We start from the raw sequence: 125,218 nt of genomic DNA on the forward strand, positions 1-125,218 counted from the left end.
GCAAAGTCTCAACTACTCCATGGTCCTTCCTGGCTCTGTCTTTGCCTGTGCATTCTAAATATTTGCATAATTTTTTTCAAATTGGTGTTATTAACTTCAGTTATTAACTTTGTTATATTACAAATATGAGTGATAATAAAACCTTTAACTATCATTTCATGCAATTTTAATGTGTAGAATTACCAACTACATAATAAAGTGATAAAGGAGTCGTCCCATTTTGTGAAGTTGGTTAACAACTTAACAGATTGTCTTTTGTTGAATTTTGTTTGGTAATGAATATCCAGTTTGATATAATGTATCTGTTCCATTAATTGATGCAACAAGTTAAATCATTTACATTTTAGAATAACTAAATGTAATAAACTACATATGCATATGGCCTCACATAACCAACATATTTATTAATTTCTGACTCAAGCTGGCAACACCTATCCTTAATTTTACTTTTACTTTAGATGGATGAATTCTGATTAACAGAAGGCTTAACAAAGTGAACATGGTGATTTTACACAGTTTTATTTATTTCATTTTTTTCCCTTAAGTTTATGAAGTATTTGCTGTGAGACTACATTCACAGTTCACTTATCTCTGCAGATGGTGTTCTGTGACCATCCAGGAAGCTACTGGGAGGTGTGGTGGGGTCAGTCAAATATTATTATTCCTTCCTGTGCATGAACCCTGGTTTCTGGTTGAGTCACATTGTTCAATTAATATTGTACTACATATCACAATTTGATAAATGTCTTGCCAACAAAAAAATGGTAAGACTCCATCAACAATGACTCTCAGTGGATTATACACAACTGATAGAAATGGAGACCAATGAAGCTTCTTATAGGTTACATTACCTCACCCATTCTCACCAAGACAGCTTTAAATTGATTGCGTAACAGACTGAAAGTATCATCTGGATTTGTTTTCAACTAAAATGATCAAATTGAACAGTTAAATTATTTTTAAATTTAATGTCGGATCTAAAAACTGAAGAACATATGTACTGTAGTGATAGTTGGTATTCTAAGTATAAAGTTCAAAATGTTGAGGTGAAATTCTGGGATTCAGAAGTCTTAAAATACCTGTTAAATATATAATAAAAATAGTTTCCAAAAATTATCTGATAATTTAATTTTGTTCTAATTTCTGGGTTATACAGGACTACTACTAACTGTTTCTCCCATATAATTTGCATGTATCTATTTTCCAAATGTTGGTACCTTTACAAAACAAAACTGGCCTGAAAGTAGTTGCTGAGTTATTGTCTCTATTTGAATGGTATTAAAATCACCTCAGCTCTTAGGGCTGAAACAAACTGTGTTCTTGCTCCAGTCAGTGTGCTTTAAAAGAATGGTGGCCAGATGGCTACTGCCTATCATATCAAACTATGAAATATTGAAGTTCTGTTGCAAAATTTTACTATTATACTGATCTGGTATAAAAAATCTGAATTATATTTCAATGTAGCTTATTATAGAATAAATTCAGCAGTGTTGAGTAAAATTGAAATTTTTGATATCCCTATATTGGTTGAATATACTAACCTTAAGTTTATTTTTTTAAAAATGGTTATCCCATTTCAATCACTCTGATAGAACTAAACTAAATCTGATTCTAGTCTCCCAAAATTACATGTATTGAAACATGTTGGTATGAATTTGCTTTGTGCTCGTAGAATTAACAATGCTGGTGATGGAAAAATTAATTTCCTCCTGTTAAATTTTGTGGCAGTTCATACTACTTTTAGATCACATACATAATTGTGTGGCTATTGGTCAGTATCACACTAGTCACTGTGTAAGAGCTGGTATTATTAAGGACACATGTATCATAAAAATCTATATATCATTTAAGTAGCTGCTTACACTGTTTACACAACTGCTATACTAATACTGGATAAATGAATACTATTGAAATCACACCCTCGCCACCCCTCACTCCCCAAAAGCAATCCATAATCTGCTGCTCTAAAATAGAATATTCTCAGTTTTCATGACCATATTTAATGTTGCTTTACGGCATCTATATGTAGGGATTAAGAGGTTCTTTAATACATCAGCCATACAGCATGGCTAAGAGGAAGTTTTCACTTTTAAGCCAGTAAGTAATAAAGGCACCTTCACATACCATATAACTACTTATTTTGCTGAGTGGTTACAGTTGCAATATTTTGCAACTTCTGACAAAGGAGTTCAGACCTGAAACATTAACTGTTTTTATTTCCGATTTCCAGCGTCTGCTATTTTTTGATTTTCAGTGTTGCAAAATGACAGTGGAAATTTCTGTTCAGTGTAATTAGTGACCATGGCCTATTGGTTTCTGACTAATCAAAAGGATTGTTGTGCTTGCTTTGTAGAGATTGCTGCTATGTTTTGAATGCAATTTCTTTCAATCATAAAACTTCCAACCAGCAACAACAAGAAGTCAAAGAGCAACTCAGTTCAACAACAAAGTCAGATTCTAGTAGAATGAAGCTAAGGCATGAAAATATTTAAAGCTGATATTTGTGCATGTTTGAAAATCTCTAAAATATGATATGCTAATATTTCATTACCACAAGCCTTTAACAGTAAAATGGCTAAATTTCTGTATCACAAAAATAAGTTGCAATCTGGTAATTTCTTTCTATTAAGTAATCCAAATTCCAACTCCATGCAAATATCCTGGGCTAGAAATTCATCCCCAGTCAGTAGAGCTAAACATGCTACATAATTACATCAGAAAATTATGCTTTGTCTCCAAAATTCACTTCATTGAAGTTATGGGAATAGACTTTTGAGCCAGAGTACAATGCAATGATATTATTATATTGTGCAGTTCACACTACAAACCAAGGATGAATTTCTACTCATCTTTGTTGCAACATATGGCTGCTATTTGTCACCATAACCTCAACTAATGACTGGAATACACAAGGTCATGTTCTTTGGGCTTTCAAACACTATAAATTTTCTCTAGTTTTCTATAAACTTTTGTGCCTCATCCTATCTGTTGCATTGATAGTAAACAGTACACATTATACAGGAAATTGTGTTCCCTCACATTTTCCTTAAATTTATTTCTTTTCCAGCATTATCTTGAGCTGAGCCAACAATGAGGCAACTGTCGTATTCTGCAACCATTCGTTTGGTTAAGAAAAAGTCTGAAAGGAATTGTGTTGAACCCCTGAGCCAAAGCCCACTGCAGTCCACAGCACATTTGTTACGATTCCAATAATGAATGCCACCGACAAACTTGCTGTCCTTTTGATTCCTTCATTTCAGTCCAATGGTTCAGCTCTTCCTCACCTGAGCTGTTGAGGCCTAATGAAATCCAGCCAATCATTTCCTTACGTTTCATGCTCCGTTTGTTATACACAGACAGTATGAGCGTCACATCGGAAAGCTGAAATAGTGCTACCTGAAAAATGAATGTTTCTTTGTACACAGGATTTGGTTGGCCTCGGCGGATTGACGTCTTACATTTGGACATCTCCTGACCCATAGAATTCAGCAATGTTAACTTGACATATGTGTCTGGAAAAGCAAATGGGTTTAAAAGAGGCATCAGAAGCAAGAAAACATTCATCTCTATAATCATTGTATTTCTGTCAATAACAAACACTTAGCAAGCTTCCACTAGCCACAACACTTGGTAAGCATACTAGTCAGTCTCCATAATGGAATATACATATTTAGAAGAAATAAAAGGATATGTCTAAAATATAGCACAGGTAATGAAAATGAATCAGGAACAAGGGTTAACAAGGAGCACAGAGAATGCCATCAAAACAATTTGGCATGGGATGGACATTAAATATAGCAATGGCTGGAATAACAATCTCTCCTTTTTTGTTTTTTTAAATTCTGAACCATCAGGTGGCAGTTAGGAAAAAATTAATTTGTTGATGTTTAAAAAATTATTGATCATGTCTGAGAAACAGTTTGAATCTTGGTGATTCTGAATGTTGAGCATTATTCCTCTTGTAGTAATTCATTTCACTTTATTTCCAATTTTGTATCAACCAAGCTGAGGGCTGGTAATGCTCTTGCGATATGAAATTTTTCATTCTTGACACAATTCAGAGTTAATAATTTAGTTTTCATTTGTACAACTTATCCATTCGATCCAACAATATACATCAGCCTTAATGTCAGAACACCATGTAATTTTCATTTATTATAGGCTGCCTGAGTGAAATGGACAGTGTCAATTAGTGTTGAACTTCTGATTATCCTGCACTAGAATTAAGTTCCCCAAATTTACTTCTCACAGAACTATTAACAGAAATTAGTCCTACATTTTTAAAAAAAATTTAGAATTAATAATGATAGCTTACTGACAAATATATGTACCAGAGCAAATGGAAATAAAAAAAGATCTATTTTCTCTTTAATATTCCTACAAAATGGTATTGCACAGAAATTAGTAAACTGAAACTGGTCTGCAATGGTATTTATTTTTTACTTTAACAGTAATTAGAGTCTAATAGGCCTCCTGTGTTCTCTCATCCTTTCAAATTCTTCAAAATTTCCAACTAATGCTTAAATGTAAACATGGCTGGCCAATAACTTGGTTGAAGAAAATTAAGTGGGCATCTCGGACAAACATTTGTGTATCTGGTTCAATTTTCAGGCAGATCTTTAAATGTATACCAAGTACTTCCATTAAAAAAGCTGTCTAAATAGGCAAATCAGTATCCAGTTGCACAAGCCCTTGAGCAACCAAACAAGAAATTCTTAAAAAGGTAGTTCTAGGTCACTAAGGTTCTTTTTTAAATGATATTTGTGCGGCCTGAAGGAACTTTCCACTCACTGCTATTCCATTCTCATCCTCCCCCTGCATCCACTCTCCTAAAAAAGGCCATAACTGGAGAAACCAGATGATTTTTCTGCCATTCAAACCTGTTGAGAAGCATTTTAGTGTCTGTTTGATGACTGCAGATTGCCTGGAATAGTCAAGTGAAGTGTCAACCTGAAAATAGTTTGAGCCTCTTGCCTGTGACCTTGAATGGGTTCTGTCAGAGAACCACCAAGTTTGAGCTTATTCCTCAGTGCAGTTCATCAATTAGTGGCTATTTGATTCAGCAATTATATTACAAAATCATTACTGGGTTTCCTTGCCAATTAGCTTTTGTAGCTGTAATGATGGCCATCACAATGTAATTACAACTCTAGAATTATTTAAAAATTTGCTCCAAACATGTAATGTAATGGCAATATAGTACTTTGCCGTGTTGAGAATTTATTGGAAGAAATGCTAAAAGTAGAAAGGGCTTAGAATGTATTCTGGCTGAGGAACTTCAGTATATATCCCCCTTGCCAACCAGAATGGCTAAGTCCTGAAGGACCTAGCTGCCTGACAGGGTCTGGAGCTGGTGATGAGCAAACTCTCACGAAGGTTAATCCTACTAGGACTCAACCTCAACAACTTACCCGTTGCAGATGACAATATTGGCAGGGAGTAACCACTGGAATGTCACTGTGGAGAAAAAGACTCATCTTCACACTGAGGACATCCTCCATCATGTTGAACACCATTATCATTGTGCCCAATGACATAGATTAACTAGGCATCCATGAGGTATCAATCTGATAAAGATGCAAGACACGATCAAGTCCACTAAACAGAGGAAGCAGAGTGGAACTGACAGACCTCTGTTCCCATAAACAACTTATCAGATCAAAGTTCTGACATTCTATCACATACAGTTGTAAATGGTGATGGTCAATTAAACAGACAACAGGAGGAAGAGACTCTGAGAACATCCACATCCAGAATGATCATGGAACTTGCACACGTAACCTTATTACAGCCTGGGTCCAAATGTAGTCAGAAGAGCTGAAGCATTGAGTTCGGATGCAAGTGATTAATATCAAGGCAGCATTTGACCAAATGTGGCAGTAAGGAATCCTGGTAAAACTACGTCAATGGGAATCAATGGAAAAATATTCCAATGGTTGGATTCATACCTCACACAAATGAAGTTGGTTAAGTTTGTTCATGGTTAATTTTCTTGGCGCCAGGATGTTAAAGAGATTTTTCAGAACAGTGTCTGAGGCCCTCCAATAAATCTGAGATGGTGATGATCTTGGATGATTGAGCAATGTTTAATTCCATCATAACTCCTTATAAAGTTAAGCAACAAACGTCTGCATACAGCAAGTTTGGGACAAAATTTAAGTATGGAACGATAAGTGGAAAATAACACTAACACTACATAACTGGGAGGTAATGACCATCTCCAGTAAGAGGGAGCCTCAGCCATTTTGACAACGTCCTCATCCATGCAAAGACTTGGTAACTGTACTGGAGCAATCGCATATGCATGCAGGTATTCACTAATAAACTTCACAGTATTAATGCTACCTTAAATAAGATGCTTGATCCCTGGCCCTGGCCATGCAGTGTCCCATTGAACTCCAGCAAAGAATTCTCCAGCTCATTGTCACCAGGAAAGTAAAGCTGAGAGGGGTGATGGCAAAAAGGGACATGGTAGTGGAACAAAGTCCATGCAAAGTCTTTCCACTTTTCACCTGTTGCCACCCTCTCAGGAAGAAGATACAAATAATTTCCCAGAAATACTAGAGAACCAACAGTCCAATAAAAAGGAGGAATTAAACAAATTAGTATTAGTAAAATAATTGTTGGTGGAGAAATTAATGGGATTGAAAGCTGATAAATCCCCAGGACCTGATAATCTGTATCCCAGTGTACCAAAAGAATTAGCCAAGAACTAGTGGCTGTATTATCTTTGAAGATTTTAAAATGGTTCCTGCAGATTGGAGGATAGCACCTCTCTTATTTAAAAAGGAGGGATAGACAAAATACTGCAGATCAGTTACCTTAGCATCAGCAGTATGGAAATGCTGGTGCCTATTATAAAGAGTGTGATACCTGCCCACTTAGAGAACATCAATGGGATTAGACAAAAACAACATGAATTCACGAAAGGGAAATCACATTTGACTAACCCACTGGAAATGTTTAAGAATATAACTGGCAGAAAAGATAACCAGTGGACGTGATCTATTTGGATTTTCAGAAGGTCTTTAAACAAGTCCCACAAAAGATGTTAGTATGCAAAATTAAAACACATGGGATTGAGGGTAATACACTAGCATGGATTGAGAATTGGTTGCGAGACAAGAAACAGAGTAAATGTTTTTTTTCAGGGTAACTGGCAGTGACTAGTGGGAACTGCAGCAATCAGTGCTTGGGCCCCAGCTATTTTCAATATACATCAATAATTTGGATGAGAGAAGCAAAAGTAACACTTCTAAGCATGCTGATGATACAAAACTGAGTGGGGGTCGATATGTTGTGAGGAGGAAGCAAAGAAGCTTCAAGGTGATTTTGATAAATTGAGTGAGTGGGCAAAATATGGCTGATACAGTAATAATACAGATAAACATGAAGTTATCCATTTTGGTTTGGAAAACAAAAAGGCAGTATATTATTTAATATATCACAGCTTGGTACGGCAACTGCTCTGCCCAGGACTGCAAGAAACTGCAGAGAGTTGTGGACACAGCCCAGCACATCACGGACACCAGCCTCCCCTCCTTGGACTCTGTCTTTACCTCTCATTGTCTTGGTGAAGCAGCCAGCATAATCAAAGACCCTTCCCACCCGGGACATACTCTCTTCTCTCCTCTTTCATTGGGTAGAAGATACAGGAGCCTGAGGGCACTTACCACCAGACTTAAGGACAGCTTCTACCCCACTGTGATAAGACTATTGAACGGTTCCCTTATACAATGAATGGACTATGACCTCACGATCTATCTTGTTGTGACCTTGCACCTTATTGCACTGCTCTTTCTCAGTAGCTGTGACACTTTGTACTGTAATTGTTTTTACCTGTACTACATTTATGCACTCTGTACTAACTCAATGTACCTGCACTGTGTAATGAATTGACCTGTACGATCGGTTTGCAAGACAAGTTTTTCACTGTACCTCGGTACAAGTGACAATAACAAACCAATACCAATAGATGATAAATTTAAAAATGCTGACGTACAAAAGGATCAGGGTGTCTTTGCATGCCAATCTCTGAAAGCCAACATGCAGGTGAAGCAAATGGTATGTTTGCCTTCATTGCAAGAGGTTTTGAGTACGGGGGAAGGATGTCTTCCCACAGCTATACAGGGCCTTGTTGACTCCACACCTGTGACACTGTGTGTAACTTTGGTCTCCCTAACAAAGAAAGGAATATAGTTGACATAGAGGAAGTGCAAGAAAGGTTCACCAGACTGTTTCTTCAGATAGCTGGCTTGCCTTACATGGAGAGATCACGTTGGCTGGACCTGTATTCATGAGAGTTTAAAAGAATAAGAGGAGATCTTGTTGAAATGTATTAAGTTCTGACAGGGCTTGATGGGCTGGATGCAGGGAGATTGTTGTCCCTGACTAGTGTGTCATTCTCAGGATACAGGGTAGGACATTTAGGAATGAGAGGAGGAGAAATTTCTTCACTTAAAGGGCAGTGAACCTGTAGAATTCTCTACCACAGAAGGCTATGGTGGCCAACTCACTGAATAATTTTAAAAAAGGATCAAAAGATTTCAAGACATAATGGCAACAAGGGCAGGAGGAGACAGCAGGAATGTACTGTTGAAATAAAGGATCAGCTGTGATCATAAGGAATGGCAGAGCCATTTCAAAGTGCCAAATGGTTGACTCCTATCCTAATTTTTTTCTATGTTTCCATTGGACTGATGGATAGCTGTCTGCTCCGAAGATGACAAAGTACCTAAAGTTCATTCCAGACCACCACCCGTGTGTACGGCAACAAATGAAGGCACATCTGACTTCATGCTCTGCCACTCTATTGGGAATTCAGTAAAGACACCTACGTTAGACTATTGTTTATTGACCGCAGCTCTGCCTTCAATACTATAATTCCAAGCAAACTCATCACCAAGGTCCAAGACCTGGGACTCGATACCTCCCTTTGCAAATGGATCCTTGACTTCCTGACCAACAGACCACAATCAGTAAGGATAGGCAGCAACACCTCTGCCACGATTATTCTCAGCACTGGTGCCCCACAAGGCTGCCCCCTATTCTACTCCCTATACACTCATGACTGCATGGCCAGATTCTGCTGTAACTCCATCTACAATTTTGTAGATGATGCCACCGTAGTGGGTTGTATCTTAAATAGTGATGAGTTGGAAAACAGGAAGGAAATAGAGAGTTAGTGACGGTGTCATGACAACAATGGGACACTGAGGAGCAGATAAATAGGCAGATTTTGGAAAGGAGCAAAAATAACAGGGTTGTTGTCATGGGAGACTTCAACTTCCCCAATATTGATTGGCACCTCCTTAGTGTAAAAGGTTTAGATGGGGCAGAATTTGTTAGGTGTATCCAGGAAGAATTCCTGACACAGTATGTGGACAGGCCGACTGGAGGAGAGGCCATACTGAATCTAGTACTCGGCAATGAACCTGGTCAGGTGACAGACCACTCAGTGGGTAAGTATTTTGGAGATAATGACCACTACTCCCTGACCTTTAGCATTGCCATGGACAAGGATGGGAGCAGACGATATGGGAAAGTTTTTAATTGGGGGAGGGCTAATTACAACAATATTAGGCAGGAACTTGGGAGCATAAATTGGGAACAGATGCTTGTGCAGCAGAAATATGAAGGCTGTTTAGGGAACACTTGTGTGGGGTTCTGGATAGGTTTGTCCAACTGAGACAAGGAAAGGATAGTAGGGTAAAGGAATCATGGTTGACAAGAGAGGTGAAATATTTAGTCAAGAGGAAGAAGGAAGCACACTTAAGGTTTAGGAAGCAAAAATCAGGCAGGGATCTTAAGAATTATAAGGTAGCCAAGAAAGAACTTGAGACGGGTCTTAGGAGAGCTTGAAGGGGACATGAGAAGGCCTTGGCAAGTAGAATCAAGGAAAACCCCAAGGCATTCTATACGTGCGTGAAGAACAGGAGGATGGTGAGAGTGGGGGTAGGACTGCTCAGGGATAAAGAGGGAAGCAGGTGCCTGGAGGTGGAGGAGGTAGGGGAGGTCCTTAATGAATACTTTGCTTCAATGTTCACTGGGGAGAGGAACTTTGACGAATACGAGGTCAGTGTAGAACAGGTTAATGTGCTGGAGCATGTTGAGGTTAAGGAAGAGGTAGTGCTGGAGCATCCGAAAAACATTAGGATAGATAAGTCCCCAGGGCCAGATGAGATATACCCCAGGTTATTACGGGAAGTGAGGGAAGAGATTGCTGGGGTGTTGACAGTGATATTTGCATCCTGCTGAGTTCCTCCAGCATCATAGTGTTTTTCATTCACATTTGTGTTCTCCCTGGCCACAGGAGTGGTACCAGAGGATTTCAGGATGGCAAATGTTGTTCCCTTGTTCAAGAAAGGTAGTAGAGATAATCCTGGGAATTATAGACCAATGAGTCTTACGTCAGTGTTGGGCAAGCTATTGGGGAGAGGATTCTCTGGGACAGGATTTACTAGCATTTGGCGAAGCATAGTCTTATTAGGGATAGTCAGCATAGCTTTGTGAGGGGCAGGTCGTGCCTCACGAGCCTAATTTTGAGGAGATGACAAAACAAATTGATGAAGGTAGAGCGGTGGATGTGGTGCATATGGACTTTAGTAAGGCACTTGACTAGGTTCCCCATGGTAGGCTCATCCAGAATAACAAGGCATGGGATCCATGGAGACTTGGCTGCATGGATTTGGAATTGGCTTGCCAATTGGAAGGCAGAGGGTGGTAGTAGGAGGGTATTTTGCCCAGAGGTCAAGGGCTAGTGGTGTTCCACAGGGATCTGTTCTGGGACCCCTACTTTGTGATTTTTATAAATGGCTTAGATGAGGAAGTGGAGGGATGGGTCAGTAAGTTTGCAGATGACACGAAGGCGAGAAGTGTTGTGGATAGTGTAGAAGGTTGTCATATGTTACAATGGGAAATGGACAAAATGCAGATTTGGGCAAAGAAGTAGCAGATGGAATTCAATCCGGAAAGTGTGATACACTTTGGAAGAAAGAACTTGAAGGCGGAGTACAAGGTTAATGGCAGGATTCTTAGCAGTGTGGAGGAACAGAGGGATTCTTGGGTCCAAGTCCGTAGATCCCTCAAAATTGCCACGCAAGTTGATAGGGTGGTTAAGAAGGTGTATGGTGTGCTGGCCTTCTTAAATTAGAGTGTTGAGCTCAAAAGCCATGAGGTAATGTTCCAGCTCTATAAAACTCTGGTTAGACCATACTTAGTGTATTGTGTTCAGTTCTGGTCACCTCATTATAGGAAGGATGTGAAGGCCTTGGAGAGGTTGCAGAGGAGATTTAGCAGGATGCTTCCTGGATTACAGAACATTGGTATTGGTATTGGTTTATTATTGTCATTTTTACCGAGGTACAGTGAAAAACTTGTTTTGCATACCAATCGTACAGCTCAATTCATTACACAGTGCAGTTACATTGAGTTGGTACAGAGTGCATTGAGGTAGTACAGGTAAAACATGTCTTATGAGGAAAGATTGAGCAAGCTAGGGCTTTTCTCTTTGGAGCAACGCATGATGAGAGGCGAATTGAGGGAGATGTATAAGATTATGAGGGGCATAGATAGAATGGACAGCCAGCACCTTTCCTCCAGGGCAGCAATGGCCAATACAAGAGGACATCAATTTAAGGTCAGAGGAGGAAAGTTTAGGGGAGATGTCAGAGGGAGGGTTTTGTTTTTTTTACACAGAGAGTGGTGGGTGCCTGGAATGCACTGCTGGGGCTGGTGGTAGAGGCTGATACAACAAGGAAATTTAAAAGACTCTTAGATAAGCACATGGATGTAAGAAAAATGGAGGGTTATGGGCTGTGTAGGAGGGAAGGGTTAGATTGATCATGGAGGAGGTGTTCATACAGGTTGGCACAACATCATGGGCCAAAGGGCCCGTACTGTGCTGTACTGTTCTATGTTCTATGTTTCAACAACCTTTCCTCAATGTCAGCAAAACAAAAGAGCTGGTCATTTACTTCAGGAATGGGAGCAGTGCACATGCTCCTGTCTACATCAACGGTGCTCAAGTCGAGAGGGCTGAGAGCTTCAAGTTCCTCAGAGTGAACATCACCAATACCCTGTCCTGGTCTAACCACATAGATGCCACGGCCAAGAAAGCTCACCAGCCCCTCTACTTCCTCAGGAGGCTAAAGAAATTTGGCACATCCTCTTTGACACTCACCAATTTTTGTTGATGCACCATAGAAAGCATCCAACCTGGATGCATCAAGGCTCAGCATGGCAACTGCTGCCCGGGACCGCAAGAAACTGCAGGCAGTTGTGGACACAGCTCAACACTTCACAGAAACCAGCCTTCCCTCCACAGACACTGTTTATACTTCTCGCTGCCTCGGAAAAGCAGCCAGCATAATCATCGACCCCACCCACCCCGGACATTCTCTCTTCTCCCCTCTCCCATCAGGCAGAATATACAAAAGTCTGAAAGCACATACCACCAGGCTCAAGGACAGCTTCTATCCTGTTGTTATAAGACTATTGATCGGTTCCCTAGTATGATAAGACGGACTTCACAATCTACCTTGTTATGACCTTGCACCTTATTGTCTACCTGCACCACACTTTCTGTGTAGCTGTGACACATACTCTAAATTCTGTATTGTTTTACCTTGTGTTACCTCAATGCACTGTTTAATGAATTGATCTGTATGAACGGTATGCAAGACAAGTTTTTCACTGTACCTCGGTGACAATAATAAACCAATTCCAATTCCACAATATCCAGAGCTGAAGGCCCAGCTACACTTCGGATCAGGTCCCTCAGCTTTATATCAACCATAGCTGGTGTACCTAGCAGGACCCCATTTATTTGAACAAGGCCACTGAAATTTATTAGAAAGTTAACTTTAGCCAAACTCTCTTTATTTTTTGTAATTTCACAGTTTATTTATGTTTTAATTAATGAATAGTTATACAATGGGTTAATTAATAGTAATAATGTTTTAAAATATTTATTATATATTTTTATGAACTTGTACTGTTTTTGTCTCTGATTGTCTTTGATAATTGAAATACCACCCTTTGACTACAGGAACTATCAAAGATTTCAGGGAAATGCTGAGTTCAGGGCCTTAAGGGGCATCATCCAGAAGCCTACCCAACTCATGGCCTGTTCCCCTCATGGGACAGCCACAGACCAAAGCCTTGAGGTCATTAGGATTCAGGAAGCCGTGGGACTAGGATGGGCATGAGGGTGGATGCAGGTTGAAGCAAGAATGATCTGGCCAAATTACACCTCCTCCACAGCTCTCAACGGTAGTGAATTCCAAGAATCACAACCATTTGAGAGAGGAAATTCCTCTCATCTCAATCTTATATGAGTAGTCTCTTATCTTGATACCACTTCTCTTAGATCGAGATATCTCCACCAAAGGAAAGATTCTCTCACAAACTGATTAGTGCATTATTTAAAAATAGTTGACATAATTACCAGTCCTGGCAAGAAGCAGTCCCCTGCCTTATTAATTTCTATGCTGCTGACTACAAGGTTCTACAGGTGACTTTGAATAAGTTTCTGGAAGAATCAGAGCCAAAATAGTTGGAACAGTGTTGAATTTGACAGCCACTGGTAAACATAGCCACCGGTAAAACATAGCCACCTGTCTCAGAGTTTGGCTGATAAAATTGTGAAAAATAGAGTAATTTAATCTGCTATAAAATTAATGGAGAGTCACATTGGGTGTGATGCAAAAGCAGCATTTCACCTAGCTGAGGAAGCCCATAGAAGAATTAGGAATTTGGCAGATAGGAAGGCCATAATTCCTTGGTCTCAATTTTCTGGGTGATTAATTCATGCAGGTGATCAGGTAATTTGTTTAGATTTTCAGTTTTTTTCTATTTTGCAACATTTCATTATTAAAATAACTGATCAATCATGTATCTACATGCGATTCAATATATAAAAACTCCAATAAAGTAGATCATGCTAATACTTATGAAATCTTAATCAGACCACATTAGTGCATCCAAGAAAATGATAAACCAAGTTCTGAATCTCTTACATATTAAAGTTCAACAATTGTCAAAAATCACCCGCAAGAGCAGTGGGTTTCAGAATTTGCGTTAAATAAATATCACGGTATTAAATTTTTCCCATATTGTGGGATAGCCACTAAATAATTGAAATAAAGGATTATTTGAGTAATGATGAAGAAAAGAACATGTTAACTAAGTTTTCTAAAAATCTTCATCAAAGGATTCAATTTTTTAACAGAGCAGTTAAATTTATTTTGGTTCTACAGCACCTTATATGAATATTTGAAGTTCTAATATCATACCTATATACAGTAGTGATGCATAGAGTATTATTCTAAGTCTTTGTGATTTTCCCACATCCTTTTCATAAGGAGAGATGGCTAGTTCCAGCAGTATAATTTATCTTGATCACAGAAAACGACATTAGTAAAAGTCTCTTTTAATAAGCCAGCACGAATGGTGGACAGTTTCATTGCTGGCAAGTTTCCTTTCACATGAAAGAGACAAGAGCCACTAATAGCGATCCTGTACTGCGACTCACCTCGGATTATATAAACCTGCACCACCTATCAAGTGTTTTAGACAACAGAACAGTCCATCTGACAACAGGGGGTGGAAAGCAGTAAAGAAATAATGGCCAGATGTCAATAGTTGGGTGAGAAAGGGTCATAGGTCAAAAGTTAAAACGAGGAACACTGTTTAATCGAGTGGTAAAAGTTTAACAGTTTAGTAACAAGAAAGGATTCAACAGAGAGTCTTAGCATTCTGGTGTAATGAAGCATCTTTTCATGGCACAAAAGTGCATGCGTATAATCTTTTAGAATATAATTAACAATCTCAGAATATTACTACTCCTTTCCTCATCATAACAAGAAATTCACAGGAACTTGCTTCCTTTGTACTGTGTAGTGACATCATGCTGCCCATTTTAATGACCACTATGTCAAAATCTGGAACTGATTTTCTTTATAATTAAGTCAAGTAATTTTGTGATTTATCAAGGTATTAGATACCAAACTAAAACATAATTGTATCTGTCCCTTGTAGGATGGGCCTTCAAATGTCACTTGAAGTAGGTTAACAAGTCCTCTTGAGATACATATATTTTCACAATGATTTTCTTGTTAAGTGCAATTTATTTCTGCACACAGTAGTAATAGTGCAACAATTATGAATTTTACTGAATAAAGATAAGGTGAAAATGTTGGCTTTTGAATTTTGTACATCTTACCATCTAGTCTGAAGTGTTAGGGGGGGGGTTACATGGCCAATCTAACAAAATAGCTTCAAGATAATTTACTTTTGGGGAATAAAAGAACAGAAGAAATGAAGCAGAAAAAAAAGCAGCTTGTTATTTGGTAAAAAAATTATTGCACTTCTACTGTGTTTAATGTGATGATTACAAATATATATAAAAAAAAACAAGAATTGTTATCTACAGTTCAATGCACTTACATTAGTTTTATACAAGTGCCAGTATAACACGTAAATTAACACTTTAAGTGAATGGCAAACATTTTCAAAATTATGAAATAAAATAGAATATTCTGGATATACATCATCAAGACCATGCAGTGTCTGTGAAGAGGGGTCAAAAAGGTAACTTTTCAGGCCAATTACCTTCATCAGCTAAGTTAATAACAAAAGATAGGTCGAGAGGTATAAATAGGCAAAGACAAATAAGTATCTGAATCACACGGAGAGGTAAATAACAATGTGAATGCTGTAAATGTAAGATATAATGGGTTGTTGATTACCTGAAAGTGTTGAATTCAGTGTTGAGTCCAGAAAGCTGTAATGTGCTGAGTCAGAAAATGAGATCTTGTTCCTTGAGCTTGCATTAGGTTTTACTAGAATATTGTAGGAGGCCAAAGACAGAGCGATTGGAGTGGGAGCAAGTTAAAGTGATAGGTAAACAGAACCATCGAGTTATGCTTGCATAATGAACAGATGTATTCTGTAAAGCATTCACCCCCATTCTGTGTGTGGTTTCCTCACTGCAGAAGTAACCACATTATTAGCACCAAATGCAGTATACTAAATTGGAAGAAGTATGGGTAAATTACTGCTTTATCTGAAAAGAATGACCCAAGGTGGTTTGGGTAGGGGGGATATGAAGGGCAAGGTGTGGCTACTCAGGCACTTGCAGGATAAGATGCCATGGGAAGGAGAGTGCCTATGCATAGAGATGAAGAATAAACCAGAGCAGCCCAAAGGGAACAGCCCTCCGGAATCCTGAAATTCAAGGGGTGCAGAGAGATCATTCTAGTGGTGGCATTATATTGGAGATGTCAAGCTTACAAGGGATGATCCACTGAATCTGGAGGCTGGTGGAATGAAAGGCAAAGACTAGGGAAACTTTATCTTTGTTCTGGAATGAAGGAGAAAGGTTGAAAGGAGAAGTGTGAGAAATGGAACAGACATAGTTGAGGGGCTGGAAAAAGATAGGTCACTGGCGTGGAAGGTGTCATTGTCAAAACAGACAAAATGGAAAGGAGAAACTTGGAGAATGGAATGAAGTCCTTCAGAAAACAGGTTGGGAGAAAGTGTAGTAAATATAGCTCTGAGGGTCCTCGGACGCATAACAGATACTGGTTGCACTGAACTAGAAAGTTTCATCACCTTTGTACCCTGTTCACGTGGTCCATCTCCAACTCTTCCCTTCCTTTCCTCAATTTCTCTATTGCTATTTCAGCAATAGGAACAAGACTTCATCTTTTGACTAGGAACATATCAGCATTCTGGACTCAAATTTGAGTTCAACAATTTTAGATAATCAACAATTCCATCTTCTACATTTCACATAAAAATATAAAAAGGGCAAAATTAAAATTAACTTATTTAAATGCTTAATGCTCATTTGAATGTTTATAGCTTTCGCAACAAGGTGCGTGAAATACCATAAATAAAAGATTTTGTCAGAAGGTTGAGCACATGCAGGGGGAGAAGGTTGAAACAAACTAACATGGATTTAAGTTCGTTAACACAGAGAAGGCAAAAAATAGGAATAAATAGGTCTTTCTCAAGTTGGCATGCTATGACATGCTATGACCACAGGGATCGACACTTGGGTCACAGCTATTCACAATCTGTATCAAGGAGCTGGCGGAGGGGACCGACCGTAATATGTCCTAGATTGCTGACGACACAGAGCTAAGTGACAGTGTGGGTTGTGATGAAGATGCAAAGAGCCTTCAAAACCATGTAAATTGGCAAGGATATGAATGATGGGACCAAAAGAAATACTTCCAAGTATGCTGATGAGTAGGGAAAAGGATGTGAAGGGGCTTCAAGGAGATGTAGCTAAATTAAGTGGGTGCAATAAAATGGCAGATGCAATCTAATGGGAAAATGGTGAGGCTATCCACTTTGGTGCACAAAATGGAAAAGCAGAATATCTTTTAAATGGTGAGAGAATGGGAAATATTGATCTGCAATGGGATCTAGATGTCCTTGGGTACAAACTATTGAAAATTTACATGTAGGTGCAACAGTTAGGAAGACAAATAGTAGGTTTTCCTTTATTGCAAAAGGATTTGAGTAGAGGAGTGAAGTTTTCTTCTGCAATTGTTCATTAGGCTTTGGTGAGATTGTACTTGGGGTATTATATATCATTTTGGTTTCCTCTAGTTTAGGAGTCTCAGAATAAAGGGCTGCCTGGTTATGACTAAGATGAAGAAAAATTTCTTCACTCAGAGGGTGGTGAGCCTTTGGAATTCTCTCGTCCAGTCATTGAATTTGTTCAAAACAGAGATCAATAGATTTCTGAATATTAGGAAAATATAGGTATATAGGGATAGTGCAGGAAAATAAAGCTGAGGTAAAAGATCAGCCTAGACCTGCTCCTAATTCTTGTGTTTCTATGTTTGCATATTTCCAAAGTTCACTAATTTTTTTTTCCTTTCGGTGCTGGTAATTTCAGATATTTGTTTTTCTTTTCCTTACACATCCTCCGGACCTACTTTTTGTCATTCACGACTGCATTAACAACCCTCTGTCACCTGACTCCAGCCATCCTATAGTTATTTAATCTCTCCTGCCTACCTTTGTGTTCCCTTCATCCCTCCACCTTTTTTCTGAATCTTAAAACACTTTTTACCTCCAACTTTTCCTAGTTCTCATGAAAGGTCATTGAGCAGAAACATAAACACCTTCTCCTTCTCTGCAGCTGCTGCCTGACCTATTGAGTATTTCCAGCATTTTCTGTTTAATTTCAGATCTCCAGTAGCCTTGGTATTTTGCTTTTGGATTCTATTTTCCAAATTTTGCCTATGAAGATGCTTTCAGAATGATAGTAGTGCAATCCAATTATGTGTCAAAAAAGATTTGAAATTCAGAATTAAAACCGAAGTCAATGAAATGTCAGTCATATGAATTCATACCACCAAAAATGGCACTTTTTAATGGCACTTCATGCAAATTAACTGTCCAATGCTTCACTTAAATTAAGCTTGGGTAACTTAATGATCATAATAAATGTGTGGACATGCTCCAAGGCCAAATTGTGTTCTCAACCCGAAGGTGTTGCCAAACACATACTTAGTGTTTCACGTGCATTGTAGGCCCAGGATTTTGTCGTACCAGGCAATAACCATCTTGAATGGAACCAATACATTTTACCAGAGCAAATACCTACCAGAAAATTTCCATAAATTCTTGTTAAAATAACTGTAAAATAATTGTGTGAATACATATGGTGGCATCAGTAAGTTTTACCATGGCAAAAGCCATTGTTCTTTAGTTAATACACAATATTTCCACAATAACAAACGGATTAGGGAATGCTTGTGTTTACACAGTGAAATTATTGAATAATAAATAGATGATTGTGTTTGGATATTGCTTTAGGATTTATAACATCTTTTATAACTTGTTAGAGTTTGCAGGTAATTCCTTTTAAATATTTACATTTAGAAACTATTTCTTTAAATGTGGGATTACTAAGGATGTGAGGACCCAAAGATGTTCACAGGCTGACCTAAAACAACTGCAAGTCGAATACTTCAACTAAACAAACCTTGTTTAGTTTTAGTCATTCTGCAACAGAAATGATTATGATCTGAAAGTCAACACATTCAGACATTAATTGGTATTGTTTTAGATACGTTCAATAATATGGCCCAGGACAATGTTTGAATTCATGAGTCTTAGCAAAATCTGTTTTCTCCAGTGAGAAATTTCAATTATTTGAGAAATGTGTACAATGTTAATCTGTAAAATGATTTAAGTATCAAGTGAAAGTAAGTATTTAAGAGATGCCCTTCACAGCTGTTTTTGAAGTGACACTGAAACTAGAAATTTTGTTCTATCCATCTGCCTTCACTTTAATTCCCTATATTTAGTCATCTAGATGCTATTTTTATTAAGTAAAAATAATGCCTCAGCATGAATAAAGTTTATTTTGTCCAGCTGTTATACGAGGCTACAAATTGCTGTTGGTTGAACACAATACATTTGTACTGTGTACAATCCACTATTTTAATGGAGTTATTATTCCTTGAAAACAAATATCCCCAGTAGTGATTTCTAACCTACTATAGAGTAGATATTGCCCATATCTGATTATTATTGGGTCACTTCAATGATTAAAAATATACTATGGCAGTAACACCTTCAGAAGCATTTTTGTATTTGCATTGTAAATTAAGTAGATTTGTGTGCATGTCAAGTGTATCATATATAGCTTTTTACATCATTGTCTGAATTCAATAAGGCATTATACTGTTCCCACTTTTGCAGCAACAACAGGACAGGACAGACAGTTACAGATTTAAGTTCGTTTTTCCTGCACAGGCCAATACTGACCGCTTAGCCCCAATTTCAGACATTCAGCCACTACTCCACCATACAAACATTTGCATTTCTTATACTAACAAATGTTCTTGACTGAGAATTCACAAAAAAGACTGAGAATGCTCATTTGGAGATCAATCATTGATAATGTCAATAATTATATTGTAACTGACTCTAAGCACATAGGATTATTAAAAGATCTCAAAGCAGGGATTTTCACTTTATTAGTCTAGATTATAAACTTGATTCCTTGAAGTGAAAGTTGACACTTTTAAACAACGTCAATTGGTGCATTCACTCTATGCCAGGCATTTTTTGGCACTGTATAAAAATCAATAGGCATTTTGAAATTTATTTTTTGTCTTTTTCGATCTGACTACTGAGAAGTAGAAGAAGAAAAATCAATTATTCATTAGTAAGGATCTAGTACAAAATATATGAAACTTCCAGTCAATGATTAAGAGGTTACTTTTTTTTAACTACATGACTGTGTGCAGGATCTGGCACTGGTAAAGTCTGGAAGTAATAATAAGTTAACATATAATAAAAAGCAACACGCATATACAATCAGGCGGAGAATGCAGACTATTATCTGATCAATGCAGAGACTCAAATAGCACTGTTTAAGCACTGATGGCAATGTATTTCTACCAAAATAAGATTTGGGCTTTAAGCCTGACCCATCTATATTTTCCTTACTAATTTGATATCACTGGAGATGAAAAAGTCAGCATTTCTCCACGGCTACACATAATTTCCAATGAACATCAACTTACTTGGGTTTTCTAATTAATAACAGAAGAAAAATAACTTCATTTGGTGACCAACTGAATGCCTGCACGACTTCAATAAGTTTTTTTTTAATTAAATGTTATATATACTTCCAGTTTACACAGGACACATTCATCATGACTGGATTCCAGACAAGTCTTGTACTCACTAGGTGGTCTATTCACTGCCAAGTTTTTGAAGTGGCTTCCTTTTATGACTTCAACTGACAGTCTGCCAGTGGTGGCATTATACAGCAGACCAACTAGAATTTCTGGTGTTGAGCCATGTGCCAGAGACTGGCAGGAAGAAGTGCTTTCACTACAGGACATCTCAGACATACTCATTTGGGAGTCACAGCCCTAGGAGAAAAAGATGAAAATATTAATATTTAAGGGATACACATCAAACAAATGCACTGGAACTTCAAATTCCAACTAACTAACATAATAAATAATAAAAGACAACAAATATGCTTTTATAAGACATCAGTCTATCTTTCTCAATACATGCTTGCTGAAATGATCACATTCCCTTTTAGCTTTCTGGTAATTGCATGTTTCTATATCTCTATAATATGCATTAAAATTCACATTAAAATTATAAAATGCAGCTTGTGGAATTTGCCAACAATGCTCTTCAGAATCTGAATGCTTGCTTTGTTTAGATCATCTTTAATTATTTATATTCCTTCAAAGTGCTGGTACAGTCAGATGTAAAGTGCAATTTAAGTTTATATTTGTACATGACATAACAAGTCTTATTAATGCAGTAAAGAGCAATCATATAAAATTTATATATTTCAGCAGAGTTTGTACAGATGCATTGTAATTCTGTTACCTGGCTTGGGAAACATGCTCTACCTGAACCCCTCCTCTTTTGCTTTAGATAGAATTAACAGCAATGCACCAACTACACTGAGGAGATATTGAGTACTTATTCCACACCTTCAAGTGAATGATCTTGTAAAAAACCAACAACTACCATTATTGTTCATTTTTATTCAACAGCAATAATTTCCAGTCCATCATAAACTTATTAAAATTAAATGCCAAGCGAACGTAGCACAAGGATATAAATAAACATGCATCTTCATTATCCTTAATTATCATGGCTCAAAGAGTATTTGTCTTCAAGTAATAAAGGGCACATCACCTAATGATTTCTCCTGTCATTGTGGCCATCTAAATGCATTTTCAGACATTATTGCAGCTTTGAAAATTATAATCTTGCAGTATTGGAATTAAAAAAAGTTTCCATGAGAAGAAGCTCACATCAAGTGTAAAAGATATCTGCATCTCCTAACAGATGATGCAGATTGTAAGCATCATGTTTACAAAACAATTTAAAATAGAACAAAGAAAAAATCAGTTTTTTAATACTACTTTAAAATATATTGGCCTAGAAATTGTTGTGCACTCTCAAATAGATCAGGATTGTGACAAAGCCACGGAAACTCTGCCCAGAACAGGTGCTTGGTCCAGAGTTTATGGGGGCACGGTGGTGGGGGGGGGGAGATCCATCAGTTGACACATTTAGTGTTTGGATAGTTGGAGTGGTGGGTGGCTAGAAATTCTTGTGGGGGGTGGGGGTTGAAATTGGAAATTGGGGGTGTTAGTTGATCTAGGGGTTCGGCTTTGGGCAGATTGGGGAGAGAGATGGTGGAGTAGGGTTAAAGACAGGGAGAGGGATATTGGGGCCAGGACTAATCAGAGGTCAGAAGCAGGGCCAATCAATGAACATGGGGTGAGATCATTGAGTGGGTGTTTTGGTATCATTTGTGAGGTGGAAGGGGTGTGTGGGGAGAGGGGGAAGTAAAGAGAATTGGTAAGTAATAGGACTTGCCCAAATGGAGACCCAGCAAAAAGGAAAATAATGCCCAGCCATAGTGCTCCTAAGATCTGATAGCATCTATTTTGCTCCCCTGCTGAAGTTGAGCTGAGCTCAGGTTTCATATAAACATTGCTTTACAGAAATGAACATTGAGCAGAACAGCAAAGGAACAGACACTTCGGTCCATGATGCCAATTTGAACTTATCCCATCTGCCTGCACTTCGTCTATATCCCTCCATCCCCTGCCTGTTCACGTCCCTGTCTAAATGCGTATTAAATGTTACTATTGTATCAGCTTCAACCGCCTCCCTTGGCAGCACATTCCAGGCACCTACCACTCTCTGTGTAAAAGAAATTGCCTCGCAAATCTCCTTTAAACTTTCAGCCTTTCACCTTAAACCTATGCCCTCTAGGACTTGACATTTCCACCCTGGGAAAAAAATTCTAGTAGACCTCTTCTGCACTCTCTCCAAAGCCCATACATCCTTCCTGTAATGTGGTGACCAGAACTGCACACAATACTGGTGATGGAGGGAATTTTTATTCATTAGAAAAATCTTCTCAGCGGAGATTTTTCTGTCACTTACATAAGTTATCTCTTTCTGATACCACACTTTCCAGTTTGGCATATCTCAAATTTTTCAACCCAATCATCTGCTAAACTGACATTCTTTTTTTAAAAAAAGGGAAAATGTTTCTTAACTTGCAATAAAGGATTTTGAAATTTTAAACTGAACAATTCACTTACCCTGTAATTTAAAATTCACCTTTGTTTCTATTTCAACGAGTATTTAAAATGAGGTGAAACTTTTCAAAATAATATATGGGCCTATCAACATAGTTTGTGTATTTACTCCAATCATATCAGGAAGTGAAAATAGTTTCTCTATCTCACTTACCTCTGCAACATTTCCAGCTGCACCAATAACATATTAAAAAAATTTAAAGAAAAAGCTAAAAGAATATCTGCATGAAATTATAGATGTCTTACAATATGCTCACAGTGTCTGTGCTTATAAGAGGTATCATCTTGTGCTACCATTGTAACACAAAGGCAATCTGGGGTATACAGGGAGAGTGCAATAAATGATATTGAAATAGAGGATAAGTCATGAACAGATTAAAAGACATAACAGGGTCAAAAGGCGAAATATTCTATTCCTGCTATTTTTCTATGATTCTGTTTAAACTATCAAGTTTAAATATCCAATTCACCTATTATTTAATTATCCTTCATTGTTCTCATCTTTGAATTTGTATCTCCAAGGTAGAAGATGCCACTTACTTCAGATTTGTTTGTTTTTTCACCCTGGTCCAATTATTTCTGCTCCCTGATGTTAAGTGATAGTTCTCTTCCTCCACCTACAATCAGAAACTGTGTCTGTAGCCGTAGTAAAATACTAACTCAACCACCTGAACCTTCTCAAAAACACTGAAAGTTATTAGAAAGAGACAATAAGGAAAATAGACCAAAAGAGGGAATCACTAGATAGTCACAGAGCAAATTAAATGAGTAAACAGGAGAAAAGGACAGAGAAAGATACAGAAGCAAGTAAGAAATGGGAGCAAGAAACATTCATGGATATAAATGGGATAAAGCAGAACATCACCAGGACAAGAAACAAGATCAGGGAAAGAAACAAAAGATTAACAGACAAATGAACAGTATCCTCCTCACAGCATGAAAATGGAAGATACGGATATAGAAAAAGAGAATGCTCATCCTTCAACTGGTAATCAGCCACTGGTGATGGTGGTAAAAAATATCAGTGAATAGAGAATTAAAATAGTAACTATTTTGATGCCTGTGCTTCAAGGTTTGGGTACAAGCCGCAACTGCTGTTTTCTACAATTTCACTGAATTGGACCAGGTTTCTAACCTAGATTTAAGCCAAAAGCATGGCATTCTCCAGGGTTACCATAGAAAGCAATGTTGAATTAATCCAAATTTACATTTGAATCTAAATCTGTTTTGTATAGCAAACATAGTATTATTCTCTTTCAATTGAAGGCCTTTGGAAATAAGCCATGGACTTTCAATGCCAATATAACTCTGCAATCAGCTTGCACAGGAAAAGCATATTTTGCCAGAGAAATTATGCCTGCTTCCTTCAAACTTCCTTCAGATTTAGGTTTGTATCTGGCCCAACATTCTGCTGGTGCTTATTTTATCACCATCAGTAGATTCTACTTTTTGTAAATCTCCCCTCAAAGTTACAGTTCTAAGAACTAAAAGCTACTGGTACAAACCAAAGTGGTACACGTTAGTGTAATCTGTAGAGAATACTTGAAGGAACAGAGTTAATTTACAAATAATTTTAACATCAGTTATTCACATAATTTACTAAGTGACAACATTTACCAACTGCTTTCCTTGAGGCTCAACTGCACAAAGTTGTGAGAAGTACCAAATGCCTCAAAACAGTTTTCTTAAACAGAATTTGTGGAATTCGTGAAAATCAAAAAACTGCAGATGCTGCGTCTGAAATACAAACAGAAATTGCCATATTTCCTGTTTTTATTTGTTGAATTAGTATTTTGGTACATTTTTAAAATTCCACCCATATTACAAAAAACCTTAATGGACCAGATTTTGCAAAAGCATGAAATCTAATATTTCTGATATTAGACTTGTCCTTGCAAGTTGCTGAAAGCATAAGCAAATAGCAGCTGGAACTTGAGTTAATCTATAGGTAATCATTCTACTCTTAGGTCAATTGCCTTTCTTTAGTACACTCCAGGGATGTTTACTAGAGGCTCAATAAAATTCATATCCACTTTCTGTCCTTCAGGAGATTGAATTTCAGGTGCACAATGTTTAGAGCTGAGTTCCATTTAGCCCACCTATGGACAGAAAGTTCCAGGTATCCTGTTTCTTTTGCTGTAATACTATTTGTTTATGCTCTTAGCAACTTGCAAGGACATGTCTAACATCAGACAACATTACATTTGTCAAAATCTGTACTGGTTCTTTATTACAGCAATAGAAAAATAATCCCATTTCCTTGTCTATTCCCATTGCTTTACATCATTTCCTGTTTCAAACATTTATCCAATCTTTCCCTAAAATATGCAGAGGTCTCAGGCTCCTGTTCTAAGTGGCACAGCTTTGCATTCCCCACAAGCTACATGAAGAAATATCTTCTAGAGCCACCCCCCAATTTCTTTGTCATAATTTTAAATTGATGTGTCGAGAAATTGATTGATGTAAGGTGATCCAACAAGTGTTTTGTTTGAGGGCTGCCAATGGGGTATTTTCAATAGCATATAAGATCCATGACACTGTGTGCAACTTTTGGATCTTGGACTAAAAATCTTTCCTTCATGTGCTCCGCTAGTGCCAGGTGTGCAAAATAAATCAGATAAGTGCAGGACTAAGTCTGGGTCTCATAGAAAATGGGAGTTCTGGGAGTGATAGTCCTGAAGCTAGAGACAGGAGGGTCGGGTATCAGAAGGATGATTGTAGGTCTGAGATGAAAATGACAGGGTTCAAGCAGGAATCAAAAGGGGGATCTGGGATCAGAAGGATGGGTTGGTCAAGAATCATAAGGGTGGTGGTCAAGCTTGGTGTTTGGAAGAAGGGCAGGGCAGGGCAGGGGTCAACTGCTTGGGATCACGAGGGTTTGAGGGGAGAATTGGCTGGCAATCAATACAGATTGGCGCAGTTTTGGGTCAATTATTAGGAGTGGTTGATCAAGACTTTGTTATGCAAGGGTGAGGATAACTTCCTAGGACTGAAGGTTGGTAGGTGGAAGGAATAGAGAGAGATTCAGCTAAGTATATTACTTAAAGAGTACCTTACAAAGGCTTTTAAGTAATATTGATGCAACTCTCTCTTAGGCACTGTGTAAAACCTGTTTTTGCTCGAGTGGACTGTGCACTGAGCAGGCCATGCACATACAGCTGAAAAATAACAGAAATGGCATCCAGACATGCATTCCAGCCTGTTTGATACACAGAGGAAACAAAAGAATAATGAACACTTCATGTAACTCACAATAAGTCCCCAGTTTTCTTTCACATAGTGCACAAAAACTTGGTGCTAAGTGATCCAATTTCAGGGCATTGATTTCTCATCAATAACATTTTTAAGGAAATGGTATTCTTATGTTTCTAAATGTTAAAATACTTGAATAAATTGCATGTTAGCCTTCTTTGATTTTATTCTTAAGCATTTTTGCAAATAATTTTAATTGAACTACATTGTCAGTATGGATTACTTTCAACCAAATGCTTAATTCTCAAAATACTTATTTCCATGCATTAAGTCAAGGTTTGAATATTTCCATGCATCAGTGCATAGAAGATTTTTTGAATATTAGAATTCCAACTTTTGGAATGCATCAATGTTGGTCACAAGATTTCAATTAAGTGGATTTTTCTCAAATTCAGATACATCAAATTAATCTCTCTTGTCTGGAAGCATATGTTGTTCTGTTTGTCATGCTTGTTGACAGAATTAAAAGTTAATGTTTACTCTTTTACACAGTAATGTAAATTGTAATGTAAATCGTTACCCATTCTGATTTGAAAAGATGCTGCATATTCTCAGCTCTGGGCATAAATCCTGGACACCACTCCTTAACTGCACTGTGGGATTAGTTTCACTTGAAAGACTGCAGTGGTTCTAGGAGATCATTCACCACCACCAATTAAGGTTAGACAATAAATGCTGGACTTGCCAGTGATGCCCACATCTCAAAAAATGAATTTAAAAATCCAATTTTCATAATATTTCAATAATTTGTCCAGGCATTGGGCTATTTATGATTATTTTTCTCATGTTTCCCCTTTTTCTTGTCTCTTCCCATGAAATGCTCACTTTTAAATGCATTGTTGCAATCTTTTGGTACCTCATCTTAGTAAAGTTTTTTTTCCTGAGAGTCTGGTGAATGTAACCCTGAACAACTTCATGGTTGAGCCAGATCTATTCATTCTATCCCAGAAAACTAACATTAGCTGGTTTAGCGATGCCGTGAAGCTTAGTACATGAAAACACTTCTCTAAATAGATTTGCAATTTATGACATTCAAGCTTAAATGACGAAACTGAAACTCTGAAGTATTTGAATAAATGTAAGTACACTAAAAGGCACACAGTCTCTTTTTAAGTTAGCATGCAAGTACATGCAACATTTTGTTATATTTGTTGCAGGAAAAAAGCAAAGTATACCACTACTGGGGAGAAAATTCTGTCCAATAAGTCTTCAAATTAATTAACATAGAACAGCTTAACGAACACCAAGGCAAAACCAGGAGATCAACTATTTCTTCTGTATTTTACAGATAGAACAATTGAAGGGAATTTGATTTCTAGATTTAGAAGGAGCAGTCTATAGATACGCAAATACCATGGTGTCATACCTGTACCTGTTGGCCCATTTTGAGGGTGTTTCTTTTCCATAACTGTTTGTTAGAATGGATATTCTTAGGTTTGATCTACATCACTTTTAGAAAAAGTATAGAAAAAAAATAAATAAAGAGTAGGAATTAGGAGAGAAATGGAAAGTAAAAAGTAAGAAAGAGAAATTAAAGAGTTATTAAAAGATAAGTGATGTACAGAAAGTAAAAGAGGTTGAAAGGGAGAGAGATAGGAGTGAAAGGAAGATCATTCTGAGGTCCTGGTTCATCCACTAGTCACGATAACACCATTTTTAACATATTCTAGGTTAGCTGCAGCAGCACCTGAATTAGTGCATCAGGGATAATGGAACAGAATATAAAACAATTCAGCATTAGACTTCCTGCATGAATGCCTGTGGGTAATGCAATGACACCTTTACCATTAAATTATTGACTGGTAAGTGCAAATTTATTCTTTACTCCATAATTCCATGCTCTATATTGCACTCAGGGTGATTTTTGAATTTTTAGCTTTTTCTAGATATGTGAATATTTTTGGAATCACTAATCTATTTTTGTTTTGGTTTGCACATGCATATATGACCAACAGCAATGAATATTATCTTGCACTAGTGAATACATCAACACATTTGTCATTGAGAGGAAAAAAAACTGCAAATGATGGAAATCTGAAATAAAAACATAAAATAATGGAGATACCCAGGAGGTCAGCCAGAATCAGTGTCAGAAAGAACAAAAAAGTTTCAGGTTGATGACTGTTCTGATGAAAGGTCATCAACCTGTAAAAAGGAATACAGTTTCTCACTCCATAGATGCTGCCTGACCTGCTGAGTATCTCCAGCATTTTCTCCTTTAGTGCAATTTTTGTAAATCCAGTTCTGGAAAAATCTAAAGCATTACTGACAAACTTACTTAGTCATTTGTGGGCTTTTGACTAAACATATGTAACCATGTACAACCAGTTTACAACCATTGCAAAATAATGGACCCAGCATGGATAATGGGCCAGATTTTACTAGTCCAGTCCCCCAATCCCAAATTGCTACCCATAGCCATCCAGCCCCTTAAAAACAATTCACATGAACAGTAGCCCAGATTTTCCAGTGAAAATTGTCATAGACTCCTGAAGTGGAAGGCAAGGTCCTGCAGTTTCCCCAACATGTATATCAGGAAATCTGCCTGCTGAACTTCCAGTAGGTTACCTTGCCAGAAGTCTTGTGTGCCCACAGATTTCAATTGGAAGAAACAGCTGCTTTATCTTATTTCCTTTTTTTTTGATTAAAATGAGTTGATTTAAATGTACTTTATTATTCTTTAATTGTTTTCCTAGTGTTTTAAAGTTTTTTAATTCATGTTTTAAAAACTAATATTGAGTCAGGAAGAGGAAATTCACCAAAGTTAACATAACCAAAATAACTGCAATGAATAAACTAGTTGGACAGGAGAGTGAACAGACGTCAGACGACAAAGGACAAAAAGGTTTCCACGCAAGGTTTAAAAGAGGCAGTGGGATATTGCAGATGCCTTCACCATAATCTTCCAAAACTCTCTTGATTCGGTAACTTTTATTTTATATATCGGAAAAGTGCAGTTATCACTCCACAATAGAAAAAAGGTAAGATAACAAAATTAGGGAATTTTAGACCCATCAGCCTAAAACTTGCTGTCAGAAAATTAGACTGCGATTAAGGATAGAGTGATTGAATGCCTTTAAAATGTTCAGTTGTTGAGAAAAAGCCAGCATCGATATGTAAAGGTTACACCATGCCTATCAATGAATTTTTGAAGTGGAGACTAAATTACATCTGGTACCTAATCGATCATTCCACCCACCTAGACTATAGCTCCTTGAAATCTATTGCTATCCTCTTGATGGCACAAAGACACAAAGGATATTTCTTTAAAAGATTCATCCACAGGATGTGGCCATTGCTTGCAAAGCTAGTATTTAGTGCTCTGTTTGCTCAATGAATCTAGCAGCTTGCTAGACCATTTCAAAGAGTTATCTCCACTGGTGGATCTAGAGTCACATAGGTGACTAGGTGTGGGTGGCAGATTTGCTTCCCGAAGCACATTAGTGAACCAGGTAGATTTTTACAAGAATCAGAAATTCCACAATCAGTATTACAAAGACTAGATTTTTTTCATTCCAGATTTATAGGCAGGGAATGGAGTGATGTAGACCACGTGCAGTCAGGTGGGATTACTTAAAATTGGCATGGTCAGCACAAACGTTGTAGGCCAATGGGCCTGTTCCCATGTTGTACTGTTCAATTTGAACTTGAATTCCCCAACTGTCATAATGGGATTTGTACTCCTATCTTCATGTCAATGGCTCACACCTCTGGATGCTAGTCCAGTAACTTAATCATTATGCTACCTTCCCCTTAAGTACCCTACCTCCGTTTCAGTGTTCTGAAGGAGTAAATTACAAAGAAGTGTACCTCAAAGTGAATTATTATCTTCAGGACTTGAGAGGTGAGTAATATAGAAGAATGTAACAAAGAATCTTACATTATAAACCAAACATTTTGTTATAAGAGTGCTTTACTGATTTAGTTCTTTATCCAGTCAGCCTAGGCTTACTAATGACAATCTCAGCCTTGGTTCATTTAATATTAGAACTTTGCCTATTTAAGTTAACTTCGTATTAAGGTATTATGGGTAGGACAACTTCCAGATGTTAAGCTCCAAAAGCTTACAAGTGTTCTGGTCAGTTTTATCTTTTGAGGCCCCAGCTGTATTGTAGGTGCATTTGGAAGTCCCTAAATATTTATTTCTAAATGAACTTTCACACAAGTTGTTTGGGGCGAGGTAAATGGAGTATGCCTTAGTGAGGAAAGTATTGTGTTCTTCACTCCAGATTATTTAAATGGATTTTTCTTCAGTTAATTAATTTCTGTGGTGTATCAAACACCAGGCTAACACAAACGCATAATTCTGATGTAGCCCAGTTATTTATTTTTCTAGTGTTTCACATTATTTTGAGGTTCTTAATTATAGGAAGTACAACAGATAATCAAGTCAAAATGTAACTCATATTAATTAACCTTATTCAGTTCCTGTGGAAGCCTTACAGTTTTGATCACTTAACTATTTGAGCACACTACAACTACTATACTCATTCCATTTTTATTTTAGTTACTTACAGTGAGACTGCCACATGGCTCCAACACAATTGGAACTGACATCTTGCCTTGAAGATTCAGCTTGGTGAGATAAAATACCTTTTCACCAACAATCCTCTCTTTTTTCATGCGACGTATACTGTAGAGTCTAAATCGCACAGCATAATTACCAATCATCTCAGACTCAATCCGATTAAACTTAAAGTCCTCTGTGAAGACAGGGCATGACCCTCGTTGGACACTTGTTTTTGACCTTTGTTTCTTTGTGGGAAGAAGCACAAGATGTACTTGCCACGAGTTGTTGCCAGTTCGATTATATGTTGGAATGTCTGTAACAGCTGTTACTGTTACCATCAGTTTCTGTGCTTGTGAATCATAATCAAAAATGACATCCAATGTACCATACTTCGACACAGGTTCTGGATCATAAGCTTTTGGTAGCTGTGCAGAAGATCCTCTAGCTGACATGTCCTATGGAATATAAATAAAATATTAAAGATTAAATGCAAATTACTTCAACTCATACAAATTTATAAACTTAGAAGTAACAAAGTTGGTCAGTCTAGAAGGAGGCGGTATGGCATAAGTATAAGAATATTGTGTTATAGGTGTTTAGTGGATGTAAGTAAAGGAAAATAGAGTACAGCAACTTATGATGCTTATTCATATGTTTATGGTATGCGAAACCTGTACAGTTACTTGTATTTTCAGATATCTTCTATTTCTAGTTTTTCCTTTCATGGTTGTTGAAAGATTTCAGTTAGGAGCAATGCACTATTGTAATTTCAGTGGGTGTAAAGAAAAACAGATGATGCAGATGGTCATTGGAAGACACTAGTGTGGCACAATGATAATTTGCTGCTTAAAATTCCAAATCAATGTGATGGAAAGTTCCTGGTCCATTTGGGTAAGAACTGCCTAACTGCTTATGCTCAGATCTAGTGAAATCAATCTATAAAACTATAAGGCATGTCCTGACGTTGGTGCAAAACACACTGATGTGTTGATAGCAGGTCCATCAAGAACCATCAGTTAGCTGCAGAGCACAATGCAGTGTGTTCTGGTCATGAATCTGTATGTACTGCAACACAGTGGTCAGGAAATCACATTTTGGTGCATGTTACAGCTCCCACTGCCCTTGGATTCACAATTGAGCTAATAACTCAGCTTTATGCCAGCCATAACGAATAATTATTTCTCAAGTTTTTTTAATAGCCTTTATAGTTGACGTGTGTAGTTCAGAATTTCACAAATTTAGTCTATTAATTGCCAAAGCTTCAGGAAACCTACAATCCCAGAAAATCTGTGGGCTCACACGTTTGCTGTTCTCTATGCTCAAGGAGCAAGACATGTGAGTAGAGAGCATCCATGCCAACCTGTATGCAGCAGTGAACTGGAATCTGGGATATATGGCACATCAGCCATTGCCCACTGGAATGATTTGGAGGCTTAGAGTTACAGTAACTTTCACCCCTACTGGCAGACCAGCTCAGACAAAAGTGCATGGCTCAGTCTCTGCCTGTGAATGATCTATGTTACAGCCAACAAGCAAACCTTAGAAACCCACATGCATTGTTCTTTGTTCATTTGGAAGTTGCATGTGGGTCTCGGAAGTCTCTTGGAGAATAGGCCCTCCTAGCCAATGCCTTTCTGGTCCTCTTCATACCACTTCTACTGCAGTATTTCTCTGTACTTAAGAACAGAGAAATAGGATGAGTAGGCCATCTAGCCCGTCGAGCCTGCTCCGCCATTCAATAAGATCATGGACCTAGATCCACCTACCTGTCCTTTCTCCATAACCCTTAATTCCCCTACCATGCAAAAATCTATCTAACTGTGTCTTAAATATATTTAATGAGGTAGCCTCCACTGTTTCCCTGGGCAGAGAATTTTACAGATTCACTACTCTCTGGGAAAAGCAGTTTCTCCTCATTTCTGTCCTAAATCTATTCCCCTAAATCTTGAGGCTATGTCCCCTAGTTCCAGTCTCACCTACCAGTGGAAACAACCTTCCTGCCTCTATCTTATCTACCCCTTTCATAATTTTATATGTTTCTATAAGATCCTCTCTCATTCTTCTGAATTCCAGCAAAGTATAGTGCCAGGCAACTCAATCTCTCCTCATAGACTAATTCCCTCATCTCTGGAATCAACCTGGTGAAAATCCTCTGCACCGCCTCCAAAGCCAGATCTTTCCTCAAGCAAGGAGACCAAAATTGCATGCAGTACTCCAGGTGCGGCCTCACCAGTACCCTGTACAGTTGCACTTTGGCCCCTCTTCTCTTGTTCCTGGTAGTTTCTGATATTGGACCTAAAATGATTCTGAGGGGATTGTGGTGTGGAAAGAATGTTTCCCTTATGGGGAAATCCAGAATGAGGGGGCATAGTTTCAAAAAAGGGGTCGCCAATTTAAGAAGAGGAACTTCCATTCAGAGGTTGTGAATATTTGGAATTCTAAAACCCAGAGAGCTGTGGAGACTGAGGCAACAAATATATTCATAGCTGGCATGGTCAGATTTTTGGATTATAAGGGAGTCGTGGGTTAATGGGAATAGGCAGTAAAGTGGAGTTGAGACTAAGATCAGATTAGCCATCATCTTTTTAAATGACAAAATATGCTTGCGGGGCAGTTTGGTCTATATTCCTGAATCTCTCTCTTATTTTCTTAAGATTGTTGGAGCACCCATTATAAGTAACAATAAAAGGGTATCATGTATCAGTGCTCAGCAACAAAACTTAAAGCACCAGTCTTCAGCCCCAGGGAATGCTATGAGCTCTCCTCCATATGACTCCCCAGGTGCAGTGTTTGTCCCTGATGATTTCCATGTGTGCTCTACACTAGGGGTTTGATTATATATTTGCCATTTAATTTCATGGGAAAGCAGTCACTTGGGCACTGCATGTGAATTGATGTTACACTACCTATGTTACCCATGGGCTCCTTATGCACACAAAAGCACCCAGTTATCGGCTTTGATCCCATTAAGATCATGATCACGTTTATGTTGGAGGTTAATCACATAGTCAATAAAAAACATGGACCGTGTGATTGAATATCTCAATATATCTTTCAATAATTTCCAGCAGATTGCACATATCCCATTGACAATACCACAGATTGCTAAAATTAATTTTAAAAGCATATTAATTTTTTTTAACTATCAGTTGTCTAAACAAAATTATTTTAATGATTTAATCTAGTTTACTTGTGTCTTTTTCAAAGTTGCTTTCAGAGGCTAATAACTGAAAATTTAATGAATGAAATTGTACATGTACAAAAAGCATGTTAATAGTATGGTAACAAAATTGAACTGTCTTATAGACCTGCAGAGTAAGTTACATGAAAGGTTGCTGAAGGAGAATCCATAAATGAAATAAACAGGCAATTAGATCAGTTTTGCCAAGTACTGATACAATTGCTTTTTTAACCCATTTATAGTGAAATGATTTGAATAAGTGATATTATAAAATAGGTTGATCTATTAAAAATAACATTCTTTTTCTAAATATTCTCATGTTCCCAGAAAATAGCTTCATAGACAACTAATATCAGTTTCTTTCTGTTCCTCTGCTTAGGTCTTTATATCTTTACTTTCCACTCTTAGCATTGGCTAACACCAATGCTTATAGCAGCATTTTAGTGTAGGCTTTCAAGTATGTGTTTATGTGGCAGGAATGTTCAAGTATTTTTGAAAAATTCTAATGCTCAGTCTATAATTGGAAATTATACGGTGTGCTACGTGATATCACCCAGGAAAGTTATGCAGTTGAGCTCCCAATGTTTACATAATGTTGAACTGATTAGTCTAAAGAAAGAGCTAGATGAAGTGTCGACAAGGATCATATCTGGAACTAATATAGTGACTTTCTTCTCATGCAGGTTGTTCAAAATTAGAATCAAGTAGAAGTCAAAGTAAAAAATGACATCATCTGGAAGCTTGTAAATTCAAAATGGGACACACATGTACATACTTTGAACTGCTCCATTCTACCTATATATATACTTGCCTGGTATGGGTACACTCTGCCCACACATCCTCACTGGCTGCCTTATGCCAACAAAGATCAGCAGCTTGTATATCTACACCATAATAGCACCACTGGACAAGTGAAGAGCTAAGGCCACCAGAGAAATGGAAAACAACAAAGAAAGCAAGACACTTTCTAGATGCTCACCTCGCTGTAGAAAAATGTCTGAATTCACTCAGCAACTACCTCATGACACCACAGATAACCAGAACTAACACTGCAACTTTCCACAAGGAGTTATGTTAAGCACAAAATGGGACCACTGTGGGCATTAGGATGACTGAGCATTTCCTATGTGGGCAGAGGAGAAATGGACAAGATGGAGCCGAGAGGGAAGAGGGAAGGGTGGAGTTGGGAGAAAGAGGTAGGAGGGTGATAGATGGAAGCAGACAAGGGAAAAAATAAGGGAAAAGAGTCAAGTGGGAGAGGGGAGGATGGTGGAGATGGAGGCTGGATGGTGATGAGAAGGGAGCCAAAGGCTAAATACTAGAATTTGATAAGGAAGTGATCATGGGAACTAATTAAGGGAGATATGGGCAGATGGAACCAGATGGGAAGGGTTTCTAGTGGGTGAAGTGTGTGGGTAGTCGATGGATGGAACCAGGAGGGGGAAGGGGATGAAAATGGGTGATGGTGGGCTTGAGGGGAGGGTATGGGAAAGGGAACAAAAATGGGAGGACCAGGGTAGATCAGAAGGGGAGAGAGGTCAAAAGAGGGGGTAAGGGTAACCTGAAATTAGAAAATTCTCACCATTGGGTTGCACACTACCAAGACAGAATATGAGGTGTTGTTCCAATTGGTGTTTGGCCTCACACTGGCAGTGGAGAAGACCAAGGATAGACAGGTCAGTGTAGGAACGGGAAGGGGAGTTAAAATGGTGTGCAACTGAAAGCTAGGGATAGTCACTGCAGGCAGAGGGCAGGTGCTCTGTAAACAGGTTGCCTAGTTTACACTTGGTCTTGCTGATGTAGCGGAGGCCACGTTGGGAGCACCAAACGCAGTAGACAAGCTTGGAGGAGGTGCACATGAATCCTTGCCTCACCTGGAAAGGCAGTTTACATCCCTGTATGGTGGTGAGGGAGTTGGTATAGGAACAAGTGTTGCACCTCCTACAGTTGCAGGGGGAAAGTGCCAGGGATCAGGGAGGGGTCAGTGGGGAGAGATGAGTGGACCAAGGTGCCACCAGGAGAGTGATCCCTGCAGAAGGTGGAAAGGAGTGGGGAGGGGAAGATGTGACAAGTGGTCGGATGCTGTTGGAGCTGTGGGAAATGACAAACGATTATGGCCTGGATACAGAGGTTAGTAGGATGAAAGGTGTAGACTAAGGGAACTCTCTCTTTTCTGTTTGGAGGGAGAGGTCGAGAGCAGAAGTCTGGGAAATGGAGGAAGTAGAAGGGAATCCATGTTTTCAGAAAAGTAGCACATTTCAGATGTCCTGGAATTGAAGATGCAGCAGAGACATAAACTGGAAGAAAAGAAATGACATCTTCACAAGAGGTAGGGTGGGAAGAGGTGTAGTCAAGGTAGTTGTGGGAGTTAGTGGGTTTATAGTAAATGTCAGTGGATAGTTTGTCTCCTGAGATGTAAACAGAGGGATCCAGAAAAGGGAGAGAAGTGTCAGAAATGGTCCAAGTGAATTTAAGGGTGGGGTGGAAGTTAACAGCGAAGGGGATAAAACTGACAAGTTCCACATGAGTACAGGAAACACCGGCAATGCAGTTGTTGATGTAACAGAGAAAGAGTTGGGCAATAGCATCAGAGAACATTTGGAAGAAGGACTGCTTCATGTAGCCAACAAAAAGATAGGTGTAGCTGAGACCCATACAAGTGCACATAGCTACACCTTTGATTTGCAGAAAGTGAGAGGAACCAAAAGGGAAGTTGTTCAGGGTAAGAACAAGTTCTGCCAGGCAGATGAGAGTGTTAGTTGAGGGTAACTGGCTGGAGTTTTTTTTGAAGAGGTGACCAAGAGAATTGATGAGGGTAGGGCAGTAGACATCATCTACCTGTACTTTAGCAAAGCCTTTGACAAGGTCCTGCATTAATTGGCTAGTCTGGAAGGTTAGGTCACAGGAGGTCCAGGGTGAGCTAGCCAATTGGATACAAAATTGGCTGGGTGGTAGTAGAGGGCAGTAGTGATTTTTTTTCCCCCAGACTGGAGGCTTGTGATCAGTGGTGTGCCTCAGGGATCAGTGCTGGGTCCACTGCTGTTTGTCATCTATATCAACAACTTGGATAAAAATGTAGTTAGCATGGTTAATAAATTTGCAAATGACACCAAAATTGGTGGTATAGTGGACAGTGAAGAAGGTTATCTATGATTACGATAGGATCTAGATAGACTGGAAAAATAGGCCAAGGAATGGCAGATGGAATTTAACTCTGACAAGTGCGAAGTGTTGCATTTTGTTACGTTAAACCAGGGCGGGACATACACAGCGAATGGCAGGGCCCTAGAGAATGTTGTAGAACAGAGACACATAGGGCTACAAGTACATACGTAGTTCACTGAAAGTTGCAACATAAATAGACAGAGTGGTGAAGAAGGTGTTTGGCATGCTTGTCTTTATCGGTCATGGCACTGAGTACAAGAGTTGGGACATCATGTAACAGCTGTACAAGATGTTGGTGAGACTATTTGGCACAATGTGTGCAGTTCTGGTAGCCTGGCTATAGGAAAGACGTCATTAAACTGGAAAGGGTGGAGAAAAGATTCACAAGGATGCTACCAGGATTGGAGTTATAGGGAGAGACTGGATAGGCTGTATTTTGTTTTCCCCTGGAGTATAGGAGGCTCGGAGTAACCTTCCAGAGGTTATAAAATCTGGGTTTTTTTGCTTCCATTGTGTTCTTACTTATGTTTTTTCTTGTGAGTGTTCTGTATCTGATGCTATGTGCCTGTGATGTTGCTGCAAGTTTTTCATTGCACCTTTGCATACGGTACATGTACAGTACTTGTGCATATGACAATAAACTCAACTTTGAAATCGTGAGGGACATAGATAAGGTGACTGGTCATAGTCTTTTTCCCCAGGGTAGAGGAGTCTAAAGCTAGAGGGCATAGATTTAAATCTTAATTCTTAAGCATTTGAAGGAGACCTGAGAGGCAACTTTTTCCACACGGATTATGAAAGTATATGAAACGACCTGCCAGAGAAAGTGGTAGAGGCAGGAACAATTACAATGTTTAAAAGACATTTAGACAGGTACATGGGTGGGAAAGGTTCAGAGGGATACAGGCCAAACGAAGGCAAATTGGACTAGCTAAGGTAGGCAACTTGGTTGGCATGGATGAGTTGGGCTTTAAGACCTACTTGATGGGGGATGGGGGCATATAGAGACTGGACATGCAAAATGAAGATGAGGCAGTGGCGGCCAGGAAATCAGATATTGTCAAAATGATGGAGGGCAGGCGGGGTGTCCGGGATATAGGTGGGAAGTGACTGGATAATGGGAGACAGAATAGAGTCAAGGTATGAGGAAATGAGTTTAGAAGGGCAAGAGCAGGCAGAAACAATGGACCTATCAGGACAGTCCTGTTTGTTGATCTTGGGTAAGAGATAGAAGTGGGAAGAATGGGTTTGGGGCAACATCAGGTTGGAGGCTGTGGAGGGAAGATCTCCTGATGTGATGAGATCTGTGACTGTACAGGAGACAGTGGCCTGGTGTTTGTTGGTGGGATCATGGTCCAGAGGTAGGTTTGAGGACGTGTCAAAGAGCTGCCGTCTGGCCTCTGTAAGGAAGAGGTCAGTCCACAGACTGCAATGACACTGCCCTTATCTGCCAAATTGATGACCAGGTTAGGACTGGTATGAAATGAGTGGAATGTTGCGCATTCAGACTGGGTGAGGTTGGATTGGGTGAGGGCAGTTGAGAAGTCAAGGCTGATGTCACAACGGCAACTGGAAATGAAAAGGGCAAGAGAGGGTAAAAGGCCCAAGTGCTTTTGTGTCAATATTGCTAGATGCTTGATTTAGTCAGCTTCTCCACCTCCTCAAAGAACTTACAGAAGGAGTAATAAGATAATAGAAAATGTGGGAAGATCACTTAGAGATTCTTATTTGTGATTAGTTTGCAATGTTATTAGTCTCAGAAGAGCAACATGCATTGCAGTCCTTTTAGTTTTGGATATTGGTTGCCACAATTTTCAAAAGTTTCTTGATCAAACATGAGTGCTTATTCTACAAATCTGACCCATAGCAGCAGGAGAATAAGAAAGAAGGTAGAAGACAGGGAAGAACAGAGGTCCTCTCTAAACATTCTTGCCCTGAATCAATTTGGGGATTATCACTGTGCAGAAAGTTAACCGAACTAATCATTTCATTACTGTCCCTGCAAGAGCACATTGGAAGCTACTTGCATTGCAAAGTCATTCCGCCATCTAAACGGCTCTAAAATAAAAAAAATGTAGATGCTGGAAAATTTGAAATAAACAGGGCATCGGTGCCATCTGGATTCTCTTGGTCTCCAGCCAATCATAGAAATTCCCTTTGGAGATACAAGACTGCAGATGCTGTAATCTGGCGCAAAAAAAACAAACTGCTGGAAGAACTCAGGGAGTCAGGCAGTATCTGTGGAAGATGCAGGGTGGCTGATGTTTCAGGTGGAGACATTGATAGGGTAGATAGTCAAAATCTTTTTCCCCATGGTGTAAGGGTATCAAAATCAAGAGGGTATATGTTTAAGGTGAAGGGAAGAAGTTTTAAAGGGGATCTGAGGGGTAAGTTTTTGTTTTCCACACCGAGATTGGTTGATATCTGGAACATGCTACCAAATGAGGTGGAGGAATCAGATATAGTTATTACATCTAAGAGACATTTGTACAGACACATGTAGGCAGGCATAAGAGGATACTGCCCTAATGCAGGCAAATGGGGTTTGTGTAAATGGTCAAAAAGGTTGGCATGGATGTGGTGGGCTAAAAGGCCCATTTCTGTGCTGTACAACTCCCCGACTCAGGGCCTAGGACCCCATAACTCTTGATTTGCCTCAGTGAGTATAGCCCTGGAAACCTCCCATGGAGTAAATAAAACTCTCTGCCTCAAACATAACAGAGTTTTGTCCAAGCCCAAAGACACTGAACAATGTCTTATCTCATTCAGCATGATGTACCTAACTGCACTGCCAACCTATGAATCACATTGGTCTTGCACTGCAGTTCAACATTTAAGCAACAGTTGCAGTGCGAGCCATTTTTTCTTAATTGATGGTGTCAATTCCTTAATGCTTCATACACAAAACAAGGGAAGGCCTCAACCCATAGCACTGAAAAAGGGCAGGGTAGACTCCAAATCCTTGCTTTTAAAAAAAATCATAAAAATAAAAAAGTCCTCAAAATTAATTTAAAACATAATGGTAAGAAAATAAGTAAAACACTTACCTGCATTTACCTTTTTACTCAGGGTCAGCAAGCCTGAGGAATGGGACATGTTACTCAAGCTGGCCATGCCTTTATGTCTGTACTTTGGCAATATCGAGTCTAGCTGTGGAATAGGAGGCCAAATGCATCTGACCTCCAGTGCATTCCTGACTTCTGCATTTCAATGTGAAGTCAGAGATAGGCATAGCTACAAGGAGAAATAACTGGAGGTTCTCTTTGGAACCACCAAGAGGTGAGCAAAAACCAGCCGAAACCACAGAAACTCCTTCCCACTTCTGTAATTCCCATGTGAGTGTCATCACAGAATGAACTTCAACAGCCATTTGCAGGAATGCACTCCATAATACTTTGTGGCTAAACAATTCTTTTAAATACCCCTTGAACATTTTAGCACTAATCCTCATCAAACACCCCATTATTATTAATTTACCAACCACAGGAGTCTTCTCAGAGATATTCCTACTTCATCACCATACTCTGCCAGAAGTGCAGCAAACACACCATTTATCCACTAAAACAGTGCTTCTCCTGCTCGTATACTGAAGTTATGGTGGTGAAATGGAAGCTCCAAGGAAATTTCTGTCCTTTTTTTCACTATTTAATCTAAAAAGTAACAATGATGATTTTGGGAATTTCTGTAGAACCCTGCTTAATCTTAAGTTTGCAGCAGAGAAGAAAGGAATTCAGCTTGGTTCCTAGGTGGTTCTCTATCATTTAAATGATGAATAATTAAATGAGATAAAGAATATAAATAAATGTACAGCAAGACATTACAGAAGTATAAGTTAAATAACATTTACAAAAGGTTAGATATGTGCAGGCACACTATAATGAAGATATTCAATGTATTTGTAAATCATTGCAGCTCCAACAGTTTGAATACTTGATATTAAACAATTCAATAAGCCACATGTAAATGATCATCCCTATTACCTCTGGACTGAGAATGGCAGTGCTGTCGCTGGGAACATCCTCTTCATATCCTTTTTGATGGTAGCTCTCTGTCTCGTGGCCTACACTTCCCTCGCTAGGGCACTTACTGTATGAACAGCGTGGACTATTACAATCTGCACTGGAATGAGACAATTCACACTTGTCATCAAGTTCTGATGGTGTGTACGAGAGATGTGGTGATCCATTGTCATCCTGATAAGGAGGAGGCTGAAGTTCATCAAGTGGAGGTGTCCTCCTCATCCTCTGAATACAGTGCTCTGATTTGGATAAACATTATAAATTAATTGAAAGCAAAATTTCACATTATACAGAAATAAAATTAATGATTGAATAGAGTGATACTGAGCAAAGAGTTAAATGGCAGCTTTTATTTTACAGGAACATTCCTTCTAAACTCCCTAGACTATTCATCCTATTACTCTATTTGATATTTTAAACAATCTTACAACTGCTTCATTTTTTAAAAATGGTGGTAAATGCACCGGTATTGAAACTTTTATTATACCTGCAATTACTTTGGTATAAGATGCAATACAATGGCAAAGCAATCATATTATGGTTAAACTCTTGAAATTCATTAATCCTTGATGGAAAAGCAACATGCTGTTGTTGGGTGAGGACAGGTTCCACACTGCAGTGTTGTCCTTCCAAGTGAAAAGTTCTTTCAAATACAAGACAAGTGTGGTCCTTGGACTATCCCAATCCATCCATCTTAATTCATCAATAGTTTCTTAAATGGTACCAGTCAACTCAATGGAGTTTTTTTGGCACATATTAATTGTTCTTAATGACAGTTAATCACAGTAGGCCCTGTTTGGTTCTATCCATTCTCCACCTCCCTTATTTCCTTTCTGTAAATGGAACATTGCTCTTGCACCAGCTCTCAAGTCTTTCTGCCCAACCCATCTCCAACAAGAAGCTTGCGTTGAGACCTTCCACTGGTTCTCTAACTAGCTTGTTTAATTTAGCTGTAACCAAGATTTGGGTCTCAAACTTATCACATTAGATTTTACATTTCCTATTTTACAATCCCTGTCCTCCCAACTAGTACACCCACTGGGCATATTAGTTACAGCCTACATTTGAACTTGCAATTCTTCTCTGAATGCTCCTCTGAATTTTTGCTAAACCAGCAAAAATTCATAACAAGAATATTTAAAATAACTTTTTAGATACCTTAACACAATGTCTTTTCTTAGATCAATGCTTATACTTTTATCAAGTTACTTCGAGTCATTGCAAGTAGTCACATGAAATCTATCCATAAGAGAGAGATTAAATGTTTACAAAAACTTCAAGAATGTCAGTTAAGAAGATCTTTTAGTTCTTTTAAGGTGACTCTAGACCAAGAATAAGAGGGTGGAGCATGTGCAGTGCCTATTTATACATGATTTTCAATCAAGTTTTACAACTGTTGCATATGCAAGGATCTTAAAACCTACTTGAACCAAGGGCCCAGCGCACCAAATCATCAATCAAAACAACACTGAAGGAGGTCATTTGGCCAATATGTGCATTCTGGTTCTCTACAGAGCAATCCAATGAGTTCCATTTTTCCCCACAGCCCTGCAAGTCATTTTCTTTCAATTGCCTGCCCAATTCCCTTTAGAAATCCCTGACTGACACTACTTCTATCACCATTACGAGCATGTTGTGGGCTTCCGTTCTGGCAGCCAGCACACTTCAGACAGAAATCAAGAGGGGAAGATTACAATCAAAAATTTATCTCCCTAGCCTTTATTTTGAAAAGACGTTTGAAGCAATGTTGAACTTCTCTCCCATACAGTACAACCCTGATTCTAATACTCTTTGAAATCCCACATCCTTTAATAATCATGCATTATTTATGGCTCTATCACTTATAGAGATAATGAATAAGATTTCCTGGCTATAACATTGCCCTGGCTATAAGATTTGGTTGATTCTGGAGACTTTTAAAGTAATCAGTTCCATGCAGTTTTATAACAAGTAAAAATCAATTGTAGAAAAGCCTGTTTATGTGTCCTTATTGGTATTTTTAAGCTTTCCTCCTTCCTTAAAATAAGTTCTACTAAGCAATGATTTGAAAAGTTGTAAAAAATTGCTCATTTCACAATGGTTTACTTATAATTCTGTATTCAGTCAGTATTCTACATCTGATTTTACTTTCCATCAACATTCAGCAATGCCATTAAATATCATCCATGTAAGAAGAAACATGGTAGCTTGTTGTTCTTAACTTGCAGTGCCTCCTCAAGTAAGACCAGTACCAATGTTGACAATCTGAGTAGAAATACTTTTAGACTGCAAACTTGGGAGCTAAAGGAGAATGCTAGAAAATGGTGTTTGTGACTGCAAGATTTGCAATGCGATGTTTACTGAACTTCATGTCAATTTCAAAAAATATAAAGTTGCATTTCTAGGTGGATAACATACTTCTAAATCAAAATTATAAGTGAGCAAAGCAAAATCAACAATGCTCAAAACAACAACAATTTATGCTATTTGAATGGGGTGTCTGTCAAGTAGAGGATGGGAAACATAATGTGAGGCAACACAAGCAGAACTGAAGACAGAGGTTATTAATTACATAATATTATACAAAACATATGCAGATAGACTGAGATAATCTGTGCTGGTGTTCATGCTAAATACAAGTGTTCTCTCATTCCATTTCCCTCAGTTCAGTTTGATACTCATTTTGAAAGTATTCAGCTACTTTCCACAGTCACTTCCTGTGGTAGCATTTTCCAAATTGAAACCACATTGTCTTCTTAATAAGAATTCTTAGTGGCTATTTTCTCCCTGTTGAATCAATACATAATTTTAAAGATCTCTAGAGGGTCACCACTTAATCCCGTTCTAAAAAAATCTACTGTACCTGTTCATTTTTTTCAGATAACTTCAAAACTCTGATACTATTCTTATAGATGTTTCTTTATCCAGTGCTGCTTTATTGTACAAGGGCCAAAACTGAACAAGGTATGCATTAGTGTAGTCTGACAAGGAATCTATATGTTTTGCATAACTTCATCAATTTTGAATTTATTAAATAACTTAGGGGAAAGACTTAGGGGAAATAGACTTAGGGGCAAAAAAACACATCTTTTAACAATTTTAATTGTTTTGCTGGCTTGATTTGCTCAAATGCATCTATTGGTCTCTTTATTTTTTTATTGCAATCATTTTAAAATTTCAATTGTACATAATATATTTCAATTTTCCTATCAAAGTATATCACCTCACATCTGTTTATATATTTAATGTCACTTAACTGCCTCATCTACAAGTTTCCAGTGTCCTCTTTTATCATGTTATATTCTTCCTCTCAGTGCATTCTCCATTAACTTGAGGGTACTTAAAACTCTACAGCTCATGTCCTAACTCTCAATGTTTTGTTCACCCATTGCCTATGTGCTTGCTGACCCACATGGGCTCCATCGTAAGTAATGTCTCAAAGTTTAAATTCTCATCAGTACTTCCAAATCCCTCTGTGGTTTCACTGTTTACTTTCCTTATTATCTCCTCTATCTCTGTAACACTCCCAAGAAATCTACCTTCCTCTAATTCTGGCCTAGTGATTTAGCTGCTTTCTTTTTAGTGGTTGTGCTTCAGAAGCAAGGCCGTAACGTTTGAAAATGCCTGCCTGAACCACTTCACCTCTCATTTATCCTTCACGATGCTCCAGAAAGCCTTTTCCCAATCAAAGGTTTTGGTCATTTGCCTGAGAATCTCTTCACATAGCTTAGAGTTAACTTTTGTTCAATATGAATATTTGAAAGATAGTTTCAATGCATCTTACCAATAGTGGACTGACTGAATTGTAAAGAGAAACTATTTTCATACACTTTTAAAAATGTTCCAGCATTCAAAAAATATTTAGTGAATTTATAAAAAAATGATTTGGTTATTGAAATATAAACTTCTGAATCTTTGCAGGTAATTGCTATTTATGTTATACAGACACTTTTAAGTGGTATTAGTTATTTCAATATGTGACACAGTTTAGAGTACTTGTAATTGGAACATAATACTGTAGATGCTAGAAATCCAAAACAAAAACAGAAAGCTGGAAGCATTCAGCAGGTCAAGCAACATCAGTGAGGCGAGAAACAGTTGAAGTTTCAGGTCAAGGTTCCTTCATCAGAACCACATAAGTGAGAAAAGAAGCATGTTAAGTTGCAGAGAGGGGGACGAATGTAAAAAAGAGAGGGAATGTCTGTAGTAGGGTACAGACCAAAGTTCTCAAGGTAACAATTACCAGCAAAAACAGCAGTTTGAGAGACAGAAAAGAAAAATAAAGCATACTGAAACAGGTACAGCCTCATCTGTGGAAAGTAGAGAAAATCAAATTGATAAATATTGTCATAAGGGCATCAGCACACCCAGCAGGAAGATGAGGTACTTTTCCTCAAGCTTACATAGGGCATTGCTGCACCAGTGAAGGAAGCCAAAGACAGAGAGGTCAGAGTGAAAGTGGGGAGGAATGAAAGTGATCAGTGACAGAAGTTCAGGATCACCATTGAGGACTGAGTGGAGGTGTTCTGAAAAGTGGTCACATATCTGCATTTAGATTCTCCGACATCAAGGAAACCAAACTGTGAGCAGCAAATGTAAATTGGAAGAAGTGCCTCTGAATTATTGCTTCACCTGAAAGGACTGTATTGGTTCCTGGATGTGGAAAGGATGTGGTAAAGGAGCAAGTATCTCCTGCGATTGCATGGGGAAGAGCCCAAGGAAGGGCAGTGGTTGGTAAAGATGGAAGAGTGGTCCAGGGGGCTGCAAAAGGTATGGTCACTTCAGAATGCTGAAAATGAAGGTCAAGGGAAGTTATGTCAGGCAGTGGAATCCCAATGGAGGATGATTCAATGAATGTGGTGGCTAGTTAGGTGGAAGGTGAGGACAAAGGGTTCCCTGTCCAAGGTCTGGCTGGGAATAGAGCTGATGAGAGCAGTCCAGCAGGAAATGGCAGAGACATGGTGGAAAACACAGTTGTAGAGCAAGAGCCTTACTCACACAGTCATTTTTCGGGCCAAACAAAAATATACTTACTCACTGAGGAAGGACAGAGAAGGCTATTCACCTTATTAGTGGAGTCCACACATACTTTCTCCAATCAGATAAAGCTTGGCATTTTTACGCACATGAGGAAAAACATCTCCACCAATATACCACACTGACCAACCCAAGATGAGAAGGCATGTGATCACTTTCTTCTTCTTCTGATGACGATGACGATGACGATGACATCATCACAGGTTCATCAACTTGTGCTTAAGAATCCTGCAATTTGATTAGATTCTGGTGGTTTTATGCCGAAAGTATCCCTTTTGTTAAATTAAGACTCAATGATGATACCAGAATTAGGCCAGCTGTCTCCAATTAACACATCCCTCACAAAGGGCATTCTGCTATCTCTTATTTTTGTGCACTGTTGCACAGACCAAATCTGATTTAATTGGAGTGGTGGAAATATAGTTTGTCGCACACTATGTTTTATTATGTAATATACAAATTAACCCTCATAACCCTGTGTAGAGGGAAACCTCACAGTTAACGAAAATGGAAGGCACCAATGATATAATCATTGATTAATACGGCATGAAACAGGCCCTTCTGCCTTACAAGACTACACCAACCATCAAGGACCTATTTACACTAATCCCGCACTAATCCATTTTATTCCCCTCCATTTTCATCAACTGCCCCCATATTCTACCACTGTAAATTGACATCAATGTCAATTTACAATGCCCAATTAGAATACCAACCCACGCATCTTTGGAACCCAGGGTAAACCCATGTGCTCATAGGGGGTATGTGCAAGCTCCACACTGACAGCATTGGAGGTTAGGATCGAACCCGGATCAAGGGAGCTGTGAGGCATCAGCTCTACTAGCTGTGCCACTGTACCAGAAAGTCTCATCAACAAAGCAGTTATGATAAAGATAAGGAAACAGGACTGAATAAGACTGATATGTATATGCAATGAGAAGGGAGGCATAGGTTGTTTTGGGTTCCCATAGCTATATTTTTGACTTGGAGAAAGTGAGAGAAATTGAAGAAGTTATAGAGTTATATAGTCATAATTACAAACAGTACAGAAATAAGCCTTCAGCCCACCAAGTCTGTGCTAACCATCAACCAAACATTTGCACTAATCCTACATTAATCACAATTTTTATTCTCCCTACATTCCCATCAACTCCCCCAGATTCTACCAGGGCCAATTTACAGTGGCCAATTAACTTATCAATTTGTATGTCTTCAGAATGTGGGAGGAAACCAAAGCACCCCGGAGTAAACCTTCTGGTCACAGGAAGAAGGTGCAAAATCCACAAAAAGAGCACCCAAGCTCAGGATTGAACCCGGGTCTTAGGCACTGTGAGGCAGTGGTTCTACTAGCTATGCTACTATGCCACCTAATGTTATTCAATGTAATAACAAGTTCAATGAGAAAGGGTGTGATGGTAGAATAGGACTGGTTGGGTCTCCATTCCAGGAAGAAGTGAAGAGCCCTTTGATCACCCCGGTGTGGGATGGAAGTTTAGAAGGGTTGGATGTCCACAGTGAAAATCACAAGATCACAAGATAAGGGAGCAGAAGCAGGCCATTCGGCCCATCGAGTCTGCTCCAAGGAAAAGGGAAAAAGAAATGGGGTTGGGGAAAAAAAGAGAGAGAGAAAAAAAAACTATTCTAATCCCATTTGCCAGCCTTATCCCCATATCCCTTGATACCCTGACTATTAGATATCTGTCTATCTCCTCCTTGAATACCCCCACTGATCTGGCCTCCACTGCTGTGCGTGGCAAGGAGTTCCACAATTTCACCACCCTCTGGGTAAAGAAACTTCTCCTCATCTCTGTCTTGAAACTGTACCCTCTAATTCTAAGATTGTGCCCTCTGGTCCTGGACACGCCCACCAAGGGAAACAGCCTAGCCACATTTACTCTATCCTTACCTGTCAACATTTTAAATGTCACTACGAGGTCCCCTCTCATCCTTCTGTACTCCAGCGAGTACAGTCCAAGAGCCGACAAACGCTCATCATACTTAAGCCCTTTCATTCCTGGAATCATTCTCGTAAATCTCCTCTGAACCCTCTCCAACGTCAGCACATCCTTCCTAAGATGCGGGGCCCAAAAACTGCGCACAGTATTCCAAATGAGCCCTCACTAGCGCCCCGTAGAGCCTCATCAACACTTCCTTACTTTTATACACTATACCTCTCGAGATGAATGCCAACATAGCATTCGCTTTCTTAACCACCGATCCAACCTGGTGGTTAACTTTTAAGGTATCTTGTATGAGTACCCCCAAGTCCCTTTGTACTACCGCACTATCAATCTTCTCTCCTTCTAGATAATAATCTACCCGCTTATTTTCTACTTCCAAGTGTACAACTGCACATTTCTCAACATTGAATCTCATCTGCCATTTCCTTGCCCATTCTCCTAAACTGTCTAGGTCCCTCTGCATTCTTTCTATTTCCTCTATGCTCCCTACTCCTCCACTTATCTTGGTGTCATCCGCAAACTTAGCCACACAACCATTTATTCCATCATCCAAATCATTGATGTACAAGGTAAAAAGGAGAGGCCCCAACACCGACCCTTGCGGCACACCACTAGTAACCGGTAACCAACCAGAACGAGATCCTTTTATTTCCACCCTTTGCTTCCTGCCAACCAGCCAATTCTCCACCCATTTTGCTACCCTGCCCATAATTCCATGACCTCTCATCTTATTAATCAGTCTCTTGTGAGGCACCTTATCGAAGGCCTTTTGAAAGTCTAAATACACAACATCTACCGCCTCTCCCTTATCCACCCTACCTGTGATTTCTTCAAAAAACTCCAATAGGTTGGTCCAGACAGGACCTCCCCTTCACAAAAACCATGTTGACTAGGTCCTATCTTGCCTTGCGCCTCTAGGTATTCGGTAACCTCCTCCTTGAGGATAGACTCCAATAATTTTCCCACCACTGACGTCAGACTAATAGGTCTGTAATTGCCTTTGTGCTGCCTCCCACCTTTCTTATACAACGGAACTACATTCGCTACCCTCCAGTCCTCCGGAACCATGCCAGAATCTATCGATTCCTGAAAAATAATCGCCAACGCCTCCGCTATCTCCACAGCCACCAAGCCATTTGGGACCAGGAAAAGTGGAAACTGACAATGGCAGAAGACATCAGAAATGTCATGAAAGTGAGAAGAGACTGGAGAATGGGAGAAAGAATGGCTCACGGTTGGAAGAAATAGGTGCTGTGGGGCAAGAGCAAGCCGAAACAATGGGTCTTGCATGACAGTCCTGCTTATGAATTTTGGGGAGGAGGAAGAAGTGGGCTGTGTGGGTTTGGAAGACCTACAGGGCTGGAGGGTGTAAAGGGCAGATCTCCCAAGGAAATAACATAAGTGACTGTCTAGGAGACGATGGCCTGAAGTTTTGTGGTGGCATCATAGTCCAGTGAGAGATGTGAGAGGTATCTGAGATGCTGATGTTTGGCTTCAGACAGTTCACCAAACTACAACAGCACACCACCCTTGTCAGCAGATTTGATGGCAATGTTGGGGTTAGTCCTTAGTGAGCAGAATGCTGTAAGTTCAGAGGTGGGTAGGTAGGAGTGAGTAAGGGTGGTGGAAAAATCAAGTCAGTCAATGTTGCATTAGCAGTTAATGATGAATAGATCCAGAGAGAGCAAGAGACCAGAAGGAGAGGCCCAGTTGGATTGGGAATTCTGGAAATAGGAGTAAGGCTCCATAGTCTAGGGTGGGGACTCTTGGCAAAAGAAATGGGTACAAAGACAAAGGCGGTGGAGAGTTCGACACTGTGTCATTATTAAGATGGTGAAGTACGAAGCTCAAGCTGAGGCCTTTGTTGAGGACTAATTTTCCAGAATCAGGGAGGGGAAAACTAGAAGGGGTAGTGAAAATACAGCAAGGGGCAGAATGTAGACTTGAGATTGAGTCACAGGCAGGCGAAGGGATCCAAAGGAATATTTTTTGAATTCAAGAGCTGGACATTCTGAAAGGGGTGGGTGAGCAACCAGAGGTCTTGGTCCATATTAATACTAATGACATGGGCTGGAAGAGACATGAGAGCCTGCAAAGAAAATCTAGGGATTTAGGCAGAAAGTTAAAAAGCAGAACATGTAGGATTGTAATTTCTGGTTTACTCCCTGTGCCACGTGCTAGCGAGGCAAGAGATAGGAAGATAGCACAGTTAAATGCGTGGCTAAGGAACTGGTGCAGAGAGAAGGGCTTCAGATACATGGATCATTGGGGTCTCTTCTAGGGCAAGTGAGACCTGTACAAGAAGGATTGGTTCCACCCGAACCGGAGGGGCACTAATATCCTCGTAGGGAGTTCTGCTAATGCTACTTGGGAGGGTTTAAACTGGCATAGCAGGGAACTGGGAACCAGACCAGTAGGTCAGCAAGTGGGGGGATTGATGGTTAGGTCAACCAAGTCCGAAAGGAAGGACAGGCAAGGCCAAGTTAATTGGGCTGGTGGGCCGAAGTACGTTTATTTCAATGCAAGGAGTACTGTGGGTAAGGCAGATGAATTTGGGGCCTGGATTAGCATGTGGAACTACAATGTTGTAGCTATTACAGAGACTTGGCTGAGAAAAGGGTAGGACTGGCAGCTTAACATTCCAAGATTCAGATGTTTCAGACACAATAGAGAGGAATGTAAAAGAGGTGGGAAGTTGCACTACTGATGAGGGAGAATGTCTCAGCAGCACTTAGAGAGGACATCCTAGAGGGATCATCCAGAGAGACTATATGGGTAGAGCTCAGTAATAAGAAAAGTGCAATCACTATAATGGGGTTATATTATAGGCCTCCCAATTGCCAGTGGGAGATATAGAGGAACAGATATGGAGGCAGATTATGGAAAGATGTAAAAACAGTAGCTGTAGTGAGTGACTGTAATTTCACCAGTATTGTCAGGGGCTCCCTTAGTGCCAGAGGCTTAGATGGGGCAGAATTTGTTAGGTGAATCCAGAAGGGTTTCTTGATAATCCAACCAGGGAAGGGGCCATACTGGACCTTGTATTGGGAAATGAGCCTGGTCAGGTGATCAGAGTTTCAGTGGGAGACCATTTTGGGAACAGTGATCATAACTCTGCAAGTTTTCAGACAGTAATGAATGAGGATTAGACTTGACCTCCGGGGTAAGTGCTAAATTGGGGATAGGCTAAATATAACAGTATTAGGCAGGAGCTGGGGAGAGTAGGTTGGGAGCAGCTGTTATTGGGTAAGTCCAACACGTGGGAATTGTTTAAAGGCCAGCCAGCCAGAATTCAGGACCAATGCATTCCTGTGAGGAAGAAAGGCATGGATGGCAACACTGGAAAGGAATCCTGGATGATTAGAGATGTTGCAAATTTAGTCAAAAAGAAGGAAGCAAATGTCAGGTTTAGAAACTGAACTCAGACAGGGCCTTTGAGGAATACAAAGGAAGAAGGTGAGAACTTAAACAGAGAATTAGGAGGGCTAAAAGGTGATATGAAATGTCTTTGGCAAGTAGGATTAAACAGAATATCAAGGCATTTTAAACATTCTTTAAAAACAAAAGGGTAACTAAGGAGAGGGTAGGACCACTCAAGGACAAAGGAGAGAACTTACGCCCGGAGCTGAAAGAATTGGGCAAGATACTAAACGAGTACTTCGAATCTGTATTCACCAAGAAGAAGGTCATGGAGAATAGCAAAATCAGGGATGGGTATGCTGACATCAAGGAGGTGGTGTTGGATCTCTTGAAGAGTATTAAAGTGGACAAGTCCCCAAGGCCTGATGGGATTTATCCCAGGTTATTGAGAAAAGCAAGACATTGCTGGCACCTTGACAGAGATCTTTGTATCCTCTTTAGCAACAGGTGAGGTCCTAGAGGACTGGAGAAAGGAGAGGCAGGTGAGCCTTAGGTGAGCCTTCGTGATAGGGAAATTACTGGAGAAGGTTCTTAGGAACTCGCATCAGGAAAAGCATAGACTTATTAGGGATAATCAGCGTGGTTTTGTGCAGGGGAGGTCATATGTTACAAACTTAAATGAGTTTTTTGAGGAGGTGATGACGATGACTGATGAGGGTAGGGCAGTGGATGTTGTATACAAGGACTTTTGTAAGACTTTTGACAAGGTCCCTCATGGTAGGATGATCCAGAAGATCAAGGCACATGGGATCCATGGAGACTTGGTAGACTGGATTCAAAATTGGCTTGGATTTTGAAGACAAAGGGTAACGGTTACGGGGTGTTATTCTTATTGGAGGTCAGTGACCAGTGGTGTTTCACAAGGATCACTGCAGTGACCTCTGTTGGTTGTGATATATGTATAAATCATTTCGACAAAAATGTAGATGGGCTGATTAGTAAGTTTGCAGATGACACGAAAATTGGTGGAGTTGTGGATTGTGAGGAAAATAATAGGAAGGATGTGAAGGCTTTGGACAGGGTGCAGAAGGGGTTGACCAGAATGTTGCCGGATTTGAGAGTATTAGCTATAAGGGAGGTTGAACATAGAACATTACAGTACAGTACAGGCCCTTCAGCCCACAATGTTGTGCCGACATTTTATCCTGCTCTAATATCTATCTAACCCTTCCTTCCCACATAGCGCTCCATTTCGCTATCATTCATGTGTCTATCTAAGAGCCTCTTAAATGTCCCTAATGTATCTGCCCCCACAACCTCCACCAGCAGTGTGTTACACGTACCCACCACTCTCTGTGTAAAAAAACTTACCTCTGACATCCCCCCTATACCTCCCTTCAATCGCCTTAAAATTATGCCCCCTCATGTTAGCCATTTTCACCCTGGGAAAAAGTCTCTGACTGTCCACTTGATCTATGCCTCTTATCATCTTGTCTATCAAGTCACCCTTCGCTCCAAAAAGAAAAGCCCTAGCTCGGTCAACCTATCCTCATAAGACATGCTCTCTAATCCAGGCAGCATCCTGGTAAATCTCCTCTGCACCCTCTCTAAACTTGGATTGTCTTCTCTGGAGTGTCAGAGGCTGAGGAGTGACCTGATATAGATATATTAAACCATGAGAGGCATAGGTAGTCAGTCTAGAGAAACAAAGGACTGCAGATGCTGGAATCCAGATGAAAAACACCATGATGCTGGAGGAACTCAGGTCTGAAGATAGGTAAATGGGAAGGCCGATATATAGGAGGGAAAAGCGGAGCAGTGATAGGTGGCCAAAAGAGGGGAGGTGGGGTGGACACCGGGAGGTGATAGGTAGATATCAGGTAAGAGACAGTGATAGGCAGGTGTGTGGGAGGGGACAGCAGATCCACCAGGGGGTGGGTAAAAGTTAAGAGAGAGAGAATAAAGGGGCTAGGAAAGAGAAGAAGAAGCGTGGTGGGGGGTGTGGTTTGTGGGGAAGGGGGTTGGGGATTACAACGTGGGAGAATTCAATATTTTTGCCATTAGACTGCAAGGTTTCAAGATGGAAAATGAGTTGCTGTTCTTCCAGTTTGCACTTGGAATTCTCCTGGCAGTGGAGGAGGCCGAGGACTGTCATATCAGTGATAGTGTGGGAGAGGGAGTTGAAGTGACTGGCAACGGACAGAGCACAGGTGTTCTGCGAAATGGTCACCTAGTCTGTGTTTGGTCTCACCAATGTAGAGCAGGCCACACTTGGAGCACCAAATGCAGTAGATGAGGTTAAGGGAGGTGCAGGTGAATCACTGTCTCACCTGAAAGGACAGTTTGGGTCCCTGGATGGAGGTGGTGTAAGGCAGGTGTTGCATCTACGGTTGAGGCAGTGGAAAGTTCCCAGGGTGGGGGCGGAGGAGTGATCGAGGGAGTCGCAGAGAGAGCGGCCCCTGTGAAAGGCAGAAAGGGGTGGGGAGGGGAAGATATGCTTGGTGGTGGGGTCCCGTTGGAGATGCCAGAAGTGGCAGAGAATGATGTGTTGGATACGTTGGCTGGTGGGATGAAATGCGAGGACAAGGGGGACCCTATCCCTGTTGGGTCTGGGAGGGGTGGGGGTTAGAGCGGAATTGCGGAAATTGGAAATGACAGAGATACAGGTGCAAGCTCTCCCAACACAGTCAAGGGGAAGCCCCGGTTAGAGAATAATTTGGACATCTCAGACGTCCTGGAGTGGAAAGCCTCATCCTGGGAGCAGATGTGACAGAGGCAGAGAAATTAAGAAAAAGTGATAGCGTCCTTGCAAGAGACAGGGAGGGAGGAGCTGTAATCGAGGTAGCAGTGGGCATCAGTGGGTTTGTAGAAGATATCAGTGGATAAGGAATCTCCTGAGATGGAGATGGAAAGATTGAGGAAGGAGAGAGAGGTGTCAGAGATAGTCCAAGTGAATTGGAGAGCTGGGTGAAAATTAGTGGCGAAATTTATGAAACTGTCCAGTTCCAGATGGGTACAAGAGGTGGCAACAATGCAGTCATCAATATAGCGGAGAAAGAGTTGAGGAATGGGGCCGGAGTAGGCTTGGAACAGAGACTGTTCAACGTGGCCAATGGAGAGGCAGGCATAGCTGGGCCCATGTGAGTGCCCATAGCTATGCCCTTGGTCTGTAGAAAGTGAGAGGAATCGAAAGTAAAGTTGTTAAGGGTGAGGACAAGTTCAGCCAGGCAGAGGAGAGTGTTAGTGGAAGGGGACTGGTTCTGTCTCTAGTCAAGAAAGAAGTGGAGGGTGGTGAGGCTGTCATGATGGGGAATGGAGGTATATAGGGACTGGACGTCCATGGTGAAAATGAGGTTGTGCATGCTGGGGAACTTAAAATTATGGAAGAGTTACAGAGCATGTGATGCATCACGGATGTAGGTGGGAAGTGATTGGACCGAGTGGACAGGATAGTGTCCAGTAAGGAAGATACGAGCTTGGTAGGTCAAGAGCATGCGGAGACAATAGGTCTACCAGGACAGTCCTTCTTGTGGATTTTGGGGAAGAGATAGGAGACAGGATCGGGCAATCCTAGGTTGCGGGACTATCATGTTGATAGCTGTGCGGGGGAGATCTCCCAAGGTGATGAGGTTAGTGATGGTGTGGGAGATAATGCCCTGGTGGTCCTTGGTGGGGTCATGGTTCAGAGGTAGGTAGGAGGAAGTATCCGAGAGTTGGCGTCTGGCCTCTGTAAGGTAGAGGTCAGTACGCCAGACTACCATGGCACCACCTTTGTCAACTGGTTTGATGATAATGTCAGGGTTAGTGCAGAGGGAGTGGAGAGCAGAGCATTCAGAAGGGGTAAGGTTGGAGTAGGTGAGGGGGGCAGAAAAGTCAAGACAGCTGATGTCGCGCTGACAGTTGGCTATGAATTGGTCCAGGGAAGGTAACAGACCCAGTGGGCGAGTCCAGTGAAAGAAGAGGGCTGGAGAGAAGGGTGAAGAAAGAGATGTTGGATAGGAAGTGGATGTGGGGGAGGGAACAAGAGGGTGAGGAGGAGGAGAGGTCAGGGTGGGTGTAGGGGATAAGGGGGACTGGGAGTGGGCTGATGGAGGTGCAAGGTGGGATGTGGAATTAGAAGTAGATGAGGGAAGAAGCAGAGCAAAGGCAACAGAAGGCGAAGACTGGAGAGAGGGAGGCCCCGGGCAGGAAGGGGGTGGGAGGAGCAGAGAGTGGTGGTGTAGAACGGCAGTGTCCGGGCAGGCGGGGGGTGCCGGAGGACTGTGCGGTGGCGGGATTCGGTGCTCCAAGTGTGGCTTCCTCTACATTGGTGAAACCAAGCGCAGACTAGGTGACCGTTTCGCAGAACACCTGCGTTCTGTCCGTAACCGCGATCTGCATCTCCCCGTTGCCAGTCACTTCAGCTCCCCCTCCCACACTATCACTGATATGTCAGTCCTCGGCTTCCTCCACTGCCAGAAGAATTCCAAGTGCAAACTGGAGGAACAGCACCACATTTTGCATCTTGGCACCTTGCAGTCTAATGGCATGAACATTGAATTCTCCCACTTTAGGTAATCCCCACCCCCCCTTCCCCACAAATCCCCCCTCCCCACTATGCTTCTACTCTTCTTCCCTTTCCTAGCCCCTTTATTCCTTCTCTCTTCTTACCTTTTACCATCCCCGGTGGATCTGCTGTCCCCTCCCCCACACCTGCCTATCATTATTTCTTACCTGCATCTACCTATCACCATCTTGTGCCCACCCCACCGCCCCTCTTTTGTCCACCTATCATTGCTCCACTTTTCCCTCCTATATATTGGGCTTCCCCTTTTCCTATCTTCAGTCCTGAAGAAGGATCCTGACCTGAAATGTTGACTGCCTGCTTTTCTCCATGGATGCTGCCTGGCCTGCTGTGTACCTCCAGCATGATAGATAGTCAGTCCTTTTCCCACGTCAAATGCTAAAGGGTGTAACTTTAAAGTGGGAGGGTGAAAGTTTGAAGTAAATTTACAAAATAAGTTTTTGTTTTACACAGAAAGTGGTAGGTGCCTGGAACACACTGCCAGGGGAAATGATGGAAGCAGATCTGATAGCAACATTTAAGAGGTATTTAGACAGACACATGAACAGGCAAGGTAGTGAGGGATATAGACCATGTACAAACAGATGTAGAGTCTAAACTGGCATCATGGTGGCACAGACATCGTGATCCAAAGAGCTTGTTCCTGTGCTGTACTGTTCTATGTTCTATATGTTCTTTGAGAGTTGTTTTTTAAAAAACTATTGGTTTAGAAACTTCATGGGTCTTATAGATTATGACTCAAAAGATATCAACTCCAGAAATTGTCTGGACCAAGATGGTCTTACCCAGATATGTATAAGGCATTTGTCTGAGGAAAACTGTTTTCCATCTGAAGTATTATCTGAGTTACATTAGCTGTTGGTCCCTGAATTTTAACTCATCTAATTAGGGGTATAATCCTGTTGACAACAGTTACAAATGTAACATGTACTTTAACTTTTCATATCTTCCAATTTTCAGAGTCTTGTCCCAAGTGGTTGACTATTAACTTCCCTAAGGCAGTTTGGGATTGGCAGCAAGTCCACATCCCATGAACAAATAATTAAGAAATGCTCAATTTTGTTCATTTCTAGTGGACCTGACAAAGCAGAGATAGTGTGCAGTTAACTTCTACAAAACACTACATTTCCCCAGGTTTGCAGCCTAATCAATGGGGTCCATATGTTAATAAAAAGCCGCTCGTGAACACTCAATGACCTATATCAACAGGAAGGATTTATCGTCACTCAGTGTCTAGCTGAATTGTGATAGATGCCAGCTGCAATATTCTCCATATGAAACTACAGAATATGGGAAGCTGCCACAATGCTATGTACTTTACAGTAAGCCAGAATGATACTTGTGGATTATATTGCAGGAATCCACCAAATTAACTCTGGCACCTAAAATCAAACTGATATTTATGATCTTCTCTTTTCAAAATCTTATATTTCTACAGATCTCATTAAGTTTGTTCTTCCACTAAGTCTATAATAACCTGATAACATCCTGATAAAATTAGGCTAAGTATGATTGATTGTCACATAATAACAGTCAGGACGACTTCCTTGACAGCGAGAAATAGAATGCTTCATAGAAGGGATTGAGTTCATAGAGTATAACTTGGAGGTTAACTGAATAAAATTCTTAAATTAAAAGGACCTTCAATGCGACAATCATTCTGAAAATTAATTTCAGCATCAGTGCAAACCTTGCTAATCCATTGAAATGGGCATCAAATACAAATTGTTTAAAATACTCCTTACCTAAGGAAGCATCAATGGAGAGAAAAAACAAAGCAAGCTTTCAAGCCAATGAACTTTCACCAGGAATGTTCTGAAGAAATGTCATCAACCTGAAACTTCAGCTCTGCTTATTTCACTGATGTTGCCTGACTTTCTGGGGAATTCTAGCATTTTCTGCTTTTTTTTCCCAGATTTCCAGCATCTGTAACATTTTGCTTTCAGATGATAAAATTGGACAGTTCATTTTGTTTTGCAGGATTCATGAAAAAGGTAATTGACCATAATGTCCATCTGAAATGATCATGCAAAGACAACTGATCAATGTGACGAAAGTCACCTGAAGCTCTCTGGAATAAGACAGCGGAAAGAAAATTTCAAAGTCATTTTCAGTTCTGTGGAAGATTCTATTCCCTTGATGGAAATAGCCTGTGCCCATAGGTGTAGTTGGCATTTCTCCCCAGAAGACAGTTGTGAGAGGTGTAGCTTTTTTATACAATGACAAGGAGAGACTTCAAAATAAAAATTGCAAGACCTTTAAATTTTGTGGAATTGAATGGAACTTCTTGTGGAAAGTACACGTGTTGGATTAGTCTCTCATGCTGAGGGTGACTTTGCAATACCATGATGTCACAAGTCATCTAAAGGTGTTGATGCCCTTTTATAGGCTTTTCATTGAACAGTGTGCTTAATTAATGTTGGCCTACTTCGATATTATATTTTGAATGTGATTTTGTAGATGAATAGAATTTAAAAACTCAGCATATACTTTTCTCCTAAATTAAGTAACACCTTGTCAACTTCCTACACAGTCATGTCAAGCAAAATTTGCATGTTCATGTTTAACGATTTGTAGTGTCACCCTCACTATTGTTCATAGATTATGTCAAATGATCCTATTAGAGCATTGAAAAGTCCAGTAACAACATAAACAAATCAAGGATTATTATTCACAATTGCCTCTCTTGCATTAATAACTTTTCCAAATCATGTGAAATTTGGGCAGGAAGTTCTGATAATTGGTGAACTTCCTGCTCAGTGTTGCATGTCACTGGAAGCACATTTCTCTCATCCCGGTTGCATCCTTCAAAGGGGAGGACAGCCTCCATTTAATCAGCAAAGACCTGCATAGCCTTTCTGACCATAAGCAACTGGCATTAACCATGAACTGTCTCGATGGCTAGTGAGCCCTCACCCCATCCCCACCCACAAGCTCACTTATCAACATTCTGCTATTTCCACTTTTTAATTGAAATTCATAACCGCCCATATTCAAACATTCCATATAGAAATACTAACATCAAAACAATTACGTTGATTTAACTGTTTCTGCTGACTCAATAGTTTCATCAAAAGCATTTGACTTTGAGGTATGTTGGATCTCTCCCATTTCTAGGATCTCACTGAGACAGGGAACCCTCCCCCCCCCCACCCCCCATCCTCCATTGCTGGGGTCTAACAAAGCTGAGCCCCCTTCCTCTGTTCCCATGGTCTCATTAAGATGGAGCAGTCCAAGTGCACAAACTTAGGCTGGTCCTGCCTGGGTCACAAGGAATTTTGTAGTTTGCCTGATTGGAGGAATGCTACATAGTGCTTGAGACGTAGGCAATGGCTCTTCTCAGGTGCTAACAAATGACTATGTTTTTCTTTCAAGAAGTTAAACCAACACTGGCTGTGTTTGTGAGTGAGTCTGGAGAATCTGTGGATTGTTACATAGGCCCAGAATACATGTCCAAATAGGACCCCTGTCACTTCTGTGATTTCCTATTCATTTTTTTGTCATCACAATCATGTTAGGAAGGTGAGCAGATATCCCACGGGATGTAATTCATTGTCAGCTTGATAAGTACATTTTTTTTTCAAAATTTTATGCATACATTGTTCAAAGATCAATACTGGATTTTGGACAATGTTACAATGTCATTCCTAATAAATCATAAATGATGGTTGCCAGTGCAGCACTGCTATAAAACCATGGAGATCTAAAGCTGAATCTATTCTGTTGACAGGGAGAATGAAGGAGCCTTAAAGCCACTGAATACACAATTTATTCCTTGGCAACCAACAGATGTTGTCAGCATCTGTGGTTCCAAATGGTTTCAACTTGGGTTAATGCCAAATGTAGAGGTAAAGTTAAATAAATTTTTTGGTGGGGCTGGGCAAGGCACTTTTTTTGAAAAAAAATATTGTAACTGGCAATAGAGAGTGGGAAAAGTTTTTTTTCTATAACTTGGAATTTTTTCCCATATACTGAATGACTTTATTGTCAACCTATTTTTATAATCGATATAATGATCCCAATGTTTGCATTAATGACATTCTTGATATCTGTATTCTTCAAAACGTAAACAATGAGATGTTACATATAAGGATTAATTTGTCTTCTTTCATTGCAGCAGCTTAATCATTTATATCTACAATTGTATAATTGACACTGGAGATTATCATTGTCTTCTTGAGATATGGAGAAATGCTTTGCAATTCTTTAGCAATTTTTGTGGAGTCTCAGATAGGAACACTCAAAGGATATCAAAAATATGGAGAGTAAATCCATGACAAATAGACCTAGAACATAAATCTGCAATTTTGAATTCATTAAATAATTAAATTGGTAAATAACAAGGGTTTAATAATTAAAATGAAAAGAGTAATGTAATGGCATGAGTTCATGACATGGAATTGCACCGAAATTTACAAGCATCCGCAAAGAGAACATTGCGATAATATGAGAAATGAAACATTGTAAAACAATACAGTTATAAATGGTATATTTTGAGTTTGAATTAAGGAAGCTTCATAACTAATCATGCTGTAAGAAACAAAGAATTACAGACATGGAAATCTAAAATCTGAAATAAGAACAGAAAGAACACTTAATTGGTTAGGCATCAGTTATGGAGAGGAAAGAAGGGTTTGTCATCCATGACCTACAACCATTCAGAACATATTAAGCCTATCAATCTCTCTCCACTGATGCTGCCTGACCTCCTGAGGGTTTCCAGAATTTTCTGTTTTTATTTCATGCTATGTCTAACATGGGAGTATCAGCAAGACCTAAATAAAAAGTCTTTGATTCCCCAACACTACCATCTTTCAGAGCTGATTTTGTAAAATTATTTCTAATGTTTTTTTTTAAAATGTACAGTGAATGCAGCCTCAGACACCTGTAACTATAAGGCTTAAGGGTGTTAAAATTGTAATAGTTAAACACACTCAAATATTTTTAAACTCATTGCCTTTAATACACTTAAGATTCAGAACATGTTTATATTTTCATCTAGATGGGTAATGGAACTGAGTGTTAGGGATCCATGCATAATTCAAGTAAATATCCTCAGGCTTACAACTTCAAGCTAAAATTGGCCTGGAATGAACTGAAATATGTCTGTACCATGTAAAGCCACAACATAAATTTGTTTTTAATGTTCAAATTAGCAACTGACAAGGTGGGACTACTAATTATTCTCTACAGATCTCTGAATTACAAATGTTCTATTTTGCACATATACAGAGCAAAAACAATAGTTCATGCATTGATGTAAGCAATTTGCAATAAGGTTGCTTCTTTTCTGCAATTTGTATATCTTTATTCATTACAAACTGGAGTATCATATCCAGGAAATTTCTTTAACAACAAAATATCACCACTGGGCTACAGATTCTTCAATTGTTAAATAGGAAATTATCACTGATATTAAAAATTACTATGTAAATATATTTTGCTAAATCCATCCATAATGTAACGTATAGTACCACTACTATACAGTGGCTGTGCTATGCCCACAGACCTGTTCGGGTTTAATGACTAGATAAATGATACAGGCCATTCCCAGGTTACAAATGCCCGACCTACGGACACCCCTACATATGAACAAGCTCCTATAATGTTATTAAATTCAAAAGTCCGATGTATATACTAACATTTGTTCTTACTAACGGCAGAACTAGTTTTCTCTCCCTCTCTCTCTCTCTCTCTCTCCAGTCTTAGTAATTATTCTTTCTTATCAGTCGTATGTGTTTTTGATGCCACTCATTACAATACAGTGGATGTAATGATTACCATATCAAGTGATTTAGGTGTATTTTCTAACTTACGGACAAAATCAACTTAAGGAGGTCTATACAAACGAAACCCGTTCATTACCCAGAGACAGCCTGTACATGTGTCTTCCTATTTTGCTCTGTCCAATCAATGAGACCGCATTGCTACCTGAAAGTGTGAAGAGGCTCAGCTCCATTAACCTCTCTGAAGTATATTTCTTCAGAAGGCTCAGTTTGTCGAAGCAGATAGCTGCAGAACGCTGCAGCCCTTTAAGATAACCTGCTACCTATTTTACTGGGTTGCCACACAAGGGCAGGGCAATGAAGGTGATCACTGGCCTGAAATTTTACACAATTGGATTCTTCCAAGCTGTCAAAGTGGAAGATAATAAAGGTGTCAAAGTCATAGCAGTAGTACTGATGGCTTTTTGGTAGTATTCCCACAATGTTGTTTAGGTAGTTCCAGGATTCAGATCAAGCAAAAAAGATTTATTTCCAAGTATCGATGTTTGTATGTACTGTATGTACATCAGCAAAGGTATGTGAATTCAAATGGAACTCACTGGTGATGGTATTTCCATATGCCTTTTGTACTTGTTCTTCTTGGTGGCAGCAGTTACAGATTTTGGAAATGTCATCAAAGATTATTAACTGCAGTGCATTTTGTAGATAGTAACACTGCAGCTATGATGTGATAGTGATTTAGAGAATGAACATTTAGGATGATGGATGGGGTGACTGTCATGTGAGCTGTGTTGTCCTGGATGGTGTCAAATTTCTTGAATGTGGTTGGAGCTGTACTCATCCAGGCAAATGAAGACTCGATTCAACATCAAGGTGAAGATCCCAAGAATCTTTCCATATATACAACATAGAAGGAGGCTATTTTGCATGGCAATTGCTCACACGGCAATCCTATTCTCCACTAATTTTCTCTGAAACCTATTCTCTCTATATTCTCATCAATTCCCCCAGATTTTACCCTTCACCTTTTAACCAGAGGCGATTTACAGTGGGATGTGCAAGGAAGCTCATGCGATCACAGGGAAAACATGCAAATTTCACACAGATAGCACCCTTCAGGATTGAATGCTGTGCCTCTTTAGCATTCTGCCAGTTGAGTTGCTATCTGATATAGAGATGTTGGTTGTAAACCTAACAAATATACCAGTGACAAAAAGTCAAAAGCTAATCATGTTCAAGCATCATTTGGGTTGAAACACAATAAATGAGGTATTGTGAAAAGGTAGATAAATTTGTTACAAGTAGGATATTGGAACATAACAATGTACTTTATACATCCTTCTTGGATATATGAGAAGTATTTCACTGCAGCAAGTAAATCTCCATAATATTTTCTTAGTTGCTCAATGTTCTATTTTTATATGGTTGCCCATTTATGTTTGTACCAAAGCCTTCAGACAACAATTAACTAGTTAGTTTTTATTTGTATTTTATAGTAGTTAGTTATCACAACAGAAGCTTACACTTTTATGTCTTGTATGGTAATAAATTACAAAATTTTCTCTCCATTATACACTGGAAGAAACTTAAGTGACTGATGGCAAATCATCAATGAAAACATCTGGAGCTGTTGCTCTCAGGCTTCATTTTCATGTTGGATCAGTGTGTTTTGAAGAAAAAATAATTACAAGCTTTGCAGATGTAAACCAAAAAGGCTTTGGTTTTGCTTTTTGTTTAGTACTGATGGAGACAGTGTGTACAGACATCAATCCATTCCCATATGAGTTTGAAACAAATATCTTAATTTGTCTTCAATGTATCACAGAGAAATGACATGCATCTGAATCAGCAAGCTGGCATCAAGTGCATTCTTGCAGCTTACAATATTAGCTGCTCCTATAAAACATTCTTTTGACTATTTGTTTTCCTTCAGGACCTCCGACAATAAAAAAGTTGCTGCCTCAAATGATTGTGATGGTAATATAGATGATTCTGGAAAACATATAAATGTGGCCACCTAGTGGATGAAATATCAACCACAAGTTATGGCAGGCCAAACAATGTATCTTCAAATGCCCCATCCCACCAAATGCATCATCAGCCCCAGACACTCATGTAAGCACGCTTATTATATCACAAGCCCAATACACGCATACCACAATCCTCCTCAGTCACGAATCATACCCAATTTTCAATATTCATACGCTCATCATTGGAATTGGAACTGATTTATTATTCTCAATTGTCTAGCATACCGTTCATACAGATCAATTCATTATATAGTGCATTGAGGTAGCACAAGGTAAAACAATACAGAATGTAGATTGAAGTGTCACAGCTACAGAAAAAGTGCTGTGCAGGTAGACAAGAAGGTGCTAGGTCATAACAAAGTAGATTGTGAGGTCAAGAGTCTATCTTATCGTATTAGGGAACTATTCAATAGTCTTATAACAGCAGGATATAAGCTGTCTTTGAGCCTGGTGGTACGTGCTTTCTTCTGCCTGATGGGACAGGGGAGAAGCAAGAATGAGTGGGGTCTTTGATTATACTGGCTGCTTTACCAAGACAGCGAGAAGTATAGACAGGTCCATGGAGCGGAGGCTGGATTCTGTGATGTGCTGAGCTGTGTCCACAACTCTCTGCAGTTTCTTGCGGTCCTGGGCAGAGCAATCGCCGTACCAAGCCACGATGCATCCAGATAAGATGCTTTCTATGGTGCATCGATAAAAGTTGGTGAGTGTCAAGGGGGACATGCAAATTTCTTTGGCCTCCTGAGGAAGTAGAGGTGCTGGCGAGCTTTCTTGGCCATGGCGTCTATGTGGTTGGACCAAGACAGGCTATTGGTAATGTTCACTCCTAGGAACTTGAAGCTCTCAACCCTCTCGACCTCAGCACTGTTGTTGTAGACAGGTATGTGTGCACTACCTCCTTTCCTGAAGTCAATGAACAACTCTTTTGTTTTGCTGACATTGAGGGAAAGGTTGTTGTCATGACACCATGTCACTAAGCTCTCCGTCTCCTTCCTGTACTCCGAATCATCGTTATTTGAGATATGGCATTTGTATATGGCATGAGAGCAGAATCTAGCCACCTAGTCATGAGTGTACATGCAGTAGAGTAGGGAGCTGAGGACACAGCCTCGTGGGGCACCAGTGTTGAAAATAATTGTGCCGGAGGTATTACTGCCTATCCTCACTGATTGCGGTCTATTGGTCAGGAAGTCAAGGATCCAGTTGCAGAGGGAGGTGTTGAGTCCCAGGTCTCGGAGTTTGGTGATGAGTTTGCTTGGAATTATAGTATTGAATGTAGAGCTGTAGTCAATGAACAATCGTCTAACGTAGGTGTCCTTAGTGTCTAGATGATCCAGAGATGAGTGTAGGGCCAGGGAGATGGTGTCCACCAAAGACCTGTTTCAATGGTAGGCGAATTGCAGTGGTCAAGGTTTTCTGGAAGGCTGGAGTTAATGCGTGCCTCTCAAAGAACTTCATGGTGGTGGGTGTCAGACCCACTGAGTGGTAGTCATTAAGGCATGTTACCTTGTTTTTCTTAGGTACTGGATTGATAGTGGTCTTCTTAAAGCAGGTGGGAACCTCAGGTTGAAGCAACGAAAGATTAAAACTGTCTGCAAATACCCCAGCCAGCTGATCTGCACAGGATCTGAGGACATGGCCAGGGACACCATCTGGGCCAGATGCTTTCCGCGGCACTCGCTGGAAGACTGATCTTACGTCCTCAATGGTGACCATGGGTTCAGGTTCATTGAAGACTGTTCGGGTGGGTGGTGACATTGCAATCCCCCTCAGTGGTGGTATTGCAAAGCCATTCTTTATGATGAACATTGAAATCTCCTACCTAAGTACATTCTGTGCCTTTGCTACTATGAGTGCTTCTTCCAAGTGTTGATCAATGTGGAGGAGCACTAGTTCATCAGCTAATGGAGGACTGCAGTTGGTAATCAGGAGGAGGTTTCCTTAGTTATGTTAGATTAGGCAGGAACTTGGGAGCGTAAATTGGGAACTGATGTTCTTGGGGAAGTGCACAGCGGAAATGGGGAGGTGGTTTAAGGAATACTTGCATGGGGCTCTGGATAAGTTTGTCCCATTGAGGCAGGGTAAGGATGGTACAGTGAAGGAACGGTGGTTGACACGAGATGTAGAATATCTTGTCAAGAGGAAGAAAGAAGCTTGCCTAATGTTTAGAAAGCATGGATCAGATAGGGCTCTGGAGGGTTACAAGGTAGCCAGGAGGGAGCTTAAGAATGGACTTAGGAGAGCTAGAAGGGGGCATGATAAGTCCTTTCTGAGTAGGATCAAGGAAAACCCCAAGGTGTTCTACACGTATGTGAAGGATAAGGGGATAGAGTGAGAGTAGGACCGATCAGGGATAAAAGAGGAAACATGTGCCTGGAGTCGGAAGAGGTAGGGGAGGTCCTTAATGAATACTTTGCTTTGGTATTCACCAAAGAGAGAGACCTTGACGTTTGTGAGGACGGCATATGACAGGCTGATATGCTAGGGCATGTCAATGTGAGGAAAGAGGATGTGCTGGAACTATTGAAAGACATTAGGATAGATAAAGCACCCAGGGCCGGACGGATATATCCAAGGTTATTATGAGAAGATAGAGAAGAGATTGCTGCGCCTTTGACGATAATCTTTGCATCCTCACTGGCCATAGGAGTAGTGCCTGATGATTGGAGGGTGGCAAATGTTGTCCTTTGTTTAAGAAAGGCAGTAGGGATAACCCTGGGAATTACAGACCAGTGAGTCTTACTTCAGTGGTGAGCAAATTACTGGAGAAGATTCTTAGAGACAAGATTTATGGGCATTTAGAAAAGCATAGGCTGATTAGAGGCAGTCAGCATGGCTTTGTGAGGGGTAGGTCATGCCTCACGAGCCTGATTGAATTCTTTGAGGATGTGACAAAGCACATTGATGAATGTAGAGCAGTGAATGTGGTGTACATGGACTTTAGTAAGGAATTTGATAAGGTCCCTCATGGAAGGCTTATTCAGAAAGTCAGGAGGCATGAGATCCAGGGAAACTTGGCTGTGTGGATTCAGAATTGGCTCACCCATAGAAGACAGATGGTGGTGGTAGATAGAATGTATTCTGCCTGGAGGTTGGTGACTAGTGGTGTTCCGCAGGGATCTGTTCTGGACCCCTACTCTTTGTGATGTTTATAAATGACTTGGATGAGGATGTGGAAGGGTGGGTTATTAAGTTTCTGGTTGGTGAAGGTTGGTGGTGTTGTGGATAGTGTAGAAGGTTGCTGTAGATTACAACAGGATATCGATAGAATGCAGAGCTGAGCTGAGAAGTGGCAGATGGAGTTCAACCCAGATAAGTGTGAAGTGATACACTTCGGGAGATTGAATTCGAAGGCAGAATACAAGGTTAATGGCAGGACTCTTAGCAGTGTGGAGGAACAGAGGGATCTTGGGGTCCACGTCCATAGATCCCTCAAGGTTGCCACACAGGTCAATAGGGTTGTTAAGAAGGCATATGGAGTGTTGGCCTTCATTAGTTGGGGTACTGGTTTCAAGAGCCACAAGGTGATGTTGCAGCTCTATAGAACTCTGGTCAGACCACACTTGGGAGTATTGTGTTCAGTTCTGGTCACCTCATTATAGAAAGGATGTGTAAGCTTTTGAGAGGGTGCAGAGGAGACTTACCAGGATATTGCCTGGATTGGAGAGCATGTCTTATGAGGATAGGTTGAGCGAGCTAGGGCTTTTCTCTTTGGAGAGAAGGAGGATGAGAAGTGACTTGATAGAGGTGTACAAGATGATAAGAGGCATAGATCGAGTGGACAGTCAGAGACGTTTTTCCAGGGTGACAATGGCTAACACGAGGAGACATAATTTTAAGGTGGTTGGAGGAAGGTATAAGGGGGATGTCAGGGGTAAGTTTTTTTAAACACAAAGAGTGGTGGGTGCGTGGAACGCACTGCCAGCAGCTGTTGTGGGGGCAGATACATTAGGGACATTTAAGAGACTCTGAGATAGCCACATAAGTGATAGAAAAATAGGGGCTACGTGGGAGGGAAGGGTTAGATAAATCTTCGAGCAGGATAAAATGTCGGCACAACATTTTGGGCCGAAGGGCCTGTACTGTACTGTAGTGTTCTATGATACCAATAGACTTTATGGAATCTGACGCCAATACTATGAACTCCCAATGCTCTTCCATCATGCCTGGATATACTATGCCAACCCATTTGGTGGGTCTGTCCTGCTGGAGTCGGGACGTACTCAGGGATTGCGATGTCTGGCTGTCAGGTGTGATTCTCTGATTAGACTCCCAATTGAGAAACCAGTCCCCAGGTGCTAATGAGGACTCTGTAAACTCGACAGGAATGGGACTGACTGCTGTGTCCAAATTTGGCACCTGGGTTGATACTGAGTGGTTTGTCCAGTATTATCTTTTCTCTGCTTCAATGTAGCAGCTATGTTGCAACTGAATGATTTGCCAGACCATTTCAGAGAGCACTCTTCTTGTATGTAATCACATATAGGCCAGGCTCGACCAGACAGAGCTGATTTCTTCCCTTTAAGGACATCATCGGCCCAGGAAGGTTCTTACAATAATCCAGTAATTCTATGCCTATTATTATCAATAAATAACTGAAAATAAATCTCAAAGAGCTTTGATAGAATTTGAACTCATGTCCCTGGACTATTAGTCCTGCCCTCTGGGTAACTTACCCAGTAACTTAATTTCTGCACCACTACCACACACAGACATCTCTTCCCTCCTTGTACTCCTCTTAATTTTCATTCTCCTGTTACACATCCTCCTGGTCCCACAGCTGCTGGAGGGCTAAGTCTGCATAATCGCCAGCCAGTAGGGCCAGTGCAGACAACTTAAGTGTTGCCTAGGATCCTAATTTTCTATGCTATAAGTTTCAAGTGGCTGCATTCCTCTTGTTTTTTCACTTTCTCCTTTTATGCACTGGGTTTAGCCACCTAAGCAACAAGGTACTGAGAGGCTCTCCCATGCTCCAGATACAAGCCTTTGCTGTGATGCAAAGCTGAAAAAGATCAAGTAAAGCAAACTCCAGTGACATAGTTCGTGAGCAGCCATATGAAATGTCTGTAGCCATCCCACCAGGTCAGCCCAAAAGGGAGAGCTTCTGGGACCAGAAGAATTCAAAGTTAACTCCAATTAACATATTTCCTAACTAATACTTATCCAAGCCCCACATGAAAACGTTCGGCTCTCTACACCTCACTACTGATTGCAAGGCCTTCCCAAACTCGAATTCCTAACTTCTCAAGTACATGTAACATGGCAATTCCTATTTTTTCTAGCAGCAGCATCAATCAACTGCGATTCATTCTGGTTCAGTTCACTTTCCATTAGTTTCAGGCTGCTGACTGATAGGCACAATGATGAGGTCCGGGAACCTGGGTCTCACATTATAATCATCATATCAGTTTCTCATCTGCCCACCCCAATTCCTACTACAAGCTTACTATTCTTGCAAGGTACAAGAAGCCTAACTAAAATCAGACAACTCATCAATAAGCTTCCAATTTTTAATTGCAGTAGTAATTAAATCAATATAATTTTATTTCACACTTTTACTTTAAACAGAATACTTAATAGGTTTTTTAACATAAATATGCTGCAAAGCATCCTTCATGTAGGAAACACAAAATATCCTAAACTGTACTATAAAGCACTACTACATAGAGAGGAAATCATTTTAAAATACATAACAGAAATACAGTTTAAATATTTTCAAAACACAGTAAGTAAAATATGTCAAGATTACTGCATATATGTCGTCAAAACTTAAAATTTCCAATGTAAGAACTGAAAAGCAATCTCTGTAGAGTATGATCCTATTTCAAATACTTGCACCACACATTTTGCATTATTTTCTTCACAGAGGTGAAAAAATGATTTGCCATCAATTATGTATAACATCACATTATTATATAAACAATATGAAAGCTATCCGACCATTTGCTCAAGGTAAAACTATGTTTCTAAAATTTATCCAGCATGTATCTAGAGCAGGTTATATCTCAAAATTTTAGTTTTTATCTGTAAAGCATGAAACCAGATGATTCATCTTACCTTCATCTGCAGATGCCTCACTGCTGTAGCCATCATATTCAGCTGACAGGGGACTATACTTGAGTCTGGATTCCCACATATAACCTTTGTGATGGTGTCTGCTGTCTGATGCTGCACCAGAGACAATCTGTATTTTGGACAAAGCCTCGTGGTATTTGCCAAGCACCTCATCTTCACTGTCTGATGAGGAACCATGGTGCTCTCCATCACCATAGTTATTATCTAGTCAACACAACAATGACAGTAAGCATCAGGACACCAACCAGACACATCAGAATGATAAGGACAAATTGCCTGGCTTATTATGATAATCTTTAGCTTTTTGTCATTTACTCACAGTCATTCTTTTTCAAGTTTTTTAAACAGATTTTATCAGCTCCTTTGAGAAATATTGTCAGATGCTAATGATAACCATATAATAGAATTGATTAAATAATTACAAGATTACAAATAGATGTATTCAGAATAGAATTTCCAAAGCATTCTGTAACTCATTTGCTATACATTCAGCTGATGAGCAACAAAATTCCAGGTAAAATGGCTGATCCCTCCTCTTCCTCATCTAATGCTGTTTCTCAACAGTAGGCTCCAGAGGCATGTCACAAGGTTCTATAGCATCTTCTATCTCTCTCCAAGCTCTCTCTATGCAACTGCACAGCCTTTATTTCATTCGTCTTCCTTTCTAAATCCTGTTACAATAAATGAGCTACATTTTCTCCAATGAAGATTCAAAGACTGATATTCTGCCCACCGAGACTCCATACCCTGACCTTCTTTACACCCCCTTACTCATCACTAACTCATGTTCAAACCAACTTACTTGTCGGTTCTAATTGTACCCATTTTAAGATTTCGCACTTATTCTTCTCCATGACAAAGACATCTTATTTCCACATTCATAATACTGCTTGCCCCAGCCCTGTCTCATAATGCTGAAAATATAATCATGCCTTTGTCTCATCAGAGTCGACTATTCCATTGCAATCCTTGCCAACCTCTCATTACTGACACTCCATAAACTTCAAACTCATTCAAAACATTTCTGCTTTTATCTACAACTTGCTTTTACTTCCCCTGTTCCTGATGCAACATTGCTTTAAATTTAAATTCTCACCTGTGTATTGCCCTGTGAACTGATGAAAGGTCATCAAACCCTGCCTAACTTGGTGAATTTTTTTTCCGGAATCTCCCATTTTATTCCATTAATTTAAACTTCTTGCACTCTACCTCTCCAAAGCGTAGCTTGGAAATTAACTGCTAAAAATGCATATACCTTTTTTTCTTCTGTTCACTGCTTTTGACCCATTATTGTTGTGAAGAGTGAAATGCTGCTTAAATGGGCACTGACTAGCACAACTTATCTCTGAAGTCACTGGGCTTATGGCAGGGAACCATATCCACTGTAGGTGGCTATCAGAAAATTGCAGGACATTGCCTACAATTTTCTAACCACAGTAAATGAAAATTCACGTGCAGAGATTTTATAATACTATGTGATGGCTATTGCAAGGTTTTTTGTAACCAGTACATCCTCAATAATGTATATCCTCAAGATTTTTACATATGGTTATGCTTATTAGCTTTTTAAGTATAAGCAGTTTTTGAAAAAATATTTTTTTTACAATATTTTTTATTTTATTTCATCCCCGAATGTTCCTTTAAGTTTGTGATGGTTAAAGAATTTCTGTGGCTCCAATCACAAAGATATTGCTGATTGCTGTTGATAGCTGGTGGGAATCATGGTGGGAGAGACTTACTAATTGTTAAAATGCTTCTGTGAATCCAACCAGCTGCTTGTGCTGAGATAGCCCCTATACCATGCTGAGCCATGCCAACTCGACTCTGCTCGGGGATCAAGCAATGTGGTATCGGGACAGATGGCCAGTGATTTTGGGACACTATAAAATTTGGCCCATTATGCAGTTCTTGGCTTTGATATTAATAATCTATTTTTACAGTATATTTTAAGTCAAACGCTACACTAAAAAAGGTGCTTCTGCTTGACAAAATCTCTACCTCCTGTGAAGATTAAATAGAGCTTGTCATTTCTATTTGTAAGTGATAACTATGAATCAAAGAATACAAATTATAGTTTAATAGGAGATAGCAAAATTAGGGAGTATTTGATACCCATATTCAGTCATTTCTTTCTTTTCTATTAAATGCCATGAAAAGAAATAGTGGATTATAGTAATTAATGACAAATGACACTACCTTTATAGATAGAGCCTGAAATTAGGCCATTAACTTGAGAATGACATTCAAATTCTCTAACTATGTGCTTAAATTATTTGCAGTTACAGACAAATTCAGAAAATTTACTGGAAGTTTAGAGAAATATTTCAGAGGAAAAGATCTTTAAATAGTAAAACACTGTGTGAAGGAGAAATCAATCATGATTTGGTATCCTGAGTAACAAGATGTTGCTGAATTATTATTTATATCTGGATTTCTAAATAAATCATAAATATGCCTGTTGTTTATTGCAATTATGTTAACTATTATTGGTATCTGTTCCTTAGTATAATTACCTGTCCATGTTGGTTTAAGTTAATCTAATTTCATCCTTTTTATTACCTTTCAAGAAATATTGTTTGCTTTTAAGTGCAGGTCAAAACAGCAGTCATTTCTATTTGAGATTCCTGGTACACCCAGGTATTTCCCTCTAATAAGAATGTAAAACATGAAAAAAAACACCTTGGGAAGCCTTTTACTAAACCATTTGAAATATATCATAAAATAGTTATAGCAGACAAAAGGAAATTGAAAACAAAAAAATTCTGAAATATAATCAGAAAACGACAGAAACATACAGATCCCTCAGCATCTGAAAAGACAAGCAATAGTTTTGTTTGTGATATAAATCTTCACCAAAACTGCAAAGAAAATGTAGATGCTTCCTTATATAGAACCTACTAAACAGAGTTGAGAATCACATTTTAGTTAATCAGTACAAATACACACAATAGGAAACTGCTTTATTAGAAGGTGAAAGAATCTTTTTAATATAAAATTGTATCCAAATGACATTTCACTCAGTCTAAGAAAAGATTTAAGAACAACTTTGAGGAAAACAGAAGGGATAAAAGTGAGATGTTAATGAGAAAACTAAAAGAAAAATGAAAGAAAAAGCTGAAACTGGTGTTTAATGTTCAGGTAAGGGTGCTCTAGAGGGAAATTAAATACTATGCCTTAAGTCTGTTTTGAGGTCACTGAGAACAATCTTGAAAGAAAGATCAAAATGAGAATGGCAGGGTAGACTGAGGTGGTGAGATACATGGAAATTAGGCTCATGCTTGAAGAAAGATCAAAGGTACCCACAAATTATTTTTTATATATATGACCTCTTCTGCCTTCCAGTTCCATAGCATCAGAAACCCAGAAGAAAAATGAGGATTTAAATCTACATAATCAAAAGTCTTGCATATAACACATCAGATATTAATTGTATATTAAAATACCAACAGCCTGAGAAACAGCTATCTCACTTCACTGAGTTGCTTAACTACCTACCATCTGTTAGCAATGTTGATCAACACTAATATAGACAGGTACAAATAGCTGCCAATTTTGCTAGCCACCTGCTATATAAAGAACTCACACAGTATCAACAAATTCAATCACTTGATTTATTTCTAAAGGTATCAAATTTGTACTGGCAGCTTTTTTCCCTTAAATGATTTATATTGCTTGGTACACTTTTTTCAATCTGATTTCAACTGCTGTTTTATTTTCTAGCCAAAATGAATGTATTGCCATACAACATTTAAAATATACATAAAAAGTACATTACTGATCATCGTCCAAAATCAGTAAGTATATATTAGAAAAGCTTCCAAGGTGTTACATTACACAATCCTTTTCTTATAATTGCAGGATCAGCTGGGAGGATGTGCCAATTTGTAACAGTGATGCAAAGAAAAAAAATTACAAGTAGATAGTGTATATTTACCTGTCAGGCTTTACCTGATGAAGACAAATACTATCCTGGGAATTAATGTCTATAATACATGTTTAGCCATATTGAGGCGATATGTATTACATTTTTAACAATGGAGGCAAATTTCAGAAGCAGAATAGAGTGCACAGCCACTACCATAGAGTGTTTTGCACTATCAAACAAGGATGAATTTTTGGACTATTACTAAAATAAATCAATTTGAATAAAAACTAAAAGACTACTATATAGTCTAAAAATGGATGTCTGTTTAATAGAGCAACATGTTAAGTGCCATCAGAAGATATTGCACCTAACATTACACACTTGCCATTTACATCACTGTCAATATATTTGGTAGGTGCTACAAAGCCTGTAGAGCAATTTTCAAAACATTTTAAGATTGAATGCTGCAAACCATCTGGCATTTTTAATATGTAACAGACATTTCATTAACTTAATAGGTAAATTGGGTTAAGTAAAACCCAGGCTTTGATCTAAACTTCCTGAGAAACATAAAGGTCAGTGAATCCCATTAACGGAAAAAGGAAAACACTAGCAATTGATATCAAAGCAACTTGCCACAAAGTTTCTGTGGTACAGATTTCGCTTCTTGCAATCTCAGGGCAGCATACTGGTGCAGCAGTTGCTGCTGCTTCCTCACAGTTCTGGCACTTGAGTTTGATCCTAATCTGCATTGCTGTCTCGACTGTGGAGTTTGCATGCTCTCCCCATGACTGTACATATTTCTGCTAGGTGCTCTGGTTTCATCCCAAAGGCATTACCTAAAATTACCCCTTAGTTTTAGGTCAATGTCAAGAACTTCAGTTATTTTGACATTTACCTAAAACTGAGGGGTAATTTTATAGAGGCCATGTATGTCTTCTATATGGCCTCTACAAGATAAGATATCTTTATTAGTCACATGTACATCAAAACACACAATGAAATACATCTTTTTGCGTAGTGTTCTGGGGGCAGCCCGCAAGTGTCGCCACGCTTCTAGCGCCAACCATAGCATGCCCACAACTTCCTAACCTGTACGTCTTTTTGGAATGTGGGAGGAAACCGGAGCACCTGGAGGAAACCCACGCAGACACAGGGAGAACGTACAAACTCCTTACAGACAGTGGCTGGATTTGAACCCAGGTCGCTGGTGCCTTAAAGCATTACGCTAACTGCTACATTACCGTGCCTGCCCTCTATAAGATTACCCCTTAATTTTAGGTCAATGTCAAAACAACTGAAGGGGAGTTGATGAACATGTGAGTGAGAATAAGTTGCAGGGCTACAAAGAAGAAAGAATTGGGACTGATTGGATTGCTTTGCTAGGAACTCATGTGGACTTGATGGGCTAAATGGCCTCCTTTCATGCGATAATAAATTGCTATTAATAATAGCAGTAATATTAATAATAAATTGGTCTTCTGCAAAAGATTTCCAATGTCAAGCATCAGTGATGTTCTAAAGTTGGCTGAAATGCAAAATTAGAATTAAGAGTTCTGACATTCAGCTCTAAATTTAATAACTTTTATAATAATGTATACAGAACAAAATTAAATTTGGTACAAATACATAGAATATGGTATCTGCTTTAAATTCATAAACTTTTAGAAAGTAATAAAACATTTTAAATACAGTGCAACCTTGATATAACACACCCCACTAAACAAATGGTTTTGGACTAATAGCAAGTATTATTATGTCCTCCAAGATAGAGGACCTTTTATTCTGGGGTCATGGGGAGGCTGTATTATTCCCAGCAAAATGTAACAAACCATTGTTTGTGAAAGCCTCTCTGACAAAAACAGTAAGGAGGAGGAATCAATAGATTCTGGAAAAAGATTGGTACTCCAGCACTGGGATCTGTTCTACAAATTGTAGATGTGGGATACAGCATGAGAGATTAAGTGGAGAAGATGGGAAAATCTGTTTCAAACTGTGCTTGTGCTGTCCTACTGTATAAAATAATAGAGGTTCCAAAGTCATATAAGTTAGTTTCACTTATAACAAGTGCAGCTTATAATGTGGGTATTAAATTGGTTCCCTGACCCCCGTGTTATATCGAGAGTGTGTTATATATGGCACTTTTAAATAATTATTCTGAAGCAATTAGATGCCACACATATAAAACTTGCTTAATTTAGGTTTCTCAGTGTTAGATTTTTTCCCCAGTTACTATAGCTTAATCTGCAGTTAAAAACTCAATTATGTTTCAATGAATAAATCATTTTTAGTCATTTTTACAGCAAGAATACTGCATAAAGTTGAAGTTTGCAGTATGTCATTATCTCATCAGAAGCCACAAAACACACCCTGTGAGAAGTAGTGTACTAGTGAGGCAACATCTGGATCCCTCCATTTAAACCCATATATGCATATGCCAGAAAATGCTGCCAATTTCAGAGAAATAGCAAGATCAATGACAGCTTCACCACCAATGCAACTGCAAAGTCTAGGTTCTGACCTTTATTTAATATAGCACCTTCACCTGAGATCAATGAAAATGTTCAAACTGAGGGGCACAACTAGCATTCTGCGATCTGGATGGCTGGGAAGTGATGATTTTACTGCGGAATGATTTCTATGCCATTTTTAAGTCCTTTGATAAACTTTAACAAATAACAGATGACCTTACATCAGTCCAACCTCTTACATAGTATTTCAGACATGACTAACAATTTGAAACTGCATGCATGATTTTTCAAAGAAATCATGAAAAGCATCAAGAGTTATGGAGACAGATGTGGAAAGAATATCATTATTGAAGTTATCCTTGAAGAACAGGAAAAAGTGAAGTACAGAACTTCTTTAACACAAAGTCAGAAATAGATATGCTGCCATAGTTCCAATTATTTTTAGAAGAATCTTCCAGAATCTTTTAATAGTTCTGATGAGAGGGCACAGAAGATCAGGCTGAAGATTAAATTGGAAAAATGCACCTCACCTTTGTCTGAAGTTTTCTGTTCTTTCTTTTCTTTCTTGATCTTTTTAATTTTTTCTGATATTATTGTGTGGACTTCTCTTCCTTTTTTATTAACTTCCTTTTGTGTTTGCAATTCATTTTTCAGAACTGTGCAATTTTTTTTTCCATTTGAAAGACTCTCTTTGTACTTTTTAGAGTCTTTTCCTGACAGATCCAGTCTATCAATGACTAATCTTTTTGGATCTTCTGAAAGCTGGCAGCTTGGATTTATCTCTTCATTGTCTTTTGTTTGTTCTTCCATATTCAATCCTGTGGTACCTTCATCAGATTGTCTGATAACTCCAATATTAGTTAGTGACGACTTTCCTTTGCCCTTTCCATGTACCTGCTCTTTCTGTTTATCCAAAGGTTCATTGTTGTGCACTTTACAATCTGAGGCTTTAACTTTATAGTTGCTAGACTTGGTTGAACTATTTCTTTTGTCACTTAATGGTTGATCTTCAACATCATTGCCAATCTTCAATTTTGCACTTGTTGACATGCATTTTAATGTTTTAATCTTTCCCTCAACTGTCAGAGACTCAGTTGTTTGTGTAGCACCATTGCAATCAGGAATACAGTACGGAGATTTCTTGAATGATGATCCTTTGCCACTTTCATGATTATTTTCTCTTTGTTTGAGACTCTTCTTAACTGTATCTTTTAAGTTTTCTGATTCCACAAGGTCAGTTTTTGATTTTTTGTGCTGGTGCGTGTTCTGTCCCACAGCAGAATCTGAAATATCTGTGTTTTGTGGAGAGGCAATCTTTTCCAATGGTTCGTAAACCAGTGCATTATAATCTTTTTTATTTGCAAAATCATCACCTGTTAAACTATTAACTGAAGACTGGTGTAGTAACTGCCTTTGCTTTTTTTCATTTTTAATTTCTGATACCATATACTTTGCACTATCTTGCAACTCTCCTGAATTAACACTCAGTTCATTCTTTGTTGTATCTTTACTTGTTTCTACATTTTCTTCAGCAGACAGCTTCTCTGCTTTGACTTCTGAACTGTTCCTTGAAGATGCTGTACCATCACACACTTCAGGAGATTCTTCTTCTGTTCGCAAGCCACTTAGCATATGTGTTACCTGCTCCGTGACTGAGTCAGCCACACTGTACCCAGCCTGCCCAACTGCATCACTCAGGTCCTCTACAGCACTGCTAAGTTGCTCAACTAAAGAGGACACTGATGGCAAAGTCAGGCTTTGTTGAAAACTCTTGAAAAACGACATCTATTCATGCAGTCTTTTTAACCCCAGTAATGCAAAACCCCAATCAGATGCATTGTGTAATTGATTAATGTTGCCAAATTGGTCATCCTTTTCAGCTTACCTCTGTTAGTAAATAAATGCAAAGTGTTTAATTATGATATGTACATCCAATAAACATATGTGTAACTTTTCAACAATAAACCGAAAATCATCATGTCCTATATTTATTTGTGGCATATAAAACTAGTCTAGAAAACTTGTTTTGTATATCTTGTAGTGTCTCAAGCACCTTAGTATCAACTTTAGAATCATTTTGTTTCTTTGTAACAAGGCCAGGGAACTTTGCTTGCCAGATCCATAAATCAGAAAAACACAAATGTTTAACCCATTATTTTATACCCACTAATTCACCGATGGTAACGCAAAGTTGGAAAAATACAACCCTGTTCTTCTCCCTAGCCTTTGAGATTTGTTGAATATATGGGAATCTATAGATCAGATTTTCTCAAGCATTTGTTTCCTATATTTCCATGAAAATCATGCAAAATGTGGGAATCTACAAAGAAAAACAGAAAAATGAATGTTAAGTTCTGAAGTGTACATTTTTATGGAGACCATGAAGACCTACAGGTCCATTACCACTGTGATGGAATCAAAATCATCCTGAATTAAATTCAAGAATTGCATTCTAATGGAATTGAATAAAGATGAACTCTACATTGCTAATATTTTTGTGAAAGACATTCATGAAAATTTAATTCAATTGCAATTAGAAGATTAATCTACTTCCAACAATGTTGTTGAAATATTGAGTTGAATAAAAGAAATTATTTTGCACATGCTATCAAAGTGAACTATTTTCCACTTTCAGAAAGATTAAAGATGTTAAGACCAAAAAGCACTTACGGGTGTTGTCTGGTAGATCTTTGTTGGCCCTGTAGTCTGCATCAAGGCATGGAAATTCTCCTATATTCTCAAAGCACAGTCTTTTGTTGATATATAGAAAAAGTAGGATCATGAGTATAATAATCACCCCGACAGCAGAGAGGAAGCCAACCGCCTCAGGAGATACTGAAAAACAATGAAAGGCATTAAAATAATATTTATGTGACCTCATAGGCACCACAACCTAATATACATTTATAAAGATATCAACTGTCATTGAATAATATTAATCAATATTGGCTCAGTGTAACATTCCAACCTAAAACAAAAATTTGTGTGACCTTAAGAGATGTCACCAAATAATTTAAGCAGTAGGTAATTTACATCAAGTCAGAAGGGGAGGGGGAATCAGAAGCTAGGATAGACCCTGAAGAACATAGAACTGTACAGCACAGAACAGGCCCTTCGGCCCACAATGTCGTGCCAACATAGCTAAACTCTCCGACCTACCGAATGCCCATATCCCTCCATTTTCCTCTCATTCATGTGCCCATCCAAGCCCCTCTTAAATGCCCCCAATGAGTTTGCCTCCACCACCCTATCAGGCATCACATTCCAGACATTGACCACTCTCTCAGTAAAAAATGTACCCCTCACGTCTGTTCTGAACCTACCCCCTCTCACCTTAAATGCATGCCCTCTGGTATTGGATCTCTCAGTAATGGGAAAAAGATATTTCTTGTCCACTCTGTCTATGCCCTCATAATTTTATACACTTCCAACAGATCAGCCCTCAGCCTCCGCTGCTCCAGAGAAAAGAGCCCAAGTTTGTCCAGCCGCTCCTGATAGCATATGCCCTCTAATCCAGGCAGCATCCTAGTAAACCTCCTCTGCACCCTCTCTAAAGCCTCGACATCCTTCCTATAGTGAGGTGACCAGAATTGTACGCAATACTCTAAATGCGGCCTAACCAGAGTTCTATAGAGATGCATCATAACTTCTTGACTCCTATACTCAATACCTCGATTAATGAACGCAAGCATTCCATGAGCCTTCTTAACTACCCCATTTACCTGTATAGCCACTTTCAATGAGTCATGACTTGCACCCCAAGGTCTCTCTGCTCTTCAACACTGTTAAGGGTCTTGCCCTTAAGAGTGTACTGCCTCTTAATATTAGTCCTACCAAGGTACAACACCTCACATTTATCCGGGTTAAGCTCCATCTGCCATTTCTCTGCCACATCTACAAATGATCTATATCACGCTGTATCTGTCGCCAGTCTTCTACACTATTCACAACTCCACCAATCTTGGTACTGTCTGCAAACTTACTAACCCACCCATCAACATACTCATCCAGGTTATTTGTGTACATCACAAACAGCAGAGGTCCCACTACAGATCCCTGTGGAACACCACTAATCACAGGCCTCCATCACCTTCTGTCTTCTATGGGCAAGCCAGTTCTGGATCCACACAACCAATTCTCCACTGACCCCATGCATCCAAATTTTCTTGATTAACCTATTATGTGGGACCTTGTCAAATGCCTTACTTAAGTCCATATAGATGACATCCACACTCTACTTTCATCAATCTCTCTCGTCACCTTGTTAAAAAACTCAACCAGGTTAGTAAGACACGACTTGCCCCGCACAAAGCCATGCTGACTTTCCCTAATCAATCCATTGGATTCCAGATGCTCATATATCCTATCTCTAAGAAACCTGGAAACCTTAGCACCAAGGGCTTTAGGAAGAAAGAGGTTTCTCAAGAAATTAAAGGTTTTAAGCCTGGAAATTCAAGCCAAAATGGTGGTAATCTGCAGGGTGCCTTGATGTTAGTTTGGGTAAACATTGCTGCTCCTCTGGATTCTACATTCAGTGGTAAGTACTTACCCTCCCACTTGCAAGCAATCTAAAGATTTGGTTTTCCAGACAGCAATTAGGGGAGGCACAGTCTTTCTCAGCCTAAATCAATTTTACAGCAGGGACCCGAAGATGTTTATTTGTACTCAGAAAGGTGCTAACACTTCAGATGTGAGTAAAGTATGCCAATTTGCTTTCCTATTTTCACTTGAAAAGAAGACCAATGTTGATATAAAACAGGTTGTTAATTTGTTATGCAGTTGCTATGTAAACCAATGAGTAGGGCATAGAGAGTTATGGAATTAATGCAGGCAAGTGTGATTCCACAAACAGGAAAGAGATGAATGACCAGCTTTATTCATCTCATTAAATGGTTCTGTTGATGCTGGCTGATAGAGGAATGCTAACCATCAAAAATTTCACGGCACAGTTGCAATAAAAGCAGGTAGAATTTAAATACTCAATTTAATATTTAAAGAATGATGCATCCAACGAGTCAGACCTCATTATTCCTGCACAGCAGAGTTTATGGACTAGATTTTGCAATCAGTGGCGAAGTACACCACAAGCTGCACAATGCAAGCTGCCCACTGAGTGTTCTGCAGGATGTTGTGTGGAAACATTCTAATCCTGAACTTGATTCAATGTGGTGTATTCTACAGTGGATACGTGGCATCTGTGAGCTCGATGAGAAACATTAAGTCTTCTCAACTAATTGGAAGATTCCTCACGTGCAAAGTTTAAAACAGGAAACATAAAGCATCAAGTATAAATTAGATATAAATCATATATATAAGAACGGAGAAAGATGGGTGATAGAGAGTGATAAAAATGACACATAAATGACATAGAAATAACATAGAAAAGTAAACATGTTTTAACTATATATCCTAAACTAATTAACCTATTAAGAAACCACATTTGTAAAATTAAAACTTCATGCCTCCTGAGAGATTGTTTGGCAAAAATAATGTAATCAATTGAAAGGGAGGTGAGAGAAATGTTATCATTGCACATCTTCCTTTGGTGAAATTCATGGTCTGCATCCTTTGTTTTAAATGCTTGTATTTCTTCCATATTTATAACTGCTTTGTATTATTCTGACGGCCTCTCTTTGCTCAAAAGAAATTTGTCATTAATTTAGAAATTAGAGCATTTATCTTTTTAAACTTAAGATGCATTTTATTCTACATTGAAGATAAACATTTAAAAGGTACTTGGACAGGTACATGAATAAGAAAGGTTTAGAGGGACATTGGCCAAACGCGGGCAGATGGGATGAGCTTAGGTGGGAATCTTTGTTGGCATGGACCATTTGGGCTGAAGGGCCTGTTTTCGTGCTGTACAGCTCTATATAATTTGCTAAAAACTTATTTGGTTAAAAATTTGTCTTTGATTGCCAGAACTAACTGCACATTTTAACAATCCACTGAAATCAATGGATCCAAATTTCAAAAGTGGAATATAACATATAGTGACCACTACACTAATTTTTTAGCACAAGTGACCTGGGCAGAGTTTCTAACTAACTAAGTCTGAATGTCAAAAAGCTGCAGATACTGGAAATCTGAAATAAAACAGAAAATGCTGTAAAGATGAAGCTGGTCAGGCAGCATCTGTGCAAAGAGAAACAGATAATGTTTGAGGTTGATGACTTTTCATCAGAATTAGGAAAGTGAGGAACCAAGTTAGTTTTAGCTTGCAAAGAGGGCAGGCGGTGTATAGATAGGACAAAGGGAATATCCCTGACAGGGTGAGGCCAGGGTCACCCAATTAACAGTGATTAGAGAGAGAAAACAGACAAAGTGGCAAGTCAAATGTAAGTCCAAGTTGAATTCTGGAAATACCCAGCAGATAAAGCAGTGTCTCTGGAAAGAGAAAAGATTACAGACTGATAACTTTGCAACAAAACTGGCCAATTCTTATACAAACAGGAAAGTGAGTTATCTGAATTTAATATTGAATCTTGAATGCTGCCATATGGCTAAATGAAAGATGAGGTACTGTTCCTCTGGCTTTTGTTGGGTTTGGTTGGAACAGTATAGGTGGTAAGGTACAGATAGCTAAGTGTGGGAGTGGGATGGAAAATTAAAGTGACAAATAACTGGAAACCTTGCAGACTGAATGGAAGTGTTCTACAAAGTCGTCATCCAATCTGTGTTTGGTTTCACCACTATTGAGGGTACCGCACCATATTGTGAGCACTGAATTCAATACAAGTGCAAAAGAAGTGCAAGTGCATTGATGGTTCATTTGAAAGGACTATTTGTGTTTATAGATGGTGGGAAGGGATGGCAGAACAGCAAGTGTTGCATCTCCTGAATGCATGGGAAAGTGCCGTGAAAGGAAAGTGATTAGTGATGGTGACTGGTGATGGGACAGCAGCCCAGGGAATTCCCAAGAGAACAGTTCCTTCAGAATGTTGAAAGGGAGGGGAGGGGAAGATGTGTCTGGCAGTGGAATCTCATTGAAGATAGCAGAAAGTCTGAAGGATGATCTATGTAATGCAGAGGCTGGTGGGTTAAAAAGTGAGGACCAGGGAAATCCTGTTCTCACTCTGGCTGGTAGGAGGGGGTGGGGGAGCAGATGTGTGAAAATAGGTGAGACTTGACAAGGAGTCTGACAGCTATGGTAAAGAGCAAGCTATGGTTAAGGAAAAGAAAGATAGCTCAAAAACACTCATATGGAAAGTCTTGTCATCAGAGCAGATACAACAGAGGAACTAGGAGGATGGAATGGAGTCCACACCTGAAGCAGAGTGGAGGAAAATATAGTTAAAGTAGTAGGAATCTGTGTTTGTAGTGGATGTAAGTTGTTAATCTATCTCCTGAGATAAAGACAGAGAAATTCAGAAAGGGATGGGAAGAGTCAAAGGCAGACCATGTAAAGGTAAGAGCAGGGTGGAAACTGGTAGCAAAAGAAAGGAAAATTTCAAGTTTCATATGAGCACAGGAAGCAGCAACAATGCAGTCATCAACGTACCAAAAATAGTTGAGGGAGGGGACCTAAGTAAGATTGAAACAATGACTGTTCCACTATCCCACAACAGACAGGTGTAGCTTGGAGCTATGTGAGTTCTTTCATCTGGAGAAAGTTAAGTAGGGTTGAAGGAGTTGTTGTTCAATGTGAGGACAAGTTCAGCCAGGCAAATCAGTATGGTGCTGCAGGGGAAATGATTGAGCCTCTGTTTAAGGAAGAAGTAGAAGGCCCTTAGACAATCCTGGTATGGAAGGAGGTATGGAGTGACCACATGTCTATGGTGAAAATGAACCAGTTAGGACTAGAAACTGGAAACAGTCAAAGTGGCAGAGGGCATTAGTGATGTCAGGGATGTAAAGAGGAACTAGAAAGGGACATCCCGTTCTCACTCTGAGCTCTCTGTCTCCAGCACTGTCCCAACAAGGCCCAACATAAGCTTGAGGTACGTCGTCTTATCTTTCATCTGGGTACATTGCAGCTTTTGAGGCTTACTATTGAAGTAAACAATTTCAAAAACTTCCTGTTTATATCAGAATTTGCCAATTATCCATTTGTAATGTTAACTCAGTTATTCCCTTTTCGTTGACACTGCCTGATTTGTTCAGTTCTGGTCTCCTCATTATAGGAAGGATGTGGAAGCTTTAGAGAGGGTGCAGAGGAGATTTACCAGGATGCTGCCTGGATTAGAGAACATGTCTTATGAGGAAAGGTTGAGTGAGCTAGGGCTTTTCTCTTTGGAGCAACGCAGGATGAGAGGTGACTTGATAGAGGTGTATAAGATTACGAGAGGCATAGAATGGACAACCAACACCTTTTCCCTAAGGAGGCAATAACCAATACCAGAGGACATCCATTTAAGGTCAAAGTAGCAATGTTCAGGGGAGATGTCAGAGGTAGGTTCTTTACCCAGGGAGTGATGGGTGCCTGGAACGCACTACTGGGTGTGGTTGGAGAGGTTGATACAATAGGGACATTTAAAAGGCTCTTAGATAGGCACATGGTAGTAAGAAAAATGGAGGGTTATGGCTGTGCAGGAGGAAGGGTTAGATTGATCATGGAGTAAGTGTTCATATAGTTCGGCACAACATCGTGGGCCAAAGGGCCTGTACTGTGCTGTACTATTCTATGTTCTATATTCTAGATAGGGTAGATCATCACAGTCTTTTTCCCAGAGGAGTTTAAAACTAGGGGGCATAGGTTTAAGATGAGAGTAGAAAGATTTAAAGGGGATCTGAAGGGCAAGTTTTTCACACAGAGAGTGGTGGGTATATGGAATGAGCTACCAGAAGAGGTGATCAGGGCAGGTACAATCATGTATAAAAAACATTTGGACAGGTACATGGACAGAAAAGGTTTACAGGGATATGTAAGCAAATGTAAATTAATGGGATTAGTTTAGATAGGCATCATGGTTGGCTGGCATGAACAAGTTGGGCCTAAGGACCTGTTTCCATGCTTTATAACTCTATGAATCTAAGAGATGAGCTTTTTTAACCTTTGTATTTGAAGTTTCCAGACATTGATCAAACACCAAATCAGAAAAACAAAATCACAAACAATATTAGATTAGAATTTATAGTCTTTGGGAAACAATTCTAGCCTGAATGCAATAATTTGAAAGAGAACCCAAATCCAACTGATTTCTTCTCTTGATTACTCACTCACAAATGCTACACCAGAAAGCCTACCCCTTTTATCTCAAAACTACACATTAGGATATACTTGTGTATATTCTATATTTGACCTTGGAATTCCATCCAGTTCACCTCTAATAAGCCCAGCGGAGCCTATGTTTATTGAGAGCAGATGTGATTTCTAATCTGGGCCTCCTGAAGGTCCCAAAACTGAAAACAAAAACAAAGTAAATTAGCATCTCAGGGATTGATTACCACTGTAAGTCTAGCCCTATGCACTCTTACTGGGCCCTGTTATATAATTGCATGTTGCTGGTGTTGCACAGAGGTATGGTTTTATCACATTTTTCTATAGACTCTGCATTCCTAATAATTTAATGTATTAACTTATTCTCAGTGCACCCAATGCAAAAGAACTCAAGTTGCACCAGGACTATGAGTAACCACATTAGCAAAGGTGAGTGCTGAGGTGCCTGTCCACCAACCTGAAATAGGCATTGGGCACTGGGCAAACAAGATACCTAATGGGTAGTTCAGGATATCTGAGAAAATAGTAGTTCCTTGTGGAACAGAACACACATTGGGCCTGCTTCACATAGGTTTCTAACTTTGGCCTGAACAACAATATAACCAAAAAGTATGTTGTTTTAAAATCAACATTATTTCTGTTCATCTTTCCCCCCAGAAATTACTGGTGGTCTATTATTATTATGAATCCCAAGCATTAAGCCTCTTACTTATTAAATCTACAAAAGTTTTGCATCTGATAATTGATCGTAATCAATTTCAGTCTCTCCAAATGGTCTCACCAGCATCCATTGATAAATATTCTCAATCAGCAATTTACAATCAGTTAACAGTAAGGTCATCCCTCAGCCTTCTATGCTTCAGGGAAAAAAAGCACGAGCCTATCCACTCTCTCCTTATAACTCAAGCCCTCTTGTCCTGGTAATATCCTTGTTAATCTTTTCTTCACCCTTTACAGCTCAGCTACATCCTTCCTATAACTTGGCAACAAGGACTGCACACAGTACTCCAAGTGCAGTCTCACCAATGTCTTGTAGAATAGTAACATGATGTCCCGACTCTTGTTCCCAGTGCCCTAACCAATTAAGGCAAGCGTGCCATATGCCTTCTTCACCACCCTGTCTACCAATGTTGTCACTTTCAGTGAACTGTATACTTGTACCCCTGGATCTTTCTGTTCTACAACACACTTCAGAGCCCTGCCCTAGATTAACTTACTAAAGTGCAATACTTTGCACTTGTCCAAGTTAAATTCCATCTGCCATTCCTTGGGCCACTTTCCTAGTTGAGCTAGATTTTGTTGTAATCTCAGATAACCTTCTTCACTGTCCATTACGCCACCAATTTTGGTGTCATCCATAAATTTACTAATCATGCCAACTACATTTTCATCCAAATCATTAATATGGATGACGAACAACAGTGGACCCAACACCGAGCCCCGTGGTACACCGCTGGTCACAGGCCTCCAATCTGAAAAACAACCCTCTACTACCACCCTCTGACTCCTTCCACCAAGCCAATTTTGTATCTAATTGGCTAGCACACCCTCAATCCCATGTGATCTAACCTTCTAGACCAGAATACGGGAGACCTTGTCAAAGAGTTTGTAATAATTTCATAAATAGGCTAGAAGTAGGCCTGAAATGTTACCACAATATTAAAAGAGAGTAAATTTATTCCTTTTAGTTTTATTGTTGTTTTAATTCGTTAAATCCTTTTAGCAGTTTTTAAACTACTCCAATTATCTTAAAAGCAGTTTGAAGGTTTTTCACTATAATGGCTGCAAAGCCTTGTGAACCATTGTCCCTGTGAAACCATATACAGCATGTGCAGCCAGAAGAATAATGGCAGTGAGCGCTGTTTGAGCATGATCCAGTTGAATCTGTAAAGCCTTGATCATTATAGCACAGAATTATTGAGCTGGAGTGCAAATTCGGGAAGGAAAGGAGCATCTTGACAGTATGCTACTCACCTTAGTCATACCTTGTGGAGGTGGAGTTAAGAATGCCAATAGTGTACAGACTAAGGGAGCCCATATGAGATAGAGGACAGGGATTCACAGAAACTGATTCTTTCTTATAATCACAATGTCCTTGATGTGAGGTTATGGTTAAAGACTGTAAAGGAATGACTGCCAAGCACTACTTTTTGAAGAGGCGATTGAAAAATAGGAGAAGGAGGCAAAGTGCAAAGTATTAGTTATTAGGGATTCAATAAATAGCATCCCTTGTTTGAGAAACCCACACAGTAGTATATCCCTAACCAAATGGCAGAGTAAGTGATATTCTGAAGCAGTTTAAAATGATATTGGAAGGAGAAGGGAAAGATTCAGTTTTAGCTCATCTTTCCTCCTATAAAGGAGGAAAAAATAGGGAAGAGGCCCTTTTCAACAGTCCCATGAGTGGGAGCTGAAGTAAAAAAACAAGATGTTTCTATTTTTAATCTCTGGAGTATTACCCAAACTGCGTGCAAGTTGGATTGGGGCAAAAGATTTGGAGAGCTGAACACAAGGCTGAAGGAGTGTGGGATTCCTTTTCTGCATTAAATCGTGTCCTGCAACAGGAAGGAAATGTACCATTGGGACAGGCTCTACCCCAACAGAGGTGGGACTACAGTCCTGACGGAAAGAAAAAAATGGAGCAGTCATACAGACCACATGACAGGCTGGTCAAAAAAAAAGTAAAAGCCCATTGGATCCAAGGGAAAATAACAAGTTGGTTCCAAAGCTGGGCCAGTAGCAGAAAGGAAAGGCTAATTGCTGATGAGTGTTTTTGCCTGTTGCACCTGCAAACCAACCTTTTGTGATTCATGCACAAGCACTCCCAAGTCCCTCTGCACAACAGCATGCTGCAATCTTTCACCATTTAAAGAATAATCTGATCTTCTATTTTTCCTTCCAAGGTGGATGACCTCGCATTTACCAACATTGTACTCCATCTGCCAGACCCTTGCCCACTCACTTAACCAACCTCTCTGTAAACTCTCCGCATCCTCTGCAGCATTTGCTTTTCCATTCAATTTAGTGTCATCAGCAAATTTAGATATGCTACACTCAATCCCCTCTTCCAAATTGTTAATGTATATCGTGAACAGCTGCAGGCCCAGCACTGACCCTTTGCGGCACCCTGCTCACCACTGATTGCCAACCAGAGAAACACCCATTTATCCAAATTCTCTGCTTTCTATTGGTTAACCAATCCTCTATCCATGCAAATCCATTACCCCCAACTTCATGTATCCTTATCTTATGGATATGTCTTTTATGCGGCACCTTATCAAATGCCTTCCGGAAATCCAAGTATACAACATCCACCCGTTCCCCTCTATCCACTGTGCTCATTATATCCTCAAAGAACTCCAGTAAGTTTGTCAAACACGGCCTTTCCTTCCTGAATCCATGCTGTGTCTGCCTGATGGAACCAGTTCTATCCAGATGTCTCGCTATTTCTTCCTTAATAACAGCTTCAAACATTTTCCAGACTACGGACATTAAGCTAACTGGCCTATAGTTACCTGCCTTTTGCCAACATCCTTTTTTAAACAGTGGCGTGATATTCGCAGTCTTCCAATCTGCCGGGACCTGCCCAGAGTCCAAAGAATTTTGGTAAATTATCACAAATGCATCTACTATAACTTCCGCCATTTCTTTCAGTACCCTGGGATGCATCCCATCAGGACCAGGGGACTTATCTGCCTTTAAGCCCATTAGTTTGCTCATCACTACCTCTTTAGTGATAGTGATTGTATCGATGCATTCCTTCTGCTGTTTGTGCTGGGTTCCATAACATATGGACACAAGGTTCTCGATGCCACTCTGAATGCTCTTTGTCCATATGGACAGGGATTCGCAGGAGTCAGTGATGATGCTGCATTTTTCAGGGAGAATTTGAGCACATCTTTGAATCTTTTCCTCTAGTAATCTTTTCCCAAAAGCTTGGAACTGACTGTTTTGGAAGTCTCTTGTCAATTACAGATGACATGGCCTGTCCGGTGGAGTTGACAAGATATATATAATTAGGGCCTCAATGCTGGGGATGTTGGCCTAGAAGAGAACTCTGCATTGGTTTGCTTATTGTCCTAGTGGATTTGGAGGGATTTTGCAGAAATAGCATTTTCAATACTTCTTCAGTAACTGTTCCAAGGCCTTGAAGCAAATTGAAGGGCAGGAACCACTGCTGCTGAATAGACTGAGTTCTGTGCTGTATTTGAGCTCTTAATCTTCAAATAATCTTTTGTAAGCTAGCCAAAAGCTGTGCTGGTGCATTGAAGGCAATGGTGCCTCTCACCTTCAATGTCTGGCTTTGCTGAGAGGTAAGTATTTGGTATCGGTATTGGTTTATTATCGTCACTTGAACCGAGGTACAGTGAAAAACTTGTCTTGCCTTCCGATCGTACATGTCAATTCATTACACAGTGCAGTTACATTGGGTTAGCACAGACTGCATTGATGTAATATAGGTAAAAATAATAACAGTACAGAGTAAAGTGTCACAGCTGCAGAGAAAGTGCAATGCAATAAGGTGCAAGGTCACAACAAGGTAGATCATGAGGTCAGAGTCCATCTCATCGCATAAGGAAACAGTTCAATAGTCTTATCACAGTAGGGTAGAAGCTGTCCTTAAGCCTGGTGGTATGTGCCCTCAGACTCCTGTATCTTCTACCTGATGGAAGAGGAGAGAAGAGAGAATGACCCAGGTGGGTGGGGTCTTTGATTATGCTTCGCCAAGGCAGCGAGAGGTAAAGACAGAGTCCAAGGAGGGGAGGCTGGTTTCCGTGACATGCTGGGCTTTGTCCACAACTCTCTGCAGTTTCTTGCAGTTCTGGGCAGAGCAGTTGCCATACCAAGCCACGATACATCCAGATAGGATGCTTTTTATGGTGCATCAATAAAAGTTGGTGAATGTCAAAGGGGACAAACCGAATTTCTTTAGCCTCCTGAGGAAGTAGAGGCACTGGTGAGCTTTCTTGGCCATGGCATCTACATGATTTGGGGGAAATGGTCCATGTTTTTTTAGGATCACTTCATGGTAGGCCTAAATACAGGAGGCATAATAAAGAAGTTTACAAATGATACCAAAATTGGCTGTATGGTTTACAGTGAGAGGGAAGCTTTGGACTAAAGAAATTCACAGTTGGTCTGGTCAGTTGGACAGAAAATGGCAAATGGAATTTAATTGAGAGAAGTGTGAGGTAATATTTAGGGGAGATGCAATAAGGCAATGGTAAATACAATAAATAGCCGGATATTGTGTGCCGTGGAAGAACAAATGGACCTCTGAGTGCAAGTTCACAGATCCTTAGAGGTAACAGGACAGGTCACTAAGTAGCTAAAATGACATAAGGGATGATTTTCTTTATTATCTAATGGATAGAATATAAGAGCAGAGGAGGGGTTATCCTCAAACTGTATACAAAACTAGCTATGCTTGTACAATTAGCCTGTACAATTATGGTCACCACATTACAGGTGCAGAAATTTACAAGTATGTTTCCAGAAAAGAAAAGTGTAGTTCTGAGGAATAATTAGATTACCCTTGGTTGTTGGCTTTGGAACAGAAGAGACTGAGGGAAACTTAATTGAGGTTCTTAAAAAGGAGCCAGGACAGAGTAAATAGGAAGAACCTCAATCTCCTTTTATGCATGCTTTGAAAGGGAGAATAACACCACACCTGTACAAATCCCCACAGCATCTGGCAACCCTGTGATCTCTGTCTCAGAGGCCGACGTCAGAATATCCTTCAAGAGGGTGAATCCTCATAAGGTGTCAGGCCCCAACGGTGTGCCTGGCAGGATACTGAAAATCTGTGCCGACCAACTGGATGGAGTATTCAAGGACATCTTCAACCTCTCACTACTGCAGTCGGAGGTTCCCACCTGCTTCAAAAGGGCAGCAATCATATTGATGCCCAAGAGGAGCAGGGTGAGCTGCCTCAATGACCATAACCTGGTAGCACTCACATCTACTGTGATGAAGTGCTTTGAGAGGTTGGTCATGGCTAGAATTAACTCCTGCCTAAGTGAGGACCTGGACCCACTGAATTTGTCTACCGCCACAACAGGTCTACAGCAAATGCAATCCACTGGCTCTCCACTCTTTGGAGCACCTAGACAACAGCAAAACATACGTCACGCTGCTGTTTATCAATTACAGCTCAGCATTCAACACCATCATCCTCTCAATACCAATCCACAAGCTTCAAAACCTGGGCCTCTGTACCTCCATCTGCAACTGGATCCTCAACTTCCTTATCGGAGACCACAGTCAGTGTGGATCAGTAGTAACATCTCCTCCTCGCTGACAATCAACACAGGCACACCTCAAGGATGTGTGCTTAGCCCACTGCTCTACGCTCTCTACACTCATGACTGTAGAGCTCAAATGCCATCTATAAATTTGCCGATGACACCATTGTTCTTGGCAGAATCTCAGATGTCAATGAGGAGGCATATAGGAGTGAGATAGATTGGCTGGTTGAGTGGTGTCACAACAACAACCTCACATTCAGCATCAGCAAGACCAAGGAATTGATTGTGGACTTCAGGAAAGGGAAGTCGGGAGAACACACACCAGTCTACATTGAGAGGTCAGCGATGGAAAGGGTGAGCAGCTTCAAATTCCTGGGCATCAAAATCTCAGAGGATCTATCTTGGGCCCAACACATTGATGCACTCATGAAGAAGGCACGCCAGTGGCTCTACTTCATTGGGAGTTTGAGAAGATTTGGTATGTCACCAAAGACTCTTGCAAATTTCTACAGATGTACAGTGGAGAGCATTCTGACTGATTGCATCACTGCCTGGTACGGGGCTCCAATGCGCAGGATTGAAAGAGGCTGCAGAGTGTTGTAGACTCAGCCAGCTCCATCACTGGCACAACCCTCCCCACCATCAAGGACATCTTCAAGAGACGGTGCCTCAAGAAGGCGGCATCCATCACTAAGGACCCTCACCATCCGGGACATGCCCTTTTTTCATTACCACCATTGGGGAGGAGGTACAGAAGCCTGAAGACCCACACTCAAAAAGTTTCAGGAACAGCTCCTTCTCCTCCGCCATCAAATTTCTGAACTGTCCATACCCCATGAACACTACCTCGTTATTCTTCTTTTGCACTATTTATTTAATTTTGTAACTTATAATAATTTTTATGTCTTGCACTGTAATGCTACCGCAAAACAACAAATTTCACGATGTATGTCAGTGATAATAAACCTGATTCTGATTCCTGAAAGGAGTTTTGAAAACCAAAGAAAATAGATTTAAAGTAATTGGCAGAAGAATTAGAGGAGAGAGGTGGAAAATAATTGTCACCCAGGAAATAATATTTGTCTGAAACACATGGTCTAAAGGGATGAGAGAGACAGAAACCCTCATTGCATTTAAAATGTGCTTAGATGTATAATTGCAAAGCCATAATCTGCAAGTCTATAGACTTGGTGCTGAAAGATGGGCTGATGTATGGCCGTTCTTTTTCAATCAGCATAGACACGATGGGCCAAATGGCCTGCTTCTGTACTGTACATTTTCCATGACTTCCACAATCAGTAATTGGTAAAAAGAGAAGGCTCAAGTGGAAAAAGTAGCATAAATCATAATTCTAAAACATATGAAAATAAAGAAAGTAATTGTCAATAAATTATGCTGTCACACTCCAGGTATAAAAGAAAACTAAAAGATATTAGCCAAGAAATTCACCTGGGCTGATTCTCCTGAATATGTGGCTGCGTGTTTTACAATGCTTTTGAAATTCAGTTCCATTGACTTCGGCTGTTCATTAAGTTTGACCCAGAAATTTACTTTGCAGAAATAATAACAATTTCAGTTTACTGTAAGGAATCCAGGATGGAAAACAGCAAGCATTTGTTTTGCCAATCAGTATCTGGTAATGCATTCTGTTTTTTTAATCTTTGTTCTGCAGTAAAATATTCATGCTAGTTCTGTGACGCAAGCATTGTATTCGAGTAATTCAATACTTCATCTTTGCAGAGTGGATTTTCAAGGCCTTCCCATTTGAGTGTCAGCTTATGAAATTTAAAAGGAACTTTTAAAATATTGACCAAGCACTGTAATAATTTCTAATGGAACACACATTTATATTTTAAATTAATACTTTACTACAAAATTGGTATGTGGATAAAATAATGCAAGCTAATAAATATTATGCCTTTCTCACCAACGTTATACCTTCTCTGGTCCTCAATTTGTCTCTTACATATATTTCTCACTGAAATACTAATACATTACTCCCACTCTATTTAGTTAAAAGCCATTTTGGGGCCATATTTAATCTTATACAAGGATGAGCAACCTTTGAAACATGATTTCTAAATGCAGAAAGTTCAAGATTTTGTTCAATTTATTAAAATGTAAATGAAGAAAAGTGTATTAACAAAACATTTTGAGATCATATTTAGTTTTCAAAAATTTAAAAATTACTTGATATCTCTTAAAGACAATTCAACAATTTAATAGTTGTCTTTTCAACTGCACAGTAAATTCTTATTACGGCAGTTACTTATCTTTAAAAAAATATAATCAGGAATGATCTTTCAGAAACCTCAGTTTTGTTGACAGCAACACTGAATTTGTTAGTTTGGATTTCTCACTCCAATTTTATTTTTCTTTTTTCCAAGTCTTAGAATTCTGTTTGCAAATTTAGTACTCCTTACAGCTGAAATATTCATTCATTCAACTGTTTGCTCCTTGTACTTCTGATATAATAATGTAAAAGACACCAATTCACTAAAATATTTTGGTTATAAATTCAGAAATGGATTTGCTTTAGCAGCCAAACTCCTATGAAGGATTCCTGTGGTGGCAAAATTACATAATAATGTATGCCCAGAATTAAATCACATGCAATTAAAAATATTGTTTTCTTTCAAACAGCTTCTGGGTCTTTTGAGTCATTCCAAAAGTTCAACATGTATTTCCAAGCATGAATAATCCTTCTGTTTCTGACATGCTTTTCATATTAAAGGCTGCTTTTCCTTCTGCAACTGTTTGGGACAGCTTACACAACATTGTCCCAAGAGAGGCCGTCTTTGGTCAGCCTGAGAACTTCCCAGCGCAGGGCTAGATTGGGACCTCAATCAGGTAGGTCTCCTGTTTAGTTCTATTTGACATTCCTATCCTACCTCCCTAGGGGCCTATGGCTTCTGGCCATCCTGATGCACCCAACCCTGACCCTCCAACCCCGAACCCAGCCTGGGCCCAATTCCCAAATGACATGTTTTCTTACCCAAATATCTGCAATAACTAGACTGCACCATAGACCCACAACCACAATGGTTGTTGGCATCCTGGTGAAACACCCTTTTTGCACATTTGTCTGGGTGCACTAGAATTTCTAGTACCTAAGTAAATACATTTAAAACGATATTAAAAGTAAAATGAAACGCTGGTTTCAAGCCTATTGCAACCTGAGGTCATTTGTTAGTGAACCACAGAGCCTTTTACAGTATTGAATGACACCATATGGTTAACCAACCATATGTCAAGGAATATGAATAAATTATGTGATTGCTGAAACTGTATCTTATTCATATACAAGTGTGCAACCTTGTCAAGAACTGAAAGAATGAAAATAAAACTATCTGTAATTAGGTACTGGTGTCAGATCAGCAAGATTTCTCAATGACCACAGAGTTCTATATAAATTTTTCTTTCCAGAATGATGATATTATTGAAACACAAATAGAATTTAAGGATGTGTTATGGCATAACGTATATCCTAAAGCAGCATTGAAATTGAAGATAAATAATGCAGCAAACATACAAATTTCAACAGATGGTCAGAATGGACTTATTTCCCTGTTTAAATTATCAAAGATCGGAATAATGCTCACTCTTCAAACCTACTGAACAAGACAAGGTATAGTCTTCTGAACTTGGTGGTGGTGGTGTAAAAGAGATTAGAAGAGGAAAACAGCTGGATAACCCGGATATGATCCACAAATCATCCACTGAGTGTAATTTCCAACAGCCCTGTTAGACTGACATAAGGTGCTGTTACTTAAATACATTCAAAACTTAACTTGCATATTTGGGCTATGTTCAATATTCAGGACTTTAGATTAATGGACAAAAATTATGATTCTGCATAATAAACAAGTTGGTCCATAATGAGGGTAGATCTTGATTTTTCATGATATATATTCCGTATATTGTATGAAAAGAAGTTGGCAATCCATTTTATGTAACTCCTTATTATAATTTTCAATAAAGTTAATGCCAAACCCTGGATAGTTATGGCTGAGAGCTTGCTGTGTACAAATTGACTGTCTCATTTCCCACCCTCCAACACTAACTACACCTCAGAAGTACTTCATTGGCTGCAAAAGGTGCTTATATAAATGCAAATTAAGTTTCCAAAATCCATTCTTGTTGTGCTCATTTTTTTCTGCCTAGCCATGAGCTAATTTTTTTAGGTTTTCCATGGTTTCTCAAGTGCATTTTAATAGTTGCCTTTCTCACCTATTCCGATAGGATCTCCTTCTATTCATTTTTTTCCTCATGCATATCAAGCTTCCCCTTAAATACATCAATGCTATTCACCTCAATGATACTTTGTAGCAATGTGCATCAGATTCTCACCACTTATTGGATAAAGAACTTTATCCTGAATTCCCAGTTGAATTTACTAGTGACATTCTTATGTTTATGGCCCATAAATGGCCTTCCCAAGAAAGGAAACATTTTCTCTTTTTCTACCTGACCAAAGTCTTTCATAATCATGAAAACCTCCATCTTCATCCCTTTGGTTTCTCATTCCTAGAGAAAATAGTCCCTTTCTGTTCAATCATTTCTGATAATATCCACTCAATTCTGTTGTCATCTCGGCGAATATTTCTTTGCATTCCCTTCTGTGTACTTTTATATAACATAGAGAGCAGAATTATGCTTTGTATTGCAAATGTGGTCAAACCAAGGTTGATACAAATTTAATATCACTTTTCTGGCTTACAATTCTCTCTAAATGAACCACCTATCTTTGTTCCCTCTTTATAATGGCCTTGTTGACTTGCGTCAATTTAAATTATGTCTGCATTTATATCCTTTGATTGTTTTGTTCCACTAATCCATTTAGACAATTATTATCCAAGGCATTACAAGATTCCTTATTCTTCCTGGCAAAATGTAACCCCTCATATTTTGAAATTCATTTGCCAATGACATGCCCATTCTGCAAGTACTTGTTATTTTATCACAGTCTTCCCTCATGCTGAGTATATGCACAAATTCTGAAAATATACTTTCAATTCCCATGAGCAAATTGGTTGTGACCCCACAGATAGTTTTGGAAGTCTACTTTTCAAACTTATGCCAATCTGAATAGCTCCCATAAACCCACCTGTTCTGTTTTCTATCCTGTAGCTAGCTTGCTATCCAGACTCCACATACTCTTACCTTAATCAAGAGTCTGCCAAATGGAGACCTAAGAAAGACTTCAGATGCTGGAAATCTGGAGCAACACAAACAAAATGCTGGAGGAACTCAGCAGGTCAGGTGGCATCTATGGAGGGAAATGAACAGTCAATGTTTCAGGCTGAGACCCTTCATCAGGACCTGGTGAGTTCCTCCAGCGTTTTGTGTGCGTTGCTCATGAGTCCTCTATGTGGGAGCTTACCAAAAACCTTTTGTAATTCCAAATATATTACATCTACTAGGTTACCCATGCATTATTTATCTGTTCCTTTTTAAGGATTTCAAATAATTAATGAGATATGGTATTCCCTTTCGACTTCACTGCTGGTTGTTCTTTATATAATTAATTACTGAATGTTTTTCTTTTACAGCTTTGAGTGAAATTTCCATTTGGCTTTCTATTACCAATGTAAAGCAAATCCGTCAATAGCCACCCAAACTCTCTTATCTTTATTTTTCAAATGTAGGAGAAATATTACCAGTCCACCATCCTTTCTAGTTATGTTTTAAGAGTACCTCCATTAATTTTTCCCTATTTTTGTTCAATACATGCATGAGCAATCCTTCCAGACCAGGCATCTTAACTCCTCTTAAGCTTGATCAGTTTATCAATTATTTTTCTTTTGTCTATTTTCAAATCTCTTTACATCTTCTTTTATCATACCTCCTCAGTTATATTTACCTTTCAATACCCTTGATAATATTGAGTCATAAAAACTATCCAACATTTCAGAAATTTCACTATTATTATCAGTGAAAATGTCAGTATTCATCCCTTAATGACACTATTCCTGTCATTTTTTGTTTCTTTTGTTAGTCATGTGACTGAAGAATACTAGTTCTTTTCAAATTGATAAATTTTTATTTCAAGCTTCATCTTTTATTTTCTAATAATTTATTTTCTGTTCCTTCCTAGTCCTGCTTGTCATCTTCTCATTTATTATGTGTAATAAATGCTTGTCTATTAGTTTAGTTTCAACTGAGCTTTTATCTCTTAATTCGTCTAATGCCTTTCATCACAATCAAGTAACACCTTTGATTATGAATCAGAAAGTTGTGGATTCAAGTTGTGCCAGCACTCTAATGCATCACTGAGGGAGTGCAACACTGCTGAGGGAGCTGTCTTTTGGATGACAAGAAACCAAAGCATCTTTTGCTCCCCAAAGAGGGTATAAAAGATTCAATGTCACCATTTCAAAAAACAAGAGAGTATTCCCCAGCATTCCAGCCAACATGTATCCCTCACTCAACAATACTAACACATGTCATCTCATCATTATCATGGTGCAGTTGTGGAAGTCTGCTGTGCACAAATTGGCTGTGGCTTTTTCTACATGACACTAAGGACAAATTTCAAAAGCACTTCGTTGGCATGTCCTGAAATAGATGTAAAAATTGGTTTATAAGTGTAAGTTTGCCATTTTCTTTCAATGCAATACCCATTCACATCATTCACCTGCCAACTATCTCAAATAAATGCCCATTTAGTGTATTGCATTTAGTGCTCACGATGTGGTCTCTCCCACAACAAAGAAACCAAATGCAGTTTGAGTGTTCACTTTACAAAAATTCTCCATTCAATCCATAAGGCTGACCCTGAGTTTTCAGTCATTTGTAACTTTAATTATCCAACCCATTAACATTCTGGCCCTTCTGTTTTTGGCCTCCAACATTACTCCAACAATGCCCAATATAAGATCAAAGAACAAACCCTTGAGTCTTAATTCAGTACATGGCAATCATTGGGACAAAATATTAAATTTAAAATGTGTATTCTGACAGTATACTTATACCTCTCAATAGCATGGACAACAGCAATGTGTAAGGAACTTTGACCACAAAACCAATAGGAATTGGACTGGAATTGGTTTATTATTGTCACTTGTACCGAGGTACAGTGAAAAACTTGTCTTGCATACTGTTCATACAATAAGGCAAAGGTGTTGAACTGCAACACTGCATTACTGCCCTATATCCAAATTACTTTATTCTGACTGGAAAAAAATCTGGCTCTCTGTAGAGCCAGCTGTAATTTCCATGAATTATTTTGCTCCTAACTCGCAGATCACAGGAATTTACAGCACACAAGGAGATCATCTAGACAAAAATTCAGCTCGTAATGTTATTCTTATTTCCTGGCTCTTGACCCTTGGCCTTATGGGTTAAGGCACTTCATGTGCCCAGTGCACTATCTTTTAAATATTTAAAGGTAATTGCAGTCTGGATCTTGCTGCCTCCAACAACACTTGAAGCAGAGAGAGACAGAATGCAACTACTCTTTAGGATGAAAAAATATTCCTCACCTCCCTTCTAATCCTTTCACCAATTAATTTATGTCTTTGCCCCTTCTCCTGTAAGGGAAACAGGTCCTTCCCCTTCACCCTGTCCAAGTCTCATAATTTTATTCTCCTCTCATGTCAATTTGTTCAAAAAAAACCAACCCTAGATTAGATAGTGACTCCTCATAACCATAATTCTCCAGGAATGATGACATCCTCGTGTACCTTCCCTACACCTTTTTTATTCCATCACATGCCTCCTCTAGTATGGTGATCACAACTGCAATGTTCTTGCTGTGGTCCAGCTAGTGTTTTTATGACCTCCCTATCCCTTTATTCTATGCCTCAGCCATGTCTCCCAGGTGGATTCATAGCTTCCTACTCTACCAGTTTCTCTACCAGCAGGGATTTGTGGACACAAATCTGTTTCCTTGATACATTTGTTGTTCTACACTGCTTAGGCTGCTTCTATTTCTATATTCCCTTGCCTTGTCTGCCCTCTCCAAATGCATTAATTCACACTCCCTGGATGAATTTTTTTGCCAATTTAACCAATTCAGTGGAACGGTCCATTGATATCTCCTGATTTTTCGTTTTCTTCCTCATTAACAGCCACACAGCCAATTTTGGTATCATAAGTCAAAATTATTGACATAAATTACAAAAGCATGGGACCTAGGGCTGCCTACTACAGCATGCTACTTCATAGGACAAGAACACTCAAGAATACCATGAGTAGGATACAGAGTAAAACAAGTTATTTTGACCAGTATTAAAAGGACTGAAGATAATAGCAGAAGCTGGATAATAATAAGATTTAAAGACAGTTATAGGCCATAGTTGATCTTCCCCCCCAACTCCATTTTCCTGCACTATTCGCCTATCCACTGATTCTCCTAAAACCCAGAAATCTATCAATCCCTGTTCTGAAAAAACTCTAATGTTTGAGCATCCACACCCTCCAGGGAATTCCCAAGATTCACTATTCTCCAAATTAAGAAATTTCTCCTCATCTCATCATGACCTCCCAGAGACTACACCTTCATTATAGCAAATCACATCCTTTGTTGGGTAGCAGCTGATGGCATTAAGGCAGATCTTGCCATGCCTCATGTAGAAAGGTTGCTAATGGAACGATACCAGTGGTGTCAGCGCTAAGGCACTCTTTGAAAGAGTATGTTAGCAGCTAAACACTGTCCTCTCTTATAGTTTTTTTACACATTCCCTGGACTTTGGAAGGTGCTTGAACAGCCTGTGAGTTGTGAAGCTGGCATGTCAGGCCTCCCAATATCAGCAGAGTATCCCTCGCTGATGAAATGCTCCTAGTTCTACTGAATCTCATACATGTAGGCCATAGGTTGCACCTTTGAGTTCCTATTTATTCAACACGAGCAGAAATGATTATTGTATGAAGACTAATGTCACTAAGTGCACATCTGCTGCTGGAAACACATCAGGCCCTCTAACATGAATTGTGCAATTTCACCAGAATATAATTGTTATTGGGATCCACATTGGATTAAATTTACATTTTTGTTTGGTTTGTGCATTAAAAGGGTACCAATCATTTCAGCTTATGCTGAAACTATGCTATTTAAAGGCACAACACTTAAATTGCACTCTTTGTCCTCATTGAGTGCAATTTCTGACCTTAAAGACCTCAACTACCACCTCACATATGTGCCTTGACAGCTTTGCCCACAAGGGACAACATTTCAGTTACTTGTAGCTTCAACTCAGGACTATTCCACTGACGCCACTGTTGATCTGCATGCTCAAAGTTACATTAAGGAAGTCACTCAATCATCATAACCAAGGAAAGGATTCTTCTATTTTGTCTTCAGCCCACTGAAGCAAGCAGACTAGGCATGGTATTATACCTGCGTTGCAGGTTTTCTCAAAATGCTGGCATTCAGAAAATGTCCTTATAGAGACCTCCCCAGCCATCTCCTATCAGGAGTTGCTGACCTTAACCCTGGAAGGTCTCAGTGGCCTCCCTGAATAATGAATATGCTTCCAGTGGTCACTGTTCTTTACCAGCCTGGCCAGGTACCATTGATTTCCTTGCAGAACACTCGCACCACTGCCCCTCAATTTCCATTGTAATATCCATTCATTCAGTACCAACATTCTTGAGCAGCTGGAAGAGTGAGACTTGAATTATGGTATGTCACTTTAAGAGCTTCCTGCAAAGATCACACCTGCTGTTTTAAGTGGTGTTGGGTTGAGAACTTGTAAAATGTAATAGGGAACAAAGTGCTGAAACGAAAAATATCATTTTCAGCAGGGCATTCTACAAGGCAACCTAACAACACAGTGAACCTTCAAAATGAAGTTGTTGTTCTTAATGCAACCTTCACAAACAACAATAAAGGGAACTTGAACACTGTTTTAATACCAAAATAATGTGGAGCAGTTCCTAGGCCAGATAAATGAGATTAGATCAAAAACATTTTTTAAAGAATTAAAACAGTAGTATACAAGGATAAAGACCAAAAGCATGGATGAGAACCAAAAACAAAGATTAAAAAGACTAAGAGAATATGAAAAACAAATGTAGTCACCTAACAGAGTAATGGGTTTTGATATACACACATTGCTTTCATTTCTTAACATTTGGAAAATATTTTGAAACCTAACAGTTTGACAACCTGAAGCATCAATGCTTTTTCTGCAATTGTCATCACCTATTGTAATACGTAATACTACCTATTCATTCTTACAGAAGTGTTTGATGGCATTGCACAACTCACATAAGGAAGGAAACCATTCAGACTGACCATCACAAATATATTGCTGATGCCAGTTCAGAATTCAGAGCTGGATTTCTGGCCATCTCTTGATGGGTTGTCTGCACTTTCTTTCAGAAATTGGACTATTAAGGTAGCAGCTCATTCCCTTTAAGCACAGGAAAATCAAAACAATTATAAAAAGGATGAAGCCAGTTAAAAATCAAAATAAAAATGTGAAAGAAGGTGAATCAAGTACAGTACAAGTATCACAGGATGATGTCAAGAAACCACTAATGAATATGAATTTTTTTTAAAAATCTATATTAAAAGGTGTAATGGGACATAACATTGCTGTGAATGCAAATTACTGTGACTGCAGGCAAATATTTTGATTTCACAACTGTTGGAATGGTGTGTCGTAGTCTCATTAAATAGTCAATCTTGCAAAATATGCGGAGACAAATTTCCAACATTCCACTCTTTAAAATAGTGTGATAGTTAAATTTTCCACTGGGACTCTGCAGTTTGGGGGTAGAATCTTCTGCTGCTGTATTTTTTTTAAATGGAGCTACATCAATTATAGGTCACATTGTGACATCTTTTTATAGCACAAAAACAGGTCGGTTGAACCAACAAGTTCATACTGCTCTTTATGCTCTAGTCAAGCCTCTTATTCATCTAACCACTTCAATATTTCTTCATTCAATATCTTTCTTACTCATCTGTGTATTTTAAATGCATCCATGCCATTTGCCTCAACCAGTTCTCTTGATAGAGAGCTCCACATGCTAATTATTCCCTAAATGTAGAAGCTGCTTTGATTGTACATGTGACCACTTTAACTTTCTGCTCACCACCAACTAGACGCCGCCCAACCTGCCAGCAATCACCAGTATTCTCTGCTCTTGCACACAAAATGCTCAGCACTGGTACAAACTGGAAAAACTGCTAATCTGAAATTGCTGAATCCAGTGATGAGCCCCAGTGGCAAAGATGAGATGTCAGTCTTACTTTGGACTTTGGTAAAGGGTGAAAGATAGAAAGATCAGAGTGGGAGTAGAATGGAGAATTAAAATGACAGACAACTGAAAAACCAAGGTCACTGTTGCAATCTGAATGGAGGTGTTTGGCAAGGTAGTCACCCAACCTGCGTTTAGCGAATATGTGCACTGAATCCAGTACACTAAATTGGAGGTGGTGCAAATGAATCCTTGCTTCTCCTGGAAGGAATACCTGTGGCCCTGGATGATGGGAAGAGAAGAGATAAAAGAGCAGGTGATGCACCTCAGTTGGTTGCATGGGAAGGTCCTAAAAGAAGGGAAATGGGTGATGGCAAAGATGAAAAGTGAACCAGACAGAGTAAGATCTCTTCAAAATACTGAAATGGGAGGGGAGAGAAAGATGTGTGTGGTGGTGGCATCTAGTTGAAGGTGGTGGAAATTAGAGAGAATGATCCACTAATCATGGAGGCTGGTGGAATAGAAGGTAAGGACACGGAGAACCCTTTCCTTATTCTGGGTGGGAGAAGGGGCCAAGAGCAGAACTGCAGGAAATGGAACAGATGCAATTGACTTTTGGACTAATTATCGATCTGTACTGGAAGCATTCAAAAGAGAGCTGGAGGAAGCCAATACTGCTTAGCACAAAAGATGGAAGAGATGCAGGGTAGTGTACCTCATGGTTATTATCTTCTGGTTTTGACTGCCTTTGGGATATCAGAGAAATTTTCCAGAATTTCTTTCTCATGTTTGGTCTGGGTTGATTTTGTTTAAAGTCTGTTTTTCGGCACCAGTGTACCAAATGGCCTTTTCCTAATTCTGATGATCCTCACCAATTTTTACAGATACACCACAGAAGGCATCCTATCTGGATGCATCACAGCTTGGTTTGGCAACTGTTCTGTCCAAGACTGCAAGAAATTGCAAAGAGTTGTAAACACAGCCCAGGCCATCACGAAAACCAACTTCCCCTCTATTGACTCTGTCTACACTTCCTTTTGCCTCAGGAAAGCAGCCAACATAATCAAGAACCCCTCCCACCCCGGTCATTCTCTCTTCTCCCCCTTCCATCAGGCAGAAGATACAGAAGTTTGAGAACACATACCACCAGGCTCAAGAACAGCTTCTATCCAGCTGTTATAAGACTCTTGAATTAACCGCTTATACAATAAAGATGAACTCTTACATCTCTCGATCTACCTCACCATGCTTTTCCACTTTATTTGTCTACCTGCATTGCACTTTCTCTGTAAATGTAACATGGTATTCTGCATTCTGTTTGTTGATAGTTTTGCACTACCTCGATGTACATATGTATGGAATGATCTGATAAGCAAACAAAAGCTTTTCACTGTATCTCAGTATGTGTGACAATAATAAACCAATTACCAATACTGACTCTCCATTAGTCTGTCAGGATATTGGACAGTCTTCTTTGAAAGTAAATTGCAGCACCAGTATCAGTTTAATATTGTCTTGGTCCTCAAATGAAGCTGATGTAATGACTATATCTTGCTGTTTCAATATCATAGAATGCTGTAGCACAGAAGCAGACCCTTTGGCTTATCACAGCAGTGCCAGATCTTTGAAAGAGATGCATAATTAATCTCACTGCCTTTACTTTCTCCGTTCTTTTCTTTTCCAATTGTATATATATAATCCCCTTTTGAAAATGTTTTGACCCAGCCATGATGATGGAATGGCATATGGCTGCAAATCATAACTTGGAGAAGAATATGCAGGTGGTGATGTTCCCAGGAGCCTGCTACTTTTGCTCTTCTTGTTGGTACAGATTGTAAGTGCATGAGGTGCTGTCTCAATGTCCTTGGCCGGTATACTGCTGTACATATAACACTGAATCTACTTTCACCACACTTTCCGGCAGTGTATTCCAGTTCATAACAACTCACTACTTTAAAAATAAAATCCTTGTCATTTCCCTCTGATGGCACAGTCTGTTTTAGAATTGTATGATCAGCTCCATTGATAGAGTATTTTTCTTAGGTTTTGCTGTAGGTTCTTAAGTTTTTCTTAGGTTTACCTCTCTGTAGTAAAATTTAAATTGATTGTTTCAATTAAACAGAAACAGGGGTGAAAGACTGGGGCAGCATTAAACAGAGTCACAAAGAATAGTTGATTCATTTAAAACTATTCCATTGAAAGAAACAATTGAGTTATGATGCCAACTGATTATCCCCATTTGTAGATTGTTGATAGGTCAACAATAATTTTACACATGCAAGACTATCTTTCCATTAAATTCAGTCATAATGAGTATCCAGAGAGGTGTTTATTGGTGGCCCGGTCATTTTGTACTCGTATCTCAAATCAACATCACTCCAGGAAAACCAAATACTGAAAAGGTAGAAGAAAAAGAGAAAAGAAATAAGATAGAAATAGAAGAGATAGCATAAAACGGTAACAGATGACTTTTTCAACTAAACACCACGCATCAACTAGCAGAAATTAGATTCTTAAGTTAAGGCAGTGCTCAGAAGTTTCCACTGTGAAATAAAATTATTGTCCCATTTACAGAGATCATATACATAATTTTATTAGTCCATAATGCATACAACATTTTTTCTCTTTGATTATTTAAACAAAAAACAAATTGATCTCAAAAATAAAAGCCATATTCAGCAGAAGTAATTTAAGATATATTTATCAATAAACTTTTCTTCCTGCACTCACCAAACCACGTCCCACTGCCAAATCTGGTATAGATAATAACATCATTAACTTCTGGAACAGTTCGCTTACCTTTGCGGATACATATAAGTTCATGGACACCACAAGTTCGTTCTCCACCTGAAAAGAAATAATTACTATTATTTAAACATATTTGACTTAAATTCTAACTCTAAGATATGGCTCTGGGTATTATGGCATGTTCTTAAAATGAAATGAGTAAATAAATGAAAGAAGTTATAATTTTTAAGCTCCTTTCACATGCACACAGAGATCCACTCAGTTGTACTCCTAAATTGAATTGGACAGTGATAAGACTCCCAACTGAATCATGCAGATAAATAGCAAGTAACATTCATTCCACACTGGGGTGCTAATAATTATCTCCAACAAGGGTGTGCTTAACCCTGATTATACTCCTCTACATTGGAGAAATCAAAGATAGACTTGCAGAGCACCTCCGTTGTGTCCATATAGGTGAACCTGAGCTTCCAATCACCTGCAACACCATTTCCTATCCATTCTCACTCTGACCTCTCTCTGTCTGACCTTCTACACTAATTCCACTTTTCCTATATTTGCTTAGAATATAGACAAAGGTGATTCAGCCCATTGAGTCCATGCCAGCTCACAAGTCCATGCCAGCTCTCATTCATTCATAATAACCTATTCTCCTCACATTCCCATCAATTCTGCCATCCACACTGCACTGGGGGCAATTTACAATGGCCAATGTCTTTGAAACATGGTGGGAAACCTGAGTACCCAGAGATAACCCATGTGGTCACTGGGTGAATGTGCAAATTCCACAGAGACAGCAGTGGGTGTTAGGACTGAACTTGAGTCACTGGAGTTGTGAGGCAGCAGTTCTACAAGGTGCACCAATGTGCCACGAATGAAACCAAACATAAGCTCAAGGAAAAGTACCATAACTTCCATCTAACCATATTGTAGTTGTTGGATTCGACTGTTTTAAGTAGTTTTTTTTAACATGTATAGAGTTTAATACACCTCAAGTGGCTGCACAAGGAATGGCCGCTTCCTAGCTTATTGGTTCGTCCATCAGGTGAATATGTGTTTTTTCACTGGTTGGTTTGGCCACAGGTACCTAATAGCTAACAGCAGTCCAATCAGAAAACCTAAAGAGTACCTCTTATCTCAGGTGTAAAAGGTGTCACTTTTTTGTTACTCACTCTCTTGCTTATCTCTCTCTCTTGCTTATCTTGCCTCTATCTCTCTCTTGCTCTCCTCCCACCCCGCCCCTCCCCGGCCCTAGCTCATCTTTAGTTCCTTTCGTCTCAGCTCATCTCCTAGTAGTAAAGCTAGAGCCATGTGCTCTGTGACTGTTTCTTTGTTTTAAACTTTTCCAATAAAACTTTGTGAAACACCAAGTTGTTTTCAACTCATTCCTGGACTCCTGAAAGAACCTGCAGATTCGAAAATAACCGGATCCGACATAGTCCTTGGGACTCAATACTGAATTCAACAATTTCACTTAAACATTTCCTGCTTGTAACCTAATTGACCAGTCATCTAGTTTATTTCAGCCAGCCAACCCGTCTGTCTCTGTTCAGTGACCTTTTCAGCCCACCAACTATACATCCTAAATCACAACACCCCTTGTGGTTAAGGCTACATCACCACAAGATAAAAGAGGAAGCAATAAGACAAGGAGACTGCCAACTGGCATCAGCAAACAACTGATTCTTTCTCACGGACCTTAGTCTTGGTGCACTTGAATTCAACCTGCCAAGTTATCCGTGCACTCTTCTTAATCACTTCAGACACCAAAGAGTTTGCCAAATTGTATGTAGATCAATCCATGGCACACATTATGGATGAATGCCGCCAAATAAATTCAACTGCAAACACTGTGAACTCCACTTGGTCACAAAGGATGCTCCCACTTGGCTAAGAATACATTCAAATGATAAATAAATAAAACTACATGGATTGCTTCAGTTCAGGAAAGCAGCCAATACTATTGCTGGCAAATCCAGGAATGAGCTAGTCTTGCTGATGATGCTCATTTCCCAAGAATACATTTTTAAAAACTGACCAAGCATAATTATACAGCTTCATTAACTTTAGTTCATTAATGGGCTACAATAGTATTTTCCAGTTCTGTATATTCCTATTTAATGAATTTTGTATCAAACTTTATTTTCTTAATGACCAAGTACTCTGGTTGAACAGGTATGGATATTTCATCTACCTATAGCATACCTTTGTAGGGAACATCTGATAACCAAAATCTGTTGAAGATCCACCTAGTGCTAAATATAGAAAGTACTAACATCATTACATTGTCATTGGTTAGGGATAAGAGTTGACCAGTCACAATAGCAGTTATAAGTACAACATCACAGAAGGATTCACATTGATGCAAAATAGTAACAAAGGCCAGTCAACTCAAAAGTAACCAAATAGTTTGGAAATCTTATCCCAATTCTAACATCTGAACATTGAGGAACAAGTCACAGATTTACTCATGCACTGATGAGACTTGAACCTAGTTCAGTAGTTACGGAGACATATCATCATTCTAAAAGGGAGGCAGAAATAAAAAAGATGCACTAGCATTCTCATATCTATGTGGAATGTGTTTAATGATACAAAACATTGGCTGCTTCTACCAAAACTGTTAACAGAATTCCTTTGTGGCTGGCTTTACTATGAACAAGATAGAATAACAACAAGCATATAACTTCAATCAGAACATGTGCCTGTAGTATAATTACAGCCTACATGAATCAGCAAACAAAAATCAAGATGGGGTGTGTTTCAAAAGGTGGAAAAGGATAAGAAGGAACAAGATAAAAAATGTACAGTTTGACACAATTGTCTCATTGTGAGCTTGCAACCATCCTGGTTGAGATACTGCTGTTTTCTAATTTTTTTGCTAATCCATGCCAGGCCTAATTTAAAAAGTGCACATTCACACAGATATTATCAATCTCACTCACCCTAGTTATTATTAATGCACCAAAAAAGTTATTATTTACAAAATTCTAATATTGTATCAGCTGAAAGTACCAATTTCATACTCTGTACGGTAGTGTAGTGGTTAGCATAATGCTCTTCCAGCGCCAGCAACCCGGGTTCAATTCCTGCTGCTGTCTGTAAGGAGTTTGTATGTTCTCCTTGTGTTTGTGTGGGTTTCCTCCGGGTGCTCCGGTTTCCTCCCACATTTCAAAGACGTACAGGTTAGGAAGTTGTGGGCATGCTATGTTGGCACTGGAAGTGTGGTGACACTTACATGCTGCCCCCAGAACACTCTACGCAAAAGATGCATTTTGGGCAGGCACGGTAGTGTAGCGGTTAGCATAACGTTATTACAGCACCAGCGACCAGGTTCAATTCCAGCCACTGTCTGTAAGGAGTTTGTATGTTTTCCCCGTGTCTGCATGGGCTTCCTCCGGGTGCTCTGGTTTCCTCCCACATTCCAAAGACATACGGATTAGGAAGTTGTGGGCATGCTATGTTGGTGCCGGAAGCAAGGCGACACTTGTGGGCTTCCCCCAGCACACTCTACGCAAAAGATGCATTTCACTGTGTGTTCTGATGTACATGTGACTAATAAAGAAATCCTTTCTTAATGAAGCACATGTAAGTTTCAGCTGAAATTGTGTTGTATCTCACGTTCCTAAGCCGCAAGTTCTCATTTGGGTGTCCTCAGAATAAAGGCGTAATTCACTTTAACTATCAAAGAATATTACAAATGTGGTTATTAAGCAATTTATGACAGTAGAGTGCAGGTTCTGAAGAGGCTGCTTCAATATTTTTCTCCCATTATATTGGAAGCAAATATCCAGGGTCAGTCATAGCTAGTTAACTGACATAAAACTTGGCAAAATTGGTACCTTTCCAAAAAAAATTGCAAAAAAGGTCAAAAAATAAACATCAGCCCAATAGTTTTTGCGAATTGGAATTTATTTGCTGGCATATCATCAATCAGCTTGATTTGATGGCTTCACTACAATGACTAAATCCTATTTGACCTAAAGTTGTGGAATTCAAAGACACAACATTTATGTAATCATAATATAAAAATACCGGCAGGTCAGGCAGCATCTATGGAGGGATAAACAGAGTTAACATTTCAAATTAATGACTTTATATCAGAATTTATGAACCAATGAAAGGTTCTAAAAAAAGATTACTGACCTTGAAGTGATAATTTTGTTTCCCTCCCCACAGAAGCTGCATGACATGCTGAGTATTTCCAGCATTTTCTGTTTGGTTAGCATCCGTGTTTTTTTTCATTTTTCCACTTATATAATCATCACTGCATAAGAATTTTTCTTGAATTGATTTGGTTGACTATTTAATATTTATTTATCTGTGATAAAGCTGTACTTTTTAACATTTACATTAATTTGTACAAATCAGAATAATTCATTTTGAAGAAAATCACATTGCCCTTTTCGGTGAGTAAGAATTAATGGTGCCTTTGAAAACTAACATAACCTAGAATACAAATATTTACAAACTATCAACTTGGTATTAATTCTGAGCTTCTAAAAATACTAACCACACAATTAAGTATGCTTGAGGACTTTTACTAGTACTATTTCATTACCTCATTACCTTTCCAAAACACATAACTTCTGTCATAGATTTTACCAGAATTTTATGAAATAAAAATGGAGAAGGTTATGCAATTTATTCTAATTTTTTTGAAACTGTTAAAAAGTGAGATATTCACATTTTACTAGCATAATATTCTCTTTGTAGAATACTCTCACTTTAAGTTTGCATTACGTCTTGCACAAACTGTTCCTGTTACATCCATTCCTACTCGCACATAATGTGAAATTATCCAAGTAATAACTTTAATGCAAGATTTTGTAGACTGGTTCAGTTATTACCTTTTCCCCAGATTATTACATTGGAAAATGTTACCATAACAGACTCCCAAAATACAATCTCCATAAAACTATCAGAATAATTACACATCAATATTCTAAAATAAAGGAACTCTTTACTGCAACAAAATAAATACATGTGAGCAGATAAATGTTTTATTGTGGAATACTTAACAAAACTCTCTCTTCAACCTGCAGTATAACAGTGCTCCACTTTGAGATTGTTAGCATGAACACATGTCAGACTATATTTAACAGTTCTATCACTGTACTATTGAACGATAGTACTGTCATTATGCTAAGCTCCTTCTTTTGTTCAATCATTTTCTCCCTTTCAATTATTGCCTCTCAAAAAACACATTGGCTCCTTGCCAATAGACACTGCATACTTAGGAATCCAGGAAGCCTCCAAGCCCCAAGATGATGTTCCAGTAAGAGGTGGAGTCTAGAGAGATCGATATCTGAATTGATGCCACAAGGACTCAGTCCCAAAGCTGAAAAAAAATTAATGACCTCACAACTTGATTAAAGTCAGTTGAGTAGAAACAAATCCCATATATCCCAGCAAGCACAACTAGTGATGGCCTATGAAGCCATCACAGTGAAAAATAACAGGGAAAAAATTCCACTGATCATTTGTGCTCCAGACCACATCACTTCGTCCAGTATTGACTTCCATTGGATGGCCAACTCCATGCATATCACGAAGGTGCAGAACATCACATGGTATCCCAATAGAAGTGGCTTGCAATGGGTCAAGTTAAAGTGAGTCGCTTGTAGGCAGTGACAGGAGAATTTATATTGGAAAACAAGGAAATGGCAGAGAAATTACATGTTTAGTGAACGCCATCACAAAAGAAGACACAGAAAACCTCCTTGAAATAGTGGAGAACTGCAGATCTAGAGTGTGTGAACAACTGAAGGAGATTAGCATTTGTACAAATTAGTATTGGAAGGATTACTGGGACTGAAATTTGATAAATCACCAACACCAGTTTTGAAAGAGATGGCTACAAAAGTAGCAAATACACTAGTAATCACCTTCCAAAGTTCCAGAGATTCTAGACTAGTTCCCACAGATTAAGGTTTTAATTGTAACCCTGCTATTTAGAGAGAGATGTAATGGGGAGCTGCAGACCTTTTAGTCTCAAATCAGTAAAAGGAAAATTGCTAGAATCTACAGGCAGCACCAAGTGATGACAGGGTTCACCCATTTACGTGTGGCAGAAGATGCCTGCAGTCCCGCAGCGCCGGCAAAACCATCCCCTTCCATCCTGCCAGTCTCCCAAACACTTATTCATATGTACAGGCTGTCCATAAGTCAGGCATTCATAACCTGAGAAGGACCTGTATTATTAATTGGTACCAGAGCACTTGGGTTCTAATAATGGGAATGGCAGGATCAATATGAACTTATGAAAGAGAAATCATGAATGACAAATCTGCTAAGAGTTTTTTTAAGGTTGTTACTAACAGTATACAGGGAATTTGTGGATGTGGTGTAATTGGATTTTCAGAAACCCTTCAATAAGGTGCCACAAGGAAGTTATTGAACAAGATTAGAGCAGACAGGATTCAGAATAATATTCTGGCATAGACCATAGGCTGGTTAATAGACAGAAAATAGGGGGCAGAATTAAATGGATCATTTTTGGGCTGGGATGTCTCAGGAATTAGAGCTGAAGTCCCAGTTGCTCATGATCTGTATCAATGATTTGGTTAAGGGGACCAATGGTAAAGTATCCAAGTTTGTTAATGGGTGGCAATGCGCTTTGTGAAGAGGATACAGAGAGGCTTCAAGGGGATATAGACAAGCTAAGTGAATGGGCAAAGCCATGGCAGATAGAATATAATGTGGAAACCCTACGAAAGTCATGCAAGTAGGAAAAATATCAAAAAGCAGGAAAAATAAATTCTTAAAATGGTAGGAGACTAAAAATTGTTGATGTTCAAAAGGACCTAGCTGTTAGTTATCCTTCTGCACAAATCACTGAGAATTAACATGCAGGTGCAGCATGCAATTTACTGCAAGAGGATTTAAGTATAAGAATAAAAATGTCTCACTGGAATTATATAGGCCCCTGGTGAGCCTGCACCTGGAATACTGTGTACAGCTCTGGTCATCTCCCTACCTAAGAAAGGATATGTTTGTGAAAGAGGGAGTGTGACGAAGACTCACCAGATTGATTCCAGGGATAGGCTGTTGTTCGAAGAGGGATTAAATGAATTGGGCCTATATTCTCTAAACTTTAGAAGAATGAGAATTGATCTTATTGAATATGCTCTTTTGAGTCTTGCTTAACAGGGTGGATGCAGGGATGATAACTCCTTTGGCTTGGGGGTCCAGAACGAGGGGTCACATTTTCAAAATAAACATCAGGATTGAGATGAAGTGAAATTACTTCACCCGTAATGGTGAATATTTGGAATCTTTTATACAAGAGTGTTATGAAGGCTCATTCACTGAGAAAACTCAAGATGGAGATTGTGAGAATCCAGGAATCCAAGGAAGTCACACTGAGATAACAAAAAAGTAGCCATGATCTCAGTGAATGGTGGAGAAGGTGTGAATGGCCTATTCCTGCTTCTATTTCCTATGTTCTTTTGGGATGATTGCACTTGAGCTCTCACCAGCTAATTAAATTCGACGGCTGTCTCTCACGGCAAGATACTTCAGTCCAAAACCAGACTATCTAGACCCACAACTACTTGTCACTTTTTAATGCAAACAACAAACTCCTCAACTCTAAAGAAGCAACCATCCACCAGCTTGCTGCTGTCATAGGGGAAATACTGCATAGAGGTAGCTGGCAAAGCAAAGATAAGAGAAAATCAAATACCTAACCAAAACTGGAGTCTTTGAAATGGTACAATGGCTTTGCAAAGTAAGGAGATCAAATCCTTACTGCATAATTTCCAGTCTCCAAAATGCTGTTGTAGCCATAGTAATTAAGTGCTCTGAAGTTATTTTCTCATCAATGGTGAGTCCCAAATACCTCGCTGGGGAAATGTGTAACAGCAGTAATGCCATGAGGAAATGGTGAGACTTGAATGAGATAGTATTTGCCAGAACTGGTATGCACAATGCTAACGCTCTCACTTAGAATTCAATACTGAAGCAGCATTTTGTTGCATCCAGGCACGGAGTACCTTGTGCACAGAGCCAGATGAGTAATTAACATATGGTTCTTGACTCTTTTTTCAATGAAAGCCCTAAAATATCTCATTATTATTAAAATGCAGGTGGCTTTTGCAGCCAGTCTGGAAACTACTGCTCCAGTGAACCCCAGTACTATAATGTGCATACTGACAACATACCCAGTGAAGGCTTCTCTTTGTCACCGTCTGCCACTATTCCCCTTCCCCTTGACTAAATGGAGCTGCAAAGTGGGCAAGGACTTTACCTTCATGATGAACAGATCATGCAACATGCCACAGAAGATGACAAAGCATGAAATCGGCTAAGCAATCCTCACAGCACAATCTCATCTTGAAAACCTCTAAGGTATTTTCCACCAAGCTTCTAGTGGCCCGATGGTCTGATTTTAATTTATTTCACCAACATGAGCAGGAGCCAGTACTAGAGTGAGGAACCAAACTGGAGGGGAAAGGCATTCTTCCAAGAGTTAACACTCAATGTAGCAGTTAAAACATGATGGACATAATGGATTTCTCAGAATGAATGCACCATCTGCACTTCTGGATGAATGGAATTGATCACAAGAATGATGATCACAAACCATCTATCCATTTAAAGAATAACTGCCTTTGTAGTTCATGAAGAATACCACATGGATCATGTATATGTCACTCAATGATCCTTCAGAAAGCTTCCAAATCTGAAAAATATACATGATGCTCTCTACAGAAGAGGAAGGAGGTGAATTCTCCTCGCCTTAGAGGACATATATGAATTCCCCCCACCTTGAAGAGAGGATCCATGACATCCCATCATTGTAAGCATCATTGTAAGCAGAACAGACTGGTGTATGGTTGGACATTTTTCTTGCAGAAGGTGACAGATCTTTGTCTCCACTGCCTTAGAAATCCTTATCCAACAATCACTTGGAGGAAGGACAACGAGTCCTAGTGGTCTCATGCTGGGATGCAGTGACTGGATGGCTGGAGGGTGCTGAATTGTAGGCCTTCCTAATCAATCCCCTCCTGTCCTTCATCTTCAGGATCCTATTCAATTATTACAGCAGAGAAAGCAGCCATTCAGCCCACTGGGTCCATGCCAGCTCTTAGCAAGGCAAACTAATCAGTCCCGTTCCACTTCCCTTTATCTCTGTAGCCTTGCAACTTATTCTCTCTCACATGCCCATCAACTCCTCTTCAACTCTTTTTATTGCCACTTACCAACAGTAAGGGGTATAATACAGTACACATTTAATCTACCAGCACATCTTTTGGATGTGGGAGGAAACTGGAAAACCCAGCAGAAGACCACATCTGAAAAGTCATCCCCCCCTTGGGTGCCTCTCTTCCTGCTTCTGGTCTTGCTAGAGGCTCAGTGGAATTACTTTCAAAGTTCCCATCATCAGGTGCAAAAAAAATGAGACCCCAAGCTTAGCTCTTGCACAAACATGTGTCTGCAATCCTAGTCCAGATTTAGTCTCCCCCAAAACTCTACTTCACGTGGCTCCCCCATTAACCTGCAAGTAATTGATGACCCTTTTAAATCAATCGACTACAGGGGATGTTCATTTATTGTGCATGATCCACACTAAATATTAATTACATTTCTTTCATTCAATTTAGCAAGGAAACCAGCAATTGGGCATTACACATGGACTGCTAAAACTGTGCACATGCTACATACTCCACAGGTTAGCACATACATGTAGACCATCAGTCAAAAGTTACCATTGTCAAATATGAATGCCATTACTGCCTGATTTCATTTCATAATCAACTTTATTAACTAAATCACTGCCCTGTGTCAAGTGATTGAATTTCTAGGTCACTGAATTCTAGTGCCAACCATATTGCTATTAAGAAATTTTTGATGGAACAGGCGCTTATTCTCAAGGATGAAGAACAAAAGTAAATTTTTCCTAAAATATACTCATAGCCAATATTGTGCAATATTGTTATACGATGTTTGGCTGCATGCCTCCTAAGCCAGAAATAATGAATGGCATATTGTGAACAAGGAAGTAGATTTAAAAATATTTTATTAGAGGTAGTCTCATCAAAATCCAGATCAATGTACTGCCTAGTAGTATAATGCTCATATATGTGTATATGCTTTCTAACTTTATTTACGTTTTGGTCTCAAATTTTCTAGAACACCAATGCAAGCCAGAATCTAAACTTATTATATCTTAATGTAAAAAGTTCATCCACCTTTTTTCCTATACCTAAAAAGATGCACGACTACAGATTTAGGTAAGGGGGAGGCATGTCTTGAAAATAAGTTGAAGAAATATGTGATTAAAAATATATCCATAAAATTATAATGTTGAATGATTTTTTGCAAAAATGTCCACAAAGGTTACTGGCAGAATAATAATTTTACATCTTGTTGCTGGCACTAACAAGTAGAATTTATTTTTAAGGGTAGAGCAAAAACTTAAAAGTCAGCACCATTATAGCATAATAAAAATTAAAATGTAAAAGAGACTACTTATCAGCATTCAATCATTGCAATAATAACAAAAAAACACATCCTCCTGCTTGTAAGGTGTACTACTTATTTTTTTCTTATGATAACCAATATATCCCATGCACATATACTCTATTGCTAAATGTATCATCAAGTCTTTTCTGCGTTATTTACTTATACCACATTCCTTTCAGTTATAGAAATCAACAATACCATAACTACAATAGTATCCCTACAAAAATGAACAATCAACAGCAATTTTAAAATCTTGATTGATCAACTTTACTGAATGCTTTTGAACAGATAGCAGTAACAGCAGCAATGCTAATGCAGCAGACATGAGTTATCTAGATGTTCAAACCACTTTTCTTATGATATCCATAATAATGGTCAGAGGACAAGTTACAGAATGGATTGCTTGCTGGTTTTGTGATGGAAAGTAAAGAGTGGGAGTGAATAATAGCAATTCACAGTGGGAGGAGGTGGGTGGTGGTATTCCACAACAATAGATGCTGTAACCACTGCTGACACAATTTACATTAACAATTAAATTTTGGAATCAAGAAATCAATTGCTAAATTTATGAATGATACCAAATTTGGGGAGTGGATTTTATATTCAATGTTGAAGAGGACTGCAAAAATTACAGGTAAAATATTTTTTAAAACCTGGAGAATAGGCAAATTGATGCAAATGAAGTTCAATACAAATAAATGTGGGAGTATACTTTGATAGGGAGAATAGATTTGTTATATGGAAAATGTAAGTGTGATTGGGTAAGAGCAACAAAAGGATCTCTAAGTACAGACACACCAATCAATAACAGGTGTGCCACGGGTTGGCAAGGCCATAAAAAAAAAGCAAACAAAACAATTTGGCTTCATTTCTACAGAGATAGAATTAAAAATGGGGAGGTTATGCCAAACCCATAACAATACTTGGTTAACTACAATTACAGTAGAGTCAAGGCACTGGCAAGGATGCAGAGAAGATTTAGAAGAATGACATCAGAAATCCAAATATATCAGGAAAAGATAGAGTCATAGAGTCATACAGCACAGATATAGGCCCTTCAGCCCAACTGGTCCATGCTGACCAAGATTCCCATCTAAGCTAGTCCCATTTGCCCACGTTTGACCCTTATCTCTCTAAACCTTTCCTACCCATGTACCTATCCAAGTTCTTTTTAAATGTTGTTAATGTACCTGTCTCTGGCAAGATGAAGAAACTGGATCTCTTTTTTCTTGAAAAAAGAAAGCATGTCTCAAAAGGAGACTATGAAAGATTTTGATAGAATGAATACAGAGAAAATATTTTCACTTTGAAGAAGACTAATTAGAAACCATTAATATAAGACAGTTGGCAATAAATCCAGTAAGGAATTCAGAAGAAATGCCTCTACCTAAATTGTAATGAGAATGTGGAACTTGCTACCACAGGGAACGATTATAGTGAACAATGTATTTAAGAGGAGACTAAACAAGCAAATAAGGGAGAAAGGATGTTTCATTTTCCAATATTCAAATTTCCTTATAACATGGGAGGCCATTCCACCATCAAATCTTTGGCAGTTCCCATCAGTCCCATATCCCCACTTATTTCCCTGCAACCTATTCCCTTTCATAGATTTGAATGGTGCATAAAAGCCAGTATGGATTGGTTGGGCCCACTGCCCTATTTCTGTGATGCACATTCTGTGTGATATTAACAGTCCTACTGCAAACTAACTCAAGACTTTCGAAACCCAAGTGGCCTGCCTGCCCTGCTAGAATAAATACAACTTTATCAGGGAAACCTTGGATTATTAGGGAAACGTCCAATATGAAAGGGCAAAATCATCTTTGGAACTTTTAATAAAAATCAAGATACCAATACAGAACTGAAATTCGTGATTGTATGCATTTATTCCTACGCTAGGTTTCGAAAGAAGGTAAAGACTGATCATGAATACAATAAAAGATGTAGTAACTAAGCTGACAGAGGCTGTTTACAATCGTGATAAAACGTGCAATACGATGGCCTCGTTGCACAGGGAGAGTGCCTTCGCATGGCTCGTCACTGAACCTGATAATGACGCTCAGAGAGCGGACATATCTGGGGGAACGTGTGCTGATGGTCGGTGTAAACATTCTGGGGTAAACGAGCTCTGACATCTGTTGTGACAGCAATGGCTCCCGGGGCAGCGACGGACACCTGGGGTGATGTTCAGCGAGGCTGGGGGTGAAGGTGGGGGGGAGAACCGGCGCACATTCACAGCCTGATCACTAACCCGCCCCACACGCTCTGCTTGACAACAACCGGATTAAACACGCAGACGGCCAGCTACAATTTGCGGTGCGGCTTTCAGCACCGCGGAGAGCGGCGAGGCACCAGGCCCTGGCACCCCCCCCCCCCCCCCCGGGCCCGGCTTACCGAGAGCCGGCGGCGCCCTCGCCACATCCTGGGCGGCGCCTGCACTTTGGGGCCTGAGATCCGCGGTGGGGGGGGGGGGGGTGCCCGGGGAGCCGGGCCTGTGCACAGCAGGGGCACTGGGCCTCGATTGTGGTTCACTTACCATCAATCGCCATGGTGCTGACGATCCATCCAGCCGGACTCTGCCACCGCCGCGGCCGGGGAGCGCTTGCTGGAAATGTGTAGGGGGGGGGGGGGATGGGGGGGGGTGGGGGAGACGAGGACGAGGGAAGGGAGCGGGCACCGGCGTCGCCACCGGCACGCACACGGAACCTTCCAGGCGAGGCGCGTCCCCGCCGCCCCGTGTGCGCGGCCACAACCGCGCGTGCTCCGCAGCGGCAGGCGGCGCCCATTGCCAAGACCACAGAGACAGGGGTAGGTTGGAGGGAGTGAGGGGCAGGTGCATTGAATGTGCAGGAGACAGGGGCAGGTATGCTTCTGCTGTCGAGGAAATGGGGACAGGCACTGTCGGTGCATGAGGGAGCGGTACAGATGGCGAGTGCGAGACATGAGCAGTTGTACTCTGTGTGAGGGAGACAGGGCAGACACGCCGACAGTGAGTGAGAGACAGGCACAGAAAGCGTGAGGAAGATCAGGCGAGCACATTGTCGATGTGAGAGGCTGGTGCAGGTGGACCTTCAGTGTTTGAATGACAGGTGCAGGCAGACTCAGAGTACGCTAGAAACAGGGACAAGGACAGGCACTGTGTGGGTGACAGGGACAAGTATAATCAGATCACAGCAGGAGTGGAGAATGGGAGCGAGAGAGAGTTAGGTACAACTAAAATGAGAAAGGGAAATACAACTCGAATTTGAGTGAGATAGGGACAGGTACAGATACAGTGCAAGATAGGGATAGGTGCAACTTCACTGTGTAATAGTGACAAGAGCAGGTACAACCACAATGTGCTTGAGAGTGACAAAGATAAGTACAATCACATTGGGTGAGAGAGGGACATTATTGCTCCTCTAACCCCAGAAATATCCTTGATGCCTAACTATTTTAAGGCTCTCCCTTCAGATCACTTTCCTTGAGTTAACAACCTGTTCTAGATCCACTCAGATTTTACTTCCATTGAATCAGCAGGCTAATCCAAATTTATGAAAAGTTTGATGGAATGGCAGGTATGACCATGAAATGCAACATAATAAGATGCTAAGTGAAAGTCGGCATATAGGGTATCTTATCTTGGGCTGAGATGTCAATCTCAGAAAAGGGCAAACATTGGAGAGAATTATTTTACATATATTAATGTGGGATCTTATCAAAACTCTTGTGAATTTCTAAATACGCCACATTCACTGGTTCCCCATTAGCTATCCCACTAGATCTCTAATAAGTTAGCCAAACATGATTTTCCTTTCATAAAACCATACTGACTCTGTTCAAGGTGTTCTGTTATTACATCTTTCATTATAAATTCCAGCAATTTCCTTTCTATTGATGTTAGGGTAGCAGTTAGGTTAACAATTTCTGTTTTCTCTCCCCCTCCTTTTCTGTATTTGGATTTTCAGAAGCTATTGATAAGGTCCCACAGAGTTGTGGTAATATGTTGACATGGATTGAGAATTGGTTATTGCATAGAAAGTAAAGATTGGCAGAATATAAGTTGTGGGGTATCTCAGGAGTTAGTGCTTGGGCCCCAGCTGTTCATAATCAAAATCAATGATTTAGCTGAGGAGACCAAATATAATTTTCCAAGTTTGCTGAACCAACAAAACTAGATGGAATTGTGAGTGAGAAGGAGGGTGCAAGGAGGCTTCAAGGGGATATAGACAAGCTGAGTGAGTGTGAACCATTCAGGTAAAACATAATTCGGATAATGGGAGGTTTTCCACCTCTGGTGTATGAAAGAAAAAAACAGAATATATTTTTAAATGGTGAGACACTGAGTAACGTTGATGTCTAAAAGAACCTAGGTGTTACATGAGAAATGGTTTAGTAGATTAGGCCTGTATTTTCTAAAATTTAGAAGAATAAGTATTGGTTTATTATTGTCACTGGTACCAAGGTACAGTGAAAAACTTGCCTTGCATACCGATTGTACAGGTCAATTCATTACATAATGCAGTGACATTGAGTTAGTACAGAGTGCATTGAGGTAGTACAGGTAAAAACAATAAAGGGTCACAGCTACAGAGAAAGTGCAGTGCAGGTAGACAATAAGGTGCAAGGTCACAACAAGGTAGATTGTGAGGTCAGAGTCCATCTCATCATATAAGGGAGCTGTCCAATAGTCATAGAGGTGATAGAGATAAATAAGAGGTGATCTCATGGAAATTTGCAGAGTTCTTACAGGCTGGATGCAGAGAGGATGTTTCCCCTGGCTGAGGAACCTAGAGCCAGGGGTAACAAACTCAGAATAAGAGTAGACCATTTCAGCCTGAGATGAGGAGAGGTGTCCTCACTCAAAGGGTGGTGAATCTCTGGAGTTCTCAATCCCAAAAGGCTGTGGAAGTTCAGTCAGAAAGCTAGCATTCAAATTCAACAAGTAATTGGGAATGCTGGTTTATATTCCATTGGGGTTAGAGTATGAAATAGAGAAGTCTTACTGCACCTGTACTTGTGAAGCTACACCTAGAGTAATGTGAACAGTTTTGTTCCCCTTATTTAATAAGGGTATCAGAGAAGGTTCACTAGGTGTGGTGGGATTGTCTTGAGAGGAAAGGTTGAAATGGTTGGGTCTGTGCTCATTGGAGTTTAGAAGAATAATGAGCAATCTCACTGAAACGTTAGATTTTTAGTGGGCTTGACAGGGTAAATGGTGAGAGGATGTGGAAAATTTAGGACCGGGGCATAATCTCAGAATAAAGAGATGACTATTTCAGACAGAGATGAGGAGAAATTTCTTCCCTCATAGAGTTGTGAGTCTTTGAATTTCTTGCCCCAGAAAGCTGTGGAGATTGAATCCTTGATTATATTCAAAGTTGAGACTGAAAATTGTTTAATCAATAAGGGAAACATGGATTATGGAGAGAGGGTGGCAAGGTGGTCAGGAAAAATGTTATTAGCCATGATCATATTGAATGGTTGATCAGGCTTGATGGGTTCAATGGTCTAGCCCTGTTCCTTTTTTTTAAAGAGTCTTATGGTCATTAAGTTTATTCAAAAGAGAGATTGATAAATTTCTGCATACTAAGGGAAGCAAGGGACATGGTGATGGTGCAGAAAAATGGCATTAAGATAGAAAATCAGCCATGATCTTGATGAATGGCGGAGCAGGCTCAAAGGGCTTACACCTATTTCCTTGAAGGTAGAGGAGGATATGTTAGAATGCATTATGTGAATTCTTTGGCCCCAGGAGACATACCACAAATGAACTGTTACATCAAATGCATGGCAATTATAATTACAAAGCTAGATTGATACTTAATCATATAGTGAGGTTCCCATCTGTTGGAATATATCCAATCTCTTGAGTGCAGCAACCATGTCCATTTAAATAGTGTCTTTAATGTAGCAAAATTGTCCCAAGGCACTTTCTAGGTATATTATGCAATGAAGTCTGACACGGAGCCACGAAAGACATATTAGGATATTAGGGCAGATGACAAACAACTTGGTTAGAAAGATAAGTTTTAAGGAGGAGTAAAAGGCAGAGTGATGAAGAGGTTCTGGAGTGAATTCCAGACCTTAGGGTCTTGGCAGTTAAAGGAACAGGCAACAATGGTGCAAAGATTAAATTCAGGGATGAGCTAAAAGGCAAAACTAACACAGCATCTTTAATAATTACTAGATTGTACAAAATTACAAAAATAGGAAAGGGGCAAGCCACAAGAGATATTTGAGAAAAAGGATGTGAATTTTAACATTAACACTTTGCTTAATCAGCATTTAGTATAGAACAGCAATGTCAGCAATAAATAACAATTCAGCAGCACTCCTGACAAAACCATGGTTCACTTTGTAACACACTCACCTGTAAGTCAGAAAGCTTGGATCAAAAATATTTGGACTAACACTCCAGTGTAATACTCACCGAGAGTATGCTGCATATGTTAAACTAAGGCCACAACTACTCTGTCAGTTAAATGTAACGGATCTCATGACACCATTCTGAAGAAGAGCAGGAAACTTATACTTGGTGCCCTGGCCATCATTTGTCCCTCAATCAGCATAACTAATCACCTGTTATTATATTACTGTTTTCAGGAGCTTGATGTGCTCAACTTGACAGTTCAATTTCCCTCATCATAATAGGAATAAACTTCAAAAGTACTACATTATCTGCACTGTGCTTTGGGCAGTCCCAAGGTTCTGAAACTTGCAACATGGATGTCTATATTTTTAATCCTCAATAGAAGTAAACATTGGCAATCAGACTAGGAAAGCTTGGTAGCTGCAGAGAGTTAAATTCTGCATTTGCAAGTTTTGTCTTTTTAATTATGACCTTGAAGTTGCCAAAAGAGAAGTTAATTTGGATATCCTGAGCATTAGATCTGTGAACTGCCCAAAACCCTCATCAACCTGCAACAACATGTATCTACAAGGCTGGGTACACCTCTCTTAAAAATCTGCAGGGCTTGGACCCATTTCTATTATTCTAAAAAAGCATTGAAATTCCTAGGTTGCAGCTGTATAAAACTTTGGTTAGGCCACATTCGGACTATTGATTGCAGTTCTAGTCACTACACTATAGGAAGGATGAGGTGGATTTGGAGAGGGTGCAGAAGAGGTTCACCAGGATGTTGCCTGGATTGGAGAGTATTAGCTAAAAGGAGAAGTTGGAAAAACTTAGATTGTTTTCACTGGAGTGTCGGAGGCCAAGGGCAACCTGATAGAAGTACATGAAATTATGAGAGGCATTGATAGGGCAGATAGTCAGTGTCCTTTTCCCAAGTTGGAAAGGTCAAATACTAGAGGGACAAGAAAGGGAAAATTTTAAGGAGATGAGCGAGGCAAGTTTTTTTTACACAAAGAGTGGTAGGTGCCTGGAACGTACTCCCAGGAGAGTGGTAAAAGCAGGTAAAGCAGCAATGTTTAAGAGGCATTTAGATGGACACATGAACAGGCAAGGAACAGAGGGATATGGACTATATGCAGGTAGATGGGATTAGTTAGATTGACATCACAGTTGGCACAGATAGTGTAGGCTGAAGGGCCTGTTCCTATGCTGCACTGTCCTGTGTTCTAAAATTAAGGTTGGAAAGTTCTAACATTCTAGTTCTTTGTCCCTAATCATTAATTATGTACCTAGAAAATGAGACATTTCCTGGGGTAAAAGAGTCAGGAAAACCCATTGTGTATAATTTCTGTAACTCTCTATCCAACACAAAGATACAGACTTAACTTTTCATTTTTCAAGTACCAGTATGATAATGGTTTAATTATCTACTGGAGTCAGGCAATTTTGAAAATATGCCTAATCAGGTAATGCAAAATCATTCTATATTTGTAAATGTGATTAATTTTTTTCTTTCCAGACAAGTTACATTTTACATAGAACTTTGTGATCTTAATACCCAATTTCATGTCATTTCTATTTATAAAAATATTTGAAAATAAATCCAGTATTCAATTAACAGATGCTTTAGATGTACACAAAATACTTCTAAACTATTCTCTCAAGCCAAATTATTTTCCACATCCCTGGACAATTCTATATTAAACAAACCTCTGTTCTTTGTAACTTGGGTTGTTTTATGTCAATGGTATACCATTTTTACCTCAAGTTGTTGTACTTTTGTCACAGTTTATACTTTATGAAAAGTATTCCAATATTCTTTGAAATTGTCAAATGATGCATATCCTGACTGCCCCAAACTTCCACGTGGACTCTGTACCAAATCTGCTGAAATGTACAAAGAGCTTCGGCAATGGTTCTTCTGAAATGTTTTTTAAAGAAAATGCATTATCTCTGGTTTGAAATCATGGGAGTTAAGAGCAACATCCTATCGCTACACAGAGTGGTAAGATTGAGAAATCAGTGTGATCTTTTTGGTAACTATTTAATTTAATTTGAATAGAAAAGTATTAATGGAATATGGCATATTAGAGCTAATTCTTATCAGTATTTTTATTGGTTTAGCAATAATGTCACTTTGCTTAATATCTGTTCCCTCAGGATTTGGCTCTGCACATCCTCACTGAATGGCAAACAAAGCTGAGCACTGAACCAACAGTGAGTTTGTGCAGGAACCTTGAGTTTGTGTAGGAACAGCAAATTCCAATCAAGAAACCATTAAATGGTTTTATATTAAATTCCTACTTAGAATATATGACCCAGAACCAGACCCTTTGCTTTAACTGCAGTTGTCCCACAATGTACCAGATCAATGTGATTTTTTAAAAAGGTGTTTTTTAAAACAGGATTTTTTGTGAAAGATGCTTGAGGATAACCAATTGTTTTAATTAACCATTTTACTGTCCCTTCACTTCTTGTAAAAAAAATGGCAAATACATACTATTTTTTATTTAGCAGTAGTAGTGTTATCAGTGGGACTGGAAATCGACTCCAACAACATTTAAACATATTATTGATTTACAGTCTGCATGCAATAAAAATGTCCTTACATATATCTTTTATCCAGTAGATTTGAATAATATATTGCATGGTTTATTATTTGGCCATGTTAAACATCTTGGGCAGATAAATAATTGTTTACAACACCAGAAATTATTGGAATAAATTTTACCTGTGTGAATAATAGAGCTACATATTTGGTCTGACATTGTAAG

At 39.4% G+C, this 125,218-nt stretch overlaps 1 protein-coding gene across 1 annotated transcript; it reads right to left on the minus strand.

Annotated features, from left to right (window-relative positions):
• Positions 1–2,647: 2,647 nt before the first annotated feature.
• Positions 2,648–118,719, minus strand: LOC127568406 (synaptotagmin-14-like). Its single transcript, XM_052012096.1, is given in 10 exon segments — positions 2,648–3,512; positions 14,534–14,552; positions 14,554–14,591; positions 20,726–20,915; positions 30,900–31,349; positions 41,221–41,498; positions 69,974–70,195; positions 78,998–79,162; positions 105,686–105,733; positions 118,644–118,719. Coding segments are annotated over 10 exon segments (1,737 nt in total). The 5' UTR covers positions 118,657–118,719; the 3' UTR covers positions 2,648–3,198.
• Between the last annotated feature and the right edge of the window lie 6,499 nt (positions 118,720–125,218).

This window comes from Pristis pectinata, chromosome 3 (assembly GCF_009764475.1).
Source record: "Pristis pectinata isolate sPriPec2 chromosome 3, sPriPec2.1.pri, whole genome shotgun sequence".
NCBI lineage: Eukaryota > Metazoa > Chordata > Chondrichthyes > Rhinopristiformes > Pristidae > Pristis > Pristis pectinata.